A 144179-nucleotide genomic window follows, 5' to 3' on the forward strand; every position below is an offset into this window, starting at 1 on the left:
AAAATTACCTGGTTGAAATTATTAAATCTTATTTACCTCAATTTTTCTCCTTCTTTTTTCTTTTATAAAAAAAAAAGCAAAAAATTAAACTTTCGACAAATTTACAACGAACTTTAAATTTCATTTTTAAAATATTTTTTTTTATATACGTACATAATATACACATATGCCCATATATGTAAGATTTTACATAAACAAAAAATTACTGAACCAGAAATAAATAATAAATTTGGAGAAAAAGGTAAAATATAATAGAAAAAGTTAAAAATTTGGTTACATAACTTTTCCGTTCTAGTACATTTTAAAATATATTAAAAAAAATATAAAGAATTTTTAATTCTGAATATATTGAGTTTAATAATAGAAAGTTTTTAGACCTAAGTACCTCAATAAATTTAATATTTTAAGTTTTTTGCAAACAATATTTCAAGTTCGGGACATAATTGTTTCCTTTTTTTTAATTTACAGCTCCTATTACATTGGTTTTATACATTGTGCATAAGACTGGCAACTGAAATTTTTTTAATAATTTGCACTCCTGCAAAATATTGAAATATTTTAATTAATTCCACCTAAAAAGAAGTAAACGTATCTATAGTAGTCCATTAAATTCGCCTTGTAATGAAATACACGTACTTCTTTCAATAAAAGATTCAGTATAATTTTCAAAATTAAGTTGAAATTAATTTTAACTTTAATTTGCACTTATTGATCTAAAAAAATCTGAAAATGGGGCAAATATTGATAATGTTTGTAAACTTATTCTGTATGTTGTTCGAATCGGCAAATAAAATTTCCTAAAACATTGGGTAAAATTGTTACATTTTGAGATTTACAAAATTTTTCATTCCCATTCCTATTAAGAACCATCAGGTTCAAATATATTTAATTACAAGCGAATTCACAAATTTTTCATGTTGTAATAGAAATTTCCATTTCTCGGAACGAATTATTGTCGACAAGTTCCATAAATTTTTGGATTTTCGTAGAAGTTCGGAAAATTAATTACTATCAAAATGTTTCAAACGGGAAGTTAAAGAAAAAATACAAAAATGGTGTAGTTAAAATTTTTAGGACAATTACTTCAAAAAATAATATAAGCCTACATACTTAAATTAAAAATTTTTGTACTTTTTGTTAACACGTAAATTAACACTAAAATACATTTCATAATGAAAACAACAAAACAATTTGAGATATAAAAATTTAAAGCTACTTAAAGAGCGGCATAGAAGAAAGAAAAAAATCGGACAACGCGCTTTATTTGAATACAATAGAGCATTAATCTTCGGCATTATCAGTTCTTACTAAATTTAATTATGCTAATTTAATAAACAGGTAATATTTAATAGATACCGTAGATTAGTTAACGTAAAACTTTTCTTAACAATTATTAATGCCATAATCGAATTACTTAAAATGCCGACATTACATATAAAATAATTTAAAAAAAATTTACACTTCATAGACTTTAAAAACTGAATTATACTTAAATATTTAAAAAAAATTAAATTTTAGAGTTTTATTTTACATTTACAAGATAAGAGTTTTATTTTACATTTTCGGGTTACCCTACATTTGGCAACCCTGCCTTTTACCTATATACAGGGCGATTAAAAAAATGAAAAATAGTCATAATTTTTTAAGTATAAGTACACATTTTTTAAGGTTCTTTAAGATCTTGTAGTACAAATGGTTTTTTTGCTACATCTCCTTTACCGCAACAGATTTTTTAAAGTCTAATAACTTAAATTAAAGCTTAAGCAGCTGGTCAAAATTCTGTAAAGAGAATTTCGGAAGTTTAAAAAAAATTCCTAAAAAAATAAAAGATGAAGAAAATTGGAGTTTTCCTAAAGTTCGATGCTTGTATTTCTGAAGAAACATGTAAGACTGAATAACTCGCTGTTCTTTATTAAATAAAGATGATTTTTTAATATTTATACGAAATTATTTATACCGAGAAAAATATCACTATCATGAGATAACAAATACAAGTAAATCTTCTCGAAAGTTAGCATCCATATTTTTAAACGTGTTTTTATGCAAACCTTAAATATCTCAACTTAAAAACAAAGTGACTTATGCCACTTTCAAAATAAAGGGCTCATTTAAAGCCCTCTTCAAAAACTACTTGTTTGAAACTTCTATCTTTTTTGGAACGGAAGTTATAAGCAAAAAAACTTAAGTATGTTAAAATTTCGCCAAATTTTCTTAAAATACGTATTGCTCGGAAACATTTCCGATTTAACACTATGTTCCGAACAAAAATTTTACCCAGTGGTATATGTCTCCTAACTTGTCAGTGAATCCCCCTGTATAATGTTGTATGTGTTTCTGTGTTCTTACAAATTTAAAATATGTAGCCATATATGTATGTATGTGTAATCAATAATTTTAATTAGAAACATCTCGATTATTTTAAAAAGAAATATTTAAATTATTAATAATAAAGAATGTGTTAAGCACTAACAAGAAAACACAATCATCATATCCTATATGTTGTTATAAGTTTTTAATTCTGCCTCTTAAGGAATCCTTACTCTCTTGTAAAATATTTAAAAATTTTTAGATTCTTAAAAGTATCATAAAATTTAATTAGACATTTTATTTATTTAATTTTTTCTTCTACCAAATAATAATGTTATACATTGAGAATACGTAAAATACCCACAAAAGGATACGATGAAATGTAAAATGTAATTTTTAAAGTGTTATACTTTAATATTAGATACATAAATTTAGAAATACACAAACCTATCAACATATGCACAAAAAAAGTATTCGAGAATCTTTAAATTACGCATAATGTACGGTGTATGTAGATGTAGTATGTGTACAGTGCGAGTGCACCTATATAAAATAACAAACCTAACGTATAACATTCTATTTTTTTTTCCATTCTCGTATATTGTACGACTATTATCCTTTTTTTTGTGCTCCTTTCTATATGATGCTGTTTTGCTTCTGTTTTTTTTCCTTCTTTTCAAAAAGTAACGTAACACATTTTCAAAACATTAATACAATAATAATGAAAACAATAAAAAGGATGAATAAAATAATAAAAAATAAAAAAAAATGAATATTCCCTTTATAATTCACATAATATTTTTATATATTTATAAACACATATTCTCTCATACACATCCATGTACACACATAATACTCAAATGTATAATGAATTTAAATGTACTCTACATTACGTATATATGTATGTATATGTAAGAAGAAGTTACAAGCATGTAGAGTATGTGCAATACAAATGTAAATGGCACACATTCCAAGGACATTTTTTTTATTATTTTATCTATCCTGTAGAACTTTAAATGGGAAATACAAATGAATGAATAAAAATAGAAAACAGAAAAGAGAATGAAAAACATTAGAGTGAACAGTAAAAAAAAATAATAACAAAAAGTATTGAAAGAACAGGATATTGTCCTATTATTACTGTTATTATGCACGACTATACAACATGTGTGTATGTCAGTAAGTATTCCGAAATCTGTACACGTGTAAGTGCAAAAAATAAAAATAAAAAAATGTGAAATTCTCGATTTTCTTATCTTGTTTTCCTTTTTTATTATACTTTAGATGACAAAAAAATAAAACAGTAATAATATAGTAACAATAATAGAGAAAAAAAAGAAGAGAAAAAATGCCAAAGGAAAATTTTAATTTAAGTAAACCGTTTATTTTTTTTGTTTGTTTTTATTATTATTATTTTTTTTTCTTCTTTTCATTTCCTTACATTTTTAATACATTAATTACTTCTTTTCATGTTATAATTTTTCTTTTCTTTATTAAACAATTTACTATACAAATTTATTTTTTATTTTCCAAGTTTTTGGTTAAAAAATTAAAATTAACAAAAAAGAAGAAGAAAAATCATACAATGTAATTTTCTTAAACACACACATACGCATACTTATTTCTGCAAATAGTTAATAAAAACTTTTTTATCATTATTGTTATAAAAATTTTAATAATATTATTAAATATGCAATCATAATGAAAATTGTCAACCATACTGTCATTTGAATAAACATAACAATTATTGTCATAATAATTATGATATATTTTTTTGCTTAAATTATAATTAAAATAATAAATTTTTAATAATATGAGAAATTAAGGGATAATCATTATAAATTTAATAATAATAATAATGTTAAATAATTGCAAGTGCTGTACATGTAAAAATTAATGTCACTAATATTGTTATGTTATTATTATGATTTATATGCCAAACAAAATTTTAATTGTCAAAAGTTTCTTTTGTATTGATTGATTGCAATTAAGTAAATGAGATCAAATTACAGTTTCTGCAATGGACTTTTAAATAACGGAATCTGATTAACTAACTGATTTTAAAAATAGTTCTGACAGAAGTAATATGTATTTCAGCTGTCAGAATTTTGACATCCAATGATGAAACTCCAAGGAATCATTTCCCTAGAGCTTTATGGCCAGTTCTAAACCATCCTAATATAACATAAGCAACAAAATTTACTTAAATATTTTTAAATTTTATTGCTGATGTTATATTAGGTTTAAACAAAAACGTAGTTTTATTTCCTAAAAAGGGTTCTCACAGTCGAGATAAAAAAAAGTTGGTTATTAAAACGTCATACCGTTCGAAATAAATAGATAAGAAGCTTTATAACGGTCACAGCAATTTCACAAAAATCATTTCCTAAATCTCAATTAGCTGGAAGATAATTTTAATTATCAAAAAAAATGTTATAAAATGTGGGAACACAAAATGAATTTCTTCAGATGTTCGTCAAAAACTAAAAGGCTTTTGATTCGAGTTCATTTTAAATTCAATGTAACTCATTTAAATAACATAAACCATTAAATGCTTCAGTGAATACGTGAATTGTTACAAACTTCTAAAAAATCTTTAAACTTAATTTGTTCGTATATTACTTCATATGTTCACCCAACACATGCATAAGTAATTTGAATATAAGAAAAAAACAAACTTACAATTCAGGTACCTACGCATTTATAAAAAAAGAATAAGGTAAAAACTCTCAAAACTAAACCCTTAAAACATTTGGGGAACTACGTGGTCACTGCAGCGGAGTTGCGGTCTATCGGCTCTTCAAAGTTGCTTGAATTTATCAGGAGGATGGGTTTCAAGGATGTATTGTAGACTTTTGCTCGCACCTAGTTGGGGGCACAATAGATCTACTTATATTTTCTGATCTCGTTGCACTGTTACCCCTTCTTTGCAATCTACAATCTACAAGGTCATTGAATCTTTTAACGAAAACGAATCGCATTTGCAAATATAAACCCACATTACTTCGAAAAGTAATTTTTCAGAAATTAAAAATAAAACTGATTATAAAAATAACTAATAATCGATAATTAATTCCTTCATAAATTTGTATTTAAGTTCCAAATTCCAAATTATTCACATTAATATATGTAGCTTAAAATTAACAATGTCCAAGTTGATGTTATACGCATTTGTTTTTAAAGTTTTAATACCTTCCATGATATCTTACTGTTGCTATAACATAACTACGTCAAAGTACGTTTACATAAGCGTCATGAATATTTTTCAATAATAAAATGATTGATTAGAAAATGATAATCTACTTAATTAGCATTTCTATTCATCAAAATAATTAATTAAGAAAACATTCAAATTTAACTATTAACATATTTTTTCCAAACGCACACTCGTACAATCGAATACATAATATTATAGTTACGGAAAAATTATTATAGAAGGCCGCCTGTCCAAATAAACAACAAAAATTTTTGTAATAATTTTGTAAGTATTCGAAGCAAAATAAGTATATATACATACTTATATATAATCAATATACGTACAAAAATGAAATCTAACATCAGCTGACTATAAAAATCAGCTTCCTTTTTTCGTAAAATATTCCTTTCTGCTCTTACTTTTTTTCCTTTTTTTTCTTTTGCAGATTGATTAAATTGTAAAGCTTCTCATTTTAAACCAATTTCAATTTTCGATTTACATTTCTTAAATTATTTTTTTCTTAAAAATATTTTAATGAAAAAAAAAAATTCATACTCTACCTATAATCTCTTAGTTTATTGAATTTACAATGAAGTATAATGAAAATTTTCAAGGGATTTTGACACTTCCCTTCTTATAAGTTTATCATTGTTGTTGCTTGTTATTATTGTTGCTGTTGTTATTATTTACTGTTATTTTAATGTCATTGCATTGTTGTAAATAGTGGTATAATAAAGAGTGCCGCCGCGCCGCGTTACACAACACACCAATTTATATTATACTCACAAAATATACATATACATTTATATTATATGCATACATATGTGGATTACAGAAAGAGAAATAAGCAAAAACAAACACAAAATGTAGATACGAATTTTTTATTTCTTCTTATTTTAGCGAACACAAAAATCAGAAATTTAAAAAGGCGATAAAGACAAAAACAACACACTTTATTTTTTTTTTATATATGTTTTTTTTTTTCAAGACAGCGTTTCAAATAATCGTTGTGCCCCGTCAATATCCGATAAGAATAAAAATTTTAAATCCTTTTGTTTTCAACAAAATTTTAAAATTTCAATATTCGCAGTTATTAAGTAAAAATGGGTTTAAAAACCGGTTTTCAACATCACAATAGAAAAATTTTTTTTCTCTCTCAAAAGTAGCAAAAAGAACTTCACTTTTTTTATTTTATTTCTTTGAAATTTCTTAAAACCTTTTTTGGTACTGACTAAATTTTTAATTAACACTAAATACAATTTTTTCTTTTTAATTCAATTTTTTAACACTTTCTTTTTTGTTGTAATAAAACTAAATTTATTTATTTAATTTTTTTTCTTTTTCTTTTTTTTATTTTAAACACCTGGATTATTTAATTTCCGATTATTCAATAAAAGGGATGAACGAACCGATTGTTTTTTTTTCTATTTTTTTTATTGTTTTAAAAGAAAAATACTTAAATATTTTCTTATCACGTTTTTATTGCGGTACACCATGACCGTTCATCGTCGTATTTTACTCGAAACTGGCTTCTTCTTTTGATTGAAAATGAACGGTGATTTGTTATTTTATTTTTTTCATTATAAAGTCGAAATTTCTTTCATTTGCCATAATGCCATATTGTTGTTTGATTGTGCAGAAAACAGAATTCAATGATATACTTCCATTAATTTCCAATAAACTTTGATATTTAATTTTTTAATTTCCAATAAAATAACAACAATATACGATTACTTGAGTGATTTTTATTATTCTTAAATATTGGAATATTTGAGTAATTAATTTGAGTGAATATTCATTTAATCGTATAGTAAGTGAATAACAAGTATATGTATTCGGTAGCGGAACAGCTTTGCAGTAGTTTTCTGTATAATTCAAAACAAAAAAAAAAGAAGAAAATTAATAATTCCAGTATGTTTACAGTAAGCAGAAATGAGTATGTTTTATTATTATACCAAAAATTAGTAAAATGTAAGTGTGAAAATAATTTATGTAAAATGTTTAATATTATTTTAAGTCAAAAATTTTACACTTAAACATTTTTCTTATTCAACAATTCTCTTAAAAGAATAATGATAGTACCAGTTTATACAATGATTGCTTTGCGCTACATGCGGCATTTCATATGTTTCCATTTTCATTTATCATTTTTTATTAAACACAAAAAAAAATAACAAAAATATGAATTGATTAACAGCAAAAACAGAAAACTATAAAAAACAACAATAGAGTATATTACAGTTTTATTTATTTTCGTTTTTTTTTATTTCTCTCACTCTCTCTCTCTCTCTCTCTCTCTGTTATCTAACACCAACATGATACTTAAATAAAAATGAGTGGAAAAAAACAACTTTTCGAATTGAGTTTTACTCGTAATTTGTAACGGTAAAACAAAAACAAACTGTTTTTGTTTTTGCATACTTTCAGGATAACATATTAAATTAGCTTTAAAATTAATATACTAGGAATAGTTATGCAATTGCCTACTTATGGAAAAACTTGAAAAAATAAAATAGCCAGCCTGGCTATTGTAACGTATAAAATATTTTATAAGATAATTCTCATTAAATTTTTCTAATTGGAGTTATAAAAATTTGAATATCTGTAAAAAAAAGACAAATATCCTTGAAAATATTTTGCCAAAATTTATTGGATATTGAATAAAAATATAAAAAATAAAATTTATTTTCCTGAATAACAAAATTTTCAATTATTGACATTGACAATTAAAATTGCATAAAAGTTGCAATAATTTTATTAATGCATTTCGTTAGGAAATAAAGAAATTCAATTAAATAACCCAGTTTTATTGGATAAAAAGTTAAGATACAAGTATTTGATTAGGATAAATTTGCTTGTTTAACAGTTATAAACTAAAATAAGCGAACCATAAGTTTGGTATACAGAATGAGAATTTCCTTATGAATATGACCACATTTAACAAAATAGGGGAACTGACTGGGAATTAATAGTTTTACTGCATATCATATATAAGTCCATTATTGAAGAAGAAATTTTTTTTAATTTTAGTTTACTTCCATCCACAGAGGTGGAATTTTTTTATTGCGAATGATTTTGCAATTTTATTTGTTTTACTTTCTTCTTAAAGTTTTCAGATCAGTCTATTAGGAGGGTGACTCAGAAAGATAGGGTCACATTTGATCTAGTTAAGATATGTTCAAGAGTCCAATCTGAATGGTCTACAATATATAAAGATTAAATAAAGATTAAAAGAAAATTTGGTGAAGTTTCTACTTGCCCCACTATTTCGTTTTTTTCCTTTGCTTCTCTTTTGCCCTACAACCTTACAAAAATTTTAGAAAAAGAACAAATTTTTTGTGTTTTAGTTTTTGCCCAGTTACCAATTAATAAATTTCTAAAACTACGAGTAGTGTTAATTTTTTGTTTTATTCCTATTGTGTCTTATAGGAATTTTTGATAACAATTTTTATATTTTTGATAACAATTAATTTATGATGTAAATTATGAAAAAAAAATTATTGCAATAATGCAAAAAAAGAACATCTGCCTATGAACAACCTAATACATTGTTGTTAACATTTTTATTGTTATTATTGTTTTTTATTGTTATTATTATGTTTTTATTGTATTTAATGTTGTTATAATTCAAAACGATTTCAAATTGTATGCTCAAAATGTATTTTGAAATTCTTTCTAAAATTCTCTTAATAAACCTTTCTAAAAAAAACTTGATAAAATATAACAGATTTCGAAGCAGCCTTCATTCATTTTAACCCATAATATTTCTCGAATTAGTCTTCGTAAGAAAATTAGACCCCGCTATGCTCGCGAAGCTCATACAGTATAAGAAGGCATATCGCAAACCCTCAACTTAAGCATTGGATACCTTCCAGTCCTACCAATCAATCTTCTTACGAAATTCTTAGAGACCAAAGTTTCCGCAATAGATCCTCGAGGCTCTAATAAAAAAGGCCCCTGAGATACGCTTCCTTCTCCACATCAGAGAAGATCCGGCACAGAGAACTTCGCCCTCTTCTCCCCCCTACAAGACTAGAGCTCTCTGGCGGACCACATTGCACGTGCTGGCCATAATACCTCATCCTTCTTTTAGTAGCAGACGCACCGATCTATCCACCAGACTAGAATCGGATCCCCAAGCCCTAGCAACAGTCTGCAAGCATACAAACTGCAAACATTGCAAAGTACCCTCATGGGTCTTACTCATAATACCTGCGAGCCTTGATAGCTGTATTGCTACCTACAAAGATAATGAGATCATACTCTTCCTTTCGAATTTCTATTTTTTGTTTGTTAACGTGATTTTTTAAATAACCTCATAGAAAAATAAATCAAAGTCGAATCCACACATGTGCTACATCAAATATCTACTCCTTCAATGGCTGATTCGACAGAATATGTATTTCTTCGTCTCCAAGAGAGGCAATTATGAAAATTGAAAATGCCATCTCTGGTGAAAGTTACTTCGTTCGTGAATAAAATATTTCTTAGAACGAATGAGCCATTTCTCCTCATATTTCTCATGGTTTGGCAAAGTTCTTTCCGTAAAAGAGCGCTCTAAATTTAGTATCGGCTGCAAATGATATTGGTGCAATTTTTCTTTTCTTAGAGGTCTCTAAACAGATGTTTGAGGTATTTTCACTACAGCACTTTTTCTTCTTGTCAGGAGAAGAATCTTAACGACAAGACAATCCCGATCTGAACTTCATTTCCTCCAAATCTCAAAGTGACAGGCCTGCACGAAATAGCCCTGTAAACAATAATCGCCTAGGTGGTCCATACACACAGCTTCGTCAAAGAAATTTCATCCAATCAAATATCACTCCTAGTTTTTATAAGAGTTACGCACAGAACTGTACTGCTAATTAAACGAAATTACGCACTTAAACTTTAATGTTATAAAATGTTGTTAAATATATGTATGTATGCAGGTGAATGTAATAAAGTTGGGTCAAACCAATGGTTTGTATTGTAGCACTTTTCCCTTCAACAAGTGAAAATTCTTCTTTTAAATACAGTCTATGTATACCTATCACACTATTAAAATTATTTTCATTCATATACAAAACTATTTCTAGAATTGCATATATTTAGGATGACGCATATATGCAGTATTTGAAATAAAGCAAAAATTAATATAAAAAGGGGTTAACATAATGCTCGATTTTAAGGGTTAATTATATTTTTTAATTTCATGGAATTTACCGTTAGCTTTTTGCGTTTATAAAAATTTGGAAAAGCTTGCGGTTTCGGAAATATAAGGTGTCAAAAATTCAAATTTTACGAATTTCAAGAGGTGATAACTTGAGAGGGGGTGGAGATGGAAAAAAATTTTCTTCTAACGAAATAAACTATTTGTTAATGTCTAAAAGTTCCTAAAATTTCAAGCTTCTACAGGCAGGGGTCTAGAAGAAAAATGACATCAAAAATTTGGAAAAAAAGGACTTTAGATAACGGTAAATTTGAGCGGCCATTTTGTTTTTCTAAAGTTTAACTAAAGTATACCGCGCTAGGGGAAGCAAGCCACTGCCTTTCTGCGTTTGCAAAATTTCAAAAATGCTTATGGTTTCATTGCAACAAATAGGTAAAAAAGGCCATTTTTAGGGTTTTGGGGGGGTATAACTTCTAGAGGGGGGGAGATATGTAAAAATTTTGTTCTACGGAAATAAGTTTATAGTAAAGATCTATGTACATACAAAATTTCAGCTTTCTATCTTCAAGGGTGTAGAAGTTTTGTAAACAAAAAATGTGTCCACGGACGGACGGATGGACAGAGTGAAACTAATAAGCACTTTTTTCAAAAAAAATTTTTGGGAAAGTGCTAAAAACGAGCTTCTTATATTTTGGAGATTTATTTTTTTGCTTTCTTTAAACGAAATTGGTAAAATACCCACTTAATACGATATTGAATAAAGTTGGGTCAAACCAATGGTTTGTATTGTAGCACTTTTCCCTTCAACAAGTGAAAATTCTGCTTTTAAATACAGTCTATGTATACCTATCACACTATAAAAATTATTTTCATTCATATACAAAACTATTACTAGGATTGCATATATTTAGGATGACGCATATATGCAGTCTTTGAAATAAAGCAAAAATTAACATAAAAAGGGGTTAACATTATGCTCGATTTTAAGGGTTAATTGTGTGTGTTAAGAAAAATAATTATATTTTTTAGTGTCACGAAATTTACCGTTAGCTTTTTGCGTTTATAAAAATTTGGAAAAGCTTGCGGTTTCGGAAATATAGGGTGTCAAAAATTCAAATTTTACGATTTTCAAGAGGTGATAACTTGAGAGGGGGTGGAGATGGAAAAAAAATTTCTTCTAACGAAATGAACTATTTGTTAATGTCTAAAAGCCCCTAAAATTTCAAAGTTCTAGAATATAGGATCTAGAAGAAAAACGACATCAAAAATTTGGAAAAAAAGGACTTTAGATAACGGTAAATTTCAACGGCCATTTTGTTTTTCTAAAGTTTAACTATAGTATACCGCGCTAGGGGAAGCAAGCCGCTGCCTTTCTGCGTTTGCAAAATTTCAAAAATACTTATGGTTTCATTGCAACAAATATTTAAAAAAGGCCATTTTTAGGGTTTTGGGGGGGTATAACTTCTAGAGGGGGGGAGATAGGTAAAAATTTTGTTCTACGAAAATAAGTTTCTAGTAAAGATCTATGTATATATAAAATTTCAGCTTTCTATCTTCAAGGGTGTAGAAGTTTTGTAAACAGACACACGGACAGACGGACGGACGGACGGACGGACGGACGGACGGACGGACGGACGGACGGACGGACGGACGGACGGACGGACGGACGGACGGACAGAGTGAAACTAATAAGTACTTTTTTCAAAAAAATTTTTGGAAAAGTGCTAAAAAAGAGAAACAAACCTTCCGTTGGTGAAACGGTTCTATTAGAAGATTTTCGCCAAATTTCAGCTGTTATTCCAAGTGATTCAAGTGAATTAATTCTACAATTATTTTAAATTTTAAAATATACGAGTGCTGTCCAATGAAATGTATGATTCGCAAAGTTCCTGTATATTTTGCAAGATTGTTAAAAGTTCTTGTAACAAAAAAGAGGATCCATTTTACATAACTGTTGTTAATTTTTCTAATTAAAAACAAAAAGAGTTATAAAAATATTATGAGGCTTTTAATTTAACAGGCAAGTCTACGGTTAAAGTGTTCTTAAAATTTGAAACACTTTTGTATTGTATGGTCAACGTGTGCATATTTTGTATGTATGTGCGAGTCTGAAGTACAAAGTTATTTAATTATAAAATAAAAGTTCAATATCCTCGATAATATTAATTAATTAATTTAAATTTGAAGCCTCCATCTAAATTGGCAATCTAAACCAAATTCACATTTAATATAAATAATTTTGAACATCAATCAAAATGATAAAAAAAGTATACCCTTAAATTTTCTATAGAGTAGAAATGGTTCTTAATCATATGCCTATTTATGCATAACATAAATTGTAAAACAATGCAATTGTCAATCAAAAAAATTCTTAAATTTGACCAAAAATGGAATCATTGCATGAAAACAAGAGATAAGCCCAAATAAAATTATTTTTCCTCCTAAAATCAATTTTTGTTTTGTTATAATTTTCATCAGGATAACATAGCCTGCATAATTTGCAATGCATGTAAATAAGATTAAATAATCTGAAGCTAATCAAACTAAAAATAAGTCATTTATCTTTTGATAATTCTTTCTCCTTAACAAAATTCAAAATTTGAAATTTCTTTTGTAATGCAATATTGATTTTACCATATAGTATAATATGACCCCCTTAAATATTTATCATTACTTTAAACATTTTTTTAATCGAAAAAATCATTTAATATTCATTAAGATTCGGCATTCACGAATTACATGTTCTGTTTTTGCTTAGAATAGCTTAGAATAAAGCAGAACAAATATATTTTTCTTCATTCTATTATTGGAAATCTATTTATGGGTGTATACAACCAGCATTTTATAAACAAATCTCCTTAAAAGATTAAGCCTTTGTTGTGTACTTTAAAATTAATAATCATAATGTTTACAAACGAAAAAGGTCCTTTTTTTTAATTTAATGTTAAACATAGGGATAATATTATTAATTTTTGCCCCTATAAATAAGTTATTCATGAAATAAAAGTGGACAATAATTGCCAAAAAAACACATTGGAGGATAATATGCTGTTATATAGCAATTATGTTGTTTGATATGATATGAAAAGTGAGAACCCAATTGAATTAGAAAATTATACATCTCACCACTTAATAGAGAGGAATAGTCTTATCTTGTTTTCATGCTTGCGAATTATTTATGATTCCGCTGTGTTCTATTGAAAAGTTAATTTTTAATTAATCAAATAAAAAATTTATTTTATTTTTGATACCTAGATGCTACTCATTTTCTGCTTGTTAAAATATGAAATAAAAATATATTTTGGAAACAAAAATAACATAATGTATAACCGGTTCTGTTGTATGTTATTTTTGACAAACTCGAAACTTAATTCGACCAATGATCGGATCATTTTCTTAAACAATTTCAAAATTTGACATTCGGTTCGAAATGTTCCTATATTCTATATTTTCCTATACTGGTATTTAAAAGTTAATTTTCAGTTCTGTAAACAGTTTTGTTAGATTTGACAATAAGTAAATTTAGGAGTTCGAAATTTTCATTATTTTCATCATCACTACTTTAATTCGAAAACTTAAGAAACTTAATATAAAAAGTTACCAAATCACACCAAATTTCATATATTTAGTTTTCAAAGAAAATGCTTTTGGACATGTTAGGGAAACTTTAAGTCTCTAATTTCAACAAAATTTTATTAATCATACCCGTCAGCACGCTTCTGAGTTGTGGAAATCAATTTCAATATTTTCATTACTCATGGAATTCTTTCTCCAATATATTATATAATATTATAAGTGAACTAATTGATATGAGCAAATATCATATGGGAAGCAAACGCGCTTCAACCAATACCGATAATATCCGAATTTTTTATGTTCTCTTTAAATTTTATAAATTAATTTTGTATACAAGACCCGAAAAAAATCCCATGCAATTTTATTAAACACATAAGCTCGTCCAATTTCAAATGAAATGATTAAGATAAAAATCTGCTAATAATTTTTAAATTTTACAATTTTCGGGACTACATATTGTTACATTCGAATGAAACAAGTTAATAATTACACAAAAAAAATTAAACATCCTTAGAAAAGATAAGAAATATTTTTCAATATTTTGATCAAATTGAAACGATCAATTTAAAAATTTTGAGAAATTCATTATTTTTAATTATACGTACAATTTTATGAGTACAATGAATAACCTAATAAATTGATTAATATTATAAAAGTTTAAGGGTTTATTTTACTTATGAGTTATGAGCAATATTCGAAGAATAATATGACAAAATTGTTGATTTTCTAAAAGAGCAATTAAAAATTATTAAATGGCCTCAAATAATTAATTACTGGCAAGTTATAATGCACAATTATTTGGCAAATACCCCGATATTCGAGTTCAAAATTATATTCGAATATAAAATTGTTCCTTAAATGAAGCGCACCATAATAATTCATATTTATTATTTTATATCAAATGAGATGTTTAATTATTTCTAAATGTTCCATTAAATCACAACTGATTTTTTGTATTGAAAGATTTTTATTAATGATGAAACCATACAAATAAAATATTAAATTTCATCAGATGCGATTTATTAAAGTTTTTTTATACCAATCATTTAAAATTTACTGAAGCATTTCAAAATAAATTTGAAGAGGTGATCATGCCTAAAAAGAAAACCTTTCAAAATGGTTTTTGTTTAATTACGCTTTTATTTTGTTGAAAAAAGATTACTTTAAGATCTCCACAAAGAAGAGGAAATTGCCAATATTCTCGAAAATGGTATAATATGATTTTTCATTAATATTGCATACTTTAAACTGGTAAATCTTAAAGATTTTTCCATTATCATTTCAAATTCTTTGTATTTACATGTTCCTTTATAGTAATATTGTCGAACTACATAATTTTTATATGGCCAATACAGGGTGTCTGAGATTCTGGCAGTGTAATAAAATGGAATTTAACGAACAGAAACTAATAGAAATCTTCTTAGAATTGTTCCCACGAAAATCCTGCAAAATATCCAAAAATAATTCGTGATTAATTCAAAAAGAATTTTTTAAGTCTGCCAAAGTAGTTCAAAATTTTAATCTATATCAACTAACCAGTAATTCTTGAACATTGGAATAATCTTGCTTATTTCTGCCAGAAAATACACCTGTTATATACGATTAATTTATCACTGCCTCTATGAACCTTTACCCTTTGTCGCAATTTTTAACAATATTAATAATTTTCTAATGACATCAGGAAATTAATTTTTACCAACTTAGTTTTAATTAAGAAGTAAATTCGGTTTAATTACCAACTCAACTTTTATATAATTTAAAATCAGACTGGTTAGACAGACGATGAGAAACATAGGGAAAATATTATTTCTTAATTATTTTATTATACTCGTACATTATTATTTGCAAAATATTCTTTTCTTCATTTTAAAAGAATAATAATTTGATAAGCGTGCGTCCACATAATAATCAACCAACTCAAAATAATCCAAAGCGCAAGTTGATTAATTTTTATCCCATTTGACGGAGCATAAATTTTTTGGTACAATGAAAAAATAAAACGGTTCAAAATTTTTGCTTTTCTGTATGTATGTATGTGTGTATATCACAACTACCTCTAAAATAAATTAAATTTTATAAGTGTGCATGTATGTATGTAACATAAATAATTTTCCAAAGTAGAAATAAGAGGACCCGAAAAAAAGTATCAATTTTAGCTTTCCCTTTGTTTTTGGTTTATTTTTCAAATGTTTGCTCTTTATATTAAAAATCTAAAATTTTTCTTCGAATGCGATAAATTTTACTGAAACGTTTATAACACTTGTGTAATATTCTATTTTGTGTGATTAAATAGCAAGAAAAAACTTTATCTCTTCGTACCTTTGACTGCATATTCCAACAATGAGAGGAAATCAGAAAACAAATATCTTAACAAAAACAAACTTGAAGTATGTTTAAATTTTATATAAATATATATGTAGATTCAGTATAAGGCAATGTTAAACAAACAACATTTAAATTTAAAACTACATACTCAGGTGTATATTATGAGTTGTTGAGGATTCGATTTCAGTATAATCGGAAATCTAATGTATAAATACACTAAACCTACGTATTTCAACGAAAAGCTTAATGTCAAGTTAAAATTTTAACATGGTAAAACTAAAATTCTTATGAACTTGTTCGCAAGCAACAGCCATATTATTAAGAATACTTTTGGCAGTATATCATTACTATAATATACACAGAAAAAAAAGAGTAGAACATTTAGCTAAAAGAATAGTATAAATCACCTAATAAAATGCTTGATTTTCAGCCTCCTAAACTATTTAGCTACATTGCCTAATTTAAATTAGCTGAATTTACTTTTTAATAATTAGGAATATTAACCAAATAAATTTGCTGATTTATCTACAATACTAGCTAAAATACCTAAAAATTTAGGTGGATTAGAACTAAGCAAATAGTCGGTTCACCTAATCATTTAGTTGATTTATTTTAAAACCTTTTTGAAATTTAACTAAAGAAATAGAAATTTCACCTAAATAAATAGTTAAAAAATATTCTCAACAATAGATAATATACCTAATTATTTAGTTAGAGAATAGAAAATATAACTATTTTTTAGTTTTTTTTTACCTATTATATTAGAAAAAGTATCTAAACAAATTAGGCTCTTTTCTAAATTTATTTAGGTTTAATCCTGAAAATCAAAGAATGCTATAAATTAAAAATTAAGTTTTGCTTCATTTAATTTTATTTTGTTTAATATTTTTTCAGTTATTTTACATTATTTTTAATGTAAAAACATGACCGTTCGTCTAAACAGCCTTTGAATATCTTGTTGTAAAAGTAATAAAAGTCTAATGTTTTTCTGATCCTTCCTTTTTATAAAAATTAATAATTTTAAGTTTAAAAGATTCCCATTTTGAAAGAAGTAACAAATTTTTCAGTGAAAATGTTTTCTCGAAGTCAAAATTCAATCTAAAATACAATTGAATATTTTTGGTTAGTTAAACAAAATAACTTGATTATATAAAAACTTACCAAAGAAGCTTCAAAATTTTGTTTTAGAATAAGTAATTAATTAAAAATTTCATTCGAATATTCTACTATGTCTTCTGCATAAAAAGTTGTTTGTATTATACTTTTAATACGATTTTAACTGTTTTTATTTAGTATTATGCGTAAATCATTTGAAAATAATTTTTAATTTTTTTTTAAATAATAATAATGATTTTTTAAAATTTTTTAAGTTAACTTCAACTACGAAAAATTTATTTCACAAAATCTTGGAAATGTAAACTATGCTTATTTACTACACCAATATTTCACCATATACTAGCTCTTTTCAAATACTTTAAAAATTAAAATACAAAAAAAGTAGCGGTATTTTGAATTGTTTTCTTGATAAAACAAGTGTTTTTTTCTAAATTCAGCTAATGTTTTCGATATTTCAACTAATGTTTTAGTTAATTCCTTTTTAAGTAAAAAAATGTGGCCGAATTAACTAAAGTTGTAGCTAAAATATCTAGAAAAGTAGTCATTGGAGAAGAAAAGCAGCGGTACTTTGTAATAAAACATTTTGATTTTTTCATAACTCAACTAATGTTTTCGGTACTTCAGCTAATGTTTTAGTCAATCTCTTGATATAAAATGAAATAGCTGAATCAACTAAAGTTGCAGTCAAAATATTTAAAAATGTAGTCATTGATTAGGAATTTACATAAAAACTGTAAACTTACTTTTTTGTTTTCTTTTCTAAAATAACTAAATGTTTAGGTGAAATATCTAATTAAATTAGTTGAATTTTTCCAACTATTTATTTTAGATAATAAACCTAAATGAGTAGACAAATCACCTAATCTTTTTAATATTGCATTCAACTAATTCCAAATAGTTGAGCTAGCTAATAGTGAATTTTAAAACAGCTAAAGAAGTTGTCAATACTTCTAATTGTTTATAAAAAACACCTAATTTGAGATCAGCTAATTACGATTAGTTGAAAAATCTAATTCATTTTTTTCTGTGTAGTGTGTTTCGCATAAGGTGGTAAATAATTTCAGGGATGATTTTTTGTTTAATATCAGGGTGCGGATATGCTCGTTTGCGAGCTACAACCTGTTGAATAAAAAGGTACTATATTTTTCCTGTATAATAATGCTTATAACTTCGGAACCATGTGACATATAGTAGCCCCCTAGCTCGGTTTTATAGACGATTGCTCTATATTTTCAGTCTTAAAACCAATTTGATTTGAGCCATAGCTTTTAGGTACAAAAACTATGGCTCAAATGATACAAGAACTATGAAATTTGAGCCATAGTTTTTCAGAATCAAAATAATTTAAACTAATATTCAAAATTAAAAATTTTTTACATGTTTTTAACAATATCAAATCAAGACTTTTAATTATATTAATATTATACCCAATATTAATGAAATATAGGAAACCATAATACCTCAACGTAAAGTATATAGCTTCCGAATCTCGATGTTAAGCCATTAGTAGGTGTTTTAACTTTCAGAGCAGCATAAATCACTCTTGATCCATCATTTATTTTCAATATATTGCTGGATACATGTACCTTAGAGTATGCTGGGGAAACTTTTTAACTCATTTATGATTTAATCTAAATTTAATCTGTCTCAAATATGCTACAATGAATTTTATTCCATTTTGTGTTATACTTTTTTTGTTTTTGATTTTTTTTCATAATATTTTTGACTCATTTAATAATTTTCAAGAGTCATTTAAGAAAACATGTCAACTTATTAAGAGTTATGTGTGTATCGTTAGTTGTTTTGTATCATAACCTTTTCGTTATATTAAATGTGTCTTAAGGACACTAAAATGATGATAATATAGTATTGATGAGTACATACAAAAATTCATTGATATTGATGTTAATGATAATATTTTTAATGTTTGTGCATAGGGTTAGTATTTCATTCTGTTTGCACGCCATCATATTATGAATTATGGTGAAGGATTGAAACAAAGCATTTTAAGTTTAAGAAAAGTAAATGAAATCTTCATACTTATGCAATGTTCTCGTTGTTTCTTTTTTTTTATTTTGGACTTCCCTACTAATCTTAATAAACAATAATTTTTCTTGTGTTTGTCGCCTGTTTTTTTTTACAGTTCATAACAATTTCGAGATGTTTGCATGTAAAATTTTATAAATTAAAAAAAAAAATTATAACTTGCTTATAAGAAAATTTATTTAATTTTAATCGAACTTGAAATCTGATAACACATTTCTTTCGATCCACGCTTTGCTGCATTCAGTGTTTTTATTTAAATTTTGCTTATTTTTAATGACTCTTAGCTGTTTTTCGTACTTAATATAAACAATATGATAAATATAAACACATACAACTGTTTATATTATGAATTTCAAAAAAAATTTGCGTACAATTTATGGCACTTCTTAAAAAAGTTGATGTTTAAGTATCTGCTTTTTAAAAGTTTCATTTAAAAAATATGTTAAAGAACTTAAATGGCAAAGAAATAATTTATTAAAATTGAAATTTTCCCAATACAAACGCTTTTGAAATGATTTTAAAATTATTTTATTTTTAATTATTGCAACCTTGAAATATTTTATTCTAAAAACCTATCAATAATTGTTTTACAAAAAAAAATTGATAAAATATTTTAAAAACTCGGATGAAATACTAGCGTTGGAAGAAGATTTATGCAGCGTTAAAATTGATATCCAATTTTTAACATAGACATAGACCTTTTATACAGTTTCCACTAAGTCGAACAAAATGCACTTGGAGAAGGAATTCGCATGGATAGTTTTCACCACATTGCCGTTATACGAACTTATTCTTCAAAAGAGTCGGAACGGCTTCTTATAGTCTAAAAATCATAAATTACATAAAGTCACTGCCATATGCAACAAAAAAAAATCAGTAATAGATTACTGATAGAGCAGGACCTTTTCCTTCCCTTTTTGAACCCACACATATCGCGAAATATCCTTAACGCTCCATTAGAGCTACACTACTACTCCAATATGTTTACTATAATTAAACGTTTATTTATGGCTGCCATGATTCTATGCCTAAAATAATTATTATCGAATACTGTTTCTATCAATCCTAATTCTATTAAAATAATCTTTAAAGGACATCCTTTGCTAAATCTCCAGAAACACAATGAAGAATTTGTTGTTCATTATGTTTTTGGAGGTTCCTAAAACTTTCTGTACAACGAGCTTAGCTGAAAAGAAAAACAATTTTGAAAATTACTGCATCATCTGAAAAATGTTGAAAAGCCAACAAAATTTCGTAATAAGATCTGCAATCATTTCATCAAATGCAACTACTTTACCCAATCCATGCAAATTATGTATTTACATTCTATACATGCATATGTACATACATACATAGATTAAAAATTAGCTTTCAATTTCTTCGTTTTAAATACTACATGAATGTGCAGCAACAATAGCCAAAAGAAAACAGCTTGAATATTAAAATAAACTTCTAAAATCAAAAGAACAAGTGGTTTTTTATGCACACACATATATACGTATGAAAAAACTTTTTCCACCGTTCCCTTTCAAAACAAAATAAGACACTTTGTTATTCAGGCAATTTTTTATCAAGAAAATATGAAAGGAAACGCAACAGAAAACTCACGCAACACAATATTTTTCTTGACCATTTCATTAACAAATTTTTATCCCTAAAATCAAAACGAAAACAAAACAGCTCATAATTATCAATCATTTCTGAGTGGAGTAATAGAAAAAAAATTAAATTTTTATTTGAAAATTTTAAATAAACAACATCAACTCTCTAACGTTCGTTACAACCACTAAAAATTATAATTTTTTGTTCAAAAAATTTTAATTAAATTTCTCCTATTTACATTGGTTCCTTACGATTTTTTAAAGAAACAATGTTGAATTGAAACATTTGATTCATAAACAAAAAAATTCAGTTAAAAATTAAATAACGATATACAAACACTACCACATAACTACACACATTTAAGAGTAATTAAAAAAATTAATTTCATTTCAATTCCGAAAGTTACAACAGCAGCAATTATCATCACTTGGAACATGTAAAAAAAATATAAAATATTGCGATGCAAATGAAATGAATTGAAAATTTCACCATTATTAATTATGTTGAAATTTTTTAATTTAAAACAAAACCCGAATATAATAATAAGCTTTTGAGTTTCGTTTAGCCCAGAAAAGCAAAAAGAAATATACAAATGCATTTACATACAATACTCGTAGCTATGAATATGTTTAGCAACAAAAGATAACAGTTAATATTTTGTTTCCCATTTGTACCCTTTATATTGACTTGTTGTTTATTTTAAAATTTTTGACTGTTGTCAGTTTGTACATATGTAGTTGAAATCGTAGCGGTCAATCAACGTAGAATTAAAACCATCGACATTATTATTATTATTTTTGTACAGTTTAACATACAACTTAAGTAAAGGAATCTCATTAAAAATTACTTAACTATACTGACTTTTCATAATTTTTACAAAAAGCTACAAATTTCATATTATACAAACTCGATGGTTCGATCAAATCTTTAGCGCAATTTTCTCTGTACGTATATCAACAAATAAAAAACAGATTACATCTTTCAAACCATAATTTTAGACTGTTCAATTTAGTTTTTACCCTGCTATACGCTACGCAGCCGTAAGGGATTATTAAACGTATTAAACGTATAAGTATGAAATATATAGGTATCCACTTGTTTATTATGATAAGAATTAAATATACAGAGATTATACCGAAATACTCGTACAAACGAATATTAACGATGAGGAGAGATCATTTTTTTAAACGGCCATCATTGTTAATTGAATCAATTTCAGTGAAACGGAACGCCGGAACTCAATTGAATTTTTTTTCCATTTTGTTGTTGTTTTAGTTTTATTTTTATTTTTTTTAGAGTCGCAAACATTGTAAAATATCATCACATCAGATTAGTTGAGTGGTAACCGTTGGCGCGATTAGTTCAAATTTTTGAACTATAAGTTTTATTATATTTGTACTAAGGCTACATATTTATTTAAAAAAAATTAATAATTGGAGGGGAGGAAAAAAAATTTTTTTTTTGTAATAACAAAATATATGTGCAAACACATACATACATATATAATAAAAATTATAATGGTTTAATTGAGATAATTATTTTAAATAATATAAAGGTGAAAATAATAATGAAAATTACGACAAAAAAATTTTTTTGCAATAATAAAGTTAAACGAAATTAAAAAAATTAATAAATTCGAAAAAAAAAAATTTGGAAAAATTTGAATTTTATTTTATTTTTGTAATTAAATATTTTAAATTAAAGAGGATTTATTTCAAATGAAGTGATAAAAGAAATTTTGAAGAAAAATGAAAATGATTTTTAATAAATTTATAACAATAATTAAAATATACAGGACAAGTGTAAAAAAATTTTAAAATTAATATTATAAAATTTTTTTCGCTAAATCAAAGCAATTTAATTAAAAAACAAATTAAACTTGAATATGATCAGATGATTCTTTAGTCTTTATTAAATAATTACATTTAAATACTCTCCTTATACTGTCATTTAACTGTCAGCGCATTTTTTTCTCGTAAACATTTGTGTTCTCTCGCTCTAATAAGTTTTAATAATAGCAGAAGTAATTATTAAAATTTTTTAAAAGAAAAATATCAAAAATATATAACTACTATCAAAATTATAAATATACACAAAATACACACACACAACTAGTGACATAACTAAGTAACCAGTGACATTTTTATTTAATATTATTTTTTATAAATTATAAAAATTATTAAAAAGATATTTAAAATATGAATTTTTCGTGAATAAAATAATTTTAATTTAAAATTCTATTTTTATATTTTTTAAATTATATATATATACAAAATTAAAATAATTTTATATAAAACAAAAAAATAAAAATTAAAAAATATATAAAATTTAATTAAAATGCCACCTTGTGTTAAAATTAAAAATTTTAATAAAATTTTTTTACAAAAGAATATTAATTATTTTATGAAAATTTCAATTATAATTTTTATAAATATTTTATTATTATTACCAATACAAATTGATGGTATAAAAATTAATAATGAAAATGTTATAAATACATCAAAAATTTTAATAGATCGTATTAAAAATAATATGACAACAGCATTATTAGCATCAACAAACAATAATTGGAATATTGATAATGATTTAAATACCATTAACAAGGATTTAAATATTAAGGATCAATTTCAATCATCAGTCGAAATAATATCAACTGAACATATAACACAAGCATGTATTGATAAATGTCCACAGGAGGTAGGCATTAATTGTTGTTACTTTTAATTAAAATAATATGTACATATACATATATAAATATATACATATGTGCAATTCAAGTTATATACATATGTATAATTTTTTATACATTTATATTATTAATTTTTACAATAATAATTAAAAAATTGTAAAATTTGCATTTTTTACACAATATTATATGATAAGAATAGCATAATATTATTTTGTATGTATAATGGTTTGTGATGCTGAGCTATTTTGAATTGTTGCGAAGCTCCTAGTTATAGGACCATACAATTTAAAATGAATTTGTTTTGTTATATTTAAATATGGGAATAATTTAAAAATATGGGTTTAAATTTTATAAATGGAAATTTTGTAGTGCGCCATATAAAACAATGTGGTCGAAGGGAGCAATTTATAAAAAAGACAAAATCTATTTAGAGCAGTCATTTTCATTGTTTCGCCTTATTATTTTATAATTTATTTTGGTTCATAATTATGTACATATGTACTTTGTGATTGCTATTTGAATATTTTCATAATTTATTAATTATGTTTTATTTACTCGGCGCCCTACACGATTTGCAAAATACTCGCCTCCACCCCCATCCCTTCGCTGAACAATATGCAAAGACATTGCACATAATAAATCACTTTCTTGTAACTTTATCATGCTGAATTCAAGATTAGTAATAAAATGAAACCCAGAAATTAAATATTCAGCTTTTTGTTTTGCAATATTTTGTATACGTATACATCTTACCAACCTAATTTCTCTGTATATAGAAACAGAAAACAATTTTGACAATACGCAATTTTAATTATTTTAATTGAAAAAAATTTATATTTAATTTATTTTTGTCTAAGTTTTCAATGCGGCCCCTGTTTTTCGGTGCTCATTGCAAACTCTTACTTTGCATATATGGTAGATCCGTCGCTGAATATGAGTATAGAAAAAACAGTAATGAAACGGCTGTAAAACGTTTCACGCATGTATTACGAAAATCGCTTTAATTAGTTCTATAACTACATATTATACTCGTATTTAATATGTCAAATCGTTCTAAGTAAGCCTTCAACGTATTTCTTACCAAACGTGCGTAATTCAAACAAATGGAAATTTTTTTAAAGCAAGCAGTTGGAATTATCACTTTTCAACAAGCTATTTTATAAATTCTAGAAATAAGTAGTTATCAAATTAATCAAGATTCGCAAAATGTGTTTTTTAATGTCACATCATTTTTCGAAGAATAAAATTGACTGATTCATGCATACGAGTAAAACGAAAATAAAAAGTTCAGCTAATACGAGTATTAATTCTAGGGCAATTGAAAATAAGGAGATATTTAGGTAAGATCAATCCAAATAAGAGTAACAACAATTTTAGTTGATTGTTACATTTTACATTCATTCCAACTCAGTTATTATTTTTTTATTATATTTGTTCTGTGCTTAATTAGTTAACTTAATTCTGTGCTTAACTAAACTTATCCATTTATTTTATTTCATTACAAAGTAATTAATGTAAGTACCTGGAATTATTATGATTTTTGTCACAAAAAATTTTTTGACATTTGCCCTAAAAAATAAAGTATGAATTGACGCCATTAAAGTATGAAGTATTATGACGAATTCATTATGAATTGACGCCATTTCGTCAATTCATATTCAAAATATCTAACAATTTCGAATCGAATTCTTATAAATCCTATAATTATTTTCGTAGTACGTAAACGAAATTAGAATAATATTTTTTCTTATAAAGGATAAAAATATAAAATGAGCCAATCATTTACAAAATTAATTTCAAATTTTACCATCCTGATAAAAAAGTAATTAAAAACCAAATCTCATTAGTATCATTAACATTATATATTGATTACATATTAATGCTCCCATATACTTGTTTACATAAATTAGTATAGAAGTTCTTTTGTGTGCCTGTGATAGTATAAAAGTGCTTCTTTAAATTTAAAAAAAAAAAATTGTGTAGTAGCTAGTTGTACTATGAATTTTTTTAAATACAATCAACAGAATAAAAAAAACATACAAAAAATAAAGAATATAAAAAATCGTAATATTTTTTTTTTGTTTAGTCCAAATTGATAACCTTTTGGAGAATTGAAAAGATTTGTTTATTTTTAAAAAATTTTTAAATGTAAGTTGTTTAAAAGTATACTTTCAATTCAATCTATAATCAATTTATATTCAAATATTAATACCGAATGTCTAACATTAAATTCCAAAATCTGTACGTCAATTAGTTCTGGAAAAATTATATCAACAGATTTTCATACTTATGTGAATACAAGAAATTTTTATTATTTTGCTATTATAAGCAAGTTCAGTTAAATATTTTAATGTAATGTTCTGGGAATTTCAATTATTCTATCCATATAAGTTGAATGCTTCTTATTAAACCTACTCACTTAACCCTATTCCACAGATGTGTCAGAAACAAATCATTATAATTATAGCCATAATCAAAATCGAAGGTACATAATATTTAGAAAAAATATAAATGTCATCTTAATGGTGATTTTTACAGACCCTCTGCTTTTTGTTTATAGGCAAGGTTCACAACTTGGAGAATAGATAAACTATAACTATAAGTAGTAGACGTCAACTCTTTTTGATCTGCTCCCCGCTGTTGTAAATCTAATAAACTCCTTACTTTTTGTTGTCATATTTTTTTTTCAGATTTCTACACACTCAACTCTGTTTTTGGAAATACAAATACAAATGTTTGCAGATATCTTCTTGTATATACAAGAAATGACACATCTATGTTACAAATAACAGCAAATAATACGAGTATTAATTTATATGCATTTATTATGAACCACCTTGTACTTGTCCATAAAATTAAAATTCTACATTATATCATTAAATAAGTACTTCTGAAACTGAATATACACACATATAGTATTTTGATTCCTTGTTTTTCCATTGTATGAATAAGGTTTTTTGTTGCCAGAGAATTTTTGATTATTTTTATTTATATATACTTACTCGCATATTATACGAGTATGTACTTCTGCAATAAACGAACAATAATTTATACAAACAACTCTTATGGGAATTAATTTGGTTTACAATGTTTTTGAACTGGTAATAGAGAGTTTTTGTTATTTATACATTCATACATATATATTTATACATATACACAGAATATATACTACTTTTTTTTGAATAATATTTTTATTTCTCATTTTATTTTGAAAATGTTTTTTAAAGTGATCACTTTAAATATAAATTAAATGATTTTTATTGTTTACAATATGTAAAAAAGAACAATTTTTTAATTAAAAAAAAATATATTTATAATCAGAATGCATGCCTAATCGAAGTTAAGTTGTTCAAGGGAAGCAGTTTCTGACATTAAATTCGAAAATTCTAAAAACTTATTAAGCTAAGCTGTTACTTCAGAGATTACAAAAATAAAGTAAACATTAATTAATTATTTCAATTTTCTCTCCTAATTACTTCAAGAAAGCTGAGACTCTACTGAAAGGTGAAATCTAAGATAACAAGAAATGTCTGTAAAATGTTTTCACCAAACAATTATTAAAATTATGTGAAAACATCCTACAAAACGTTATTGATAATTAATAAAAACATTAAAAATTTACTTGGGATTTGGGAATATTATTAAATTTACTATTAAATGATTTTCAATCCTCAAGAGCATATGCAGGATCTAAAATTTATAAATATACGAAAGTTAAATTACAAGAATCATTGTTGCCTAAAGTAATTCCCCAAAGTTAACCATAACAGTGGAAATGTATGAGCGTTCTTAAAAAATATCTTTTATAAATACATGAATCAAAAATTTTCTTATTTTATAATGAAATTTTAATAAATGTTATACATAAATAATATCATAAAAAAACAAATTTGCATATAAGTATTTATACCGTTTACTTCCCGCTTTAGGTGAGATATTGTGCAGCTGTCATTTACTAAACCTCAGAACCTATGTACATAAAATATAATGTACTTATGTCTGTATCTTGTCTCCGGCTGATTTAAATTAAAAAAAAATTGCATTTATAATTGGGGGTTTTGATAGAAAATTTTTTGAAAGAGTTGCCTTTTTTTACATAAATTTTTCTATGACTGTCAAATTTTAAGTAGCCAATTATAAGTAATAATTTTTAAAATTAAACATAAAATTTAAAAACAAAAAAAAATTAAATAAAAAATGGTAATCCCAAGTTTTCTTTTTATAAATTCTTCAAAGATCTTAAAATTTTAATGGTTCAATTATTTCCATCTCAAATATCAAATCTAAAGTTCATCCCCGGTTTGTTTTCCGAGAAACTTGAAAAATTTGACCTGTATACTTACCTTAAATTTAACTATATTTGAGCGACTTTTAAAATGTACAGGACGACCCGAGATAATAAAGTAAACTTCCAATTACCTTATGATTAAGTTCACAATAGTAAAAAATTTTCTTTACTATCTAAAAGCGTCCAACCAACTGATCAAGTTATAATTCCCATAGAAAATGTTTAATATGTTTAAAAATCCAAAAAACAATACTTAAAAAATATTGTGTATATTTTCTAAATTAATCTGAACAAAATAAACAAAATTTGCTTCTTGCAACATTTTACAAAATATTTTCAATGCTTATATGTAGTCTATATGAATATTATATGTATGTATGTAGTTTTAAAAGTACAAGTGTAACCATCATATTTTGCTGTATACATATAAACATATACACCATGCCTACACAATGTTAAAAGTATCTGTCAAAGTTCACTGGAGTAAAAAATAAATTATTGATTTTTGATTATAATCAGAATATATTTTTTAAATTGTAATTTAAATTAAAATTAAAAAATATTTAAAAATATATTATTTATAAATATTGCATATTCATAAACAATGAAAAATTGTTGTCTTATATAATTTTAATGTTTATTTTAAATATTTTGTATTTTTGTTAAACAATCATATTTATTTTATAGTTTCCCTAGTTTTTCACTTTTGTTTTTTCGGTTTTATTATTTTAGGATGTTAAAATCCTCAAAATGGTTACATTTAAATGAATATTTATTTAATAAATTTTGTTTATTTATGGTTGGAATAGCGGAATGGCAGATAAAATATGCGAATTCAAATAAATATTTTGACAAATGTGCGTTTATTTTTAATTTAAATCTAATTTGGGTTTTTTAATTCCGAATCTTTTTTGAATGTTTGTAAATATAGTATGCATTTATTCTGATACAGAGATTATTTACACATGTGTAAGTATGTAAAATATAGATAGATGCCGCTTAAATCAACACATTTTCGGTTTATGCGGCTTTTATAAGTATAATAAATTTAAAAATAATGTAAAACATGAGTTTTCAAAATAACCCTTTTCAAAAAAAAACAAAGCATAAGCAAAATATACAAAAATTGTGCTCCAATTTAGTTTAAGAGATAGAGAAAACAAAATACCAAATTTAATATTATAATATTTTATTATAAATAATTTACATTTAATAAATTTGACATTGGAAAATTAGGTTTTATAATATGTACAATCAGTACTTTTTTTTATGTTTTTGATGTATAAAATAAAATAATAAAAAAGAAACCAGGGGGTTGCATTAAAAATACACATGTGAATGAATACATAAATTTGTTATAATTTATTATATCTAAATATAAATAATAAAATAAAATTTAAAATATTTAAAATTAAATAATCTAGATTTAAAATTTTTAAGTGGATTTCTAATAGAAAATATGAGATTTTAATTGGGGTATAAAATGTAATGTAATTCCTATTGGTTGAAGAGAATGATTGACCAAATAGGGACTGAATAGCTGTATTAAATAAAACCAAATCATAAATAAACTTATAAATTTTAGAAATTTCTAGAGGTACAACTAAAAACCAAATAATTTCTTTTCTAAATATGCACGAAAATGAAGAATTCTCACATACAATATTGAATTTTGTCTTAAAATGTTTAGAATTTAAAGTCACTAAAAACACAAAATCTTTCAATATAACATTATTAAATAACATTATAAATTAGTTGCAGAAATTAAAATCTCGAAAAACTTTAAACTTAAGTCGAAATTTTTGCGACAAACAAATTTAAAGAGATGCAAATTTTTATTAATTACCAATTTTCAAAATTGTGAATTAGATGTAATGTAAACCACTTGTGTAGCAGCTTTTTGTATTATAACACTATTAATAACATTTCAGAAACCTGTTGAAAAAGTTGTTGAAGTTGTTTAACTTCTTTATTATAACTTTGTTGCGGGTCATTTAATGAAAATCAATTTCAAAATTCGACATTGTGTTTAAGAACCAACTTTGATAAAACTTTACTTGCAACAAAATTATTCAAGAAGAATTTCAAAATCAATCGAACTCCAAAGATTTTTTCTAGATTTTATTTTATAAAATAAAACTTGAATTTTGAAGATTGAAAAAACTTTAAGAGTTATTACCCAGGAAAATTATATATATATATGTATATACAAAATTAAATGCACCCTGTGGAAAAATAAACAAAGAGCTTTGTTGTTAAAGGGGTAACTATGTATAATAAGAATTTGAGATTTATCAATGAATGCTAAAAAAATAAGTTAAGAGTTACTATGAAAAACGAGTTGTTTTTCGACTCTCTCGTATTTCATAAATTACTATGACCGTATAATTTTCTGGCCTTATATAACAAAGTATAATATAAAACATGTATTTGTTAGAATTTCAAAATTCTAAATCTAAAAATCTTAAAAATTCACATTAAAAGCAGGTGCTTATATAGAAAATTTTCAAAAAAAATTTTTGATAATATTCAATGCTCCTCACACTATGGCATATTGTTAATTATTTATTATAATAATTGAGGTATAATTGTTTTTAATGTATTGCAAACCAAAACTAACAAACTCGCTCGTTCACTTGAAAATTCATTTTTAAAGAAAAATCTCACGGGACGTTGATAGAACGGCAAAAACAAATTTTGAATAATCTTTCATTTATGTACAGTAGCCAGTAGGAAGTCAGTAGTTAATCAGAATTTAAAGCGTCTTTTGCTTATTTAAACATTTAATTTTTAAAAATTGGTCAATATATACTTAAATTTCAACCTTAAAATAAATAAAACATTGATTCTCATTCTGGGTTTTCAATACTCTTACAAATTTTTCTCGCTACATCAAATATATTCGATAGAATGATTTTAAAATCACTATACTTATTGTGCACTACTTATTTTTAACAAAAAAGAAGAAGAAACAAACTCTTTACCGATAACGTGCCATAGTATAATTTTTAATCATGAATATTTTGCAAATAAAACAACGTAGAAATTTGTCAAAGAGCATGTCATATTATAACAGAAACACACTTTTTCCAATCAAAAAATGATAATTTTTATTTAAATAACTAAAAAATTATTAATAACATTTATACATAATTAATATTCTAATCATTTAATATTAATGATTAACATAAAAATAATATTTCTACACACAAAAAAAAACCAAAAAGGTTATGAACTTGTGATGCAAAAACCATGTTGACTTACAGAATTTGTACAAGTACATTAAGTAAAGAAAAGAGAAACCACGCAATTACTTATTTCGAAATTATTTCGAAATATTTTTTAAGATACTAAAACTAATGAAGTGCAAAAAAAAATGAAAAAAATTTCAAAGAAAAGCTTTTTAAATGTTCCTTTGAACGTGCTTTTCTCGTGATAACAGAAGTTAAATCTAGTTATCAGTAATATGTAGTTAGTGTATTTATAACACTGCTTACTTAGTTAGTGAAAATTTTTTGGGAAGCATGTTAAAGTATTAAGAATTTTTAATTTTTTATATTTGCTATAAAATATCCTAACCAATGGACAAATGACAAATTTCACAATATTAGTCGTTACTATTAATATCAGTGTGGGTGTCCTAACCTATTGCAAAGGAAAAAAAAAACTGGCACTTTTTGAAACAATTTTTTAATGGATAAGGAATTTAATAATTTCGACAATACAAAAAGCTCTAAAGCTGTGAAATTTGTTATTCCGACCCATTATTAAATTTATGCTGTAAATTATAATGACAACAGTTCGATACTCAACTTTACAACATATTATGGACATTTCATTACACACTGTTCAAATTTCATGATCGATTATGTCAAATTTCTAATATCTTATGACATTTTAAAAAAAACTCATGATAAAGTGGTCAAATATAAAAGTAATTTTAAAAATCACCATGCTAAAAATAAAAAAAAATCAAAAGGAATTTTTTTTTTCTAGAATCACCTGAATCTTTAAAAAATAAAATTGTAATAAAATTCAATTAAGAAAATCTTTTCTAGTCTATATGGCTAACAACAAAGATGACCTTTTGCAACTTTTTCATAATTAAAAAAAAAAAAAACAAAAACAAATGCGTAAAATATTCTAGACTTGGCATCAAATTTACGAAAAATTATAGTATTTAATCAAATTATAATTGAAATTTTATATTTGAAAAGAAATGAGAAAGCATTTAAAAAATTTTAAAAAAATATCAATTAAGGTTATCAACCTTAAGCTTTAAAATTATATTAAAATAAATTAAGTAAAATTTTAATAATTCTTTATTACTGATTTTGTTCAGTCTAAAAAAATATTATATAATTAAGGAATAAAATATTTTTTATTATACTCGTTTAAGAAATATTTCATCAAATAAAATCGTGATTCTAGAATAAATTATTAAGATTATTTTGATTAGATAATTAACAACCTCAAACACCAAAATATTTTCTCCTACATTTTTCTTATGTCATCAGAGTTTATGCTTCATCTTCCACGACAAAGTCAACTTTTTCAATCGTCGTTTATATTTTCAATCCACTCAATAGTTAATAAGTTATTAATAATAACATGAGACTAGAATATTAAGTTAGCATTTAGCACACGATAGTCTAATCTAAGGAATTTATGGTTTATTATAACCGCACATTTTGAAATCATTGTCTTTACTCTTGTCCGTCCTCATATTGCGTACACTTGACAAACGTGGTCACCTTATTACTTATTATTTATTCAGTGAGTAAAATTTAATGAGTAAAAAGCGGGCTCAAATTAATTTAATTACTCACTCAAAGCAAAAGACGCTGATAAGATTTATATCTTTCAGCCTATGTAATTTGACTTAAATGAATCTTTCGGTATCTTAAGTAAAGTCTTTATTTACTCTTACGTTCTCCCTTCCCGACCTCTTTATAGTTCCTCTTTATGAAACTATTTATAGAAAATACAAGCCTGATAGTGGGATGCCTACTTTATGCAACAATATTGCTATAATACACTTTCGGTTTAAACAAATGCAATATATTAGTACTTTCTTAAGACTAAAAGCAAATTATTAGTATTACTTGCATATAAAATATGAGTACTTAGTCATAATTGAATCAGTTTAAATTAGTTGCAAATGTTGTTATAAATAGAACGCTATTTTATGTAGAAAACCTAAAATATGAGGGTAAAAACTTACTTTAAATGTGAGTAATTCCACCCTTCTTAACTACTCGTTTATTAACATTGGTTAAGTTGGTTAAGTATACACCAAAATTGTTAAACGTTTAGTGTGTTATATGTATACTTTTAAATGGAACGCAAATTTTCAAGCAAAAACACTATTTATGCTTACTCACAATATAATTTTTTTTAATTATGCCTCACTCAAATCAAATGCATTTAATTTCCGAATTAAATTATTTAAATGAATATGGGAAATTTTTTTTAACAAAATCGTGGTGATTCAAATAATTTATTTTGTATTGATAAAATCTACAAATTTAATTTGTCGATTTTGTATATTGTTCTTCAATACAAATTTATTCCAATTGGTTTAATAAATTCATGTTGATATAGAATCTGTTTCATTTGATGACTTCAGTTGCAACTGTCTTTACAAAGAATTCGACTAGATTTTGTTTAATTTTAACTCAGAGAATTGATTAGACTATGATTTAATCGAAATTAATAATTAAAATTTGAAATTAAATAAAGGTCTACAAAATTTAAATATTTTCTAAATATTAATTTGGTTGGGATTCTCGTTATATTATTTACCTCTTTATACTTAAATTGGTTGTAATGCTTACAAATTTAATGCTTCCATACCTTGTACTGAAACCATATTAGCTTGTAATGTATAGCATTCGTTTAATTACCTGTTTTTATACGATTTATAATCAAAAAATTTGCGGTGTAGACAACAAAAATTTCACTAATTTTCCTGTCAAGTTTTTCATTGATAATTCTACACTAGACCATTAATAACCTTAATCTATATAGAATATTACATTTGTATAAGAGACTATTCTACTACCCATACACTTTTAATATTAGTATCTTTCAATTACATCAAAATTTTCAGTAATTTCAGCTGCCTTTGAAACATATTAGATATATACGAACATATCAGATACATGTGTACAGAATCATGTGAAATTTTCTATGAAAACTGCATTGTTCTTAAATAAAATTTTAAATTTCAATTGCATAATAATTCCCACTATTAATATTCAATTTGACCGTGAAAAAATGTATGAAAATTATACAATAATTTGTTATTTAAAGAAAAAATAAATGATTAGTATTTTTTTTCAATTTAGAGAAAAAATCTTCTAATTTTCTGTGTAAGTGTAGAATCGTTCAAATTATTTTTGAATAGATTACCTCTGTTAAAAAATATTCGGTGCAGATTCATCGTTTTTAATACGAATCTGCAACTGAGTTAGCATATTTGAATTAAATTTTGTGTTCTTTGTTAATGCTACAAATGAAAATTTGTTAAAAAGAAATTCAAATGGTCTGACAATTCTTCCGTAAATTGCTAACGCTACAGTTGCATGTGAATGGGTAAAAAAAGGAGTTCAAGTAATGAATTTTCTTGAAATTTACAAAACAAAATCCATAAATCAAGTGTTTTTTTGAAACTTTATAATTCCAACAGAAGTCTGATTCAACAAACTAACAAATTGTTAAACTAATGCAATTATGGCTATTAATATACAAGTTGCCAATATGTGCACAATACCGCATCCTTTGCAAATATAGTCCCAGCATATTAAATGATTGGAATTCGTTGGTGATTTGAGAAGAAATCGTTAAATTTGGAGAAACTGTTACGTACATGTTTCAGAAATATCGAAAACATCACCTTAAAAAAAGCGTTTAACTACTCTTTTTATTCAAATTCAAATTGTATAAGTAAGCACTTTTTTTGCAATTCCAAAATTTTGTTAAAATTATTTTCAAAGTATGCATTATTGCAAGTATGAATTGAACGATAAATAGAATGCATATTAGAAATTTCTGTATGGCGCACATGTATAACTAAGATAAGGAGTAGGTATACACTAATACCCTCAATCGTTTATAAATGTATGCAATGCTATATTAATATAAATACACAATAAAACGCTTAAACTTCTATTAAAATGTCACTTAAAATCTCCCTCTAATTATGAGTCTAAGTATGATTATTTTATTATATTTGTATGATTTGTAATATACCATTAACCTTTTCAACTTGATTTATTTTTGTATTGCCCTCTTATCAGAAAATGAATTTGCAAACGCCAACCTGTCATTTACTATATAAAGATTTTTCTATCACAAATCTATTTATTTGTTATTTTATTTTTCTATAACAAATCGTTTAGAACCAAATAAGCTTCTTTTTGGTTACGAAGAAAGTTCGAAATCTTATAAAGATATTTAAAGCTCAAAAAAAATATCATAATTTTAAATGTAAGTAAACAGCTATATTTTGGACCTATTTTGTACATCTCTAGCATGTAAAGTACACAATATCTTTAGCATACTTCAGATTGAGTCCAGTATATATTTGCGAAGTTTTAACTTTTTCCTTTATTACTAATTGATTTTAAACAAATTTTTAGTTAAAATTATTAATTTTCAAATTTAAGTTTAGCCAATATAGATACTTCACATTAATTAAATTCCTATTTCAGTCCGTAAGCAATCTATATCCGAATTCAAAAGATTCATCGTTTTCGAGCTTTCATGCTTACAAAGATGCATAGCATATAATGTGCCTCATATTAAGGGGTAATTAGCATTGAAATTAAAGTTTTTTTTTTATTGATAATAGACAATAAATTAATAATGATAGCTGATTATCTATAAATTTTTAGAAATAGAAACATTTAGTCGATCTCTGTTATTGTTTATTAAAAAAAACACATTCTCTGTGACATCCAAATTGCAAGTAAAACGCAAACTTTACAAAGTTTTAAGATTCAAATTGTAAACGGAAAAATTTTTACAATGTCAACACTTAAATAAAATGTTGAGTAAAAATTTGAGTTTACTTTACTGAAACTTTAGATTTTTAGTATGCATTAAAAGGTAAATAATTTTGTTTTTCTAAAAATATTTTCTTGAATTCAAGAATTTATAAGTACTTATGTATTTCGCATTTTAAAAAAATTTACAATAATTGACGTTTATTAATTTTTACCGAAATTACGAGTAGTGATCCAAAACTTAAAACTAAGCTTTGTATTTTTTGTTACAATTGTGTACATATTGTTTAGGTAACAAACATTTGTCTTAGTGCGATATATAAACTGTAATAAAACTTTTAGTTTTCAGACGATTTAGATGTCACAGTTTCTTAAAAATATCCTTAGGGTTCTATAAATTTCCCTTATTGCAACATAACAAATTTAGAATAAATTTAGGAGGAATTTTCAAGTTGCATACATACATACAATTTTCAAAAATTTTATACTAACATAAAAATTAAATTGAATTGCTAATTAACGAAAAATTACATTTTACCAATTTAATTAAGACTAATAACTCGAGAGGTAAAAAAGTTACAAATAAATTTTGTATCTACTTTTACTGTTAAAATTTATGAAAACCTTTTAGATGTTTTGCTGCGAATGTTAGCAAAAAAAATGATTTTACCCAGTAGTAAATTGGAAAGGTCAATTCAGCTGCAACTTTTCGATCTTTTAAATTTCACAACTTTTGAGCATTTCTGCCTAAAAATACTTACTCTACTCACAAATGAAACTGTGTGAAGTGAATAGTAAGAAAACATACTCTCGTCCATTATACTTCTTTTTTCTAATTCTCTTCAGAATTTCTTCCTCACCGAAATCGTATACGTATTAAAATTTTATTTATGCACATTGTAATTAAATAGCTCGTGCTTAATATATTCAATATCTTTTTTTTTATTTATTAAATTATTTCAATTAAAATTCTCTGTTAAAAATTTGTCTACATTTAGATATAAACATATGTAAAGTATATCTACATAATATATCTGTACTATGTACTTCATAAAAAAACATACTAGAACAAATTTCTAATGGCCATCGTACTATACTTGTATACATAAGCATACTTACGTTAACAATCTCTAAATTTGTTATAGTTAAAGTAAGCGCAAACATCATTTCATCTAATCGTATACAATATAATATATAAGCAATTAAATTCAATGGAGTGTTACGTGATGATGAGTTCACCCGCGCACCTGATCTTTATACAGCAAACATTTATTTGCACATAACATTAAAATTAAACGAACTTTGAATTGAATCCATAATAATAATTTGTTTTGCGCCTATCATTATTGCTATTGCCTTCTTATACATACGTCTTACTAGCGTGATCTATTGCTTCTATATTAATACATCCAACTATTACTGTATACTTGCAAATAGAATGCTATATTTGTAGCAATTTAAAAACAATTCAAATACATAATTTTTTTTTCATTCTTGTTTTTTCTTTCGCTACTATTAAACTAATCAACCATGTTTTTTTAGTATCTGGATATAAAGTTTCGCGATTTGCAAAAATACATAAAAAAAAACAGAAAACAGACTTTATACATACATTCATGTGTATTTTTTTTCATTCATATTTAATGCGGAAGTAACACAATTTTGTCACATTTGCGTTTATGATGATATTTATGATGATGATGATGATATTGATGAAGATGATTTTTAAACCAAATTTTATTCATTTTAATTGAAAAAATTTTAAGGTTTGGTAAGTATTCTATGGGGTTCTTGCGTTAATTTTCTGTATGCCACTAAATTTATGGATTATAGAAGTTTGCTTTTGAACACATCAAAAATTGTTAAAGAATACTTTGTGACCTATTTTATCTTAAGGCAAATTTCTTCATGCAACTGCAGAACAGATGGATGACGTAATCAAAGGAACGAGTTAAAGGCAGAAAAATTCATTAAAAAAATTTTTCTCCTCGAACTGGACTCGAACCAGTGACCTACCGCTTTCTAGGCGGACGCTCTACCAACTGAGCTACAGAGGCATGAAGAAATTGCCGACGAAATATTCTCTACATTGCTTATACGGTAATTCACATGATTACTAAGTATTTGTTTTGTTTACATTGATTGCTACATACAATCTACTATTGAAACACACTACTATTGTGACCCCTCAAAAATTTTATAAGTTTGCGAGACATACAGTATGGCTTAATGACAGTTCTGACAAATTATATTGATTTCAATCAAAAGTGATTCCATCAAAATTAATTTAAAATTAGAAGATCGATTTATATAGTAGTCTACAATGTCGATAAACTTGCGACCAAACATATTTTACATATCTAATGAAAAAAAAATATTAGAGAATTTTGCAGGGCTCAGAAATCAAATGCAAATTTCAAAAAAAATAATTGTAATTATTATTGAAACGGCAAAAAAGACCAAAAATTCTTAATTCGGAGTAAAATTTAAAAAAATTGAAATCTTCATCGCAAATTTAAGGACTGCTCCATAAAAATTTTATTTCTTTAGTATTAAGGATTATTATTTCAGATTCCATTAGCCGAGGATTACTTAACAATTAATCTATTTTGCCAGAAGTCATCAATTCCTTTTAGGCTTGAAAAAATTGTCTTTTGGTTTCATAACGGTTTGCCCAATATATGCCATATGTATGATATTTCTCATTTGTTTACAATTTAGGTCGTAAAATTTACTACATTGTCATATATATCACTGATATGACTTGACCTGACATGCCAAATGATATTCTAACGCTTGTATTTTAAGAGTTGCGTGTTTTCATATTGTCACTTTCAATAGACGATAATTTTAGGTTTCTGACCGGGGGTTACTTAATTCGTAGTAAAGTTCGTATCCGGCAACATTCTTTTTTGAAAAATAATACACATTTTCACATTCTAGCCCCTTCATCGGCCACGGTTCAAAGTATTTGGGACTATATCTGAAATGAACAAATAAATTTGTAGGCACAAAATTATAAACTATTTTTTATTCAATTTTTGTTAAAAAACTTAAAACGAAATTGAGAAATATTTTCAAAATTTGGTGTTCTTAAACTATTAAAAAAACGAGAAAAAAATAGAGTTGACCTTGTCAACTCTGTGATACCCGTACAAATTTGTTATCCTATGTGCGAATAAAGATGCCATAACTGACTATGGAGTTGCCGTATATTAATTTATGAAAAATTTCAGTACAATGTGTTTTTCAAAATACTGTGGGTGCCAAACTACTGTTGAAATTTTATGGCAGCTACCAGAAAAAGGCAAGAAATTTTAAAGAATTTTATCAAGCATATTGGCCCTACTAATATATTTGTTTGTGTGAAATTTCAATACCATAGCTTTTATAGTTTCTGAGATATAGCCAAATAAATTTTGAAGTTGTATGGCAGCTACCCGAACCGGTACCCCGATCTTGTCCAATTTAAATAGGGTTCTGGCACTTACTACAATAAATCATTTGAGTTATCGTTGGGACGGACGGACGGACGGACGGACGGACGAACAGACAAAGCTAAAACAACTCAGAATTTGACGCTGATCAAAAACATACACTTGAGTCTATATCTAGACCGTTATTTCTTAGCGTTACAAACGGTAAGGCAAATTTAGTACACCCTTCGAACATACGTTCGTACGGGTATAAAAACTAAATATCTAAGCATACTCGTATTATGTACAATTTTTGTTTTAATAAGTTTAATGCGCAAATTCAAAAAAAAAAAAAAAACTATCAATAGAATATATCCAATTTATGTATGTATATATCATCATGTATATGTACCTATATACCATGTATACACCTAGAACACATACATATGCGCGCATACTCAGATTTACTTAATTTTATGTCATTATATTTTTTAAATATACTGTGGTTGAGGAGATCTATTATGATTAAAAATGACAGAGTTGACAGTTTGGATTATGATGTTCGGATTAAAAGAGATTATCACCAACATCATAATTCATCTTCAACAATATCATCATCATCATCACAAATTTGATGATGATTTAATAGCCAAAAGATGAAAAAAAAAGAAAATAAGAGAAAGACATTAGTTGTGATCATATGAACGTCATTAAAATATTCACGTTCTGTTTCATGATATTTTTGTGACATCTAGCAAGTGCCTAAACAAAGTTGCTCACAATAATAAAAAATTTTCGTTTCGGTATATACAAACAAATGTGTTCATTTCCATTGTAGGTACCTCATGTAATGCTTATTTAATGAATTCGCTTGAACTTCTAAATGAGAGGAAAATACTAGTTAGTCAATACACTTAGGTATATAGAAAATATTAAAAAACATGAAATTGAATAAAAAAAAATAAATTTAATTTTTTTTTCAATTTTTTTACTTGTTATATTTGTCTTTTTTCTTATTATTATACTAAAATCTAGGTATAAGTGTACAATGAATGAATTGATGGAATTTTAGATTTTTAGAATAATACAAAAAAAAAGTACCTCAAGTTAATAAAAAAAAAACAGCAAAAATCTGGGTCGGATGATAACATTTTTATTTTATTCTATTTTTTTTCATTTTTTTTTTTATTATTTTCTAGCACGGACAAAGCAATTTCATATACGTTTCATATTTAGATTGCATCCTGCCTTAATACTAGATTAAAACGAAAAAAAAGTGGTAATAAAATAGAAGAGTGAAAATTCATTTAAATAAATCAAAAACTTTTGAACCATAAAATCGAAAGTTATACCTAAATATGAAAATGTTATATGTATAACATTTTCAGGCAAAGGTTAATGATATTTGTAGAAAATGAAAAATGGTGATGGACAATATGGTGTTGAAATTGAAATTGGAAATTGGGAAATTGTAACACAACATTTTGTCATGATAGCAAAGACAAAAAGTTTTTTATTCGGTTTAAGACTAGACCCAAAATAGAAGCGTAGAATTAAAGTGTAAGTCTAAAAATTTTTAAACAATCTCATTCATTGTATTTCAAAAAACGCATACATCTCAAAAATAACAGCCCAATTAAAAAAAAATTCCAAGAAAACTATTTGAGGACCACAGTATCTAATGGGTTAATATTATGAGAAAAACTGTTCTATTATTTCATTATTATTACACAAATTGGTGACATGTTCTTCCAAAAATTATATTTTTACACCAAAGGTTACTGACTAGTTTAGGACTTTTCATTAAAGTTACAAATAAAAAAATGTTGGGCAAAAAAAGGTTTCATTTAAAAAAAATTGGGCTCAATTAAACACAAAATAGTTTCAATAAAAAGAAATTTTTTTTTCAGTCGAAAACAGTTTCATTATGTCTGAAAACAATTTCATTAAACTATATTTGGGGGACAAAAGTACTATTCAGATTTATAAGTTTGTTGTTTAATAAACGAGTATATATGATTTTTCGGAAATTTCCAATTAAAGGCCTTCCTTTTTACACCTAATAAAATTGTATAGTTGTAAGCTTATTCGAATACAATGAATGATTTTTATTAAAGTTTAATATCTCATTATAGAAAAAACTCATCTTACTCACGAAATTTTGGGTATCGACTACTAAAACTGCTTAATCAAACCATCACCCAATATTATACAAAAGATGAAATCAATTTATCAACCAATTGTTCTATTTTATAACAATGGTGCTAAACATTTTTATTTCACTAAACCTACCATTTATCAAGTGAAAGAAACAAAGGTAAATGTCCTTGAAAAATAATATAAAAATTCTTACATCCAACTAGGAGAAAATTGAAAAATTTCTATATTAAAATTTAAGAAACTGATTTTGACAAAAAATCTAATTTTATATCCTTATAATGCCCTTTAACATATTTTTTTTTCAGAGCATAAACACACTTAATAATTTATATGGTTTTTTTTTGGAATTTTTTTAATGCCCATTGTATTTTTAGTCCCTATTTTGATTTTTTTCACTTTTTTTTCCAATTCTTTTGCAAACTTTTTAAATATACATGAAATAAAAGTCATTTTAACATTCATTTAATGTTTAAAACAAAAAAAAAATGAGAAAAAACCCTTTTGTATATTGTGTTCAAATATTTAAAATCCATTCTGAAAAGTATTTTAATACGGGTCCGATTACAAATATTTTATATACCAAACCAAATGTATTCAAACAAAAATTCAATAATAATCAAATAAAGGACAGAATGGAAAGCGAAGAGATAGAGATAGAGAGAGAGAGAGAGATAAATAAATGTGCAAAGTTTAAATAAAAATTAAAAGAAAAACAATATTTAGAACGCCGGATATACTCTTCCTGTGCACGTAACCTTTCTTTATGAAACGCAATGTAATATTCACACTTCTCTATACGAGTATTGTTCCCATCCTATCAAATTTTTCTTTCTGAATTTTCATTCATTTTTTTCTTTTTGAAATCGAATCCTTTTTTTTTTATTTGTTTAATTTTGGGGTCACTACCAATATTTGGTGTACGATACACAGAAAATATATAAAGTTAAAATAGCCAGGCTATAATAAAACCACAATCACATTTTTATTATTTTTTTTTTGTATTTAAATTTAAAACCAATATTACCGCACAATTGTTATCGATCCAATGAATATGAAAACGAACAAGCATTATTGAACAGATAAAATGTATATGGCGGATTGTGAAAAAGCCCAAACGTGAATAAAAGTAATCTGAATATTTTAAAAGTATTAAATGCCTATATACCTACAGATTTATTTGCAATATTGATATTGAAATAAAATCAAATATTTAAAAAGTTTTTAACATTCTACTGAAATATCAACTTATTTTTTTTGTTTTTGTTCTTTTATTGGGTTAATGGTTAAAAATTTTCTCATTTGAATTCTTTAAGTGGCTTCTTCTATAAATTTTTTTTTTTGTTTTTGATAAAATCAATATTGAGAATTCCATTTTCATTTCTACACCATTCTATATACTTACATACAAGTATAAGTAGACTCTGGTTTGAAAATTTTATAAACAAAATTTGATATTAGTTTTTTTAAATGAATTGCAATTGCATACTTATATGCAATATACGAACTAAAATTTTTTTAATATTCTCACAAATAAGGTTAGCCTTTATTTAGCAAGTCATGTATACACGCTCCTTTTATTTTTTTTAATTATCTACTCTACATACATATATTGGTATTCAACTCTTTGTTTATAGTAATTAATCTTATTTTTGTGGTATTGAAAATCTTATGGTTGGTTATATTACATTTCAATTATATCCTTTTAACTGCGATTGAGCTGTGTTTGTTATATACAACAGGTATAGAATAAACTTTAGAAAAGATAAAGGATTGAAAATAAAGAGAATTTTTTTTTATTTAATTTTATTAAATTGAAAAAAAACTAAAAATGAATAACAATTTCTTTTTGAATAGGGAAAATTGAAACTTATACACAGAGAAAAAAAATTTAAAATCAGGTTAATACTTGTGTGTGAATTGAATTGTAATTATATAGTTTTCTCATATAAAATATCAAAGGGTTGAAAAAATTTTATTGAACTAATATACAGAGTGTTTATAGTATATTTTTATATACTATAAACTATTAAGAATAATCTATAAAAAATACTATTTTTATAGTATTCATAGTATACACAGAGTGTTGGACATAAGATGGCGAATAATTTCAGGGATGATTCTTTGATCAATTTCCAACAAAAAATTGTAGCTATGCATTTTTCGCATTATTTTTAAACACATTTAACACGTTTTACTGGAAAAACTAATTAACTAAGGTACACTTTTATATCTCATTGTAGCGCATCGAAAAAAAAACAAAAAAAAAATAAGTAATAAGAAAAATTTTCGAGAAATTTCGAGTTTTGTAAAAAAAAATTAAAAAAAAAAACAAAAATTCTGATTTTGACATATTTTATTTCAAAACCTATGGCTCAAATCAAATTGATTGTCAGACCAAAAAGGAAGAACAATCGTCTGTAAAATAAGCTCCTAATGATAACACTATGTTTTATAGTTTCGAAGTTATAAGCATTTGTTTATATTCCAAAAAAATCTGATTCCTTTTTTTTCAACAGGCTGTAGCTCAAAAACGAATATATCTGCAGCCGCCCCCTTCCCCTCATACATTTTTTCGCTAAAAATTGAATAAAGATTCATTTCTAAAATTATTTGCATTCTTATACGAAACACCATGTGTAAGAATTTTTGTTGTTTTATATTATTTACCGTAAAAGAAATTTTGAAAAGAATGACTGTCCTTTATAAATTTAACTGAAGAGTTTAAAAAAAATGTTTGTTTTTTTGCTATATTCGCCCTACTAAATTGTTGTGTTAAAAATTTAAAATTTTTACAATTTCTTAGTTAATTATCAAATCTTTTAGAATAATTTTCCATAAATTACAGGATGAATTAATTTAATTAATTAACTATAATTTACTTAACTTGATTTAATCCTATTACTAGTCTTTAAATGAGGGGAATGAAATTTGTTAATATGTTAAATGGTGCATATTGGAATATAAATTTATTTATATTAATTTAATATACATAATTTCTATAGTATGTAATGTGGACTAATATCCTAGAATTTATACTAGAATTTATTTTATAAAAATATATAGATTTCAGAATTTTCTATTGAATAAGAATTTAAAATAAACACACTGTTTCAGACAAGATAGCGAATCATATTATTTAATCATACATAATTGAAGTGTAGGTTCTGATATTAATTTTGGAAAGCTGGCTACTCAATTTTCAGCATAAATTCAATTTATAGTCGAATTAAGGAAGTAACTGAAAAATAGATTAAAGCAAAGTGAAATAACTTATGACAAATGCTTTTACAATACGTAAAAATTTTACATAAATTCTAATAAAACAGTTGCCAACAGTTATGTCAACTTCAATATCCAAACTATATTGCTGATTTTAAAAAATGTGTTATGTTGAAATAGATATCCCATAATACACTTGAAATACTTTCGAAATTAATTGAAAATGCTTAAAAATTCTAATAAAAAGAAAATATTAGTTAAACTCTAATTAATTTATTCCATAAAATTTTTCATCAAACAAAAAGTGAAATTTGGGAAAATTTTTCTAAAACTATTTTTTTTTCAAAATTGATTGATTTTGTTAGGTCAATGAAATTTTATTGATTTTCTTTAAAATATTTTCACATTAATAAAATTTAGCCTTCAAGGTTAAAAATTTAAAATAATTTGTCTAAAATTTTGTTTTTCAAAGCTATGTGAGTATTAAATTTCTTTTTTATATCCTGCATTTTCATGAAGAGTAATACGAGTATTTTAATATCCCCCGATGGCACGGTAACTCAAAAACGAATAAAGCCACCAAATTTTTCCAAATTTTTTCTTTTGTACCAAGGAACGGACCATGCTATAATTGGACAAATTCAGACAACGAAAGAGATCATTTTAAATATTTCAAAAACTAATAAAGATATAAATATGAAATTTTGTATACGTTTGCCCAATTAAATTTTCTACATAAGCTCTAAAAATTTTAGTTGAATGGCTTTACTAGTTCGGTCAGTTACCATACAACTCTAAAAGCTATGTGTCCAATTGTAGGTCACACATTTTGTCGGCGTTTTTTTGGAATGGCTGGAAAGTTTTGGTAAAATTATTAGATTCATGGGACTTGCTTGTCATGGACTTAATTATAGGTCAGACATATGGGTGAAGCTTTTGTGAAATAATTTGACAGGTTCGAGGAGCTGCCATACAACCATTAAAGTGAATTTTAAATATTTCAAAAACAAGTTTTAATACTCAGATTGTTAAAATGCAGGGTGTAATTTACTCAGTTTAGACCCACTGCATCGTTTTTACTTGTTCTTTTAACGTACGAGTATACACATATGTGTATATATGATAACTATGCTCATACCTTTATGTACATATACATACAAATTATTTTACATACATTCTATTTATTAGAAAATGACATGCATTCATCAAATGGCAAAATTACATCCTTATATCGTAGTATATTATGTAAATGAAAAAAGGATGAAAAATAGCGAATTCCTGTATTAAAATAAATAGTGTAACAAATAAATGTTGTGGGTTGGTATACTTGCATTCACAATAGATGGCTCAGCATATTAAAAATGTTTATTAGAAACGAATTATGCGAAAAAACAATGTATTTATCAAATCTTAAGTTGCAGTTGTGTGCGCTATTTTGTACAATTATTTAAATTTCTGAAATTCGTACAATCAATAACCAGCATTTTGTTAATACAATAATTATGTATGTATATCCTACAAATTTATATCATTATAATCCTTTATTACCATTATAATATAGCTTGTACCATATACGCAAACATTAGATTGAAATAGTGTTTATGTACGAAAGAAAAATATTAGTGATATTGCACAAAATCATAAACGAACTACAAAATTTACACACAGTGAAAAAATTTTGAATGCTTTGGAACACATTGTATATACATATATACATTTCATACAATTAATTTTTCACCAATAAATTTAAATAATTTAATCGCATATGATTTAATTATGACAGCATATATGAACATTAATGCATATGTACATGAATTATAAATTTATTTGCCAAAATTTTCCATAGAATTTTGTATAAAACAACATAATTACTATTAAAATTTTTAATTACAATTCGAAAACAAAAAAAAATACAAAAACTATTATGTTAAACTATGTAGCAAGTCCTTCTGTCCATTTATATGTCAAATTTGTTGATTGTTATGTAAATTAATCCCTTTGACACAAACAAAAAGAACCAATCAACTCTCGTATTTAAAAAAGACACCATGAACACAACTATGCCTAAAAAAAAATTATTATTTTATAAGTATGTAACGAATTGTTTTTTTTTTGTGCTTCAACAATAATAGAATATGAGAAGCTCTCATTATATGAAATAAAATAAACATAATTTTTTTCCCCCTTTTATGTAAAAATATTAAATTTCAAAATAAAACATAAAATTTAATAAAAGAAAAAAATAACAACAACTGATGAAAAAATAAAAAAATAATCACGGAGTTCATTAAAAAAATCTTTATAAAAAAAATAAAAATAATTTTAACCCTTTAATTTGTGTTTGTAATGCTTGTGAATTAAACTGTAAGCATATAAGGCAGTGTTGTCGTATTTGTTTTATTAGAACTATCTTTATAAATTATACATGTTTGTATGTGTATGAAAATCATATGGTTTTCATATGGTTACAAAATAATCTAATGCTATTATTTTCAATTTACTCAACATTTTGAATTTATTATGTGATCTACTATCTATTTTTTTTTTCTACATTTAAATTCTACAATAAAAATTCTAAATGGCGATTAATTTTTTTATTTATGATTTAATAATATTCTGTCAAAAAAAAAATGTATTAGGATTTAGGTTGATTTAGAATATAATTAGTTAGGCCAATGATAAAATTCTGTGAGGCGTAATTTTTTGAATTTAATTTACCAAAATTCATTAAAAAATATTTTTTGAGTGAAAATTTAAAATTAAATCCTAGTTCTTTGTTTAAGCGAATTAAATTTGATATGACGTTTTAGTAAATAAAAAAAATATATTTTTTCCTTTAACATAAACACTTGTTACGAGTATACTTTTAATTTTTGAGCAGTGATGAGAACTGTGAATACATAATATAATTATATTCCTTTTAAAGGAGTTTGTTATTACAAGCTGCTCTTTAAATTGAATTATTTGTAAAAACTAAATCATATAAGTATGTTAATTTTTATTAGTAATTTCTGACATTTCATTTTTGACATTTAATAATAATATGTTAAACCATCTCTCGCAAAACATGTGAGTAACCAAACTTCTATCAAGTGTTGTTAAATCCTACATATAGCCTGGTGTAATTGGGAATGTTATATTCGTTTTATATTGTATAGAAACGTTTAGAACGAAATGAAACGTAAAATATAACAATAAAAATGCTTCAAAACGCAACCATCGCACCAGGTCTCTTTGAAAATGTCAAACTATGACTTTTCTTATACAATAATTCTTTTGTTTTTTTTTACTCTAATTAACGACACATACTTACTGCAATTTTCTTTCATAGATTTTGGTGACACTAATCTTACATAAGCGAGCTTCTAAAGAAGTACTTGCACAATTGATTGAAGCAGGCAATAAAGGGTTATTTAATTGACAAATTCCCTTAATTTGGTTAATAACAACTGTTGTTATATTCAAAAATTTTTTATTTTCAATAATTAGTGTTCCTTTTCTTAAAGTTTTATTAATTTTCCTACAATGAAAGTTTATACAATAAAACTGTGTTAACAAATCTTACTACCCAATGACGCAAGAATATAGTTCATAGCTATCTACGATGTCATGCACCAGCCCAATGCTCCTCCCAGGAGCGAAGTAGAATAAAAAAACACAAATCTTACTAATTTTAGAATTTCATATTTATTTCCAGGATAGCAAAAATAAATCAAACGAATTCTGGTAGCACCTTTTTATGCAATAATTGATTATTTATCAACTTTTACCGTAGTAAACTAAAACATTTTATCTTTATATTTTTAAACTTTTTGACCAAAATATTCTTGATTTTCAAAAATATATTCAAAGCATAAAAACAATGATAATGTATATTTTAGGACAATAAATTATGACATACATACATGTATTATATGAAGTTTACTGTATGAGATAAAAATGCTGTAGGCAGCCGAAAACTATTTCACTATTGAAAAGAATCACTTACAAACTTTTTTGGCATATTTACGACTATTTTGTTAAAGAAAAGAGGACAAAAAAATTCTTGTGAACTTTAAAGTAATTAAAAAATTTTTTTATTTTCTTAAATTTTAATTACACTATCTGCGTGAACATCGAACGTTACATATATGAACACACATATTATTATTATACGCGTATTGTACGTTAGTTCTATAATTCTGTATACAATATTATAGAAAAGAAACAAGGCTAGAAGGTCGAAATTTGATAATGAAAAAACACTTGTAATATTTTGTTTTAATGTACAGAGTTGCTATATAATAGCATTATAGTTCGGCTCATTTAAATATCTGAATGAGTACAATATTAGGTCGATCATCGTATTTTATATTGTCAAAGAGCAGATGATCTGATGTAATAAATTTATTGTCGATGATATTTGACTACATAGACAAAAAAAAACACTATTTTTAATTACGTATAGACACTTGGACTAATCAATTAGAAGATTTTTCGTTTTTTTTTTTTCAAAAAATTTGGGGAATAAAGATTTTGGGATTGAAAGAGTGAAATGTTAGTGGAAAAGAGAAGTGGAAAATTAATTTTCTTTTTCCTTTTTTTTATTAAATGCTTTTTTAATATTTAAGTGAGATAGCGATATTATATGAAGATCTACAAAGAGTTAAGAAGCATTTTTAAACACCATTATTTTGCTATAAATTTTAATATTTATGGGAACTTCTTGACTTTTTCTAATCTAAATGGATGCATTTTTAATACATTATAAAGATTTTAATCAAAAAAAAATGTATGTTGAATTAATTTTGAAGTACCTTTTAAAATAAAATGTGATGATTTTTATTTGATAATAGAACGTTTAAAGTGTAACAATTTTTAATGTTTGGTCTGCATTACTCGGTGTTTTTATAAAGCTCAGTGTTCATTACTTTGGAATAAAATGTTATAGTTACTGAAATTATTGCAAATCGACAGATTATCGATTGAATTTGACAGATTATACAACTATATAATATGTAGTCTATTATGTGTCCATATTATGTGTCCGACTGTAGGAAATAAAATGTAAATTACAAGAAAACTCATTGGTCCTATACTAGTTCGTTTTATCAAATTAATACGTGAAATGGAGAACAAACGTTTACTTCAATAAATTGACTATAAGTTTAGCTGCAGTCAATCTTGTTGAAACTACAAAACTCCCAGATTTTGACCTGGAAGTTGAAGAGTCGCTTCTTTGATGTTTTGAAGGAGTACATGATTCATACCAACTAGTATACGATAGAAGCTTTTTGGGATTTTAAAGAAACATCGGAAATAGAATTTGAGTTTTTGGAATTTTTCACTTCGAAAGCAAATATTTTTGTTTCTTAAAACTGACTAAAATTTCTGAATTTTAAAATGTTGAAAATAAACTATGATTTTCATTAGAAATTTGCACTATTAGAAAATCGGCATATTGATCTAATTTGAAAAAATCATTCAATTTCAACAACTTTTCTTAATTAACTTGTTATTAAATTATGAATTAGTATTATTACATAATTTAAAACAATTGCTGTAAAATTTTATAATTTAAAACAATTAACACTTATAATATGTATGCCATGCATAAGGATTTTCAAATTTATTTCATCAAGTATGAATTTACTGAATTTCAATTTGTGGACTGGTAAGGCAATATTCTCCAAATTGTTGATAAATATATTATATTTCACTAAAAATGAACATTTTTGAAGTTCGTTTTTTGGAAATTTATTTTAATTTACAAATTTAACATTTTTTTTAGTTTTAGATGGACAGTTACCTAATTATTAATAACGTAAGAATGCAAAAAAGAAACGATACATCGGATATCAATATGGACGATCACTGTTAATGTTTTAATGAGTATAACGTTTTACATTTAGCACAAACTCATTGATCAAACAAAAACAATTAAGATAAACAGATTGTATATATAAATGCACAAAAGACCTGTATGATCGAGGTGCTGATTAAATTCGCCCCATACGTAAACTGATTGTTTTCGTTAATAAATATGCTCTTGAAAATTGAATTAGCTGCAGAAGCACAAACATTTCCCTTATGAAAATTACAATTATTATATTAAATATGCATTTATATTTTCTTTAGTAAGAATTAAATTTTATGTTAAATTTTATAAAATAGTTTAACATTTTTCATCAAACTTAAAAAAATTTCTCAATGTGTTTGTTATCCGAGTGTAACTGCGGGCATCGGGGTAAAATAAATTCAAAAAGTGCTCTTTTATTTAACAACCTAGCGCAAAATCTAAATTGCAAAGTAATTTCAGATCATTGCAACGTTAATTGCTTTAAATAAATAATTTTTAATTCCTTTCCAGAAATGTTTGCTGGTATTACTAAAAAAAATTGTCAAAATACATAAAAAGATAAATAAACTAGGGCTTAGACAGAGTAGATTTCAGTCTAAGAAAAAATTTTTATTTTTATATGTACATGTAACTAAAATATCTCATACAAATTTTCAAAAATGATCCGACACTCCGATGTTACGTGAAAACCCTTATAAATTTTAAAATATTAAAGAATTATTAAAACGTACTCTTGCACTCTGAAATGTTTTTGAATGATTCATTTGCATGAATTTGCGAGTGTTCGATATACATATGTAAGTGTGTACTTATACTTATATTTTTTAGAGAAAATTAATTGTTTAGACATCTTTTTATTAAAATTTATTTAAGTTTCAACGTTAATCATGTACACTGCTTTGATAAACTATAATTTTTCCAAGAACTAATTGTAGAACAGATCATGGATTACTTTTTAAATGAACACACATACATACATAATCATGACGTCCGCATTGCACACTCAGATGGTATTCATATACAAGTTTAATTAAAATTTACTGATTTTAAGTTGAAATCCGTCATTGATTTAGAATTAAATGAAAATGTTTTTATTAGTTTTAATTCAAATTCTATTTAAAATAATTTAATTTTATAAATTGAGACATTCTTTAAAGACAATTCATTTTGAACTTATAATAAAATCTCATAAATTTTGTAGGATTATTTACATATAAATTAAAAAAAGATGCATTAGATCCCTTAAAACAATTAATAAATTTCATTGAAACCAAAATGTTCGCCTATATTTTGCAAAAAATGCTTTCTATTATTGAATATGCATGAATGTATGTAAATACATACTCAGTATTCAATACTATAGATAGAACATTATTCACGAATATGTAGTTATCTAACTTTGGAATCAAAAATATTCTGACACTAAATCATCATTGCAATTAAGAAAAAAAAAAGATATTAATGCTGACATAATCTAGATTTTTGTATAACAAAGTACAATAATACGCACTTCTATTATGAATATCGTATATCGCTGACTTAAGTGTCTATCAATTTCTATTCGTACTTCGTTATTATCGTTTCTATTTCAATTTAAGTGCAGTAATTCAACCTCGGTTTTCGTTTTTTTTGTAAATTTTTGCATTACAAAAGTTTTTCATTTCAATTGTTTCTTTAAAATGTATAAAAGAAAGGCAAAAAATCATGTGTCTAGTATAGTCACTTTTTAAATTGTCAAACAAAAAAGATCTTCATATTCTTATATACATACATGCACATAGATAAATATTGTAAGTCCAAGAATTTTTATACAATATAGTGTATATGTACAAAATATATGCATATTTAATATTATTCGCAAAAGAGCTTTAGTACTAAACTCAAGAGTTGTTTGCTTGATTGATGAAGATCGGCGACAATGGTGCCAGCCATCATATTTTTCATAATATATAATAATTTTCTTTTTTATTTTTTTTTTTTGGTTTAAAGCCGTACTTAGAAAGAAAAAAATTTAATAAAAAAAAAGTGATGTTTTAATCTACAGGGTGTGTTTTACACAAATTTGTACAAAAATTCTTGAACGAATAAAAATTTTCTTTTTTTGTTTTTTGAGAAAAACATGGCAGAATATAAAATGTTATAAAATGAAGACCATCCAAATTAAAAATCGATTTTAATAGAAATAGACTAATAGATTTTTCCAAAAAATTCACTATTTGTTTCAATAAAATTCCTGTGTATCTACGGGAGTTGTGAGGAATTTTGTGCAAGTGGTTCAATTTGAGAATGCTTATAAAACAATATAAAATATTTAAGAAAATATAATACATAATATTTTTATTTGAATCTTTAAAGGAGACAGGCTGAAATATAGTTCTATGGCGCCAAATCAAAATATATACTCAGGCTGTTATCAATAAAATAATAACGTAGTAAGAATTTTATTGTTATCACTTGCAAAACAAATAATTAATCTCCATAAATTAGATCATATGACAAAAATATGATGCAACAGAAAGCTTCTAAATTCTAAAGAACTTGATACATTCATATCAATAACTTGCGAGATCATAATGTTTAATATTTTCATATTTCTAGCAATTTAATCTACTAGTTGTCCTGTCAATAATTCAAAATCTTATGAAACGAATTCATTAGTGTGCATAATGTTCATGTTTTATTTTTATGGTATATGCAGACTAAGCTGCATCCTTCGCAAAAAATTTTCGAAACTATTCAGCTCTCTTTTAATAAAATTTCACCTATTTAAGATTTGTTAGTACGTAATTAAGGAATTTTTTTGATCTCTCAAAATTATAAATTCAAGAATTTCCTTAAAACATATACTTAAGTACTATTCTCCTTATAAACTTTTTATTAAAATTTTGCATTCGAATATGATTCGAGAGCTTTCAAATTTTTTTATCATTTTATATGCCTGTATATTTATATACATATGTATAGCAATTTGTATCATTTTAATATGCAACAATTATTATTCAAATATTGAATTTTCCTGATAAGCTTTTGTTTTCAATCATCAATTTGTACTTTATGTTCAACGACTACTAATTTGTCTTAGGAAATTCTACATAATCAATTGCGTTATCAATAAAATTAAAGATATTTTATAATTTCTTATTATTGATTGCTGTAATTATAAATTTCTTCCGGGAATTTTTGTGTACATGCATACATATATGTAGGTATAAAGAAAATTTCTTCGTTTTTAAGTTGCTATTAAAGATGTTTGTACTTTGTATTTAAATATTTTGAAAGAGAAAACAGTCACCTTCGATACAATAACACAAGTGTTCTAAAAAAGTTACTTAGATATTAAAATTCGTACACTATACAGTAAAAATTACAATTTTATGATCGTCTAATAAGATTAATACAAATTATAACATAAAATCACATCTCCGTTCAGATCTCCAGAAATTTCAAGTTTTACAATATTCGGAAACGCAAGCATTTCATCATTATTAATAAGATTGAGACGATAACTAGAATGTTGTCTGCTGCAGAATCTAATTCTGATTATTTTGATCATGTGGTTAGTAAAGCTACTCTTAGGTCCAGGTTTCCTGGTAACTTGAATATTTCACAGCAATTTATATATAGAAATAGCTTTGTTTCCACTCATTTTTTTGGTAGTTTGTTTTCTTTTAAATAATAATTATTAGTCCAATAATGTTATGTGCCTCCTGCTAGCGTACTGTAATCACTACTTTCCATTATTCTTTTTCTCAGTCTGTATAAGTGATTGTGATTTTGCTTGACTGTACTAATAACTTTAATAACTTTAATAACTGATTCGTCTGGATAATAATAATTCAATTCGTGCAATTATTTAAGTAGCTCCCTGTATTAGACAACAAATTGTGTATAAGTAAAATTTATTCTTACATTATAGAAACTTTCATAACTGTAAAAACTAAATAGATTATTATTTTTTTTTCTGTATAAAACATATGTACCTACTTTATTCAAGTGGTTTATGTTTTTTGATATTAAAATAAATTAAAATTTACAAATAGTTGTCGTATACAAGTTGATACTTTTATATTTCAATGTTATTTTGTTGATCTCATGAGCTATTGCTGGACTTCTGCATCACATCGCATTGTATATCTGAATTTATTTTGATATTTTTTAAAATATATAATAGATTCCCCTTTAAAATGAAAATATTTTGTAGAATAAAAAAAAAATCAACAGAACCAAAAAAAAAAAACTCTTTTGCATTGTTCTCAAATTTAGATTGATTTCTAAAATATGACAAAACAGTCCAATTTCTAGCCTCTGGTACGTTAATAAAATAAAATAAAATATAGTTTTTGTTTTTATTATTTTTATTAGGTAAGAAAAGAGAGAGAAGATGGAAAAGAATTGTTTGATTTATTGGAGCAAGTGAATAAGGGGGAGTGTTTTATTGCTACTATGTATATATATATTTACTCTACTATTTGTATGTATACATACTATGTATACTTTTATTTATTTTTATATTATACAAATTATTCTAAACATATTCAATGAATATAATTTGCATATAAAAGTTAAAAATATAGTGACCATAGCCTTATTCTTATAGAACCTCATAGAGTGTTGATTTTTTTACTCATCAGAGATACCTATGCTTGCATTTTATGAATTCATTTCATTTAATTTTATGTTAATCTCTCCGAAAATGTTTGAATCAAAATATACGATTTTTGCATTAATAATGTAATCTAATTTCAATTTTTTATAAATATACAAATAAAATATGCAGTTTTTTTCTTTTTTAGAAGCTACAGATAAGTCTTGATAATTTAAAATTTTCGCATAACATATTCAGAAAAAATTAGGAGTTTAATTACAGAAATTTGAAATCTCTTTTGACCTTTAGAATCTTTAGAAAATTAAACATTCTAGTTACGAAAATTAAAATTACCCATCTAGTTCTTTTTATCATTAGGGCAATTAAAAAGTTGATATATGAATCAATTAACTATATCAATTCATTTAGAACTACCTTCATTTTAATTTTAGTTTTCACAACTTTCTAATCTGCAGGGGGGTGTACAAATATGGATTAGCAATTAATTTCTAATTAAAAAAGAATAATATAGATATAGCAAATTAATATGAATTTTTGGTATACTTCTAATATCAGCAAAACTGTTTTTGCAAGAGGTGAATCGCTAAAATGTTAAATTTAAATCCCAAATTCAACCTGAGTTTTTCAACTCAAACTTTAGTTTTATTAACTTTAATTTAGGGTGTATTAAATTTCTACAACCTATATATAAAATGCTCGAATTTGGTCGAAAGTGATACAAACGAGTATGCAATATACAAACATCTCGTTGAAACTTACTTATTAATTTTCTCTAGCAAAGGGCCGAAACTAGCGCTTTTCAATTGAAAACTACGAATGCGACATGAAACGAAAACATAGTAAGGAAAACTTTTACATTCATTTACCTTTATTTTTATGTACATAAGTATATTACATTTGGAAATGGTCACTTCTTACACAAATATAATAATGTTTTAAAATTTACTATAGTTTTTTATTATACTAAAATTTGAATAGACTACTATTTTTAATACATGTACGTTTGTGTGCACACATGTCTATATGGTACATACTCAACTACATTTAGGATTTGGATTTTTTTGTATTTCTATGTCCGTTTGTGAAAATTTGTTTTTGAATGAGATTATCCAAATAGAAGAATTAAAATGAGTGATCTTAACGTTCATTTGTAAATTAATATATGTATACTTGTATATTTCATAATATAGATAATATACTTATATGTATGGAAACACACAAGATTACAATCATACAATATGTAAATAGATTTCATCTAGAAGAACTTAATTTTGTTTGTGAAGGGGAATATTTTGTCCATTTATAATAGAGCGATTATTTATTTATGAATGGCCATAAAAAATAGTTTTTTTCTTTTCATGGCATGTTGTATCTTTATAATATTACCACAAAGTACTCACTTGAATTTATTTTAATGTAAAATAAAACATTTTCAACCATAACTACAAATGGAAATTATAATTTCAGTTTTTCGAAATACTCGGTTGAAATTAAAATTCAATTAAATCAAAGAAACTTGATCATAATTTGCAAAAATGAGACATAGCTGGCACATAACTCTTAAAGCCTAAATTACTATTTTTTATACAGTATAAAGAGCATTCAAGTTCAGAAATGAAAATGTTCGGAACCCTCATGAAAATGTCCGCAACAAAGATATTTAACAAATATTATGCATTCAGAATTCAAAATTACATTTTAAGATGAAAACGAAATTATTCCCTTGTGTAAACCCATATTACAAAATAATTAAAACTGTGCCAATACAAAAATAAATATAGTGCCAATACAAAAATGGGAAAGGCTAGACCATGTTCGCTTTGTTATGTCTAATAACTGTGGTGATTCGTAACTTATAGATTCAGCCAAATATTAAATCACACCAAATCAAAGCTAAGAAGAGTTTAGAATACAAAATTTGTATTGCAGAATTGATTTTGAATTTTGAACAAAAAGTTTGGCTTTTATTACAATATCTAAATTAACTTCTCCAGATATTCGACAATTAGATATTTTATAGCTTTAAAAGAAAACATTATGGTTTTTAAAATTATAAACTTTATAATGCAAGATTTTTTACAGATTGTGATTAATAATTTAATGAGTGCTTAAATTTTTGCACTTTTTTTACATCTTTTTTCTTATAAATGCTTTCACCTTTTATTTGTTTTATTCATATAGAGTTTATGTCAAAGAGAGCAAGCTAATGAAGACAATAATTAGTGAAGATAGAACTCAATACCATGTAAAACACCAAATTAAATAATATTTATTTTTTTTTTTCAAACTTAATATCTGCAATTCTGCAAAAATAAGAGTGAAACCGAATATTGTAGAGATTACAAAAATCTGTAATATTTGGTTTCGTTTTGTAAACTTATTTACCAAAATAATAAACAAAACGCTATAGATATGAAAAAATGAATATACTCGTACGTAGTATTCTTACCTAAGCGACACGTTATCTAACATTTGGCTGGAATTTGATTTGTTAAATAATGTTTTTTCTATGTCTGACGACACAAATGTTTTTTTAAATTGATAATATTTTTTTCTGTCGTAATATTGACTACTAATATGGCAACATTAGTATTAATATTACGTTATTCTTAAGTAAATGTTTAGAATAAGTTAGAACTAATAAAACTTATGCAATTTCATATTACAAAACTCAAAACTTACATATATACATGCTCAATATGTAAACATTATGATTCAGAAATTGCAAAAAAACTTTTTTTAATTCTAATTTAAGATTAATTTATCAAAGAATTTCAAATATGCATTACAAAAATAACTTTTAAGCGGCTTATTATTCTAGCACAAATAAAATAAAATTAAAAGATTTTATGGACAATAACAAAAACAAATTAAGGGAGTTAAACAAAAAAAAGAAGCAAAAATGGACCTCATCAATAAACGGTTATTATTTCTGCGTTACGTCAACGCAAAGATGCCAATATTTATTTCTTTCTTAAAATTCGTACTAAATAAAAGAAAAACAGAAAGGAAAACGTAAAATCATCAAATGCAAATTCGTTTAATCTCTTCTTTTTGAATTTCGCCGATATTCTTAATTTTATCTCCTTTCTCGACTTATTATGCATTACCAAGTACAAACAAATTATAAAATTTATTCCCAATCATTTAAGCATAAAAAAAAGAAGCGTTCTTATCATTACTCCATTTTACTTATAATTTTCTGAAATTTTCATTTTCAAAATATTATCAAACTAATTACTATAGCATTGTTTTAAATATTTCTCTTGTTTTCATTCACAACAATCATAATATTCACAACCACCATTTGTTTGCTTAGCATCACAGAAAACCGCTTTAATAAAATAAGATAAAAATCAGAAAGAAATCACAGTACTTTAGATTTGGTTACTTACACACAAACATAGATAATATTCTATTCCAATATATATAATATATACTATTAACTCATATTACAAGTACATGAACAAGAAGAAGTGCTCAAAAATCTAAAATAAAATTACAAATCATTTTGATTTGTTTGAGGTCTGTGATGCCTTGAAGGCTAATCAACATCAATCAAAACACAATGAATTAATTCATTATCGCAATCAATAAGTCGTCTAGTGAAAGAATATTTTGTATTTTTTGTTGTTATATACATTAATGTAACATTAGGTATAGTGAATTATACTGGTATGAAAGTAAATATCATTTTTGTATACAATATAACAACATACTGCAAAGAAAGTACGTTATTGCTATATTATAAAAGCCTGTTGATTCAGTGAACACTTTACGTGGTATTGTGACAATGCTCTACAAAGTAAATATTTTTTTTTTCTTTTTTTAATTTCTGCAACAAAATTAGTTGTTTACCAATATTAATTGAAGAATTAGTATGGAATTATAATGGCCACATCACAATGATCTAATCAATTTATTTCTGATACTTATGTAAGATAAAATTATATAAGACGAATTTTCAAGGTTAAAAATTTATTTCATAAGATTTTCTTTAATTTCTTAATGTAATCACATAATTCTAGAAAATATTTTGTTCAGTAACTTTTACTTTGAAGTATAACTGGAGAATAAGAAAGATTAAAGGAACAATTCGAAATAAAAAGTTTAAATTTAAATTTCACATCTTAAAAATTCAGAATTCAAAGAACATTCTAACTAGATGAAGAGGCAAGAGCAAGAAAAGCCGAACAATTTTACTCATGCATTCACAATTTTCCTCATGAATTTTTTTCATGAGTAAGTAAAAAGCGAGTAAATGGAATTACTGATTTGAAAGATGATTAATATTCCTCTTTTAATTTTGCCAGTTTTCCAATTAAATTTATAAATTCATTTTTGTATTTCATTAATTTATTTAAAATTGTAACATTCGTAATTAATTTTTGTTTTATACTAAATTTTTAATTCCCATAGTATTTAATTCTAAGTTACAATAAAGTTGAGTCAAACCAATGGTTTGTATTGTAGCACTTTTCCCTTCAACAAGTGAAAATACTGCTTTTAAAAACAGTCTATGTATATCCACCACACTATTAAAATTATTTTCATTCATATACAAAACTATTTCTAGGATTGCATATATTTAGGATGATGCATACATGCAGTCTTTGAAATAAAGCAAAAATTAATATAAAGTGGGGTTAACATAATGCTCGATTTTAAGGGTTAATTGTGTGAGTTAAGAAAAATAATTATATTTTTTAATGTCATGGAATTTACCTTTAGCTTTTTGTGTTTATAGAAATTTGAAAATGCTTGCGGTTTCGGAAATATAAGGTGTCAAAAACTCAAATTTTACAAATTTTAAGAGGCCATAACTTGAGAGGGGGTGGAGATGGAAAAAAATTTTCTTCTAACGAAATGAACTACTTGTTAATGTCTAAAAGCCCCTAAAATTTCAAGCTTCTACAGGTTGGGGTCTAGAAGAAAAGCGACATCAAAAATTTGGAAAAAAAGGACTTTAGATAACGGTAAATTTGAACGGCCATTTTGTTTTTCTAAAATTTAACTATAGTATACCGCGGTAGGGGAAGCAAGCCACTGCCTTTCTGCGTTTGCAAAATTTCAAAAATGCTTATGGTTTCATTGCAACAAATAGTTAAAATAGGCCATTTTTAGTGCTTTGGGGGGGTATAACTTCTAGAGGGGAGGAGATAGGTAAAAATTTTGTTCTACGAAAATAAGTTTCTAGTAAAGATCTATGTACGTATTAAATTTCAGCTTTCTATCTTTAAGAATGTAGAAGTTTTGTAAACAGACACACGGACGGACGGACGGACGGACGGACGGACGGACGGACGGACGGACGGACGGTCGGACGGACGGACGGACGGACGGACAGAGTGAAACTAATAAGCACTTTTTTTCAAAATTTTTTTGGAAAAGTGCTAAAAAGAGATTCAAATGATTTAATTAAATATATTAATTAATTGGTTGGTTTGCTAATTAGCGTACCAGTTGCAGCAGGTCCACCGCACTCCAATTTACACAAATGTTCCATTTTGCTAGCCCGTGATCAACGTTGAGTGTACGATTATAGGTGGCTTAGCTAACTATTACGCATTTGGTTCTAAGTCACACCGTCCTCTCTTGAGGAATCCATCCAAATCCCCAATGTTAATTTTCGATGTCTTTCAATGCTGGTTTCGATGTCTAGACTACTCTACCCCACGTATGAGTAGTCTAACCCCGGCCAGAGCGGGATTAATTTTTAATTAGGCAGTTTTTAATAGATGGAAACATACAGAAATTATCTTACACAGAACAATTGAACAACGAACTGCAAATTGTTACAGTTTCTTATATAATTATACTGATCAAATTGAATGCATTCAAAAGCCCGCTAATCGCATGGTCTGAATCTTGTTTATTGATTAAAAATTCTTTTCAAATTCATGATTAATAATGAAATTATAAATTATTTATAGTTCTAGTTTTTATTGTAGGCTTTTGTATTAACTCTATACCTTCCTTTCACCGCTATTAATACTGTATTGCATTCATATTGTATTACTTTAAAATTTATTTTTATTCATTCATCACATGTCATTATTATTATTATACTATAAATTTTTTTCTAAATAGCTATCTATTAGTAAGCAATCTATTAAATACGAAACGGATTCAACTTTAACAATAATTGTTCACTTTAATTTTATTTATAATATTATTGTTGTTTCGGTTCAGTTACTGCATTATTTCATTACTCGCGTTATATTGCATCCATATTGTGTAATGTATGTATATACGATTGTGTTCATATAATGGTTAACTACAAAAACATTAATTAACAGTGAGTGATTTTTAATTGTAAATAATTTGGATCTTGAAATTTTTTTTATAATTATTATTATTATGAGTGGCTCCTTTTTAGTTATTTATTTGAATTCTTATTATATTACTTATTATATATATGTATATATAAGAAACGTATAATATAATTAATATACTCATGCGCTTTTATTTTTTTTTCATATTTCATTTTAGATCAATTTGTTACTTTAGCAATTTTATTACGCAAAATTTTAATTATAAAGAATTTATTATTTAAATTCTTATATTATATATATATATATATATATATATTTATATACATACTGGCAAATATATGTTCATATTTGCATTGATCGTATTCTCTTTAATATTCGTGAAAACTGGAGTATCTATAAATACTATAAAACTATATGGAAAAATTTAAAATAAAATTGAACTTTGGAATAATTATTTGTTCGTCGATTCTCATTATAATCGGATCGGATGCATCTCATAATGAAAAAACAAATTTTTGTTTTTTAAGAGAGCAATATGAGTACACACAATGTTGTACAATTTATTTTTGAAATTGCTTTTATTTTTAAAATTCATTTAAGTGCTTTTATCGAGCACAGTAAAGTCATTTGGTTGGTTCTTTTTTCGCTAATTTCTATAATTGGACAGTATAATATGTGAGTATACAATACTGAGGATGAAATTTTTAATTCAACACTCAATCACAAGAATAAAAATAAAATAATTTTAATAAAATGATAATCTTGACCTTTTTTTTTCTATTTTTATTTATTTGTTGTTGTCCACAGTTTATTTTTATAATATTTTTAAAAAACTTACAAAATATTTTTAAACAATCAAATTCTTTTATAAAATTGCGTTTTATAAATTTCGAAAATAATATATGAAAATTATGTGCTCTAACTTCGATTTTCTTCTTTCTTATTCTTTTAAATAAATTCTTCTATATCAATGGAGTTGCAGTTTGATAAAAATGAATTTTTGAATGAACATTTCTTGTACATCCGCTTCTGCAACATTTTAAGTAATATTCGATATGCATATTTCTTCAACTAAATAGTTATCACACTATCACATATGTGTTATAATTCTTCCATATTCCGAAAATTACTAGAATAGGGATGAGTGATAGAATTCGATAGATGCAGCAGTCTATATATAAAACTTAGTTGTTGCTGTAATTTAACCTTATCTATAATGCAAGGATATTAAGTATTTTGTGTAAAATTAAATTTTTTTTTGACATGGCCGTAGTGATAGGAGTTAATATAACTGGGCACTGTCTGATTGGCGAACACGCCGGGAGGATGGGATGCCCCACTAACGACCTCTGTGACAAGAAGGAGGAAGACACAGTGGCTCATATTCTGTGCTTTGTTGTGAAAAAACGGAGATCCCTTGGGTCACATTTCTTTTTTGCGAATGACGGACCTGGCGAATGTAAATGTCAGGGATTTAAATCGATTTATAAAAAATTCGGACTGCTTCACGTAGTCGTGAGGACATAGACATCCAGCGGCATTACAACGCGTCTAAGTGACCTAAGAATATTACTATATTTTAGTCATACTTAATATGTACTTAATGAAAACAGTTCTAACCTTGTTGATAGTACAACAAAACGATGAGCTTATTCGATTTGCCCGTCCAATTCAAATTGCAACCTTCCATCACTTTAATATTTATCGCATTTTCGGAAATTTGGTACGATCAAATTTTATTTGGCAACAAACAGTTTATTTATTGGTCTCTTAATTTTGACTTTTTATCTTCTTTGGCAACATGAATTTTGCTTATATTAAGGAAAACTTAGTTTTGCTTGAAGCAAAAATTTTTCTTGTCAAATGTAAGCAAATGTAAGGATAGGGACAGTAATTACAATTGAAATATTGAAAAACAAAACTCTCTTAATATTTATTTTAGGCTAGTTAATTTATTCTGATTTTTGAATAAGTTTTTGCTACAATTTTATTTGATTTCCTCGTTAATTTTTTTAATGGATATGATGAGAAGATCACAAACATCATTTCAAATGTAATAAACACATAATTTACAACAAAAATTCAATATGAAACCTAGAATTGCGTTAGAGTCACTATAGTAACTTCAGTTAATTTTCAGATTATTTAACTTTGTAAACAAGAGCAGTTTTGGGCTCAAACTCCATTCAGCAAAATCTGTATTATTATTTATTAACTTACAAATTCATTCTTGACTATCTCAATTTACTACTAAAATTAATAAAATGATCTATCGAATTGTGTTACATCCTTCTCATCCGGTCTTAAAAAAAATATCTAATTAATCCTTAAATAAAATCTTCATCTGAAAAATTTTGAAAAAAAAAAACGCGCCATTTATTTTATTTGCTCAAATTTAAAACTCATTTAAAAAAACAAAAAGTATTAAAAACGCAAAGTTATGAAACTACTGAAAATTAAAAACTCATCAATTTGATTTTTATGTTCCCAAAACCATGAATGAAGTTATAATTTTTATAAACACTCCATTTGATCTTTATTAAATGCACTATAAATTCGATATAAAATGGTGCATGCTGATGTTAATTTATAAGTTGTGGTAAATAATCGCAACAAATAAAAATCATAAAATTTTTTATATGAAAATTTTTCTTTTTCAATAATTTCAAAATAAAATAATAATGACGCTCACTTTATCACATAAAAAATATAATGTGATGTTGCATTCAATAAGATTAACATATTATTATAGAAATATATGTACATTAAAATTCATTTGGATCAAAAAAAAATAAAACCAACATAAATTGCAAAATACAATTATGACAACAAATAGCAGCACCATACAACACCACAAGCAATAATAAAAGGTCGTACATCGTCCATCTGCTAATATTAATTTTCCTTCATCTCTCATACTAAGTATAACGAGCATAACCATTTTAATGCAATTCAAGCAAAATTTGTTTTCTTTTTTTCTCTGTGTAAATAATTTACTGATAGTTATGCATTATGCATCAATGAATTCATATGGACAAACTTCCATTCATGAAAATTTTCTGTTAGATTTTTAGTAGAAGATAAAACAACAAACATAAAATTATTATGAAACTATAAAAAAAAATGAAGAAGGAGAAAAGCAATAACATGAAGTGAAAAAATTAACAAAAAGCAAAAATCCCAACTTCAATTTCCAGCAGTACAACCAGTACAGCGACCATTTGTGCAATATTAATACTAAATACATACATTGGTTTAATCAGAACCACTTGTTGTCATTGTTAAATTTTATAAACTCTGGCGTGTTGATATTAAAAATTTTGTTTTTTTCATTTCTGTTTTTTAATATTTTTGTTTTAAAATTTTAAAAAGCATAATTTGTGAATGCATTTATGCATAAAATTTTCTTTTACCCATAGAATCATATTATCTAATATTGTCATATAGTACAGGGTTATTTCTAAATAAAATGAGGTGTTTTTGTAAACAACTGCTAAAAGCTTCTTCTATCATAACAAAGTGGGAGCAAATGTCATATTTCTAAATTGACCATTATCAAACAAGTCAACCAATATCCCGCTTTCAGATTTTGTAGCTAATTATTTATTGTAATGGAGCAAAATTTATGTGCACTAGCTTCCGTTCCAAGGCATTACTATTTAAAGTTAGCAAAATGATATAAGACAGTAAGAATATGTTACTGTATAACCTTCCTAAAATATATGTCAAATGTTAATTTAAAGGTATATGTTTCTGTCTTAATTAAATTATAATTGGCAATTAATTGCAATCTTTATGAAATTATAAATTTTTTGAAAATTATTATTATAAATATTTAGCGTTAGATCAATTGAAAAACAAAGTCTTTTTATGTAATATTGCATTAGAACCAAATAAAATTATGCAATATAAGACTAATAAAGAAATAAACACAAAATTTACAAACAATTATTTAAATGAAATTCAATAATTAGATTACTATCGAGTTTTTTGGGGACAATTAGAAAAGAAACTTTGGAAATGATGTGTTAGCAAAACCATGAGGATATAGAAAAAAATTTCAGTAAATAGTGGTTATAAACTTGTTTTTCTTGTTATAAACAATAATCTTATTGGCAATGTTTTTAAATTTATTTAAAGAACAACAAGATTTATCAAAACAAAACTCGGTCCCCAGTGAGTTAATAAAAATTTAAAAAATTGCAAATATGTGAACAAATTATTTTTAATATTTAAGCTATGAATTAAATTAGTTTTCGGAAACAATATTATCTAATAGGGGTTTAATTCTTGGAGTTTGTGTTCAATATTTCTCAAAAATAATAAAAACTACAAAAAATATTTATACACCCTGTTCATTAATATACATAATATGTAGATTAATTTAAAAACAAAATGAGAAAATACAAAATTATTTTATTTATTTTTGCACCATAAAGAAAACGTTTTAAAAATATTATCGAGGTAGGTACGAGTATATGATAATAATAATAATAACAATATTGGAATATATTAATAATAACTTTAAAGACCGGAAGATTTTGTTAAGGGTCAATTATTATTATTATTACTTTTCATACTACATACACACATATAAATATGTATATATATAAATATTATGTTTATATGTACATATGATAAAATTACTATACTATACTCCTTGCGAGTAATTTACCAATTAGATTTTCAGATGGCGCGTAGCCTGTTGATTTATAAATGAATAACAGAACAAAAATCAAAAGGAATAAAAACATAAAATTTACTCGTATTTACACATTGAAAATAAAAGGGTTCTAACCTAAGATCTGATATAGAAATATAGACATATTGCACAACTTAATAAGTTTTTATCAGTTTTTCTTTAAAAGAATTGTAGATGAATGAGAAAATAAAAACAAAAACAAGGAAAATAATAATAATTTTTATAATATTAGAATCATAATATGCACAAAAGGGAGTCCATTATGTAAATGAATAGGGAACATTTTTTAAGTGGTGGCTGCTGGAACCCTTTATTTTATACCCCCATGAATGTTTACACACTTGTTATAGTCAAAGTTTTTAAAATTGCAAAATAGGAAACGGAAAAAAAATTAAAGTATCTATTAGTATACTGAGCGCATACTTTCATTGCATTGATAAAATTCTCTTAGAAGATTTTGCTTTCGCTTATGATTTTTTTTTCTATTGTTTGCTTTTTGTTGTTAAGGTGCCATTCTGCAACTATTTTATTACCATTAATAACATAAATCTATACTTATATATCGGAAAAATAATTATGTATTTTAGAAATATAAAAGGGAAATTTTTAAATATAACCTTGCATATATAGCTGAGAACGGATGAAATCTCCGGACATTTGTCAGTTTAGTTTTTTTTTTTTCCTTTTCTTTTATTTCTAGAGAAAAAATAATAAAAGTACGTATATAGATTATTTTTAAGTTGACATGAGAACGGACAAGGGTAAATAATAATATGCATAACATGGATGCATGGATAAACGTTTTCCAGAGGATATAAAATTATAAATTTTTATTGGATTTCATATTATTTTAATTTTCTATGGGAAATTTTTTTTCTGACTGTTTTGCCAAAACAATATTGCAGGACATAAAATTTAAATTGAATTGTGCGGTTTACTTATAGTTTGAGTGTATTATTGAACTTTTTACTTAATGGGTTTTTATGAAATTTTTATTTTAGAAAATCATTTTATGGGTAAAATTTATATAAATGAGTTTTTAATATGCTAAAAAAAATTATGTATAATTTTTGTGGTAATCATGATTGTTTTTTCATGTAATCGGGAAATTAAAATTGATTAGTTAGAATATTTTATGTTTTTCCACTATGATAATTGTATAATGGAGGCAATTTATTATAGTTGTATTTTTTTATAATAAGAAATTGAATTAAAACATAACTAAATTGCACACAAGGCGTGTAGATATAAATTTTGTAAACTATTGAATGGTTATCATAATTACAACTGTAAATTACCTTAAGGGTTTTGCATTGTTAAATTGCACCCGTAGGTGTTGGTTATATTTATAAGAAACGTTCAAACAAATATGTGAAATTTTTGTTGCCAAAATTGAGATTAGAGTTCTTACTATATTTTAGTATTTTAATTACATAAGTATTCGATATGTCTCTTCTGTACTATAACCGTTTTTCTAACACCGACCAACTCTTAATTATACGAACATTCAAAGACTGTTAAATACTATTTACTGTACAATTTGAAGCATGTTAGAATTTTTATTAAAAGAATTGAAATAAAAAAGTATAACTAAATAAAAATAGCTACCATACAATTTAAACAGCTGCCATAAATTCAAACTACAATACCTACTTAGCGTGAAGTTGAACTAATAGTTTGGAATAATAGCGCCACAATTCTAATAAGATGCTTAGTAAGTACTGATTTACTCATTGCCAAATGTTATACAGCACTTAGAAACTTTTTGTATGAATATCAGAGAATTGACACGATTAGTCCTATCTTTTCTTTTTTAAAACTTTTCCAACAAAATTAAATAGAAAGTATGTAACGAGCTAACAGTAAATTTCTTGCCATCCACAAATATATTTAATAGTTATTTATCTTTAACCGTTAAATTCAACTATTACATAACGCTTTTTACTAATTTTTTGCTTTTTTCCAAGAAAAATTATGTATAAAAATGTTCACTCGTTAAGGAAGCAGTGCTACGTTCAAATTAGTTTGATTTAACCTTATTTAATGTTGCCCCGTAATGTATGCAAAATAAATATAAAGTAAAAGCAAAATATACAAATTAAAAATAAAATCAGGTGACATTATTCTTCATATTATTGGAACGTAGGTATATCCCTTATGTTCAAGCAAAACATAGCATCTAAAATTTATTTGTACAATCTAATCTACCAAACACAAAAACTATTTGCACATTGAAAATTAAAAGAGAATTTTAAAATAATAGCTACTTACTTCTTACCATAATAATTTATAATTTTATCGTAATTTTCATAAATTTAAGTCATTTTTATAGCAATTTCTTATATAATAATTTTTATAATAATAATAATTTGTCGCCATTTTTGTATTTGAACGTTTAATTATAATTTTTTCTTTATGATTTTTTATAGGTCAAATTCTTAATATAATAAAAAAGATGATCGCATTCTTTGCTATCATAATTCTTTCTAACACGACAGTAACAATATTTTATACAATATACACATATATGCACATATACAAATGTATTTATTTACTAAAAGCACAAAATAAACACCGATCTCAATGTACGGTTCTCAATGTTCAAATATCAAAAGCTAAAAAAATTTTTATAATAAAAATTTGTCTAATTATTTTAATAAATTTTACTGGATACAAGTACATAATAATATGACAAATAATAAGTATGAAATAACGTAACATATTATACAGCATCTGACGGCTATTTTGTACAACATATAACATTAGTACTTTGACATGACATGCTAATCTAATTAAATAATGTGTTAAAAAATGACAAGAAAATAAGAGAAAAAAAATATCCAAATTTTTGTTTTGTTATTTTTTCTTCCAATTTAAAGGAAATTATAAATAATCATAACCATAATACATGTGTTAGTATGTAGTAGAAATTTTTGAATAAATTATAATATGGTTTAACCATTAGAATACCACATATACACATATAGAATTACAAATTCAACGTTCATATTTTAGTATACTTACACATAACATTTGCGTTTTCTTAACGCGCTACTCATTACGCGTCATTTTTACGATATTCTTAGTTTAATTTTTAGCACTTTTCCAAAAAATTTTTTGAAAAAAGTGCTTATTAGTTTCACTCTGTCCGTCCGTCCGTCCGTCCGTCCGTCCGTCCGTCCGTCCGTCCGTCCGTCCGTCCGTCCGTCCGTCCGTGGACACTTTTTTTGTTTACAAAACTTCTACAGCCTTTAAGATAGAAAGCTGAAATTTCATACGTACATAGATCTTCACTAGAAACTTATTTCCGTAGAACAAAATTTTTACCTATCTCCCCCCCTCTAGAAGTTATACCCCCCCAAAACCCTAAAAATGGCCTTTTTTAAATATTTGTTGCAATGAAACCATAAGCATTTTTGAAATTTTGCAAACGCAGAAAGGCAGTAGCTTACTTCCCCTAGCGCGGTATACTATAGTTAAACTTTAGAAAAACAAAATGGCCGTTCAAATTTACCGTTATCTAAAGTCCTTTTTTTCCAAATTTTTGATGTCATTTTTCTTCTAGACCCCAGCCTGTAGAAGCTTGAAATTTTAGGAGCTTTTAGACATTAACAAATAGTTCATTTCGTTAGAAGAAAATTTTTTTCCATCTCCACCCCCTCTCAAGTTATCACCTCTTGAAATTCGTAAAATTTGAATTTTTGACTCCTTATATTTCCGAAACCGCAAGCTTTTCCAAATTTTTATAAACGTAAAAAGCTAACGGTAAATTCCATGAAATTAAAAAATATAATTATTTTTCTTAACTCACACAATTAACCCTTAAAATCGAGCATTATGTTAACCCCATTTTATATTAATTTTTGCTTTATTTCAAACATTTCATATATGCGTCATCCTAAATATATGCAATTCTAGAAATAGTTTTGTATATGAATGAAAATAATTTTAATAGTTTGATAGGTATACATAGACTGTATTTAAAAGCAGAATTTTCAGTTGTTGAAGGGAAAAGTGCTACAATACAAACCATTGGTTTGACCCAACTTTATTAAATATAGGCAGAATGAAAATATCGCCCTTGAAATTTTATCTTACTTAGAATATTATTAAATTTTGTTACATGAACACATACCTACATATCTTTAACATATATATATATATATATATTTATATAGTGAAAATATTATGTAAATAGTACCCGCCCGCATTGTTTGACCATCAGAAATAAAGTTTATCTATAATGATATTTTATAATTATAAGAATATCAAAAAAAAAATTATAATATTTTACTTGATGCGAGTGCATAACACATAAAAATTATAATAATTTAAATTTAAACGCTCGTAAGCAGATACTTATATAAAAATTAGAAAAAAATGTCTATACTTATAATAAACTGGGCTTTTAATTAGAGTTTCCGTAATCAATTAATATTTCGTATTTAAGTATAAAAATTAGAAAACTAAAATTCTAATTTATTCTTTTATTACCATATTGAAATTAGATGTAAATATTAATTAAGGGATTCTTGTATTTGTTTGTCATTAGAAAAATATTGAAGCGGTATAAGCCTGAAAGTACAAAAGACCATACTTGACAAGTTTCAATGTAAATTGCAGTGGATATTAAGTATAGTGGATAATTTGGTAACTCTAAAGAGATTTAAGAAGCAAACGTGTAAAATAACGTAGACTACAAACTGCAATAGTAATAAGTGAAGCTTACTCATAAAAATATTAAATGTAAAAATTTTATTAATAGCGCAGCTACCACTACATGAACCGATTCCAATAGCAGCATTATTTGGTTATTTTGATTATTTTGATTAATCTATTAAAAATAACTCCGAAAGTTCTTGATTTAAGGGCTGCAATTATTGCTTGGTTGTCAATTCATTGCACGCAACTAAATCATTACATCAAAGGAAAATCGATTGACTCGACTAAAAGTTTCAATTAGTTTGTAAAATATCACAAACTGTTTGATTGTCCAATAAAAGGCCAAAATTATACAGTTGCATTAGTGCGCACTAATATGAACTAAAGGGACTAAAGGAAGACAAACAAACAATCAAAAAATTATAAAACTAAAAGTTGCATGAGTGCGCCGAATCTATAAAAGTCGAAAATGTGTTCTTTTTAAATTTCTTAAATTATGACGAATGTCATATATTAGAGTATAATTACATATACCAAAAACAGGAACGAAATTATTTCAGTCTTATTAAATATATTGAACAGTTTTTGATGACTAAAGAAACTATACCTTAATAGTAAATAAAAGCAACTAGTAGTTTGTATGGTATAACAATCATATGGTTACAATAACGTTGATTAAAATCTTGTGAATACACCTGACAAGTATTCTATTCTTAATTAACATAAAAAGCGCAATAGATTTTTAGGAATATGACATAAGCCACTCAATTATTAGACTTAAATTACAATTTCATTTCTAAAATTTCCAAACGTAATACAAATTAGCAATCAAATAAGAATATATTTGCAATATGAACGTTTCAAACTCAGTTCATGTGATTTCACAAATTCCAAAAAACTATTTTTGCCAACAAACAGAAATACCGACAGTCTATAAATTTTCTTTGTCATTTTCCTTTTTATATTAAAATTATAAAGTTCAATGTATGTACATACAAGGTGCTAAATAAAAATGAATTCTTGTAGGGAGACAATTAAACAAAATTGTCCCGTGCTTTTACACACAAATAATAATTATTTTTAAATTATATTAATGTATACAACCTGTTATTCAACTGGAACAACTCAAATCCTAAGGTAACATAAGAAAAAAATTCATGTCAATACAAAAATAATCATTAAGACCCTAACTAAAATATCCGCGTTTGAAACAAAGTTAGGAAGCGGAACACTTTTTAATTTGCTGTATTTTTTTTATTTTTTGTAACTGGTAACCTGTTGTTTCGTAATGCAGTAACTTGTTGAATTTTTGTTTTGTTTTTTTTTCTTTTGCTTATGTTTAAGACAAGTGCCCCGAATTCAAGTTGTATGTGTCCGTATACTTTTATATATTTACTTAGTCATTAGTTATTTTACCTATTTAAATAATTTTTTATGAGAAAAGAAACACCTGTGTCAATAAAATTATAGCAGCCAGCTTGAATACTCTACATAAGGACTCGTAAAAATAGTTTTGTTTTTTAGTTTTGGTCAAGTTCACGGACTAATGATTACAGTTTTTGTTTTATGTTTTAAGAGCACATGCATAAGAATTTTTTTTAATGCATATACTCGTACACGTTATATAACAAATACTTATATTTAGTTAGAAAAAATAGTTTCACTCTGATGAATATCGGAAGGCGAATGGTAATTAAATAAGTACAGAAAATATCAATGCATTCAGATATATCCTTTAAAATTAAAATAAGGAAATGAAGAATAAGTCAACGCACTTATTCATAATGAATGTGATATTTTTTTAATTACACACGTATGGTTTTTATACAAAATCATGTTACGCATCATCCTCCACAGACCACAAGAGCAGAACGTAATGGGCAGTAAAAAGATTTCTTTTGTCTTTATATATGAATTAATAATTTTATTTTCAAAGTGTCTAATTAATTTTTAATATTTCATATTCCTTAGAATTCAATTGATAACAAGTAAATAAAATGGGAACCAATATATTTCCACAGAATCACTTCAAATTTACTTGTACTCCACTGAAATATTTGTACGTATCTGCTTCAAAATTATAAATAATTTTGTCGAGACTCTATATATGCAAAAACTAAAAATTTTTAATATTTTAAATTGACCAAATAATTAAATTATATTTTATTTTTATTATAGAACATTGTACCTTGTTCCTGTATGACACGTTTTTCATATTATTATTTAAGTTAATAAAATTTTAGGCCTATCGGCATTTTATAATTGAAGTAAATATGAACACATCCATAAAATGATCATTTTGTGATATGGCAATTTGTGTTGCTAAATTAAATAAAACTCTCTGTGGAAATAGAAGGGCATAATGAATTTAATATTACATTTCTGATATTAATTTTTCCTTATCTCTGAATCTGTGGTGTCGATGATATGCATAATATTAGTGCAACTACTCTATTACTGAGATCACTAATGAGTTTCATTGTATGATTATGCGATGTGTATAACATGCGTTGTTGAAATGTGCATTATTTAAAGAAAACTATTCTAAAAATAAGCTAGCTTGCTTTATTATTATAGGATTATTATCTAGTTTCGAGTAAATGAGGTTAACAATATTTGATTGTTAGAAAAATTTGAAACTTTTTTCCGAAAATTTGAAACTAACCGAGATGAATAATATAAATTTAGACACAGTACACATACAGATCCATATATGTACGCAAATTAAGCTATAACAAACTTAGTTTGGCAGTTTTTGCTTGTAACCCTAGATTTTCTTTTAAATCATCATCTACTTATTGTCTTTGAAACATAAATTCATTGAGACTTTCGTTTTGAAATTGAAACTATCTATGAATTGTTTCTTTTTCTAAATTCGGTTTTGTAAATAATTGAGTATTTAGACAAAATTAAAAATATAAAGAAAACTTCACGAATTATTTGCTATTTTTATATAAATTTATTTAAGGCTTTCAGTTTTGTTTATGAATCAAAAAGTTCTATAAATATTTGATAAGTTAATAAAAGAAGAAGAGTTGTACACAAACAAATGGTTTTTAATATAAATATAGAAAACAAAAGGAAAATATTAAAAAATAAACAATTGAGCCGTACAAAATTATCAAATTAATTGATTTGAATTGAACATTCTTGGGTTGTGATTCTAATGTTTGCTTTTATGCCTCCTATTATGCCGCATAATGCCGCGAATTTCTATATTCTTATAACATATGTATGTATGAATGTATATGTATGAATATCTTTTGTAAATATCAGATTGCTTAAAAAATATTTTGATTCATGTCAGATTTATTGAAATGCGGCTTTTATTTGAATAGGTTTCTCTTTCTTTCTCATTTGAATTTTCTGTTTTTGCAAGTTGTATTTTGGTACGTAGACATCTGATAAACGATCAATTTTTGTTAAATTAATGTTATGAAAATAAAATTTTTCATTCATAAAAAATTTCAATTTAGATTTGTATACGAATTTGAAATTTAAAAATTTATGACAAGTTGTTAATAATAAAGTAAATTTAACATACTCTCTTAAACTTTAGTGTATGACGTATAATGTAGAAATTTTCTTATATTAATTTAAAATTTTACTTCTAATTTATATAAAACCAATTTTCACAGAATTTCATCATTTTGAGTATTAGGCAAGTTTCTTTACTTCTTTACCAGATCAGCTTAATTGGCATTGGGATTTATTATCATTATTATACTTATAGAATTGTGTTGACGCTGGTCAAAAATAAAAACTGTAGAAAATCACAAAATTTTTAAAACGTCACTGACGTTTGTCATTTATCTTTACTCGCGATTACACTGATGATGTCTTTACTCACAATCAAATTTGACGTGTATTCAATTTGTCACGTAAACTTTACGAGGAATGGTGTACCTTATACATTAAACATTCGTACTCAGCATTGAACCCTAACTCATTCAATCCATATTCGCCCGTTTGTCCCCTCGTTCATCCATTTGTTGTTGAAGAACTACTGTTTTGATACCAAAAAGAACGGGCAACTTGAAATGTTGTACTTTATACTTTATAAATTGGTACTTTATATTCGTTCATACAAGATCTTAGACTATGTTTCTGAGAATAGCCTTAAAAAATTCATTCAAACAATTTCGAAAATAAACATTTTATCATTTTAGTCTTTTAGTTTGAGTAATTTTTGTCAATAAAAAAGTTTAGAGCAAGCGGGCATTCCAATTTAATGTTCACGAATTTATTTGCAATTTAAAAAATCGTTACGATTTTTATTTTAAATGTCCAATAATGAATAAACTTCTTAAATTTTCAACATTCAAGTGCTATTGGTCTTAGATGTCCATATAGTTATTTTAAAAATAATATTTATAAAATTCCAACATAATTAAAACGAGATTTCCTTGAATCCATATGTGTTCTGTAAATTTGACTATGGGTATCAAATATCATTAAATTATTCACATATTTTTTGTTATAAAGTTTCTGTTATAGCAAAGTCTCAACTGATGAGAAAGTAAATAGACAATTTTAAAATAATTGAAGCACAATTTGAATATTTTCTAGTATTAATTCTGTGGCTTTGAGAAAAACTTTGTAAGTCAAAAGGTTTTTAATATTTTAGAGCCAAAATTGTTTCGGCCTATTTTTTAGTTTGTATAAGGAAATTATTTTTCTTTCATATAAAGACAGACTTTCCTAAATCTGAGAAGCACATAAATACGTAATTATGATTACCTATTTTGCAGGTAAATATTTTTACATAAAATCATATTTTGATGAAATTAAACTCAAGACGTAGTTCTCTTTTAAAAAGCAAATCCAGTTTTTTATACTTTTATCCATAATATCAGAACTAAATATCTGCATGAACACAAATAATTGACCAAATATTCATTAAAATAAAAAGGTCAATTTATGGAGTTTTTGTTTGCACGCACAGAATTATTTTCTAAGAAAAATTTTTATAGTTAAAAAGGGTTAAAAACATTTTATGTCAACAAATTCAAAAGAACTTTCATTCCCGTATGGTTATCCTAAAAAAAAAATACAAATTAATTGAGTAAAAAAACTATTTGCTTTTGGAGACATACATATGTGCGTGTTCGCGGATCACAGATCAACAATCACTAGTTTGATTTTAAATTTTGACTTCTAAAAGTTTCAATTATTTTTCCTTCCACTCTTGTCTAATGTAATTCGATTATAATTAATCTCATATAAGTATATACTTTGAAATTTTAACGTACGATGCTGAAAGGAATGAAGATGTAGGGAGATAGATAATAATATATTAAGCTTTTAATAATGGGTCATCTATATGAAATTTATAAATAGAAAAATAAACTTTATAATTAATTAAGGCGCAAATTTTTTTTCATTATTCTATTTTTATTTCAATTTAATTTAATTGTTTTTATTTAAGTTCAACATATTTTGCAAAAAATGAGAAAAGCAAAAATTCTATTTAAAAAATATGTAGGTGACATTTTTTTTCAAGCTGTGAAAATTATGATTGTGATCTGTATCGTCATAAAGATTAAATTGTTATTAATTTACAAAATATTTTTTAGAAGCACATGAATTCTGCGATATCAACAGATGCTTATAATAGCAAATCTATTGACTTCAAATTTTTAGAATAAAAAGAATAAATAAAAAATTTGCAACAAGAGTATAAGAATATTTTGTTAGAATTTCTCAAACAAAGAAATTGTTTTAAATATTAATATAGAAAAATTAATCTATTTAAAATTGTCCAGTTGCATGCATTTTCATCAAAATGAATATTAACTTCCAATTTTATAATAGCTTCAAATTTAAATAAAAAATTTCACTTTTTCCACTTAAAATTCATGCAGATTGTTCTGACAATCAAGATAGCCTGTACTCAAGATAGAAAATCTATAATATAAGACCCGTCTACCTTTTGCTTGAAACCAAATAATGCTAAAATTTTGTCTACCTCGGAACTTAAAGTTCACCAAACCATTTGTGAGTAAAAACTTTAGCTTTTATCTTTTATAATCTAAAAGTTTTATTGAAAGACTCAATTTTTTCAACAATCTCTTAAAATTGAAATTAATTAAAGAAAATAAAGCTTTTTAAATTAAATAAGAATTTTATTATTTAAATTTACACAAAATGACCCTATACTTACAAAATGCAATTTTATTAACATTGCAACTCGAAACCTTTATTCAAATTCAATTCTAAATTCTAAAATATCCTTTTAGTAAAAACAAATCTCATTTATTTTTATATCCTTATTGAATTCAAATGTGAAGTGTGTGCCTTATCTTTCTTATTTCCTTTTCCATAATATATTCGTTTTTCTATGAATATCCTTTTATTTCTCAATTCTTAGTTGCAGTTTTCAATTTACATTATTGAAAAATTAACACAATGTCAGAGTCTACTTATACTCTGACATATTATTAATAAATCAATAATAATAATTATTACAACAATAAAATAAATTCAATTTAAATTTAAATAATCAAATTATATAATGTACTTGCAAATAAACAAATTAATGGAATTAAGGGAGAGAACATTTCCCTTCTCTCTATACAATTCAATTAAATTCTCATTTTTATAAACTCATCTTTATTTTAATATCCTTCTCATCATATCAAGCATATAAATCAACAATTATATTTTCTATGTATATGTATGAACATACACACATACACTCATACATGTGAATAAATCATTTCCTTTAATATCTTTAACAACTATAATAACATTTTGAATGTAGGGAAAATAATTGGTATGTCTGTGTACTCATTTAGAAAATATGAGTAAAAAAATACATTGAAACTTTCTCTCAATAGACAACGCGTAATAAAATACTCATATTCTCAAATAGAAAATAAAAACAACAATAATTATCGTAGAGAGTTTCTTATCGGGTACAACTATAATAACAACAGTTACAATAGCTGCAAAACAACAATAAACAAACATAAAGAAACAGAAAAACAAACAGTATAAAATTTGAATTACAATTACAGAAAACTTTTTCACGCATCCTTTTTCTATGACATTTTATATGTGCGAGGTATTTGTTGTTGTATATAGAATAATTTTTTTGAAACTGAAATAAATATACACATGAATGTGTTCGTATTTGTTATACACATGATTTTTTAACTGCACGTTTTATAAAATACTGTGTATATTATACTTTAAAAGTTAAATATTATATTTTGTATAACAGTTTTGAAATATTAAGTAAATTTCTTTGTATTTAAATATGCAGCATCCCACGCTTCTGTTATACTGTAATAATAATTCAAATAATCATATTTTGTATAACATTTTTTTTCACATTGTATTTGTATAAAGGAGAATGGAATTTTATACGATGTTATTGGTATTGTATGGAAAAGGGGTGGATAAACAAGAGAATAATTAAGTGGAGGGTGAGAAGAGAAATGTGTTTGTTATCTACTGTTGTTTTTTTTTTTGTTTTTCTTATTTTGTCATATTTTTGTTATTTTTCTGAGAATAAAAGGATATATAGAAGGATATGCATATATTTGTATTTGTATTTTTTTATCGATTATTTTATAAAAGATTTCGTATTGAAATATCCTTTTTGTATATTGAATGAATGTGGACCGTGTGGCCTAATGGATAAGGCGTCGGACTTCGAATCCGAAGATTGCAGGTTCGAGTCCTGTCACGGTCGAAGTTGTTAATTTTTTTTTTATTTAATTAATTTTTTTTATATTTAATTGAATTTATTAATTTAGCCATAAACTATTTTAACAATTAAATTATATAAGTAAAAAATTCCCACTTTTTTTTTATTTTTTAGAATTTTACAAACACTGAGCATACAAATTTAGGATGTGGTGAAGATTGTTATAATAAACAGGTAAGATTGTGCCAATTTTAAATTTTTACATTAAAAAAGAAAATTCTGTTTAAATAACAACCTTTAATATTAATAATAAATTAATTTTCAGTCAACGTTTTGTCGTTTTGCTTCATCCAAAATTAATTAAAAATGATGCTATTATTCATATACATATACTTATAATTTAGAATTTATTGGAATTATAAATGATTGTTGCAAAAATCTTTATCTCTGGATAGAACCAGAAATTTCAAAAATATTTCATAGTCTATTTGTTAGAAAACAGCTTGTCTAACTAAAATATTTAAGAAGGCATTAAAGATACAATTTCGATTCTAAAAATAAGTTACTCAAATATTCTGAAAAATCAAACTCTTACTGTACTCTTACTCTTAATCTCTTAAACTCTTCAGTATAAATCTTTTAACTTCATATGGCTCGTGAAATTTGTTATGATTTAGTATCTTATTTAGTATGTGCAGATAGATTTTAGTTATAATTAAATATTTCCAAAACAAAACTTTCACGCATCTCAGTCTGCTCAAGTTATGAAAGTACTAAAAGTACCAGATTTTGAAAGCCAAATGTTCTGAAATCATAAATCGTTAAATGAGAGCACGATTTTAATTCACAAACGGAAAATAATTACTCGTCAAAAATTAAAATCATTTTTCTTTTATTAGCGACTGTAACCGTTATGACAGTATAATTACTATTCTTAATTTTCTCCATTTTCTTAAAATGCTTCCTAAAAGTATGCAATAAAATTTTATCTTTATGTACAAAAATGGTTTTAATAATACAACATTTTTTGCATTCTTGAACGCTTTTTATTAGAATGCATTAAAATGAATTGCTTATCTTGAACAGGCCTAATTTTGCTCATATTTTCAAAGGTAATAAGTTTCTGTTACTTAAATCAATGAAGCTTAGAAATATGAATTGGAATGAAGCATACATAAGATTGTTTTTTTATCAATAAAATTACATTGTTGTTAATTATTTCTCAGACTCTTTAATATTCAATGTTATTTTATATATAATGCGAAATATTCTGATTTCTCTTTTCCTAATGAATTACAATATTGCGCAATAATAAACTTAAGAATTTTAAGCATAAGAACTCAGTTATATACACAAATAATATTTTTGGCGGTAAAATGTTTCCTCATAATAAACAAACTTACACAAGGGTTTCGTTTTTAATTTTAACACTTCCTTTGCAATTTCTATAAAAAAACATATGAATTGGTTTGCATATTTACAGCGTTTCTTAAATAATAGGCTCATAAAATTTTTCCAACTACAGACAAAATTGCGTAAGACACAAAGAGGTATTGATAGCATTATAGGTTTTACCTACTGAAGTTTGAACGCAAAATGTAATTTTCAAAAAAAAAATCGAAAAATTAGTTTAAGCCTAAAAAAGTGCATCCATATGTCTGTCTATTTGGCTGAAAGAATTTCTTTTAATCAAGTTAACTAATCTACTAATCAATTTTTATAGCGTAAAGAGACTCCAAAATTAGTCTCTGCTCAGTTCAAGATTTTGTTCTCAGTCAAATCAGTTCAAGATTTTTGATACCTTTGCAGAACAAGGATTTTTTAAGCACTTTCCTCGAAATTTTATATTTCTTTAAAGACATGCGTGCTAACATATTTACGGACAAATTTCATATTTTTATCCACATCTAATGGTTAAAGTGTTTGAGGTTTTCCTGTAAAGAAAAAGAACTAATAAAATTTTGGTAGAAAATACATAAGATTTCTAGATTTTACTTTTGAATAATTTCATACAAAATTGCCTGCGTTATGTAAAACATTTTCTTGCTAGTGCTTCTTGTACAACTATTTCGACAGACTAATTTATTTTAAAAAATCATTTTAGGTATTACAATCGAAAAATCAACAACAAGATCGGTCATAAATTGTTTACATCTAATTTTTTTTTTTTGATAAGGCCTACAATTATTTAATCCAATTCATATATAAAATTCATAATAATAATAATGATGATAATGATAACAATAATAATAATTCTAAGTGTTAAAATTAAAGGTCTCGAGATAAAAAAATAATAATAATAATAAAAACATTCCAAAATAATTCTCAGCTAAATTTTCTTTTATTTTGTCTGCATCATTATTCAAAAATATATGAGCATGAATGTGTATGTACACATATAGGTATATGCGTTTGTATGTATTTATACTTGTATACATGCATATAAATTTCATATTTAATAAGGAAGTTAATGATTAGCACAAAAAGAAATACGGCGACATAAATAAAATATTTTGCAAAAAAAATTTTGAAAAAAAAAAATTAATAATAAAAATTGCAAGTAAAAAATGAGAGGAGGGAATTCTTTTTTACACGAAATTTACGGTATCTATAGCAGATCACCGCAATTTGAATTTTTTTTTATTTATTTATTTAAAATACACTTAAATTTCTACATAAATTTTAAAGTTTTTAAGCAATTTCATTATGGGTATAATGTTAGCTACGAATTCTTTAGATGATTTCCATATTACTATACTTTAAAAATATAACAATTTAAAAAAAAGGACGAAGTTCAATTAGTACTTTAAAGTAGAAGAGAATTTTTTTCTATACAATAACATTGGGAACGCATAAAAGACAACGGAAGTTTTGATTCTATAAGATAATGAAAAGATTGGAAGTAGATTCATATTTTAACATTTTAATGAAATATTGACAAATTAAAGTACCGGAAAGATATTTTTTTTTTAGAAATGTAGAACAAGAATATTAAAGTTTTCACAAAATAATACTAAGGAAGTTTATAATTACATTAGTGCTAATGGTTTCCAGTAATTCAAAGATTTCTATTGTATAAAAATCAGATATTAATTTATTTATCAATTCTTCATAATTACAGTGTACTAAATCTTGTTATTTTAATTCCCTCTGGCAGTAGAGGGAATTAAAATAACTCAAAAAATCTATCTCATTGATGCGCTAGTTGACGAATAGTAACGAAATTTAGTTGTGATAAATGACATTATAGTATTTTTATATAGAAAATAAGTGTTGAAACCTTAATTATGACAATTATATGACAGTAATCTTTTCAAACGTAATATTGCAAGACATCAGTGATGAGTATACAATAGATTTTTAGTTATTCTATATAAAATCAAAACAGTTTATATAACTGAACCGCTGCTCTTAAGAATTTTCCTATGTTATTGTGAATATTTAGCTATGTTTATGGACAAACTAACAAGTAAGTAACATTTGTTTATGAACGCAAATATAAAGCAATTTTTAATATAATATCGCGATGTAACTGACCTTCTTCTCTCTTCTCTCTTTTGTGCCTTTTCTTTTTCTCAGAAAGTAATTAAAAAACCATTTTAGTGTACAGATCTCAGAGCTTTACAGTTCAATTTTCAGAAATGATCAGTTCAGCAACGAAATCGATATTCAATTTATATACGATGTCCAATTATCTATTTAAATTGATACGATCAGATTTGGAGACCTCCTATTAAGAGCTATTTCAGAAAATTATAAACATCGGTATTTTCCAGAACCATGTCCATCAAATGTCCTCTCCTCCATCTCTTTTACTCATTCAGAAATACGTTCACCTACCACACTCGCATTTGAATTATATACAATGATAAAAGAGCTAAAAACTTATGGCCATAAAAATTCGTGAACACACCAACGGGTAAGTAACTTGTAAATAAATCCCTGATATTTTCGTTTGTGAATAAAAAATAATTTTTCAGTATCAAAAATTTTACATTTTCATACAAATACTAGCATATACATATATACGTCCACGTATTCTGTACCTATACTATTACTACATAACGCCTTCGGTTTTCGCTAACACAATACTAAAAAATGGAATATTACGCCTCATAGATCAAAAAACTTAAATTTTTAAATTGTACCATTTTAAACTAAAAATCTTAAATTAAATATTAATAAATTAAAATTAATATGAATGAATATTACAAAATGTAAATAAATTAGACGTTGATACCTTGCGAAATTTTTTATTAAATTTCTTAAAAGAAATTCTTTAATTTTCTTAAATGAAATTACAGAAAAATAAGAAAAAACAACAACACAACTACTGAAATTACTCTAGAATAAAATGTACTCGAATATTATAAAATCTTATAAATTTAAATGCAACGAGGAGGCGTTCAACAAATAAACAATTTCTGCAATTTTTAAATAAAACAAAGAAAACAAAAATAAAAATTTAAGAAATCAAAAATAATTCTCTTTCTTTTACAATATTTTCTAGATCGCCTCCTTTTAAAATTTCTTTTGGTTCTTTGTTCAATTTTAATAACAATAGTACTGTACTCATATAATGTACATTATTATTATATATATATGTATGTATATATGTATGTAAAATTAAAATATATTTCAAGAGATTCTCTGTTTTAAGTTTTTTCTATTTTGATCAATTTATGCAATTGTTGCTCTATATATTTAAAATATAATAATATAAATGTAAAAATTATGGTACACATTACGCCTGGTATACACTAAGTATATTCAATATTTATTATATCAACATCATTACATATGCATCATTTAATAACATCCATGTTTATATCATTGTTATTCTGGATTCATATTATGCTGCAACTATTTTTAAATGGCTATAGAGATCAGTACTGAATATTCTATTCTATTGTATTTTTATATTTTACACTTAAGTTAAAAACTAAAATTATGACATTTTATATTATGATTAAAATCACCATCATTATCCAGCCCAATGTAACATTAGTTTGAACTAAATTCTATATAAGAAGAAGTAGTAATTTTTTAAATGAAGAATAAAAAATAGAAAACAACAACAGCAACAACAAAATAAACACAGAGTATATGAACCCCAAATATTAAACATTATTTTTTTTTGATCCGGATAGCGGAGGTGTTTGTTATTTTTGTATTTATATAATGATCACTTCATACAAATTGTAAGTTATGTATATATATATGTGAGTTTATGTAGGTATATACATAAGGAGTAAAATCTAGTATATTGATTTAAAAAGGCAAACTATGTATGCTACAAAATTACAAAAGTGAAAATAAAAGCGACCCCCATTTTTGATTTTATGATTTTTATATATGTACGAATTATGTATGTTCATACCAAGTTATAATCATAAATGAGGTTTCAAAACACATCCCTCCAAACATACACTTACGTGGTTAGATTTTTGTTTTGCGTTGTTTAATACCTATAGTGATGACATAGTCTAAACATAATATCTAAATTTTTGATTAGAACTACATAATTATACCAAAAACTCATATAAGCGGGCCAAAATAATTTAAATAATTCCGTTTGATTTTAGAGCAAAGCAATTTTGTAGTTAGTATCGATCAAATAAAGCAATAAACTGGATAGCCAAAACTGATGAGTTTGTGTATATTATCCTTATAATATAGGTAATCAATGCAACATAACGGTTTGTTCAAGTTTGAAGTTACAACTTCGTCTTTTCATTTTAGCCCACATTATAAAATTAAACTTATTATTTTTTATGAAACAGCATACTAATCTTAAAAAATTTTAGGCCCTTATGTTTATTTTCTTACTGCAATGTTATATTGTTGCATACATTTAGGATGAATTTTAAAGTAATATTTTTCAAAAAGTGAAGAAATCAATACTAAGTATAACATGGATTGAAACGTATCATGTGCTAGATAATTTAGTTAAAAGCATAAGAACATACTTTTGTCAGAAAGGACAATTACTCTTGTGTATAAATTCGAACTTCGAAGCTTATTGTGTTGAAAAAGTAGTTGGCCGAAAATTGACGTTTTGTAAATTTTGAAGAAAAAAATTATTTTTATTTCTAATAAAATCAAATTTTCATAAGAATTAATTCTTGACCTTTTTCCATTAATAATACCAATTACGATAGGTTTGGAAACATTCATTTGTCAAAAACTTCTGCTTTTATGATTTTGAAGAGAAATAAAAAATAAATTAAACGCTTTTGAAGTTTTGTATGCAACAGTTACATATATATTTTCGGTCTAAGTGGTAAGCGTTCCTATATTAAAATATTTCAGAATTTCAAAAAGAAGGTGTTCACATCTTACTAAAATTCTCGATAATAATCAACTTTTTTTCGAAAAACGCACTTATACCACTTTAAAAAAAAAACGTTTACTTAAATGTTTATTATAAATAAAAATAATGTCAGTGAGAATTTTAATATACAAATCCAATTTTTAAAAAGTTTGTCTTCTATAACAGATTTTTGGCTTTTAAAAATTCGGCAACAAAAACTGCGCTATACTGTTAAACATTTCAAACTTACCGTAACGAAAACCAGATAGGGCACCAAATTTTAGACTCGTAAAACTGGCCTAATTGTGACATCATTCATTAACAGAAAACCTTGTGGCAGATTTGACAAGATCATTTCCAACTTTTCCGGTATTTTTTTTTCTTTCGAAATTCAAGCAGCTGCCTTAGTTTTTTAAAGAAGTTCTTAGAAGAAACCTGAACATGAACAATACGAATTTTGAGAGGTTCTAAATTATATTGGTATACTAAACGTATTGATCGACTATATCTGCATGTGCATGTATTTTTACGCTTTTGTTTGGACAACGTCGAAACAAAAATGACAACAACATTAATAAAAAATAAATCAGGTTTTTCTCTATACATAAAATTTAATTTCATACCATATACAAATTGTGTCAAAACGCTGGATAAGAGGGATTTCATTTTCGATGAAAGAACCTTTCAATAATTTAAAAAGTAATTGTTAAAACAACAACAAAGAGTAATTTGAATTTAAAAGAGAAAAAAATAAAATGAAAATTTTAAATTTTACATGAGGGAAGAACTAAAATCATATAAGTACATATATGTATGTATACATACATTTTCTTGTTTAATTTATTTAAAATAAAAATTAAAATAAAATATGCAAAAAATGAAAGAAAATATGAAAACATTCAATTAGTTTGACAGTTGTTTTGTCTATAGAAACGTGAAACACATGCATGAGCAAATAGTCATATTACAAACGTATGCGTGTGTATGTCTAAATTTGTTTAATGACTTTATAAATAGATGGCTGTATTAAGGTATAATTTTTAACCACTTGTAAGATTTTCTTATATTTGCATTCGAGTCTTTCATTATTGTTTATAGAATTTTTGTTTTTTCATCTTTTGGCACGAGTTTTACTTTATTTATCTTTTGTTTTGTTTTTGCTTTTTGAATTGCTCTATATGTATAAAAGTACACGTATAATATTTATAGGTATAAGTGGAATTATTAAATGCAAAATTAAAAATTACCTTATTTCAGTTCTAGTAAATCTTGAATTTAAATTGTATGTGTAGTTGAAGATTCTCTGGAAGTCTAGTTAGATTAGAATACAAATGTTTCTACTTAACACTGCCCAAGATTGTAATTATTAATATTTTTAATATTATACTTTTATACTAAAGTATATATATAACTGTTAACACAATTGTTAAAATCATACGGTTATATTATATATAATTGTGCCATTTTATTGTTATGTCAAAATAAAGAATGGAAATAGCTGCTTATATATAATTAACTTTTGAAATAAGCTGCTTATATTATTTACACATTGATAACCAATTTACTAATCAAATACAAATTGGTGTTAGCTTGCAGTTCGTTGGCATTCTGTGGAAGTTCACATTAAAACTTAAAGTTCTAGTTGAAAGTGGTTATTTAGAATGGGTCTTAAAATATTAATCGGGCACTATAATTTTAAAAGAAGGAAAGAAAAAAACTTAATGGTAACTGGTTAAAATGGTCAAATAAATGCATGGGTTTTGGACAAATACATTAGTGGTATCAATTAGGGAGGGTCAAATTTTTAAAATTTGTAGCAGTTCGTATATATGCGCGGCAATAGGTTAAAAGAGATTTTATCAAAAAAAAATTACTAAGGAATGCGAAAATTACAATACGTAATATGCGAATACACCCTTTGTTCAAATTTTGTTGCATAAAACGGTTTTGTTGTTGTATTATGCTGTATAATATATTATATAGATTTTTAATATATTATATTCGTGTTAATGAACAATCCAACATGTTAACACTTAATTTTAGAAATATTAATTGATTATTTTAATCAAGTTCAAAAGTTATAAGACTCTGTTGAGAAGCCGACTGAATATAAATTTCTTATTATTATTATTTAATATTTTAATATGCAGATTTATAATCAAACATATTCAGACAAAACAAGTGCTTATGATCATGGTATTTTAAAGGTATTGAAACTTGTATAATTATTAACTTACAAGAAACGTATTTTAGGTATAATTCATCAAAATTATACATCAGATCCCCTCTAAAAGCATGTACCATGCAGAATCCATGCTAGAGATATTATTTTACATAATATTTGAGCCGTAAACTTCAAAAGGTGCCGCAAAAACACTATATGCATAGTAAAACAAGCAGCAAATAGGATGCTTTTATAGTTGTTTTCAACAAATAAATAAATTAGAATTTTATAAATTCCAATTTTGATTATATATGTGCCTTTATTTTCCTCATCACTATTTACATAGTCGGATAATCAAAGCTTTAATATTTGATTTAATATTGTTATATGAGTGACACATCCGAGAATCAAGGGAATTTCATTTAAATTTTGTTGGAAGAACAAAAATACCAAAATAATACAAAAATTTACAAAATAATAACAATTCTATTGTAAAACAAAAAAAAAAAACTTTAAACAAATGCACAATATAATAAATGTCAACATTTTATACCAACATTTTTATTAGAATATACGAGTATTAACCTCTGATGTTAAAATTTCTTGGAAATTATTTCCAATTTTTCATTAAATATTTCGGAAGTGCCTGTAAACTTGTTAATTTAATAAATGATGTCCGAAAATAAAAATCAAATTTACTTAAAAATATTATAAAATCAAAATAGCTGTATATGGTATAAAAAAAAAAATACAAAACTTAAAAGCATAAATTTTTCAATAAAATTTAATCAACGCCTTCAACCAACATTTTAAAATTTTTCCTTTTATTTTGATTTTAATTTTTGCTTTTGTTCTAAAAAAAAAAAGAAAAACAAAATCCAGCGACAATAACGAGAAAAGCGATCATTAAAGTGATAATTTTAACCCTCTCTTCCCTAAAAATCAAAATTTTGTTGTTCATTATTTCACAAACACAAAAAAAAAGAGAAAAAAAAAATTAAATCAAAGTGAAAAGGTCAATGATTCACTAAATTTACAATAAATTTTTATTCATTTTGTACACTTTACTCTCGAAAATTATTATTATGCCTTTTGATTAAATTTTCTTCATTGTTATTTAAAATTAAATCAAAATAAAAGAAAAACAAAAACACAAAAATTTTCTACTAAGTTTTCAGAATACTATCAGGAAATATTATTACTGTTGCAGCTAGAGACAGTGAAAGTCCATTTGTAATTATAAACATTTTTGTAACTTAAATTTTAAGTGTATACAGCCTATATTTAATTATGGCAGGAGCAGATTTCATCCGATAGAATGTAGAATTTTTCATGCAAACAAAAAAGCATTTACAAACAGCTCTCAGCAACTCACCGACACGATTTTGGATTGTTGGCATTATAGATTATTTGCACTAAATTTGACGCAACTACAGGTACCCAGTAGGGTGTTGGCAATATGGGATGTTCTGATTTTGTTATAATTAATAAGTTTAATTAACTGAAATGAAGGAGCTCTTAATGTTTTAACTTCCAAGAAACGTTTTAAATAGTTTGTCTTCCCATGAAAATAGTTTCTATTTTGTTGTTTTCTTTAAATGTTTGAAAATGCCAAAACAGAGTAAAATCAAAATATTTATAAAAACTAAGAGAAATAATAAAGGTCGAAAAATATTAAATTTTGAACTATTTCTTTTACAACACAAGTTCGCACAGAGGTAAAAAGTATTTTACTCTGTATATAACGTTATTACGTGAAAATTTACATTATAAATGATAAATTCAAATAAAATGCTAATATTTGTATATGAGCTCCCACTTTCATAATTAAGAACAGCATCATTATAATATCTGAGTACTTACGACTAAATCGGAGAAAATAATTTTGCAAATATTTTATTGTTCCACGCTTGATATACTTTAACAGAAATCAAAATTAACCCTATTCAAATAATTATTTCCGTATTGAGTTTCGACTTTATGAGGAATATTCGAAGCGGAAATGTAAACTTGCACATATTAATGCACATATCAATCAATATGTGCCTCAAAAACATGAGAATTCCCAATATCATCTGAAATCTATAACAAATATTATGGGTTTCAAGTCTTAAGCAGGTAACGCACCCTTTCTTTTCTAAATTTTCCATAATTTCTGAAATCTAATGTCTAAAATTGTTTTAACAATATTCGATCATTAGTAGGTTATTAATTATAATGTCAATGACAATTGTACATATTTCAAAAAATTTTATTTGAATAAAAATATTTGAATATAATTTATTTTCTTTTCATTAATTTCAGTATCATCTTGGTTGTTCACTATGGGAATCAGCTTTATTATCCTCTTGCCAAATAGTTTGCGTAAGTTTCATTCTAAATATTAAACATTGTTTTTACATTTTCCAATGGGATTTTTCACTTATAATATTAAAAATATGAACATTTTTAATATTCATTTGAATAAAATTTTCTAGAATCAAACCGATGATGATTTAATTCAATTAAAAGATGTTTACTGTACTATGGGCTGTAATAATGCTCTAAAACGATATTTTAAATGGTTACGGAGTGAAATTAAAATACCACCAGCACCAGCTTTAGTTGCTGATACTTTAACAGCTACATCATTATCATTAGAATGGAAAGTTCCAGTAAAATTGATTGCATTAACACATGAAACTTATACACCAAGCAGTTATTTAGTACAATGGCGTTATGAAGCTCTAGATGAAGATTGGAAATTTTGTAAAAATCAAAGTATTGATTATAATAATTCAACAATATTTTTAGATGGTTTAAAACCATATACAAAATATAGGGTAAATTTTAAATATTTTTATAGTATAACAGAAATATTTATGCAAACCATATTATGAATTTTTTAGTTTCGTGTTTCTATACCACTGTCCCCAAATGGTGAAGAAATTTTGGTATCACATCAAAGCATCATTATAAGTACTTTAGCTGAAGGAGTACCAACATCACAACCAATAATTGTAAGAACTGTTGCTGTTGATCATACAAGGATATCTGTTTCATGGGAACCTGGTCCATTTCCGAATGGTCCATTATTATCATATTCTTTGGAAATAAAATTATTATCATCCGAGGGTTATTATTCTGCATTTAAGGTTAATTTTAAAACAAAAATAACTAAATTAATTAAAAACTAAAATTTCATTATTTTGTAGCACTAATATACTAACCATATAATAAACTTCTGATAATGAACAAAACTTTTAACACATACTATATTCAACTTCCGAAACTATACACATAGGTGTAAGATTTTTTCACTATGAACATACAGCGTTTAATGCAAAACAGTTTAAGAATTAAATATTCAACATAGCACGCCTTTTTGATGCGTTCTGTAACTGCTCTTTAACTCTAAAAAAGAGTGTTCCACAATATTTCTACTATATTTTTTAACATAATTCGGTTCCTCTTTAAATTATAAACAGAAATATTAAAAAATATTTCAACTGCTTTTCTTTAACAACAAAGATCAGGATTCATACTTTTAGAACTTATAACTTCGCATTACTTAACTTGGTGCTTAATCTTGTTATACAGTTTATGTACACAATTCTTATTACCTGAAAATATTTTACATTAATTTTCCTCCCTTTTGGCAATTCAGGACCCCACTTTGTATATCTATATACATACCTACTTACACTGTGATTAATGTGTCTCTATTCCTGTATACATAATTAAAGAATAATTAATTCTATTTAAAAGTCATTTTTCTAAAAATAATAATTTTATTGTTTTAGTTTCTTTTATTTTTCTACATGCAATTTGTAAAATTATGCGTTCTTCATTTATTTAATAACAAACAAACATTTAACAATAAGAACTGACAGAAAACATCATTTAAACAAAAACAAAGCAACAAAACAATTATGTTTAGTATTTTTATTTTTGACATTTCAATCATCCCTCCTTTTAAAATTTTATTTTAATTTTCCGTTTTCTACAATACTAAAAATGTATTTATTACTAGAGTCTCCATACTATTCAAATTGCTTACTTCAATTAGCATTTCTCTATTCTCTTATTATATTTTTATTTTAAATAAATCAATTACTAAAAATATTTTTTTTAGTAAAAACATTCAGTTTCAAGTAAGTCATCGGTCCAGTTTTTCACAGAATTGAATGCATCTATTTTTCTTTTCTCTTGTTGCTTTTCTTAATTTAGTTCAATTTCAATTGAAATTGTCACTAATTAGCTGATCATCAACAGCCATCAAACATACATACATATTTTCCAAAAAAGAAAAAAAATTTCTAAAATTAATCCGAAAACATAAGTTATAGAGTGTTAAATTCACAAATTTATGTAAAAATTCTACATAATTGTAAGGGGGGAACAACAATAAATATGCGTTAGTAGTATAGCAACATAAAATAACAACAATATTTACTATAATACTTACAAAGTAAAAGAAATCCTGATATACAGTTATGTGTACCGTTGTTATTCAAAAAAAAAAAATAATAATAAAATCATATAGGACGCGGGTTTAATTTTGAAACAGCATCCAAACGCAACAAAAATAATAACACAATGGCACTATGCTTTTTTTTTTCAATGGAACCTAAATGAAAAAAAAGTAAAAAAACAAATAATAAATTATTATTATTTAGGGAGAAAAAAAAATCATTGGAGACATTTCCGGTACATAAACCAGAACTACATCTACACATACATATTTATACGTATATGGAGAGTAGAATTTGAGAAAAATTGTAATATGAGTACAAATATTAAAATTATAAAATGAATATAATAATAACAGTATTTTGACACATTATCTATTAATTATTGCAATACACTTGTCTTAGGATATACGCAGGATTTCATAAAATATGTATAGTTTACATCCATATTAAAAAGTAGATTAATTTTGAGTAAGAAATGTAAATTATTTTCGAAAATTGATATCGGAAATTCAGACAAATTAAAATCAGAAGAACTAAGCGTTTTATGCAGGTCCTTCACAAAAAGTTATAACAATTGCTACACACAATACAAAACTCCTTAAATTTTTCTAAATTTTGACAAAGTTACAGCCTTAATGTGTCATTTCGCCTCCATTCTTTTTTATTCGCATTTATTGCTTTTTTATGTTTTCAATTATTCTTATTGTTAAGGAGCACTCAGTGATAATTTCCCGGCATGAAGCTACAGTTTGTATTCTAGATTTATTGAAAAAAAAATATTTCGAAATTATATTCTGAACCTAATAAATAGTAAAAGTCTACTTCTCGAAATTAGTAGTCAGTTTTTGCATACTTTTTGTACAATGTTTTAATTTCCTTGTTATCGTCTTTCATAAAAATCTTAATTCTTAAGTATTTATTCAAAAACTATATTGAGTTTGTAGTCTATTTAAAATATACACATGTACCATACGCACATTTCCGAAAAACTGAACAAATCTTGTTTAATTTTCGAAATTTATTAAATATTCTATAAACAGAAGTTTCTTATCGAAATTTATTTTTTATAATAAAAAATTATTGCTTTTCTTACAGTTTGAAAAATAGTGCATAACATAATTGATTTTAACATTTTAACACGATATTATGGTAGAATATTGTAAATACGCATTATAAATCTTTATACATAATATCAGCATATACATAAATGACAATATGAAATCAGCATGATGGATCTTTTTATCTTTTCATCTCTGCATGTTAATTTTACATCCGTTTTTCATTCACAACAATTAACAACAAACAAATTTTTGTATTAAGTTTTTTTTTTGTTTATCTCAATTTTAATAAATACTTATACATATAGGAATGCAAACATACATATTTACATATTATTACATACTCACCTACATTTCATATAAAATTTTGCTTTCGAATATTAATAACAGTATTTGTGAATTATGTGTGATCCTACAGTATGCATACATGATTGCGATGCGATAAACAAAATTATACGCTCACATAAATTATGGCATATTTTAGGGCGATAAACAAAAGATTTAAATGTTTTTGTTGTTTTTAAATTGATAATTTAACTGCTTTTTGCATGTTGTTTAATAAATTACAAATACTTTGTAGGTTACACTCGCATTTTAAAGTGAAATTGCTATGAAATAAAAATTATATCATGCAAGTGAAAACAGTTCATACTTTACTGTACGAGCTTCCTTATTTCTCCAATAAAAACATGTGAAAATTGGAATGGAACGCGATAATAATTGGCGCCGAATTTCCCGAAAGCGTTAAACACAAAATAATTGAAAATTATAGTAGCTGTATTTTGTGCAAATCAAGTATATTATAACAGCTTGTACTTGAAACAAAATAATGACATAAAATACAACGTTATAGTATTTGAATAGTGTTGTCGTAGAATTGAAACTCATTGTATTATTGATATTTAAAAACTATACTGCATTTAAATCTTTTTAACGCTTGAATATCATTAGTTTTGAAAATGTCATTTTTCATTTTACACACATATACATACAAATGTTAAATTATATCACACTATAAATGCATGCATTAGCACATTGTGACGTTAAAAAAGGGAAAAAACAAAACCATTTACTTTTCAAATTTCGTCTTGTCTATACTGAAGTGTGCCTACATTTCTTTGAAAAATAAATCACTTGTGTTGTTTTGCATTACAGAGAATGGCCTTTTCACATTACACATCACTTAAAATATTCTTCTTTCCACTATTATGCACTTAATTTCCTTTTATGATTCTATGAAAATATATTTTCTAAAATTAGAACAATAGAAAATTTAAATTTAATTATTATACTAAATAGGAGATCTCAGCGTCTGAAAATGTCAGTTTTTATATATTTGATAAATTACAACCGGCTAAAAATTATTCAATTGAAATATCAATGAGAAACGCTGTTGGTGAGGGTCCAAAAGCAAAACGTAGCATTAAAACCTTAGATGCTCCTCTTCTATATCAAAACGAACCGGAACCAAAATTAATTTTAGGAACAGAATATTCTGTAATGTTTCAAGATGCTGATATTTTAAGTGGAAATTCAAAAGTTTTTTATCACAGCGAACATAAATTATTGGGCATTGCAATTCATATTGCTAAATCATTACTTTTTATATCGGATGTTACAAAAAGAGTAGTTAGAACAACTTTAGGAGTACATGGACCAACAAAAATCATTTTAACAGCTGATTCTGAGAATGTCAATTTTGTGCCTTCTTTATTAACCATTGACTGGTTAAATGATCATTTGTATATGTTAGCAAAATTGGAACACTCGGTAAAATTTGTCTCTTAAAATTAAAAAAATCACATTTTTAAAAGAATTTACATTTTCATAAACGTAGAAATCACAATATCAAATATCACGTTGTAATCTTGATGGCAGCAGCTTAACAGTAGCTTATGCCGGCTTATCAACCAAACCAAGTCATATTCAAGTTGATCCGGTTAATGGTTTTCTATATTGGATTATACCTGGTTATCAAGCTATGGATGCTGGTCTTTACAAAATGGATTTAGCTGATATTTCAAACGGAGTTAAACGTTCAACAACTGTTTCCCATTTGTTACAAGGTGAAAGTTTAGGGGCTTTTGTTGTTGATTTCAACAAGTTCAAATTGTTAATACCAGCTTTAGCAAATAATAACATATACTCTGTGTCATTCGATGGTAACAGTAAAGAAGAAATTCGTAATAATACACAAAAACCACAATTATCTGTCGTAAAATCATTAGCAATGGCGAATGGTATATTCTATTGGACAAATGGAATAAGTCTATTTACTGAAGATCGTCATGAAGCTGAAGACAAATATTATCATAATTCGTTTCCAATAATACAAAATGAAACTTTTATATCAGTAGCTGTCAATTTACCATCATCACAACCAATTCCTGTTCCAGTCTCACCGCCGAGGGAAATACAAGCACTTTTAAGTTCAACAACTGCAAAGGTAACATGGGATATACCGTATTTATTAGGTCACCAAGGTAAAGGTGCATGGCAAAAATGGGAGTATGTTTTAAAAGTTATGGATAATACAATAGTTCATCATTCTTTTGTGAATATATCGGAAACTCAGTACACTGTTTATAATTTAAAACCAGATACAAATTACACATTTTTAGCAGCCGCTTATACATCAAGTGGATATAGTCCTTATAGTACTGAGTTTAAAGCGAAAACATTGAAATCTAGTGAAGATCGTTATCTGTTTTGGTCGTCCAGCGATGGCCTTTATCAAACAGATATTATTGGTGAAAATGCTACATTGTTGAAATCGTTCTCTGATATTTCTTATGGAAATGTTACTGATATTGAGTGGTTTGAAGATTTACTATTTTTCGTTAGTAACTCTAAATTAACAATATTAAATAGAACAGCCAATAATGTGATGAACGTTTGGTATGCAAATGAAGTTGAAAATATTGGTATTGATTGGATTGGAAAAAAAATATATTGGTCCAGTCCAACACAAAGTTTTGTAAGTATTACCAAATCTTTTTTGTTTCATTTTAAAAATTAAAGCTTTTCATTTAGATTTCTAGATCAAATTTTGATGGACAAAATCGTGAATATATACTTCCAACGTATTCAGTTAAAGAGATCCGAATAGATTCTCTTAACGGTCACATTTATTATTCAACGGGAAATAGTATAGAAGCATGTCATTTAAATGGTAAAGACAAAATACACTACACAACATTCCAACATAGCACTGGATACATAATGGGACTTACCTTGGATATTGAAAATGAAAAATTGTATTGGATAGGACGTCGTTATGGTGATAACCCAGATTTATACATAGCAAACATGGCAAATAAATGGAATGAAGATCGGAGAATTCAACAAATTCCATTAGGAACATTTCTTGTAAGACAAGATTCACCTTCAAATTTTCTTACACATTTTAGTGATCGCTTATTATGGATGCAAAATAATTCGACAGTAATTGTTGGCGATATTTCCGGCGAAAATTTAGCGAAATTAAATTTGTTATATGAAAACAAGGTAATACAGTTGCAGTCGGTATCAGTATTGGATCCCAGTCATCGTCTATACCCTAAAGGAATATCAAGGAAAAAATTGAATGTTATCCCAGAAGCTATTGACGCTTCTTCTGTACGAATTGATGGACTGTGGAACTCATTTAATATAACGTGGTCTCCAGTTTATACAGTAAATTATGGAAAAGTATTTTATGAAATAAAAATTCAAGTAAAACCTCAAAATGATACTATTGAAATAGCAACACCAAACGATACACTAATGCCTTATTTCTATTATTCAGCCGGACAGATTATGCCGTATACTGCACTTAATATTAATATTAGAGCATATACTTATTGGGCTGCTTCTAAATTTACAACTGTTGATTTATATTCTCCAGCCGCTGCACCATCAGAACCTACCAAGGAACGTATATTTATTACGCATTCACATAATCCATTCACAGGAGGTAGAAATATTACAGCGACATTAAGATGGAATCCTCCAGAACGACCAAATGGTTTAATAAAATCTTATAGCATTTATGGATGGTATAAAGTAAATGGAACAGAGAAAAATATACGTTTAGAGAACATTAAAGAAGAATTCGCATCCATTTCGAATCTTTTAAACAATATAACCTACTATTTCCAAATTCAAGCCTTCACTTCTGTTGAAGGAGGTAATAGAACATTTCCTATTCATGTAAATTCAAGTATAGAACAACCTATTCCAAAACTTCTTATTGCCGAATCAAATCGTATCGAAGAATTTGATTTAGACTTGAATATGACGCGATCGATAATCCATACAGGTTATCCAGTAAATTACTTAGCTTATATTGAACTAGAGAAACGTATTTTTTGGTTTGACGATAACAATTTAGTTTCACTAAAAGCTAATGATAGGAAACAAATTAAATTAGCTGTAATAAATAATGAAATTTTGTCATTAACCGTAGATTGGATACAAAGAATTATCTATTGGTCACAAACTGAAATCGAAAATGGCTTAAAAAGTTCAATTTATCGATTAGATTTAAATCAGTTTGAAGGCAAGCCATTATTAGGCGAAAAATTACATTCAAGCTCAAGTTACATAAGAAATCTTACAATATCACCTTTTGACCAAAAATTGTTTTGGCTGGAATTTGACAATTTTTATGCGAGATACGGTAGGTTAGTTCAATACGATTTGCATGAGAAGGCTGAAATGGAATTAGAAGATCAAATCAAAACAAAATGTAATCGAACACTCGTAATAAAAACTCTTCTGTTAGATACTCCTAGTTGGAAGGAAAACAATTTAGTTTTAATACATATTGATGATCAAATGTACATGTACGGACTAAAATCAAAAATGTGTAGCATTTTAACCAAAGAAAAGTATTCATTAAATATGAAGAATTCAGTTAGACAGATTGTTAAAGATAGCGATAACATTTATATAATTAGAAACGAAACAATCATTATAAGATCATCAAGATATAAATTAAAATATCAAGTTAATTTTAACAAAAAGATATCCCATGCTCTAGCATTTAATTATCAAAGCTATCCAGAAATGCAATGTTTATTACCAAAACAAGTTCGAAGCGGTACAGAAATTCCTGAACTCATAAAAGAAACAGAGCACAGTTTAACTTTGAAACTACCGCTTCTTGAGCCTTATTCTGATTGTTCATTGCAATTGACTGGTATAAAATACTTAATTGAATATTCCCCTATTGATCCAAAATTCCGCAATACAACGAAATGGAAAATGATTACAGCTTATAAGCCAATCACTGAAGTAAGAAATTTAAAATCATTTACAAAATACATGGTGAGAGTGTCTGTTACTAATTATTATGCCGAACGATTAGGACTTAAAATGTTTGAAAGTGAAAACATAATTTTGTTAACAGCTCCAGGTCCACCATCTTCACCCAGAGATCTCGAAGCAGAGCCAATTAGTCCCACAGAAACTATGGTTACATGGTTGAAACCACTTGAAATGAATAGCGAATCGATCTGGTATGAAATACATTACGAAACAGAAAGTAATAAGCATCAAAGCCCAATAACTGAAGACAAATTTATTCTTGATCCATTGGACCCCGAAAGAATTTCATTCAAATTAACAAAACTATTACCAAGTCATCAATACACTTTGTGGATTTTAGCCTATTCTTCAAATACAACATACACTTCAAGTGAACGTGTAGAAATTGAAATGTTTGATGAACCCGAAAATATAACCATAAAAGAAATTGGTTCGACATACATGAAATTACATTGGATAACGCCAAAAGATGTTAGTAAATACGTACTCGAATGTAACATAAGAGGCAATCGAACAGTAATGACTGTTTTTGATTCAACCGACCTTTCCTTTTTAAATATTGATAATGAACATAACTATTTAATATCAGAATTGGAACCAAAGACTACGTATAGATTTTCTGCAAGATTATTTTATTCAAAGCATGAAAAATCATATGTTTGGCCACCTGAAGATCGCTTCTTTTTCGAAACTTTAGGTGATTGTCCAAGTTCCCCGGGAAAACCTAGAGTAATTCCTGTTGGGGGAGATGTTATTAAAATATCATGGGAACCAGCACGTGATAATGGTGCTTTTATAGAGGAATACAATTTAGAAGCTTTGCCTGTAAAGTCAAATGGTCGAAGAACAAGAAGATCCGCTGAAGATACATCGCTTTTACAAAAATCAGATGATGACTACGAAAATGAAGACCTTGAAAATTTAAATAATAGCACCGAAGTCATTATATATAACAGTTCCGATGCTGATGATAATTACACATCAATATTACAACATACTAGTTCAGTTGAAGAACCTCAACAAAAGTCTGAAAAATGGTTTATTTACTGTAATGTTACAGAGAATCATTGCATTAAACATGATAGTAAAATAAATGAATATACACTTAGAGTGAGAGCAAGAAATTCATATGGATGGGGTCCTTATAGTCAGGAAACAGAAGCTATTAGCGAGCCCTATAGCTCCCCACAACGACATGAAACTTTAGTTTTCGCTATTGGAATTCCAATATTTTTATGTGGATTTGTTGTTATAATAAGCTGCATTGTTTTTGGTAAGAATTTTTATATAAAATAAAAAATAAAATGTTCAAATCAACTTTATTTAATTAACTAACGAATCAAATTTACCATGCAAAACAGTTCATCGCCGATGTACAACACCAAAGAAGATCCTCCAACAGGCGAATAATCGATTCATGGACGTTGAGTTGGCTAATTTACGTGAATTACCACGAGGTGGGAATTTTATTCAACAAACCAATATACTCTATATGCCTCATCCATTAACAGATGCCGATGTTGCATTACTCCCACAAATACGACGTGATCAAATTACGATGACCAATTTCTTAGGTAGTGGAGCTTTTGGTGAAGTTTATGAGGGCATCGTACGGTCTGATGATCATATAAACATAAGAGTTGCTGTTAAGGTAACTTTGTAAATTCATTATTATTTTGTATTTTAAAATTCAGTCTTTATATTCAAACATAAAAGACCCTTAGAAAAGGTGCTTTGGAACAAGAGAAATTTGAATTCCTTCAAGAAGCTCAACTTATGAGTAATTTTAAGCATGAACATATCTTAAGATTAATTGGAGTTTGTTTTGATTGTGAATCACTATATATAATAATGGAACTTATGCAAGGTGGTGATCTCTTAAGTTACCTGCGCTCATCTAGGCCGCAGAATGTAAATTGAAAAAAATTATGAATTTAAATTAATACTTGATTACAATTTTCAATTTATTATTTTAGGGTGCTCCAGCTTCATTAAATTTACTAGATTTAGTATCATTGTGTGTCGATGTTGCATCCGGCTGTCGATATTTAGAAGAAATGCATTTCGTTCATCGTGATTTAGCGTGCCGAAATTGTTTAGTATCATCATTAAATCCGCATGAAAGAGTCGTTAAGATTGGAGACTTTGGTTTGGCACGAGATATATACAAAAATGATTACTATCGAAAAGTTGGCGAAGGTTTACTGCCAGTTAGATGGATGTCACCTGAAAGTTTAGTTGATGGAGTATTTACATCACAATCTGATATATGGGCGTTCGGAGTTTTATGTTGGGAAATTATGACTTTAGGACAACAACCATATCCAGCTAGAAATAATTTTGAAGTATTAGATTATGTTCGAGATGGTGGAAGACTGGAAAAACCAACTGGTTGTCCTAGAGAATTGTAAATTTGTTAAAAAAAATAAGTTGATAAAATAATTAATTTATTTATAATTTCAGATATCAATTAATGTTGAAATGTTGGAGCTATAGGCCAGCAAATCGTCCAACATTTAGATATTGTTTGCAAGTTTTGGAGTGTTTAAAAGAAAGTACAAGTAAATCATATCAATTGTTGTGTAATGAAAATAGTAATCGTTTACCTAATGGTAAGTCATTAAATTGCATGTTGGAAAAAAATTCATTATTTCGTAAATGCATGTGATAATTATTGTAAAGAAAAATTATTGTTATGGAAAATCATTTAAATTGGAAACTTAAAAAGTACCTTGTATACATGTATTATCACATTATTGCTTTTAAATATAATCATTTGTTTTGTTTGCGTCTTAAAAAATAACATTAAAATATAGTTGGAAATCATAACGAAAAAATGAAACACGTTTTTTAGGTGACATTTTTAACCCTTCATATCTGGGATCAGATTTCAACCATAATCACAATATTGAATTCGAAGGTAGGTTATTTAAAATAACAACCACTTCACTCTCTTTATTTTGTTGTTATTTCATTTTTTTACACCTTGTTCAAATGTTCTGAATCATGATTGTTAAGTTTTGCAAATTTCGAATTGAATGAAAATGAATTTTTCGAAATCTTATCGTTCTTATTACCAGCAACGATGCATGGGAAGTTGAGTAGAATTCAAATTATGTTTTATCAACATATTACATTACTTAATTCGATAAGATTTCGTAAAATCTATTTAAATTACAATTAAATAATCTTTTAAAAATACATTTTAAAATTATTATTAAATTACTACTATCGCAATTAAAATATGTTTTATTTTATAGATTCAGATAAATTTTCGGCTTCAGATAATAATTGTAGATCTTTAGAAAATTTGGAAACACCAGCAATCCTAACACCAGCTTCATCAACACAAACAATTACACCAAAATATTTAGAAATTTTATATGATGCAAATGCAACACCAACAGACAATAAATCACCAACAAATCCAAGCAATCAATATGAGGTACCAATACCAAGTAAAGAATTAGTACCATGTGGTACAATGGCTAATAATGATTTATTAACAACGGAAACAACAAAAACAATTGAATGCCCAACAACATATTCGTTTACAAGTCCAATAATTGTTAAATCATTAACAACATTTAGTAATGACAATAATAAAATATTTGATAATATTTCAAATATACCAAATGGTATAACAGAATGTATTAGCACAAATAATAATAATAATAAAAATAAACGAACAATATCAAATTCTTCAACAATAAGTGTTGGAGGTGTTGGCGATAATTGTTCACCAAAAATATTATGTAAAAGACTTAGTAATAACAATTGTAATAATTTAATTAATAATAATACAAATATTAATAGTAATAATAATAATTGTAATGAAAATAATAATTTAAGTTTATTAAATACTAATCAAATATTAAAAGTTAACTTACCATCACAAAATAATAATAATAATATAGATAATAACAAAATAAATTATAAAAAATTATATAAAGATAGTGTTGTAGTTAATAATAATAATAATAACAATACAACGACAACCATAAATAGTAATATTAATAATAATAACAATAATGATAATAATAATAGTAATGAAACAAATAATTTAGATTATAGTAAAAGTAGTAAAGAATTACAAAATGAAGATGGACGCATACTTGTTACCTAGTTTATTAAAATTATTTTACATTTAATAAATTCAATAGAAATTTAAATGCAATTATTTTAGAAAAAGAAAAAACGTAAAAAAAATTATAAAAATTTGGAATGAAATTTATGTTACGTAAGTCATTGATTTTTGGAAAATGGTGTCAAATTTAAATTAACAATATTATAACAAATTAATTAAATCGCGTACTTGACATTTAATAATATAGTAATGTCTATTAAGACTTTTAAAATACTATATAAAATTTAAACATTCTTCTAATGTATGTTTTAACCACAAAGTTTTTTAATTTTTTGAATGTGAGTAATTGATTTTAACAGATTGTTAATGCAAGAAACAAAGTCCCTATTGCTAATTTTTATTAATTTATATTTCATTTTAGATAAACCCATAAAAGCAAAAATGGTTAAAGCAAAAGGAACACAAAATTTAATTATTAAACATCACTATGATGTTTGAATTATAATTATTTCTAGTCAAAAATTTAAATCATTTGCCTAAGTTTCTTTTTATTCATATCCTACTTAGTACAAATTAAACATACAATTTTTAAAACCTTTTTAAAGAAAATTTTAATAGCAATATTACCTACAAGATAATATTGCCATTAAGATATACAACCAATGCTTATTGATTTTAAAAATTTCTACTTCTGATTATTGTATGTAACATTCGCAACAATTACAATAATGATTGAATAAAAATTAATTTAATTCAAAACACAATATTAAAATATGTATGTGTAATAAAAACCTCATCTAATTAATTCGGAATGTACAAATAACATTTTATTTTATTTAAATATTAAATTCAATTTAAAAATTTTATATAAAATTTGTATAATTAACAGATTGCTTTCTTATATTCGTAGAATTTGTAAACATGTAATTAAATTGAAGGCATATTGTTAGACGAACAAGAATAATGGTAAATTCTTAAACGTCAAATTTTACAAAATCTGAGTTGTCTGAGTTTACGGATACTCTACTACGTTTTTACTCTCAGTCAAAGTTTAAATTCTTAAACGTTTAAAAAAAGTCAATTAAGCGTCAAAATTGTAGATTTTTTGTTTTACATGCAGACAGTCTGACGTAGTAATTCAGTAAATAAATTTGATGTATTGAGTGACTATCATTACGTTAAAAATAATATAAAAAATACTTTTTTTATTAATTTTTAATATGTAAGTATAAAATTATTTTAAATCTAAAAAAAATTTTTTTTTTGACGTTTACGGATGATCAAAATTCAAAGTCAATTACGGGTAAAAAGTTTACTACATTTCTGTCCGTAAAAGTTTTAGTTTCAGACAGTTTGCAGACTAAAATCAAAATTTTGACGTTAAAGAATTTGCGGTAAGATTATTTGATAAAAGCAAATTATGCTTTCTGTAATACGTTTTTAAAAATTTGAATAATACAATTTTATTACAAAATTTTCTAATATACGATTCTATATATTACTTTCTATGTAATATGTTCTTGAATTAATAATACATACGTGAAAGAATGAAAATTAAAATTAAAACTTGTTCTAGCCACAAATTGTAAATTCCAATTTTGTAAATTTTATTTGAAAAACTGATTAAAAAATTTTAGTTTTATTTCTATTTACCGCGAATTATAGCATAATTATCATTGCCATTTTTTATTGTCGGTACAAATAAAATAAAATATTATATTTTAAATTAGAACAGAGTATCTTATACCATATTATTGTATAATAGTTTTAATAAATTTTAATAAAATGAACTGACAATATTATTATGTTTTGTATATAAATGCAAAAAAAAAGACAATATATATAATGTACTACATTTTTACCTATTAAATAAAAAATGAAAATTCTTTTAACCAAAGACTATTAAAATAATTTTTCACTAATTATAAAATATTTTACGTTTAAGTTATAATAAAAATTGTATTTAATTATTATATTGTTAAATTTTAAGATATTTAAATATATAAAATGAAAAATAAGATGAAAATAATTTTGAAAATTTTTGTTACCCAACTCAATCGTGAATTTTTAATTTTAATCTAGAGAAATTTAACCAAAATTTTTATTTTCAAAAATATATTTCAATAAATTTACATTAATTAATTAATGTTAACATAATTAAAAATTCATGATTGACTTCTTAAATTTTTCACCTAAATTTTTCACGAATAAAAAAAATAATTAATCAAAAATGGTAAACCAATTGTGCCTTCATAGAACTTTTTAAATTAACCCAGAATTAAAAAGGGTCATTAACATATCAAAAATATTTAAGTATATTTAAATTTTTAAAATAAAAAACAATTTATTTTCGAATTTTTTTAAAAAATATTAATGCTTATGATACTAATTTAAGTTAAGATAAAAGAACATTTAAAAAAATTTACGATAAATGCTTAAAATAACTGAATTACAAAAATTTATTAATATTGGCAATATGTTTTTCTTAATTAAAATTTAATTTTACTGCATTGTTACTAAAAAATAAAAATCTAAACGTTAAATATATTATATTTGAGGAATATAAGAAAGGTTGAAAATGTTCAAAAATTTTGTAAAAGAAGCTCCTTCTTCCTTGATTTACAGTATGAAATTAAAACTAATTCTAATTTCGAATTATTAAATTTAAACGATCACCCTACGACTAAAAGCGCCAATATTTAAAGATGTTCTTTACTGAGGAAATAATTTAAGTTTTCTTATTATAATGATTATATTTTATAATTTCGGCTGTTCCACCAACTAACATATGATTCAATATCTTAAAATTTAATAACATGCACAGTACGTAAAAAATTTTAAATGTTCTTCACTTAATGTATCTATAGTGGAAAAACAAATTTTATTAAATAACTTGAATAAAGTGAATATTGTACATTTAAAACACAATAAATATACATTTATACATAAATACGTACTATATTTTAATTATATTAGATAATGAAAATCGAATATCGAAAATTTAACACCTTTATATTAAAGATGTTTTTTTTATCATTTAATTTTTAATTTACGCATAATATAAAACGATGTTTTTTTTATAGATTAACAATATAAATTTACGAAAGTCATTATTATTTGAAAAGAAAATTATTTTTAGAAAATTTTAACATTTACAAATTTAAGAATTAATAAAATACAAAAACTCCAATAAATTATAATATATAAAATTCTAGTAGTTAAATATCTAAAATTAAATTAAGGTAATTTTTTTTTTAATAGAATAATTCAAAAAAAATAAAACTTGAAAAATACTTTATATTTTTATAAAATATTAATTTAAAATATGAAAAAATTAGTATCAGAAGAAAAAGAGAAAAAATATTAGCATGATTATTTTATGATTTTAATTTTTAATTAAATATTAAGCTAAATAATTAATTTTTAAGATTGAAAACTATAATTTAAAATAAAAGAATTTTTGAAATAAAAAAAGAAAATGTTTTATTCTTTAATAATGCATATTTTATTCATGTATCGAAAGAAGTATGGGAAAACTATTTGAAAAATTAATTAATATGTATTTATTATTATTATATAAACAATATTTATTATTTATATAAAAAGTAATTTGAAAATTATATTATATGTTTACAATTTCAGTCGGTTCTATTTTAATACATAGGGGATTTTCGATAATTCAAACATACACTGAAAATTCTAAATTAAGTCTTAAGAAATTTTTTCATGCACCCTTACAAATCTGCAGAAACTGAATATTTTATTTTTTTATTTGTAACATACTCATGTAATTCTTCGGCATCCAAAATTTTTTATTACACATACTCTTCTTCTGTTTTAAGGTATTCTTTATTCGCTTTGAAAACTGCATCACGAAAGCAACTTCTCCTTTCCCGTCCCCATATTTTTCCAAATTTTCAGTAACATTGAATCCGCAAAAACAAATTACGAGATATTTACAATAAAGACTGTCTTCCATATTCTATTAAACGTATCGTATGAAAGTATCAAATGAGGTAATAAACACTCTTTTTTTTAGTAACACAAAATTCTTTCCCTAAAAAATCTTACACCTTGAAATGGACTCTCACGGTTATAAAAATAAAACTGCTACCTACTTGTCCAAATACTATGAATTTAGAAATAACTTCCTGCAGCAGAATAATTTTGACTATCTGAAAAATTGCGCTAACCATACATCGTGTTTATTTAATAGCAAACAGTATTTTTTTAAAGTAGAAACTGATTTTTAAATAAATTTATTTTAAGTTCTACATTAAAATAATCTTTCTTTATCCATGTGCACTAAGTAGATTATATTAAAAATAAAATTTATTACTTTAAATTTTATCGAAACAAGAATAATCAGTTGAAAAATCAGTTTTTCTTTTTTTCAATTTTATTTACTCAATCCCCGTCCCGTTTTTGATTTCATTTACACATGTATTTAGATTATTTTGTTTTGATCTATCCTAAGAAAATCTGCCGATGACTAGAGCATTATAGAAAATCTAATTTTTAAGTTGGATAAAAATACGAAAGAATTATAATTTTAAGAACTACAATTTATTTCAAGTTTCATATAATTATATAAATGATGCAAAATGAAGCTTTTATGCAAAAAATTTGAAATTCCAAGTTTACGTTCGTTGCGTGATAAAATATAAAAAAAAAAATTTGAAATTTCGTGCAAATTGCATAGTTTTAGGATTAAAATGTTGCTTATAATATCATAAAAACAATCTAAAGAGCATTTAACAATACAAACGTAAACGTCGTAAAAACTAAAGACTACTGTTTTATAAAACTTAACATTTCAGAACAAATAATTACAAGATAACTGTAAATTAATTTTCCTAAATGTTTTCTATATTTATATACATATATATATATATATATATATATTTAATTTAAAAAGAAGAAACACAAACAACTTTATTAAATTTATTTTTTTTTTTTAGACTGAAATTTTATGAATTTGCAATCGTGAATACAATTAAAATGTAATTTACTTAAATTTTGTTAAATTCTTCAATCTATTTTGATGGACTGTGTTTAATTTTCATTTGGAGATGATAATTCTTAAAATTACACTCTTAATATCTAAGAAAAAAATACGACGATGATAATTTTTTCATAAATTCTGATTATTGTTATAATATTGAAGATACGATGATTGATTTTTTTGTCAATAATATCCTTGATGAACTTTTGAATAAATATCAATAAAAATCATCGTAGTAATAAATTTAATTCCTTTCCTTTTTTATTGGAATATCGTCATATACGTCGTCATCCAATTCATCTTCTTTACTATTTTCATGTAACAAAACATATTCCCTTGAACTAAATCCAAATTTTATAACGTCCTTTTCTAATAGTTCAAAATACTTTTTCGATTCAATACGTTTATTATTTAAATATGTTCCATTAGCTGACTCCAAATCCAAAATATATGGACGAACACGTTTTCCAACAGTACCATTTTCTCTTTCAAATGGAACAAGACGATATTGTAAAACAGCATGTTGCTTAGAACATGAAGGATGATCAACTGGTAAATCGCAAACTTTGCGATCTCGGCCAATTAAATATGCACTTTGTCGATGTATATATAAAGTTGGCATTGCTTTTTCACCCTTAAACGGGTATAAACGCCATCGTCGTTTTGGTTTTCTAGCTTCTGGTGGTTCAGCATATTTAATAACAACGCCATTAACAGTATTGGTATCCTCAGTTAATTTTCCACTTAAAGCAAAAGTAGGTTTTTGTTTTTCAGATGGTGGACCACCAGAGGAATCACGTGATCCTCTTGAATTTTTTGACCTGGAACGGCGGCGTCTGCTGCCGCCCCATTCATAATCTTTGTCTTCACTATTTAATTCTCGTTTGAATGATCTTTTACGAGGCGAAGGACTGCGACTTTGTCTAAAATATAATGAAAATAATTTTTTTTTAAGTTTGCAATAACAATGAAAAAATTTTTTTATTTTTTTTCTAATATAATAATCGAAAAACAGCATTTTTATTTTTATTTTATTCCAATTTGATTTGAACAATTAATTTTTAATATTCACGTGTCTTGAATAGTATGGTGCCCAATATTTAATATCGTCTATAATTCACCTGCTTAAGTTTCAGGAAGAGTAGAAAGATTGAAAAATATAAAACTCTCCAGAGAATTTACAAAAGATTCATACTTAAAATAATACAAAGTAAAAATAAAAGACTAGTTACTCTTATACTCAAGTATAAAGTTATATTGGGCAAAGGTATAAGTAATATTTATAAAAAAAATATAAATTTCAAATTAATTTATTAGTAAATAGAAATTACTTTTTTTTTGGTATTTTATTTTGTCTTTGTGCTATTTTAAATATCGACATTCTTTATTTTTGCCTCTTCCTTTTCTTTTCCTCTTTCCTTTTGTTCAAAAATTGCAAATGATATAGTGTAATAAAATCTATCATCTTTCTACTCTTCAAAAAAATTAAAATTTTTCAAATAAAATTAGACGATTGAAACAATTACGTTATAAAAATATTCTAATATGAGTTAAATTTTCAAACGGAGAAGAAAGTTCTTTGTTAAATTAATTTTTAATTTAAGATTATTTAAACTATTAAAATGTGTAGATCTATTTGGATTTTATTAAATTAAAATCATTCTAATATAAATTCAATAAATCATATATTTTTTCGCAAAAACGTTTTAAAAACATAAACAAATTTTTAAGGGAATTTATTGTACTTGGAATTTAAGGGTTTCGTTCACATTTGCCACATACTACAATCGTAAAACATTCAAAAATTTCATTAATTGGGGAATGATCATGATTAATCTAAGTTATTGAAACTGGAATATTTAATAATACTATTATTAAGTTCCTTTATCAAATAAATTTTTCAGTACACTTCGTGTTTAAAAGAAGAATATTTAAAAGACAAAATTACATAAGGTATTTATTAGATACTCAAACATAATTTTATCTTTTATAATATAATTGCCTTACATTACTAGTTTATTATGAATTGAAGCTGATTTAATGTTGAATTTCTTTAATTTTAATTGAATACATAAATATTAAAATTATAAAATTACAATGAGTGTTTAACAAAAAATAATATTTTCTAATAATGCAGGTGCTTCAAACATTTCACACATCTGATATTTAAAACTGAACCGAAAGTAATACTTTAATTACCTATAAAAAGGTATTTTTTTTTGTATTTAATAAATAAAAATATTTACTGATCTTAAACAAAAATATTCATAATTTTCATCTCTGTTAAATATACATACATTTAAAAAAAATATTCTTACCTGTTGTGTGATTTTAATTTACATAATTATTTAATAAATCCACATTTATTTTTAAAATATAAATAAGCTAAATAAATCTATTTTATTGATAACTATACTGATTGATGCATTATCACATAATTCACACTAACATGATAGAATGCTGCGGTCTTCTTGCAAATTCAATTTGAAATGAATATTTCAGCTGATAGGTAATAAACAAAGATATACATTTTTATAAAATCAAAATGCAGTGACGATTCAAGATGTAGTAAATTCTATTATTTAAAAAAAATTATGTATTTTAACTTTGTGTTGTAAATAGCATCCTCAATCTTCGTTATATTTGAAGAAAATTAAATTAAAATGTTGAAATCCATTTTACATAGTAGCAATAATATTGATAACGTCCATTTTTTACTTTAGAGTATCCAAAAACATGCTCCCCTCAATATATCGCAAAAAGCTTATCCATGTTATATATTAAACTTTTGAATAAGATCCATAAAAATTGACGGCAATAAATTAAAATATATTTTTTTAGGTACTTCAAAATATAAGTACAATAATAACCCAAAAAAAGAGAAACATTAAAAATCTTTCCATATCTAATATAAACATGTTGTTGAGCATTAAATTGTAGTTTTATTACAATAAATTTAAAATGCAACTTATAAACAGTAAAAATTTTTTAATAAAAGTGTAGTATAAAAATGATGCATTTTGAAGTAGTATAAAAATTCGATGATTACTTTAATAACATTTGATGATCATCTAAATACTCTGGATATGAATTCCAAATGAAACTGTGTGTTGTTAAAAAATTTCCCGGTAATGTTGCTTTGATATCAAACAATTCCAAAAAAAAAATTTATTAAAACTGCTCACAATTTTATAATATTTCCTTTATATGTAATAGACCATTGTAGATGTAAAACGAATAAAACATATGAACCGTGCGATTAGCCAATTCATATGAATAACTCTTGTAAATAAGACTACAGATCATACGTAAGCTGGTTATGATGCAAAATACATATTTAAAAAGTTGTGTTTGATGACATTTTAAATTTGATAATTTGTCGACAAGTTAAAAAATTTACAAGTTGTTTATACCATTTTTAAACACATGTAACATAATATAAACGTATATTTTTCTATATTTTTCCCTTGAAACCTGGAACAAATATATACAAAGGAAAAATAAGAATAGTTTTAAATTATTTCATTTCGCTGATATTTCATCCAGAGTAACAGCCAAAATATTATTGGGTAATACACTCTTTGGGAAAAGTATAGGTAATCCAAGTTGAACTCGCAGCAGATCAAACAGAAACTCGATTATATTTTTTTTTTGCATTTAATTCACACTTTACTTTTTATTATTAATTATTTAGTAATTATTACTTTTTTTGCATTATTTAATTGGGCACCATTACTAATAAGAACATTATTTTGTAATGAATTTTTTTTTATTTATTATATAAATTTTTAAAATTTTTAATTCTCAGCCACATCAATTCTATGCAGGTCAATATTTGTATCTGCAACAAAGAGGAAACTTTTAATATTTATTAAAATAATACACTCCAATGTACATATAAATCATTACATTTAGTTCGAAAAAAAAAAACTTAAAAATCCTTTAACATAAGTTGTTTTTGAGATTACGGTAATTATTTGATTTTAAAACTGTCTGCATTTAGAACCTTGTGCAAAAATTAATTTAATTTTCTACAAAAAAAAAAGTAATATGACCAAAAAAATTCTCCGAATCTCAATTTCATTTTATTAAGTTTATACAATTTATATGTACATTGCATCACTATATAGGAATATTAAAGTAAGCATCAAATGCAGTTCGTGTTTAAAGAATAATGTGCAATTTTGCTATTACATATTATTCCAAAAAAAAAAAAAAAATAGAATTTTTTTTCTTTTATTGAATTATTTTGTATGTTTGTATTTAATATAATATAAAAATGTTAGGTTACCTACATAAATGTTAAATTGAAAAATCGGAAACTTTGTTATTATACCAAGTTACCTACTTTTAATATAAAAGCAATGAGTTTTTTAAAATACTATGTCATCAAACCAATAATTATTGTACAATATTATTACACAAATGAGAGTGCAAAATGCTAAACTAGTTACATACATACATATATTATGACTTATAAATTTTATTCTTAAATAATTCTATAAAAAATATATGTAGGTATATATCCAATTGTAAAATATTTACATATAATTCTAAAACATAATGTATACATGCTGTATACAATAATTGTATTCTAAATAATTACAAATGTAAAATCGCGTAAGAGCTAATTTTAATGAATTTTATTTAAAAAACTCAAACCAAATTATACACTTACTATCGTACAAATTTCCGTTCAATAATCGCATAATTCTATTCAAAATTTTTTTTTAATATTTTATTATTTTAATAATTATTTTCATCGAAATTTTTCTAAACAACAAATATGCATGGATTTTTTGACTAACCTATGAAAATCAAATAAACATGTTTGATTCACTAAGTTCTAGGATTTTTTAATAAATAGAAGCAACCTTGACTTCCATAATGTAATACTGTTTTTATAATTTAGTTTTTGAAATTTGTATTCAAGTTAAATTCAGCAACTCATCTTAGCTAAATCTGATTAAGGGCGATATTACTGCAATATGGAAAGCAAGGCAGCTCTTAAAATATAAAAAATAATTGATTTTGAATGTTTTATTCAATTAAAATTTAATAAAAAATTACTAATGAAAGTTTCAATGTATTTTTTAATATATTAAATTATTTTGTCTTAGTTATATATTAAACATGATTTTGAACACTGAATTTTAATTTGAAATACCTACTTGTAGCTGAATAATATAATAAAAACTAGTCTAAAAGGGAAAATAAAATAAGAATACTTAGGTGTTCAATTGTGATTTAAGTCAAGATAATAGATTACCTTAATAATAGAACTAAACTAATTCTAAATCAATACAATAATTTTATTTTCGTTTTATTATTAAATTTCGTATAAAAAGCGGTATGAATTGACTTAATTTTTCAAACAAATTATTTTGAAAATACTTTAGAATAAATGCTGTTAATCAATAAATATTGAAAATAAACAAAATTCTATAAATAATAAGTAATTTTTTGAGCTTACCTTTTGCCTTTATCCCAACTACGTTCACGGTGTGAGGTTTTTTCACTTATAGTTTGCTGTGATCGTTTATCTGGAGACCGACTGGAAAATCGTCTTTCTTTTGGACGACGTTCACCACTTAAACTGTTACCGGTGCTTTTTTGAAAATCATTTTTTCTGCTAGTGAAATTTTTTCGATCTTCCGATCCGTCTCTTCGTGGTTCCCGTCTATTGTCGTTATAATTTGGTCGTCTATTTCTTTCCATACTTTCACCAGATTTTCCAGCTCTATTTCTGTCAAAGTTTTCAATCCGCCTATCGTTACTGTTTCGACGGAAATCATTACGCTCCCTGCGGTCTGGTAAATCTCGTCGTTCTGGCATATCTCTCCGTTCCCCTCTCACATCAGGCCCTCTACGGTCATAAAAATCATTTCTTTTTTCACCACCAGGATGACCTCCACCCCTTCTATCTTGAAAAGATCTACCGCCGCCTCGACTATTATTCCAATTATTGAAGGGTCTATTGTTTTGATTTCGAAAATCATTGCGATCAATATTTCTATCATTCCAATTTCTATTCTGAAATCTTTGCTGCTGTGGTGGTTGCTGATGATGTTGTTGTTGTTGCGGATGTGGGAATGGTCTTCTTTCTCTTTGAGTATCGAATCTTTTATATTGATCTCTATCATGGTAACTATCTTGCCTATTTCGGAATTGATCCCGATTTTCGAATGTGTTATGCTTGCGAAATTGTTGTTGCTGTTGTGGTTGATTTCTATCATCGTGATGATAAATCTGTTGCGGTTGATGTGCCTGATGCTCCCTATTTCGGTCATCGAAAGGATTTCTTCGGTTTGTTTTATTTTCATTTTGGTAAAATCCATTACCAGGGTCTCGCCTTTTTTCTGAATATTCTCTCGGATGCTCAGGACTTTCCCACTTGGAGCTTGCTTCAACATATTCGTGACGACGATGATCTGTCACCGTTTGTGAATCACGGCTGCGATCGCGACTATGATGATGACTTGTATGTCGATGTGATTGTTGCGGAGACGACTGTGATGAAAGTTTTTTTTCCTCACCATATTCCAATTCTTCAGTTACGCGCCTTTTTTTAGAACGTTTTTCATCTCTAATTCCTTTTTCCGATGGATTACGTCTTTTTTCTTTAGTCTTTTCTCTACGCTTTTTTTTTAATTTTTCATTTTCAGATTCACTTAGAGAAAAAGATAACGATTGTTCTTTTTGTCTTTCACGTTGTTGTTTTTGTTTTCGGCGTTTTTCCTTTAATTTTTTTGCCCGTGCTTTTTCATCTTCAGAACTACTAGAGGAATCTGTTTCGGAAGCAGAACCAGAATCCGAACTCCCTGAACTAGAAGTTGCCGTTTCTTCAGATTCTGTTGAATCTTTTTTCGATCTTTTAGTTTTTGCCATTGTAAAATAACCTTTTAAATATTTTTCTTTTGGCTTTCTGCAATTTTCAGCCCAATTTATGATTTTTGAAAACTTACAATTATTTAATTTGCTAATGGCGGAGATGTTAAATAGTCAAAATGAATGATACTTGTGTTTGTAGAAATTGACATTTAAACGTTTCAAAACAGGGATGGCACCCCGACTAAATTGAAGGCGAATTTGCAAATTAGTTTTATTTTAAGCAACAAAATTTCCTTTTAAATTGTATTCGACGACAACAAAGTGGAATTTTATATTTGCATTAGCTGTGTGTAATTCAAAGAACTTGTAGCCTTCAAAGAACTTGTTTATAATAGAGAATCGAACTCAATGGGTGCAGTTTGATATTTACTGTCAAAAGTTTGTTACACTATGTAATTTTATGCCGGTATTGTTTAGTTTTAAAGTTTACGTTTACTTTGTTTTTAGTTTAAGTTGTAAAATTATATTTACTTCATTTATATGGTGAATGTAATGTAGTAAGTACTTGACTTAAAATTTGAATTTGCATAATATATACTAAATAGATTGAAATAATATTACTTGAAATCGACTTGAGTTTGGTATTAGCTGACAAACATTTACTAGTTTGTTATATTCGATCTTTCATTTAGGGAATATGTCGATTTTCACATCATGCTAATAATTTTATCGAATCGACTTGACTTGAAAATTTCAAAGCAAGTAGAGATCGAAACAAACTCGAAGTTGCATATAAACGCAGTAATTGTTAATTTTCAAGTTTCTAAATTTCATAAATCTTTTCCAAAGAAGTTTATATTGTTAAATTTTAAGTCTTCGCTTTACATAACGTATTTGAATTAACAATAAACAGATCAATTTGACATTAGAAAATAAACCGATAAAAAAAATGTACTTACGCGTATCAAAATCAATAATGAATATACGTTGCGTGTAGCTTATTGGGGTTACTTGATTTAAAAAGTACGGGTATAAGAACATTTTAACATAAGCACTACTAATCAAATTCTAGGTTTCAAAAACTCGTATGCTTGAAAGTACTCTTTCAAAATACTGTTTTGTAATAATGTAAATTTTAAAATTCGTATGTTTTAAAGCACTTGAATGTATATACAAAAACGCAAACTCAACGATTTCAATTTCGATTCAACGATTGCAATCAAGTCAATCTTCTCATTTTATTCCTTAAGAATTTCTTAATCGGTTTAATGTTTTGACTTAGTGGTTGTTTCTAATTACTACCTCGCTCACTTTTTGCTATAGTCAACGATTTGTTCAAAAAAGAAGTAGAATATCGTTTAACGACCTATAAAGACATTATTGTGTTTTTAAAGTTTTTTTGGGCAAAAGGTATTATTCCAGTATTTTCTCTTTGCAATATATTACATTTTATGACTAAAGTTTCCTATTGTTATATTTTTGATAACTATGTAATAATCCTAAAATCAAAACATAATTACATGCATTTATAGAAATATTGGTTCTTAATAGGACCTGTGCAGTATGGTGGTAATCGAGTTTAATAAAATGTACTCGCGAATAGGAAAATAAAAAATGAGCTAATAACTTTCGTTTATTAGTTTTTATATACATACATACAATAATTCATTTTCGTAATTTTTGTATAATTTTGAATACACTTGCTTTTGAACAACGCAATTAATTCTTGTAAATGCAACAAAAATCTTTAAAATTCCAAGTATCTACATATTATCGTGAAGGAATGATTTTGATATTGAAATGGCGAGAGTTTTAATGAGCAATTTTAGAACATACTGTATTTAACTATAAATTCCTTAATTTTATTCATGAATCTAATTTTACATAAACAACGAAGAACTAAAACATATTTTGCACATATTTATGTTTTTAAAGTCTTCAGTATTTTCCAAATTGTTAGTTAAAATTTAATTATTTTGATTGTTCGAAAGCATTTTGGAAAATAATTTTATAACCAAAAAAATGTAATAGAATAACCAAGCCAATCGGTTTTGAAACTATTTCCATTTATGCAAAATATTATTGTGCATGTGAAAATAAATTTAATTTAGTTTAGCAAAAATATTTTTTTAATATAAAAATGCAAGTATGCATTTGGAAATAAATTTAGAAAATCAACAAAAAATTGATGTTGATGATAGATTTTAGAATCATAGCTTAAAATTTTAACACCCAACAATTTCTGAAAATTATAGTTATATTTATTCGAGAATTCTAAAAGTTGCAAATAAAATGAACATGAAATGATGTTTACTAAAATGTTTTATAATAAATTATTATTTTTATAATTCTATGCTTATTACTATATTTAATTTGTTAGTTGATAAATGTCAAATACACTTGAGAATTTTCAAATTTTATGCTTTTTTTTTACGAAAGACTCGATGGTAGCCATACCAATTAGGATGTTCTGGTTTTCTTTGGCAACGGTAACTAATCTTTCATTGATTAAATATGTAACTTTGTTATATTTAGAATTATATTGCACTATTTATTAAGTTCATCACCATTCGCCGCGTTGGTGTTTCCATTACTGACTTTTTTAGAATCTGTTGATGCACTAGCTGCTGCAGCACCACCAGTTGCCTTGTTGCTATTACTACAATCATCTTCCGATAGAATTTTAGTTTTTTCGTTGTTGGCAACTGCTTCTTCATAATCATCATCTGAATCAGTGGATGTAGTCGATGATTTCTCCTGTGGTCTTTTACTTCTGTGATGCTTACGCTTACGACGTTCTATCAACTTTTTTGTAATCTGCTGCAAATCTTCTTCAGTACTACTTGAAGATTCTGTATCTGAGGCAGAACCAGAACTTTCTGAATTTATCTTGGTTGGTTCCTCCAATTCAGAAGAATTTTTTCTGGATCTTTTCTTTTCTGCCATTATTCTCACCTTTATTCCGTTAGTATATCAATATATATACTTAGATGATTAAAATTTAATATAAATTAGAAGAAAATTGTTTTATTAAGTTTAAGATATGAATTTTTCCTTTTGGCGAAAAAAAATGCCCGAAATTTTCTTATCATAAATATGGATTTTTGTTTGTTTATCCTGTTTGACTTTTTAGTAGTATTACCAAAATATCAAGTTAATTTTTGTGCTAAAATTCCAAAACAAAATGTTAAGAATTACAACACTTTGTAACAGAAATTTATGGTTTTTAAAAGTATTTTATTTGTAATTATTATAAAATAATTCGATATGTTAATTTATTAAACCATTTAATTGATTTTAAATAATTCACAAAAACATAAATTATAAAACTAGCTTCTAAAAATATTCTTGGCAATACTCAAAAATTACAAGAACGCCGCATGGCGCATATACATATATATAAGAACTTAGCTACACTGGCAGCTTCGAATAATGACAGTTGCCAAACAAAATGATTTGTCAGCGCTCCTGTGTTCTGATATGTAAGACTATATCGTAAATGATATTTAAAAATTTTTTGTTAATTTTTATTCTAAATTTTCTAAAACTAACAAAATATTTACATATGCGTACATATATGAAGTATTTACCAACTTTATTTTTATTTTTTATACCTTTTCTATGGCATAAGTTTTTAGAAGCGAGTTTATTTTCGATATGCCATAAAATATTAAAATTTTATTATTATAAACACGAACCATTAAGTCAATAATACAAATAAATTTTGTTTTGGTGTATGATACTACATTATTTACCCCAACGATAGATGGCGTGTTTATTGAAATAAGGATTGTTTAAAGAGATTATGGTACGTACATTCTGAAATACAGAATAATTAAAGTATATTAAAATCGAATAGAAATTTATTAATTAAATTTACACAAGAATTAAAAAGTAAATAATAATATAAGTAGATAAAATCAATATTTTATTTACAAACGTAATATTTTACATACCTACCTACTTAACATTATAACAATATTTGACTATCCAGCGAATTTTTTCCACTTTCCCAGTTTTAATTTGAGATTAAGATTGAAAAGGGAGTTGAAATTTGAAACTGAAGCGTATGGTGATCAAGCGCGATATTCTTCAACTTTCAATTGCATATCTTCAATTGTATAATTTTTTTTTTTGTAGAGGTGAGTATTTCAGTTACCATGTGTCATAATTAAAGAATGTCCAGAAGTAGTTAGGGAATTAAATTGTAAAACTTGATTAGCTTTTGTGCATTGCACTTTTGGTATTAAAACTTACGTATAAGTACACACTCACAAGGGAAAATGTTTTTGTAAAATAAATTTCCTTTACTTAAAAACTATTAGAAATTAAAGAAATAGATACACAAGAAAGTAAAGAAAATTGCTAAAAGATTTGAGCGGTGATGATGACTGACTGAAATAATGGTGATGAAGACTGATTAAGTGGTACATTATGAGAGTAAGATGACTTTTATTAATTAAATTATAAAGTTTGACTAAGAGCTAATTTCTAATAAAGATCCATTGGTATGCTATTTTTATAATTAAGTCCGGCCACAGTATCTAATTTATATAAGAGTAATAAACATCCAGTTAAGTAAATTTTAATAATTCGGAATAACTTGTGTTATATATAAACGGTAACTCCAAAATTTCCAAACATTTTTAAAATTTTTTAGATTCATTACATTTTCCAAATTTTTGTAGAAGAAATTTTTTACCTATCTCCTTCTCTCTCTTAAGTTATATGTTCCTATAGTTCTAAAGCTATAACTGTTATAAGCCTCTTAAAATCCTAAAAACGCCATTTTTTGACTATTTATTGTCTCGAAACCACAAAAGTTTTTAAAATTCCACTAACGTAGAAAAGTAGTGAATAACTTCTTCTATTGAATATAGTCAAATAATCAAATGGTAAAATGACCATTAAAATTAACCATTGAAACCTTTATGTGAAACTTATTTCTCACAAATTTTTTGTGTCGTTTCTCTTCTAGACACGGGAAATTATATAAATCGAAAATTCTAGTAGCTGTTATGCATACTTGTAAATAGTTTGTTTCGATATAAGAATATTTTTTTTTATCTTCATCTACTCCCAAGTTATTGACCCTTGAAATTTGTAAAATTCGAATTTCCGGTGTTTTATATTTCCGAAACTGCAAGTTTTTTTAAATACCAATAAATGTCATGCCATCGAAAAATATAACTATTTATCTTAACTAACATACTCAACCGTTCAATTCGACCATTATGTTAACTCTTCTTCTATATTTTTTTCTTACTCATCCCAACTGTATGCAATAATTTCATATTTCGGTATACGAATAAAAATACTTTCAAAAAAATTTGCGGAATCATTTTTTTTTGTTGATTAAAACAGACCCAAGAATTTGTTTTTCACTTTAAGAACCAAAAAATTTAAAAATAAAGGAGAATTAAAGGGAAAAAAGAAGAAAAATGTTCATTTTCCTTAGAGTAAATTAGCTGGGGAATAATAGATCATATTTTTTTTGCGAAAACCCAAAGAATAAACTTATTTTCAAGAATCAACTTTCATTGAGTTTCTTATATGGAAACTCTGATGAAGTGTTCTTTTTTATTCCCAAAATTAACTTGGTAAATAAACAAAACACATCGGAGTTACTGTTAGTAAGGGTGCCGAAGCTGTAGAAGATTAATATAAAAAAAGTATATAAGAAATTTACGTATCCTTTGTTTTGTTCCCTTTTTTCTTATTTTAAATATTTGTCTTTGTTGTTGTAGTTTGAAAAATTCTTTGTTATTGTATTTATAGTTCTTTTATTTTTGTTTTTGTATTTTAGGGGATTCAGTTTTGGTCATATGCGATTATATAACCTGCCTATGCAGATGAATTGTAAAATTGTCGTTTAAGAATTTAGAGGGAAAAATTCTGGATATTTTACGAGACCGTGTTAACCGTCCTGTTAATTTTAGCTCCTGTTATTTTTTTTTTGCAAATCGAATGTGAATAGACAGTGTTGCGACATTTAGATTTCTGGAAATTCTAATAAAATTCTCACAAATATTCGCCAACATTGACTAAACATTAAAAGTACGCAACGAAATTCTATATATAGCAACGTAACAATAAAATGGAATGTTAAAAATGCGTCGTAATAAGTCGTTCTACGTGATAACGTGAAAGATGCAACTAAAATTTTAACTTATTTGAAATATCGGATCCTTAGAACAAAATCATAATATTGACAACTTTGTAATTTTTATATTAAATTAAATATTTTGAGTAAATTTTCAGTTTAAAGTGTGAAGTTTTTTGTATGAAGTTATCGAATTTTCATCCTAAACAGAGATATTGCTTCTAAACTTGCTGTGGTACAAAGCATAGATCATATTATTATATAAAATAGAGAAAAGAGAGAAGATTTAAAAGTGCTTCCAACATAAAACCTTTAAGAAAATTGTGAATTTTTAAGATACTGGTCGGGCGATTAGACCGAAATAAGGCGAATAAATTCGCCTTTTAAATGACATGCTTAAATTAAAAATTTTGTATTCTTGTGCTTTTGTGGTAATGGTGCTTCATATACAGATTCATAATTAAATTAGGAAATGCTTGTAATTGTTAACTGTTGTAACTGTTTACTAAAACTGTTCCCTTTTGTATATTCTAGAATTTAATTAATAATTATTGTAGAGCATGGAAAGAAATTATGGAAGGATAACGAAAACGAAAATTCGTAATTATTGAAACAATTCGAAATGTTCAAATTGACAATAATTTTATCATTCTTAATTGCTTTTATCGCATTCTATTCTATATTGGCGGCACAATAATTGTTTTGAATTAAATAAAATTTTTGAATTTAATTTGAATTTTTAAATCAAGTAAAAAAAATTAAAATAAAGGGTAAGATTAAAAGCCTTAAAGTCTGATCAGTGAAGCCCTAAACTAATGTGAAATTGGTCCTTTAACGGAAGAGTCCCAGGTCCAAAGCCACATCAGGTCACTATAAAAATTATATTCAATATTATATAGCTACATATTATATAATACATATAAATAATGCCATATTTCACCAGAAAAATAGAAGAATAAATATCAGTAACCTCAAAATTTAATATAAATAAAAAACTACGGTGGGCTCTTCACCTACCTTTTAAATTCAATGACTTAAGAAACTAGTTCATGATTGTTTACAATATCATGCACCAGCCCTATGCTCCTCCTAGGAGCGAACTTGGACAAAAAAAATTACAGTTGCTTTTAAGTTTTGTAGCTTTTAACAAAAGCTAGTTAATCTTAAGGTAACTTAAGCCATATACCTGTTGGCCAGTATTCGTATAAAAGGAAACTCGGAATTAAGTCATATTGTTTTTTTTGCTATTACAGAATTTTTTTTTCTAATAAAGGAGTAACGAAATATGCGATTGTGTATTATGTATCCAGGTTTTAGGTTAATCGACGATAAATTAATTGGAAGTTTTTGATGAATATTGAGTAACAAGTGTAGCACAACTTGAGTAATTTAAGTAATTGTACTTGAATAATATTCCATATATACCAAGTCGGTCTTTTTGGTGAATAATTTTGAATGTAAGCAATTTATTTACACCCTATAAACATTCTAATATAAAAGTATTAGTCTCTCTCTATATCTTACTATGTAAGTCTAGGTTATATTTTAGAATTGGAGATCAGGAGAATTTTGAAGAGTAGGAATTTCTCTTTGTCTTTCGTTTTTTTTTTTTTTTTGGTTTCCTTTAAGTGTTACCACATTTATTATATTTACTGATGTAAATTAAATTCATTTTGAACGCCACAATAAAAATTTAAATGTTTTTGTTCCTTTTTATTTTATATTTAAATGTGCATATTATGTAGAGTACTCATGTGTGTATATAAATGTGTGGTTTCTTTAATATTAAAATAATATGAAGAAAATAAACGAAAAAGGACGAGAATAAAGTAAATAAATATGTAAAATATAAGAAGAAGCTACTAAAAATTATTATAAAAACGACACATTAAATTAAAAGGATATTTTGTATTCTCACATGCACACATACTACATACAATAAAATATATCTATACATAGAATATATGAAAACGTATACACCATATTAAAGATCTAAAACCATTTGATAAAGAATAAGTCATTTAATTTTATTGACTTAAAACAAAAGATAAAGGACATTTTTCGGTATGTCATAACATTATGACATTTTAGTCCTTTTTTTATTATCATTTGATTATTTCTTTTATTAACAAAGCACACTTTTATGTATAATATGCAGAGATATGTATGTATACAAATTTCTTGTGTAAAGAATTATGAAAAATAAATAATAAATAAAATTAAATAAGACAAAGAAACGAAAAAGCTGATAAAATTAAAAATATTTTAAGGAATTCATTTAAGAAGTAAATGCGTTGCAATTTTGTTATTATTATTTTTTATTGAAAAAAAAAAAGGATTTGTGAAAATCATTAAGAAAATATTGACTGCCCTTGAAATTTCAATGTTAAATGATGCTTTAAAAAATTTAAGCGACATTAAGTGGCTTACAAAGTGGCACACTTTACGGATTTTTATAAACTATAAGAAAACAGCAAATTAAATTAGTTGGACTACCTTATGAGACGAATAAAAAACCAGTATGCTATTAAGACCCAATAAACTCATTTTAAAAATAATTAACTGAAATAATGCTGAAAAATTGACTTTTATTTCATTCACATGAAAATGCTAGTTTTCTTAAACTACTGTCCCCAAAAGTGTAAAGCAATTTGTAAATTATTCCAAAAGCAATTTGATTCAATAAATGCAGAACGATCAGGAATTATTGCTTTACTTATGTAAAAAACTGTACTCATACAACAGGTTCAGATTTAATCAGGTGCTGACTCAAACCAGGTTTTTGCCAATGTAATTTTTACTCCTACAGGGAAACTCAAATTTGGTTTATTTTAGTGAATATACTTATTTTTCGTTCGCTAGATAATTAAAAACAAAACCACTAAACTTTCGAAAATCGCCTATTTTTTATGCCATAAGATTAGTTATTACCAGTTCGAATAGCTTTTTGTTCCCATACAACTCAAAAATCTAATTTTAAATATTTTAAGAAATAATTAAGCTATATGCATGAAATGTAACAAATGCAGAATTATTCTTAACCTCAAAAATATTGTTTAGCTGGCACACTAGGTGTAGGAAACAATTCAATTAACGAGTGTTGACTAAAGCGTTTTTATTTGTTATTAATACAAGTTATATTTAAATTCAAACAAACTTACATTAAATGAAGGGAAGGGCACGGACAGTTTTACGAAGTTGGGATTTGGTCTAGTTATTAACAATATACTTAGTATTCATAAGCATATTAATATTATTAAAGCTCGGTTACAGTGTTGGGATTAGTAAAATTTAGAAATGGTTAAATTTCACAAAAAAAAAGAGTCAAAAAGAGCGAAATATTTTTTGATGTATTTTCGACTACATGCACAAAATATGTTCTAATTGTAAAACACTATAAAAAAAACAAACAAACTGTAAATTTTCTAACTCATAATTGAGAACATAAATGACAACATAATTGAGACTAAGAACATAATTTCATTTAATCCATGCCATACACTCAAAAACCTTTTACCAAAATTCCTAAGTACAATTTCTGCTATTTCAAAAGCTTGTCGAATATACGCAATTATACTCTACTCATTATCTAGAGTCTAAATGCCAATAAAATTGGCTTCAAAAATTGAAAACATAGATAACTGATTTCCCAAAATAGCTTTTTCTGGTTTTAGGAAAACATGCAACGAGATTTAAAAATTAAACTTTTTTAAGATAAGGCCAATGTTTATACAACAATATAGCGAATACTAATAGGTTTCATTAGCAATTTTTTAATATTATAATGTTGAATGTATTGTTTTTGAGCCTAATATGACATCTTACACCTATTGAGGAAAGGGGATAAAAACTTGGTAAAAATACTAAAACTGCTCCAAATTGAAAACGGGGCTAAAGAGATTAAAATAGGGCTTAAAATTTCAACTATGCTTCGGTCACAAAACTATATTATCTTAAAAATTGTATAATGTCCAAAAAACCGAAGATAACTCAAGCATACAATTTTTGGTATGCTTGAGTTATGGTTACATTTATTCCCATTCTCCTTCATAATTTATTAAAGAGTAAAGGATAAAAAATTTATTTCGAAAATTGATGCTTCTTCTGCATTCTAAATTTTATGAATAATTTATAATATTTAATTATATTTCATGATAAAGGCGTGGAGTCACTTATGAAAATATTTCATATTGTAATACACCTTCGGTATACATTAGTGCAATTCGCGTTCTTACCTCGCGAATTATAAAAATACCAAATCCAATTTTTTATTTAATATCCGAAATACAAACGCATTTTATTCCAAATTTTAAAAAATTATTCATATTTGCTATTTTTGCATCAAGCATTAAAGAACAATATTCTTTTTAATATTTTGTTTTTTATTAATTACCTGCAATTTCTTTATTTCCAGGTAATCAACAAAAGAATTTCAAATGAATATTCTAATTGTTTTATTTTTTTTTATTTTCCCACTTGTTTTACTACAATTGCTAAGAAGTTTCATACACACAATTGTACGTGTGTATTCCGAAATTATTTCAAAAAATATGTTCCTCAATCCTTTTTGAAATATTTATACAAAGATGTTCTTAAAAGTAAAATAGAATTTGTGGCATCCTTGCAACTCATAAATATTCATAAATCTTATGGAAATCATAAAATAAAAGTAAGGAAAATGAAAATTTTGTTTGTTTTTCTTTGTGTTTTTCAATTTGCTTTCATTTTTTTTTTGGAAAAATATCCGACGATGAAAGATGATTTGAAATTCATCATAATGTCTTAGAACATTCCCATTTATTTTAAGGGTATATATGTAAGTGCACTTTGAGAGGGTGGGTTTTACGTTTATTTTATTGTGAATACACAAATAAATTTTGTTATTTTGAATAAAATTAAAGAAAAGTGAAAATAATAATAGAAAATGTTTTTCGTAATGATGTTGCATTTAGTATTTTCTATTTAGAAAAATATTTGAATAATATTTGAGTACACAGCATTATTTATTCAGAAATTTTAACATAAATATTTTCGTTTTTTATAAAATTCCAAGGAACACAATATTTATTTAACGTAGGTATGTGTGCATGTTTTATGAATGCATATGAGGTTATTTTGCGCTATGATAAGGCAACATATACGATATAATAAATTTGAGAATCTATTTGTTATTATTAACTGAGCTTGTTATAAAATATTTAAGAATTTTCACCATTTGGTTTCAACATTAGTTTCAAATTTTAAAAGTAGATTGCTGTTGTATTTACAATTTTGAAGGATATTAAAAATTTCGACCTGGTTGGTACATATATATGTATTAGTAAAATCCAAACATACCTAAAAGTTAAAAATGGCATTGTATTTCGTTTTTCGTTGTGCCATTTCTTTTGTACATAATTCGGCACAAAAAATTTTAACGCGATTTTTTTCATCACAGACAGTTTGTGTTATATAAAGTTATTCCACACTTGAAACATGTGCTAATTACACTATTAGAAAGCTAGTTTGAAGGGTTAATTACAGTTTACGACGGCGCAAGAACTTTTGTTTAACGTTTTTAGTAATTCAGAACAGAAAAAAAAATTATACCTTAAACCAAATTTTTTATCAAGTATATAAACACCTGCATCCCACTATTACGTACCAATAAAGTTCATGTATAATGTGATTAGTGTAATGTAGGTTAATCAAAAAGATAAAGTTCATCCTTTAAATAAGTTCCAGGACATTTTTAACTTTAAAATATTAATTATGACTTAAGGCCATTTGACTTGCAATATAAAAAGCAGATTACCAGTTCTGATTTAGGGCACATTGGAGACAACTAAAATTTCGTTCCTTTTCTACTTTAAATTTTCGGAGTTGATCTGTCTTCTGTCAAAGGCAAACATTTTTAATTTTTTGTATAAATGACAAATGTTTTGCCTCCTATTACTGATAATTAAGTTCACATAACTAACCATCTAGTTTTATCACTTGAAAGAAAAGTTAACCAGCTCTAATTGAGATGAAAATTTCCGCTTGAGGCTATAATATGTTTTAACAAAAAAAGTTTCCTATTGGTCTTCACAGAAAAATCATTTAATGAAGTTATTTTATCCCAATAAAAATTTTTCACATGAAATCCTTAACTCAAACAAATTGTTTTCTATATTACAGACAGCGATGACCGGGACCGTATTGCCTCAATCTTTTGTCATAATTTGTGCAAATTCTCTGTTGGACCAATAGTCAAAATACTATAACGAACTATACTATAATAAAACAGAACTTTAAAGTATGAGCAAAAATAAAAGTAAGAGTATGATTGGTTCAAAAGGATTCTCAGATTATGGAAAATATTGGTAAAATAATATAAGAAATTATTGAAAATTACTGCCCTAAAACTGATTATAATTTTTCAAGAACTAAGCAATTATGCATACTAGCTATCCTATTCTAAGACTTTATAACTATAAATTTTCACATTTTTGTTCCTTTTTTCTATATTATTTTAAAATGCATCAAGGATATTTTGATAATGCATTTTGTTTTTAAATAAATACAAATATTTTACCTATGTTTCAAATGTTTTCTTTTTATTACAAACGCTAAATGTATATAGGGTGATTAATTAATGAGTAAAATGTCATATATATCAAATCGGATCGAGAATCCAAAACGTTTAAAAATTCTTTTGTTTAGAGAAGTTGGTGTTAACGCTCAATAGTTTCCGAAACACAAAAAATTTTTGACCACATTTTTATTGGCTGATGAATGTTTGTTTATAACTTCCTTTGTATACTTCATAGCAGCTTCCATTTCCGAAGGATTAAAATAAAGGAATTGAAATTAACGCATTTCTTTATTCTATGTAGTTTTTATACATTCGGAAACCTTCTAATGTTTTGGTTTTACTTCAAAATCCCAAAATTTATTTTCCTTATTAAGTTTTAATTTGAACCATCAGGCATTGGAAAATCTTTTAATGGCCAGAATATTTGAACAATTTGAATTTCATCGTCTTAGAGGCTTTAATAAAATGTTTAAGCTTAGAGAATTTTTTTATTATTTTATTATGTTTAAGCTTTCTCTTAATTTTAATTGATTTCAATAATTAATAGTTCGTGATCAAAATAGTCTTCTTCTTAAAAGCAATTGACAGTATCGTCATTTTAATAAAACACTAAATTTTAAGATTTTTGTTGAAATAAAGAAATTTTAGAGAGAAGTTCTACTTATTTTATTTTTTTACTTGTTCCTTTTGAATAAAAGTTTTGCATATTTTTGGTTCTTTAAGCGGTGATATTTATTATTGTGTGCATTACTGAAACACTCTGTATTCAAACAAAAATTTTAAGTCTTCTGCAGTAAAATATGTGAGAAGAGTTATATACGAAGTATTAGTAGTAATAATAACTAAGTAATACAATAATAATAAAAATAATAGTAAAAATTAAAAATATCAAGAGGAAAAATTACATTCAGTATGTCGGTATAATAGTTGTTCTTGTAAGGATGTGTATGATGTGTGCAATATAGAAAAGAAAGGAATAAATTTGTAAATGAAAAGAAAAATAAGAAATGAGAAAATTTTAACATTTTGTTATACACAGAAATATTTGTGTTTAGTGTGTAAACATGTACAATGTTGCTACTCTGTGTATAGCAAAAAGGATTAGAGAGTGAATTAATAAAATGTCAGTGAAATTAAAAGAAGAGAAATTCTTTTATTTTTTTCGTTTTTTATTTTAATTGTTCAATTGTTGGTTAAAACTGTAAATATTTTTTTACGCTAGTGTGCCTCGTGTCTTTTAATACTTTGATATTATTTTTCTTTTGTTGTTTTTTTTTTTTTGTTGTCTTAACACAAAAATTTTATATGAAATTTCAAAAGTTTTTTAATTATAATAAAAAAAAAACAGAAAAGTTAATAAAAAGTTTTTTTTTTTTTTGAAATTATTCTTGTGGCATTTTAAAACCATTGCTCATGAGTTCTTGTAAAATAAGGTAATCTATATGTAAATACATTCATGTATGTATGTAATAAGTGGCTACAATATGTAAGTAATTATGTAAAACTCATATGGTATACAAAATTATAAAAGTATTTTCAGTAATTTATTTTCAGAAGAAAATATTGAAATTAAAATTTTTTAAATGTATTTGTAAGGTAATTGGTGCATAATAATCGGTGTAAGAGCTTATATGAGTAAATAAATAGTGGAATATAAGCGTTATGCCAGTCTAAGAGAAGAAGTCTCACTATTTTCGAGTGTCATACATGAATACCAAATGTAGGATAAATGGTTTCAGTGTAGGTGAAAAATTACTAATGATACGATGACATAACTTTTAACGGATGAAGCATTAACTGAATTTATTGTATAATATTGAAAACTTCAGAATAAGTACAATAAGATTTAATTATTTTTCATGCAATAATTTATTAACAGAGTTGAGTTGCCATCGAGAAGCGCTGAATTAATTTGTAGTATCATCTGCGGTAGTATGGAGCTGTTTTGAGAAACCAATAAATTACATAAGTAGATGCAATCAGGTAAATAGAAAGAAATGAGGCAGTTGATGCGCAAGCTAGTACGGCTGCTTTCACAGTTTTCCTTGAACCGGAGCAATTCTGCGGAATCGGACCACACGCTGTTCGTAAGAGATTAAGAAAAAAATCAAGGTCGAGGCGGTTAAAGTGCTGTGGAAATCTTCCGAAGCAGCGACAGGCCAAGAAGCTTCTGGGAAGTTAAGTATCAGGTGCAAATTCTCACCAGGAGTTTTATTCGATTACTGTAGACTTTTGAAGCATTTCAGTAGGTTTTACCTGGAAAGTGAAGACACTTGCAGGTTCTGTGCGGAGACTTTCGTATATATTTTGGTAGGTCCAGCACTCAAGGGGGTGGGGGCTTAATAGATCTTTAAATACACAATAGGTATGTACGTGATTGCAGTAAACGGGTACCTCGGTTTTATAAATCTACAAAAAATATATATGTATATATGTTAAAATTACATGGGATTATTCCGAATTTTCAAAATGTTTGAGAATTCGTTACTTAGCAGAAAAGTTGTTTTGGAATTTAAGCAAAAGATTGTAATAAAGCAATAAAATTCATTGTTATATTGATACCAATAATTTCCAAATGATTAAGATTGGAACTTTTTGTACCTATATATACATTCAAGGTCTATCAAGGTGTCTGCTTGATTTTTTTTTAAATTACAAAAAAATATAAGCAATTAATATATCTGATGGAAAATTTTCCAAAAAAACCCAATTGTAAACCTTTTGATTACAGTAAATTGGAAAAATTGTCTTGAAATTATTGTTAACTTGGATAGCAACTGGCAGAGTTTAAATACACAATGAAAATTACTTAATAATTTTTCAAAAAGTTTAATCGATTTTCTATAGGTAACGAACACAAAAGGATTCAAAATTTATGTTACTTTATGTAAAATTTAAAAATTTACATCATAAAGTCCTTTGAGTAAAATTGTTCCCTTTGAAAGCGGCAAATTCAAATTGGTATTCTTAACATTAGTATAAATTCAAATGATACGAGTAGGCTTGAATTTTATTTTCTAAATTGGTTTTCGGTTCTTATTTTTTTTAACATTTTATTTGCAGACTTGAGGTTTATAAATGCAATAACATTAAATAGAATTAAAATGTAATTTGAAAAAACCTTTAATCGTACTTGTCTAACACGTAACGTACTTGTTCTGACCCTTAAATGTCTTGTATATTTCATTTAACTAATATAAAGAATTTTATTCTTTTTTGTGGACTCCACACACACCCTAACCATTTAGATTTTATTTTTTACATAAATCGAAATTTTAAATTTGAATTTAATGTCTTCTATGAAATAATAAAGTAGATATTTCTTCTATTTTTAAAACAAAGAAAATTAAGAAACTTTGTTGAGAGAAGAAAAAGGATTTAAATGCCAATTGAGAAAATGAAATAATGCAGACAAAAATTTAGCAAGTCAAAACACCTTTCAGAAAAAATTGTACAAAACAAAAACCAAAATAAGTGAATGACAGCATTTTTTATCTGGTGGGCCATTTACAATTTTGTTAATTCTTTTGGGGTACAGGTATTAAAAATATTTGCATTCCATTTACATAAAATGAGGTGGAAACAAGTGGGTATACATAAGAATATTTTGCAAAGTTCTTCAAAGGGGAATAGAGGATGGAATTGGGCTAGAACGTGCATATCTGTAAACAAGATCAACTGTTTAACATTAAAAATGTTCGAAACTATTTCTTTCAATAAATTATTTTTTAAATCACGCTGGTTTATTTGGGTCTAAAGCATTTTCATGTAAAAGAAGACGCAAAGACAAGCTTCTACGCAGAATATCAAAACTTTATGCGTCCGAAATCATACAAGCTCTATCTCCACAAATCATCTTGGTCAAAATATATTGTGGTTTGGTAGTTTTGAAAACTATTTTATAACAGAAAGTAATAAGAGCAGTGACACTGTTTTTCACTTTTCGCTCATATGAAACTAGCTGAATAGCTTAGCAACGTATTTGTAATTAGGACTTGTAAAGTTAGAAGCTTAGGTTCTATGTGAAAAATTGTTCCATTTAGGAAACGTTTTACATGAAAATATTTTTGACGGGATGTCACTTCTTTTTGCCCATGTGAATGTGCCTAGTAACATTTAAGTGAAAATTCAGATATTTACATCTAAGCATGTATTAAATTTATACAATCCATCATCGACGCGAACACCTCTATGGATAAGTTTAGTTACTGCCCGAGAACGAAGCGGTGAATTAGAAACTTGAATTTAGTGAACGAAGATTTGTGAATAAATGAATTTAAGTTTAAGTGTTAAAGGTGTTACACAAAATATTTTATATGTTTCAGATCTCTACATAAATTTTTTATTGAAGCCGGCAATTTATGTATAAATTATTTCCATCACTCTTAATTTTTTCTGTATATTCAAATGTGTCCAAAATTAGGAATAAAAAACATGAGTTTAAGGGTATGTCAAACTTGTATTTAACTTGATTTTTATGATTTTGGTTTTGAATGGTTGTATACTTGACTAAATTGTGAGGTTCTGTATAGTGTTGTGTGTTACTCTAAAAACTCGGTCTTTTTACCCCACATACAGCGAAGTATGTGCGTTATATGAACCAATTCCGCTCTACTCTTGATGACACAGAGCAACATTTTATTATGATCTGAAACTAAGTTTAGTACCATAGCAATATTTTTTACAAGTCTTATTTAATATTTTAATAGCTGTAAGTACATCTATACGTTCTATACTTATTATGTACATTCATTCAGGTTGGTTTCCAAAAATTTTTCATCAACAGTAGTTATAGGATTTTGTAAAACAAAAGAAAGCTTTTCAAATGTTTATGAATACAAATTTGTTTTAAATCTCATATACGAGTACTCACATGCATATTCGCCGTGCATATGTCGGTATATGACATACATTTATACGCACAAGAACCTACAGAATATGTGAATATTTTGTTGTGAAACTAGAATTTTACCAACAAAAATTTTTGTTTCATTTCGTAAATTTGAAAAAAAAAAATGAATTTTCCAACCAGAAAAAAGAATATCAAATTTTTTTTGATTTTTTATTTTTTTTCTCACATTCAAAAAATGTTTTTTTATACTTTTTACAAAATGTATACAAAGAACAAAAGGTGTAAAAAAGGTGAGATGAGCGCTGATAACAGAACAGAATGTAAGTGAAAAGTTTTCTTTTATATTTTCATTTAATTGTGCAAGAAAAACAAAAAAACCTTGAAAAAGAAATTTAGAAGTGCGGGATTTTTATTTTTTAAGTTTTTAAACACAGATTGTTTTACAAAAAAGGAGCAAAAAGAGAAAAAAAGAAAATTTCAAAGAAAGTTTTTAATCCTTTTCGATTATTACCTTATTCCATCCCTAGCATTTTTGTAATAGAAGTAACATTCTAACATGTCAGCTTCACTATACGCTCGGAAATTCTTTTATTCTTAAATCCTCAAAAGCATTCCGATACCTTATTAATAGTCAGTCGATTGTCGGTACCGGTAGGCAGTGTAAATTAGTGTCAATAAGTTCCCTTGTTTTTACGAATTCTCTTTTATAGGGTCAACATTTTTTTTCATGAGTTTCTTTGTAAAAATATCTTAAAAACTTGTTAAAATTGAGCTTGGAAATAGAAATAAGAAGTGAGTGTAATTTTAAGTCTATGTAAATATTGAACTGACAGTGTCAGTAGACCCTTGGAATAAATATAACTTTTAAAATTAATGGTGAGAGGTGTATGATAAGTTATTTGAGCAATAATTTTGGGAGAAAATTATTTTTCACACAAATCTTTTAGAAAAGAAAACCTAAAGTGAATGACTAAATGTTGGATATGGCGCTTAAAGCATTTCTCCGAGACATAATCAATAAATTCGAGTATTCTGCGAAGTAAATCCCTCCAGAGACCCCTTCAAGATATCAAAGCTCCTCACTTTTCAAGAACGTGCTTTAAAATTTTGCTCATTTTCAAATACAACACGCCTTTATTAGTTTAGCCTTCATACCCTGATTTCTTAAGCTATACATCAGAGTGGACATGAAATATTTAAATTGCTTTTTGTCAAATTTGGCATCTGTTAGATGTTAAGGTTTGCAATGATAAAAACTACTTCTTGCTATTATTCTTTTGATGTTGTGCTTTAATTTAAAATTTTGTGTAGTCTGGTGTAGGACAAATAAAACAATGTTCTTTAACTTTTCACCAACTTTTCGATTTAATTTTAAATCTTCATTAGGGCTAAAATAATAATTTTATATGATAATAATATTTTTACAATAGGTCATACATTTCTTATATGTATACTTACATTAAGCTATTGAACAAATTTTAATTTTATTTTAACATAATTTAGTAACTCAATAGCTCTAATAAATTTAGTGCTTTCATTTGTTATGAATGTTTTTACTGTTCACTTTCTTCATATTATTAGACTAAATTTTAAATATGTGCGCTATAGATCAATACCATATAGCTAAGTACATTAAATGTGTTTGTCACGAGACCTGATTTATAATTTTAACTTGTTCTAATTTTGAAAATCTTTTTTTTTGTGTACCATACACTTACGTTTATTTTGCATTCTAGAAATGTTAAACAGTTATTCTTACATTTAGATTTAAAATTCAAAATTTGTTTATTTTCCACTTAATGTTAGAAACTAGAGAACAATCTGTTTTAACTTTTATTTTTAAAATGAAAAATTACCAAACAGAATTGTTAACATCCTTTCTTATATCCGTACAATTGTATATTAGAAGGGTATTATAAATTTGCTACTTCGTTTATAATGGAGAAATGACGGTCTGTGAGATATAAACGCAAGTATATGTTTTTCATCATAGTGTCGAATTTTGAGATGATTTAACCATAATTGTCCGTCGTTTGTTTGCTCGTCCGTCAATAACTCAAATTTATTACATTTGTTATAGTAGTGAAAGAATTCTATTTGAATTAGATTTGATTGATACAGTGGTTCAGTTGCCATACAACTTCAAAAGTTATTTGGCTATATTTCAAAAATATTAGAACTTCTTATAGTGTTGAAATTTCCGTAAGCAAATATTTTATTATGGCTGTTTTATTTGATAAGATTTGTTGAAAATTCCTTATTCGTTGTGCTACTTGCCATGTAACTTCATAGTCATTTGATTATATGTTATGTAAACTATTAAAACCATAAACCTGAAATTTTGCACAAACGAATTCGGTAATATGAGTATGACAATTATTTTCAGTAAGAGTTTTTGAGATGGAATGAGTTTTTGTATAATAACTGCCACATATCTATTAAATAGCACCATTCATATAAAAAAAATGAGGTCGTCTGAAAAAGTGTGTCATTTACAATACAACTCTTAAAATAATTTATTTGTGCGGATATCACAGAGTTGACATGGCTAACTCTACCTATTCTCGTTTTAAAATATAATGTTTTTTAATATTGGGGAGTTTAAAAGAAAAAAAGATTTTAAAAAGATTTAAAAAAAAAAAATTTTAATAAAATTTCGTGAAAGTTGACAAAAAACATCGAAAAGTTTCAAATTTTGAATGCTAATTTGACCATAATTTGTTTTAAGTTTTTCAAGTTAGATTGTGAATTAATGGCAAATTTCTACTGAAGAGAAATTATTAAAATTGGATTTTTGCTATGCAACTATTTTGAAATATTGAAATTTTTAATGGAAAGAAGTTTGATAATTTTTTCCCTCATTCAAGGGGAGTTTTTGGTTTTTCAGGATGAATCGAAAATTTTACATATCCCGTTAAGTAGTAATGTAGATGTAAGCTTCTCAAGGAAAATCGGGAGATTAATTTTTCACAATTAATTTGCTACCAAATATTAAATAGGGTTGCAATGAGTTAAAAGAATGAATTTTCTCCACATTAAGTACATCATGAGTTTTGGGTATATTTTTTAAAATAGAAGGTCAATGAGTCCAATCTTTGAACAGAAAATGAAATTTTTGAAGAAAACTTTTAAATAAATTTTGAAGAATTTAGTAGCATTTATGCAAGGAGTAAAATGGCACGAAGAAGGGAAATGGTTCGTATGGCACGAAGAATAATATTTGAGGATTAAAAAGTATTATAAACGAACATAAAAACAAGCTGATAAATGGGCGAAAGAAGAGTCAAGGATGACTTTGTGTTTGCAAAAGTTTATAGCAAAAAGCATTTCGTATTTGTTGATTATACTGGAAATGATCTTCTGTAAAAATAGCAACCTTTTCTACTTATTTAATGCCATTCTTTTCTATTTACATATTACTGTAATTAAGAACTTATAGGAAGGTAAAAAGTAAAGGTATGAGGCGTTCAAGATTTCTGAAACCAGTTGTTAATGTCGTTAAAGTTTCAATTAAATTTTGCGACACCAAATTTTTTTTGCACTGCTACTTTTCTAGTTGTATTTCAGAGTTGTTTTAACCAATAAGATTTCCTGCAGTTAGAAAGACAAACACTAAGTCAACTATTAGCACAAAATAAACCATAACAGAAAAATATTTGGTTTTTCCTTTCGTTAACATTCCTGGGAAAAAATTTGTATATTAAAATAAATTTTCAAGAACCTTTGTGAAATACGCCGCTTCCTATTTTGAAACAATTAATTTTCACACAAATAATTTCAATAATTTTTTGAAAATTTTTTATCATCCTTTTATTGTAAAGGATTGCAATTTAAATTAAAATCAAATATTTTTGATAATTCAATTAACAATAAGTAAAGACAAAGGTTTTTCTTTTAATAAACTTTTATTATCCTTTATTAAAAATATCCTTGGAACTTAAATTCTTTTTAGAAAAAAATTTTTACATCATATTTATTACAAGAAAAAATATTTTCATCTTTATCCTTTTATCGAATTTTATTTGATTTGAAAGGCTATGCAATAAAACCTAAAAAAAAATTTCATTAGCATTAAAAATAATTTCATTATTCCGCCTTGAAGATAATCGCTTATGTTTCCCTTTAAATAAATTCTTAAAAAAGGAATGCAATACTGTTAACACAGGATAAATTTAATAATATTTTTGCAGTAAAATTTTTTGAATATTACCTGGGCCTTGATATGCAAATCTACCTCAAACTTTAACGAACCTATATTGTATAGCTTTACAATCTAAAAATGTGTGCATGCACGAGGAACGTATCCTTTTCAAATTAGAAATTTTCTTAAATTTTTCAAAAAAAAGAAGGAAAAATAAAAAAAAATGGGAAAAAAACTTAAATTTCCTTTTGAAAGAGGCTTTTTTTTGTGTTTCTACAATATCTAAAAGTTATTTGAAACAAAAAAACAACAAGGAACTATGTATTCATTAAGGAATTATCCTTTTTGTAATATTAATAAAGTGATTGCATTCATAGGCTAATATAATTATAAAAGGATTGCAGTTTTATATTATACTTAGTATGACATAAAGTCATACTTTTGACTTTGAAAGCAAAATACTTTATTAAATTTGAATTCTTCATGATGATACAAAAAAGAAAAAGGACGAAAAGAAGAATTTATAAAACGAATTATCTGTTAACAAGGACAAAAGAACAAAAAATTATGTAATTATGTACTTCGTTGCTAACATAGTTAAATTAATTCCATTAAACTGCATTACCATTCCCATTGCCTTGCTTTTTATTTTGTGTTTAGGTACTTAGATATTAAAAAAAAATTCTCATGCAGAGCAAAAATTTTTAAATGGAACTTTCTACTATAAAGGACATTATCACATCTTCATTATTATTATTACTCTATTGAATTTTATTTTGTTAACTTTATGTAGATACCTCCCGTGTATTTGTATACTATTGCTTTTTGATGTATTTTTATTTAACTATGCTATATCAAGGGAGAGTTCGCAAAAATGAAGGTTACTAAATTGGGAAAATTTCTCGATTGATGAATTATTTTTCAAATCTTGTTATTTAATTCATAAACTATTAGGAGCTTAATCAAGTTTTAGGTAAAAATGTTTTAACAAGATGGTTCAGAAAAGTGTAAAACCATATTCCATTGGTTAGAAGAACAATGGGTAAAAGTTTTACTCAGGAGTTTGTGCCAAATCTCAACCGTTTCCGAGATACAGGAATTTTAAGAAAACTTTTTAAAAACTTCTACTTGCCGAAGTTTTCTTTGTTTATAACTTTTATTCCAACAAAGAAAGATGCTTCAGTTTTTAAAATAAACAGACAGTTTTGGGATAGTAAGATGCTTAAATAAATAATCGATCACATTATTTTATTATTCACGTACTTTCGGCAATACAAGTATTCGAACTTTAGAAAAATTTAAGGTATTTTCATAATAGTTTTCTATTTACCGGCAAAAGTACTACTTTTAAAAACAATCAATTACATTACTGAAATTACTTTTATTCATATATCAAAATATTTTAAAGATTGCATACATTTAGGATGAGTCACGATCTTTGAAATAAAACAAAAAAAAACTAAAAGGGCATTATGTTAGCGCTTGAATTTAAGGGGTAATGCGTCCGTTAATAAATATAATTATATTTTTGGGTAGCATGGCACTTATCGTTAGCTTTGTGCATTTGTACAAATTTGGAAAAGGTCGCAGTTGCGGAAGTATTAGGTGCCTAGAACTGAAATTTTACAAATTTCAAGAAGCGATAACAAAATGAAATTAACTATTAATTAGTGTCTAAAATCTCAAAAATTTCAGATCTCTACAATCTGCCGTCTAGAAGAATAATTAATTTTGAATTTGGCTATTTTACGAGCTTTTATCAATGTTTAATCGCAAAAACAATCTCAAATTTGAGTTTTCTACAATTCAGTTTAGGGTTTTATTCTATATTTTGTAAAAATCTGAACTCATTTATCAATATGGCCAATTTAGTTTTGAAGCTAAGATAAAATCATGTTTTTTAAATTAAATCTCAACTTTGACGTTGGTTTATTCGAAGCCTGTCTTGTTTACTTAATCAGCTTCAAAGCTTCAATATGGCTTTTATTTCATTTAAAAATCTTCGATTCGTTTACTTTACACCCTCATATCGAATAACCGAGAAAATAATGTAAAACAAAAAGTTCACCTCTTTTACAGATTTTCCTTTTCTACCTCGCAACGAAAATATGATTTTCCGGCGGCGTAATTACAAAATAGAAAAACTTTGGAATTTAAAAGAAAAATCTTTTTATTTTTTTATTTCTTTTATTCTCTAAAAAAAAAAAAATTCAATAAAAGTTTTGTGTAGGATAAGTTCCTTTCAACAAAGAGTTGAATTTTTTACAAGAACTACAAAAGAAAATGGAAACAAGAAAAAAAATTTAAACAACATTAAAGATAGAACCTATAAGATATGCTTGTGTAAGACAACAAAAAAGGATTATTAAAAATTTTTAACTAAAAATGTATAACGTAATTACTTTAAATAAATTTTTTAATAGAAGAATATTAAGTAGAAAAGCATCATGAAACGTTTAATAAAAAAGTTATTATTAGCACTAATTATTTTGTTCCCACATTTACTCATCATACACCTATATACCAGGGGTTGGTGAAGAGAGGATGAGGAAGAACAGAAATGAATTTTTCATCATACGGCATATAAGGTTGAAAATTATGTTATTTTCATTATTAGAAGTTGCGATATAAATCCTTAAGTTAAGATATTATCCTTTTGTAAATTATTTAATTTTTTGTTAACTCATTTTATTCAATAGAAAAATTATCATAAGTTTAAGTGTGTTAAAAAGCACTTTAAAGTTATTAAATTTTCTGACATTGTAAAAATAATTATAATTTAACAGAAAATTTTTTATAGGAAATCATAAATTTCGTTGCTTTGGCTGTTAATTTAAGAAATCTTAAATAAAATTTTTTTTTATAGAATCCAATCTCTTGGTATGTAAAATTAATTTGTCCTTGTTCTATAGTTGGCTTAATTGGAGTCGATACTCAAAGTTTTGCTACAATTACGAATCCAATCTTTATTTATTAATTTTAAGAATTTTATTTTTTAAAATTTTTAATAAAGTCTTCGACTTCATGAAAAGTCTTGAAAATTCGATTACGACTCAACGATTTTAACTTTTCAACCCGACTCTTCGATTTTGATTTCTCGCTTTTCACAGATGGAGAATTTTTGACTCCATCTTTTCAACCCCAAATTCTCAATTCCTTGAGCTTCTCTCTATTTCGATTCTTAATTTATGCAATGTAGTGTACCGTGAATGATTGATGTATGCATTGTAATTTTTAGCGACGGTATTGCATACAATAAAGGAGGTGATGTGATGGCATCAAATTTCACTTATTGAATTTTCGGCGAAAATGCATTTCTAGCTTGTAGGGAAGCGTAAATAAACTATTTATAGAAAAATGCCTGCCTATCTAGGCAGATTTGCATCATAGTTTCGGCTGAACCAATTTCCAATAAAATTTATACCTGAGTTTATTTTACTTTCCTTATGTCACTGATAGATTAATTTTTGGGATATGTCAACTCTCGGGAACTAGATACTTACTACGGTCAATTTTATATTTTTAATAATTTTTTGCGAAAGTGTACAATGGGTTAACTCGAAGTTTTATATATAAGGTTCGTCTGACGGTACAAGAAACCAATTAACTTTTGGAAGAAATCAGGTATCAGCAACTGAACGTTTATTACGGGCAAAATTTACATTTTTGCGCATATAAAGAAAATTAATCAATCGATCTTATTGAAATTCAGGATGTCGATGAATTTATAAAATTTTTGCAAATATCAGGACTTGGTCAGCAAACTAGGGTCCAATTTTACATTTTTATCTAAGGAAGTAACTGACCGAATTTGATGAAATTTAATATTTGAGTGAATTCTGATGGCCTAAGTGAAACTTTACTAAGAGCCAAATTTACATTTTCCTAGGTATGCCAAATAAAAACTTGCTGCAGTCCTTAAAAGTTGAAAGAAAAATTTAAAATTCGTTTTCATAATTTTATACAAAATTTTCACTAAACTAGAAAATTCACTTTGCAGTCGCATATGTGCTCATCACATCAGATTTTTTTCATTTAGATTAACAAAAATTTTGATTTTTGTAGAATTGAATTTTCGGACATCTTGAGACTTTTTTTTGGAAATTGCTATAAGCGTTTTATGTTACGCATAAGTAAATAAAGTTTTAATTATTCGATGAGTTTTTTTCCACAAAAATATAAAATTTCACAAATTAAAGCATTTATAATTCTTGTCATTGAAAACATGTGTTTTTCTGATTGATTATTGGAAACAGTTTAGAAAACAATTCAATTTCCACTTGAAGAAATACAAAACAAATTTTTTACAATTATTGTGTGATTTGTGAATTTGTGAATATTCATTGGTTTATGGTTTTAAGCCAAAAACTTTTGATTCTAATAAAATAAAAATATTTTGATTTAGAATTTTCTTTCCAAAATAATGAAAAATAATGAAACTTTTGAAAGAAAACAATTAGAAAATGGAAAACTTTTTAAAAAGGACGCAAATAAAACTATGAAATTTAGATGCTTGTATTAAATTTTCTCAAAACTTTTTATTTTGTGGCAATATTTTTATGTTTTTGGTTGCCAATGTTAAATAAAAACTATAAATAAAGAAAAAACTAAAACAAGAATTGGAAACTGTCAAAAACTTAAAATTCGAGCATGTTCGACTTAATCTTAACAATTTTTTTTAAGAAAATAAGAAAAGTTTCTTATAAAAATAAAAGAATTTAGTTTTTTCTTAGGAGAACATGATGAATTTGCTTTAATAAATATTAAGGTTTCCGCACCGACTTAATAAAAATTAAGGTTTCCAGAATTCAATGTCCCCAGAAGATTCAGAATTGAGTGAAAAAGTTGACCAGTCGAAGATATTTTTTTTTGTAACAGGTTTTTATTAAACTTTCAGTGCAAACATTTTAAATTTCTTAAAACAAGTTTTGAGTTCTTTTAAGCTATGTGTAATAATGCACAGGTAGTCTGAGATTCAAGCTATTTCGGATTCAGAATAAAAATTTATGGCCAAGGAATTGTATCACCAAAATAATGGTCATCCTGAAAAGTGAATACATTTTTTCATTTTGAATTTTCACTGTAAATAAGAAAGTATGAAAAATATGTTTAGGATACTTTTTAAATTTCTTTTATGCTTACCAGACTGGTTTTCTAGCAGTAAATTACCGAAATTTTGTTATTTTACGAAATATTTATCAAATAAAATATAATCTTCCCGCTTTAACTTTTCAGATACTAAATAGTAGGATTCAATAAACTAACAACTTAGATCTATCGTATCCAATTTGAGTACAAAAAAATCTTTAAAATTTTCTTCCTTAACTTGTGTCAGTTGTGTGAAGAAATTTCTTTTTTTAAGTCCTACAAGTATTTGAAGTGAAAATTTTAGGTACTGATATTTTTAGAATCTGCTCAAAGTAGCGTCTTGCTCAAAATTTGCTAAAGAGTAATGAACACAAAAATTGTTTACGTAAAAATGTACTCCATATTTGATATACTAAGAAAATTCATGAACATCGAATTTCACTTAAACGATTAATAACAATTAGTATCAGCGCATGAAGCGTTATAAATACCCTTATTAGAAGACCACCCCTTGCCCACTTATTTATTACCCTAAATTCTTAAATTATAGTTTAAAAAAATTTCACCTTTTTAAAATTTTTTTTTTTAGAGAATTCATTTTCAGTTATTCGAATACTATAGGGTAAATGTGAAGATTAACGTGCATTTTTTTGACATTTTTGCAGTGAAACTTTTAAAATTTTTTTCTTCTTTCTATTTGAAATTGACTTTAGTGCATCAATGCCATCATTAAAACATTTCTTTTTTTTTTTGGAAATTGTTAAAAAACTTTGATGAAAAATTTTTTTTCTTTTGAAATACATTTTTTTTTTTGAAACATCAACTCAAAAGGTCGATATGTGCCCGCCACAAAGAATAGAAAGAGAAAAAAAGCAAAATGAATAAAATTCTAAAAAAAGAAAAAATTTTATTCCGCAACAACAATTAATCATTCGAACACCATTTATTTACAGTTACGAATATAAGCGATATCTGAACCTTCAATTTTTAAAAAAAAACAAAAAAATGAAAAAAAAAATATATCCTGCTCAATACTAACATTAATTTAAATTTTATATTTTCTTTCCGTTTTAATTGTCGTTTTTATTATCCTTTTCAATAGAAATTTCTCCAACACTCAACCACAATAAAACAACAAAACACAAGAACAAATAAGTTTTCTGACCGGTCTTGCATATGATTGTTGAAATTTATAACGAAACTGCTCTCTTTCAGTTTATAAGAATAATAAAATAATAAAATAAAAGAAGAGCAGACTAAATTCAGATCAAACCAATGGTGTTGTTAAGTAGCGCATTGTCCTTGAAGAGGTAGAAATGTTTTTTTTTTTGAAAAATAAATTATTCTAATTAATATACCAAATTTATATTACATAATAAAAAAATTGCATACTTCTAGGGGAAACAATTATAAAAGAATTGTAATAGAAATAAGCCGAATTTGACGGATTGTTACGCAAGTTGAGGCAAGTAGTTATAATTTTTAATGGAAGCCTATTATAATTTTTTGATAAGTTAGTTGACATTTGAAAAATTTGGCTTTTTTACAAAAATAAAAAGGCAAAAAATCTAATTTTTTAAGAAAAATGTTTTATGATTCAAAAGTTTTTTGAGATAATTTTAATGGCCATTTTGTCATTGTAAAATTTGCTAATGTTATTTAGCGGCAACCGAAGCCAGTCGCAATTTCTGTGTTCACTTTTGTGCATAAAATTTTTCGAGTTTCTATTTTAAAAAAACTTTAAGGTTTTTTAAGAGGCATGTGAGTGGCGACCATAAAGAGTGAAAGTACTAAGCATATTTTGTTCTAATTATATTGGAAACATGCTTAAAACTTACGCTATCCTTGAGAATTAATTTTATAAAAAAAGGGGAAAAAAGAGAAAGCATTCTATCCAACAATGCATTTTGAAAATTTTGAAAAAATATTTTTAATTTTCGTTTTTGTTTTCCTGTTTTTTTAAAAAGGATATTCAAACTTTATGCAACAATAACTGTATTCTTTATATTTTTTTTAGTACATTTTTGATTTTTATTTTCTTTATCAGAGAGTTGCACATTTTTTTAAAGATTTTTCAACTAAAAACAAAAAATTCAATGGAAAAATTCTTTGTTTTCCACTTTTAAATAGTTTCATTTGTTTTTGTGGCTTTTATTTACATATGTTACATATGGGTATGTACAGTGGTTGCCATTTACCAAAAAAAAAAATATTTATATTGTAAAATTTTTGTAACATTTGAGCTTATGTGCGTATATGTATGTATGTAAAATAGTGTGTAAATTTTAAAATTCAATTCAACGCGTTCTATATTTAAGTTTGAGATGTGTGGAACGGAAAGAAGTATAAAACGGGAACTATATAGTTAATCAAATATAATAGTAAAGATTTTCAGATTTTGAAATGCTATAACCGAAAATAAATTATAAAGTATGTGTAATAAATTTTATGAAATAATTGGAGATTGAATTGATAATTAATTTTAAATTCAATTTTAAGTTTCTTAACAATTAATATTATGTGGTATAAGGGTCTGTATTTTCATGTTATCTATTTTCCTAAAATTGGTTTTTTATAAAGAAACAGCTTTCAAAAATTTGTATTTTAAAAAAAATTTTATAAAATGAATAGAAAATTGAAAACGTTTTTAAAAGTAATTGAGTCTGAAAAAACACAAATTTTTGCGTACAAAGCAAGTTCTATAAAGTAGGTCTCAGAATATTTTTTTTCAACAGGTATGTAGCTCGTAAACGAGTACATATCTACTCCTTCCTCCCTCCCCCTCCCCCCTCAATTTTTTGTTGGAAATTGATTAAAGAATCATCTCTGAAATTATTTGCTACCTTAAGCAAAACACCCTCGTATAAAAGTATTTTAAATAGCGAGTTTTTCTATAGTGTTCGTTAACAATTTCGTCATAAGAAACTTTAGGTCCCAACAAATTTCGAAAATATTATTCAATCATTTTATTTAAATAACCATACGATTATCGCAAACGCAACTAGTTTTTGTTAGTTTATGCTCTTTGGAGGTGTCAAACAGCAATTTTTTTATTATTGGAGGGAGCTAGCTGATTGTGTGACCTGGTACTGCTTGATGCTTGCTTATGATGTGACGCCGTTGCCGTAAAGGATGAGCATTACTGGTAGAGGTTAACGAATTTTTTGTTTGCCTATATTCAAAAAAAAAAATAAACCTTGCTCAAACTGAATGTAAAAGGCGTGAGTGATATAACATGGGCAGGTGCAAATTTGGCACTCCAAAAGTTGCCACCAAGTACTAGGGCAGTAGAAGGCCCCTCAGTATTTCTTCCCAACACACGTCTGCTAGCTAAATCCATTGAAATCTCTTGAAAAAGTTTAGCAGATGACCCACAGG

At 25.7% G+C, this 144179-nt stretch overlaps 2 protein-coding genes and 1 non-coding gene across 3 annotated transcripts; 2 read left to right on the plus strand and 1 right to left on the minus strand.

Moving 5' to 3' along the window:
* The first annotated feature begins 23852 nt into the window (after positions 1–23852).
* On the plus strand, positions 23853–102710 carry LOC129618938 (protein sevenless). Its single transcript, XM_055533971.1, has 15 exons — positions 23853–24017; positions 79014–79073; positions 89621–89680; positions 89794–90138; positions 90205–90450; positions 94128–94598; positions 94666–95805; positions 95862–99411; positions 99500–99595; positions 99650–99789; positions 99855–100049; positions 100115–100545; positions 100602–100750; positions 100993–101058; positions 101399–102710. Exons 1-15 carry the CDS (start codon positions 23853–23855, stop codon positions 102262–102264), a joined length of 7980 nt encoding a protein of 2659 aa, XP_055389946.1. The 3' UTR covers positions 102265–102710.
* On the plus strand, positions 78812–78884 carry Trnar-ucg (transfer RNA arginine (anticodon UCG)). Its single transcript has one exon. It is a non-coding gene; the product is annotated as a tRNA-Arg (tRNA).
* A 4482-nt stretch (positions 102711–107192) lies between the features above and the next one.
* LOC129618664 (probable serine/threonine-protein kinase DDB_G0280133) lies at positions 107193–114232 on the minus strand. Its single transcript, XM_055533554.1, has 2 exons — positions 112704–114232; positions 107193–108153 (listed from the first exon to the last, which is right to left on the minus strand). The coding sequence occupies exons 1-2, from the start codon at positions 114116–114118 to the stop codon at positions 107475–107477; spliced, it is 2094 nt and encodes a 697-aa protein (XP_055389529.1). The 5' UTR covers positions 114119–114232; the 3' UTR covers positions 107193–107474.
* Positions 114233–144179: the final 29947 nt, after the last annotated feature.

Source organism: Condylostylus longicornis, unplaced genomic scaffold (assembly GCF_029603195.1).
Source record: "Condylostylus longicornis isolate FDR11 unplaced genomic scaffold, ASM2960319v2 ptg000010l, whole genome shotgun sequence".
Taxonomy (NCBI): Eukaryota; Metazoa; Arthropoda; class Insecta; order Diptera; family Dolichopodidae; genus Condylostylus; species Condylostylus longicornis.

What these genes read in the sequence shown, in the direction of transcription:
- LOC129618938 (XM_055533971.1), top strand. Translation starts at nt 23,853, where the DNA reads ATGACAACAGCATTATTAGCATCAACAAACAATAATTGGAATATTGAT. An exon ending in AAGATTGTTATAATAAACAG is followed by an intron (nt 79,074 to 89,620) that starts GTAAGATTGTGC and finishes CATTAATTTCAG; the next exon opens with TATCATCTTGGTTGTTCACT. An exon ending in CCTCTTGCCAAATAGTTTGC is followed by an intron (nt 89,681 to 89,793) that starts GTAAGTTTCATT and finishes AAAATTTTCTAG; the next exon opens with AATCAAACCGATGATGATTT.
- LOC129618664 (XM_055533554.1), bottom strand. Translation starts at nt 114,118, where the DNA reads ATGGCAAAAACTAAAAGATCGAAAAAAGATTCAACAGAATCTGAAGAA. An exon ending in AGTTGGGATAAAGGCAAAAG is followed by an intron (nt 108,154 to 112,703) that starts GTAAGCTCAAAA and finishes ATTATATTTTAG; the next exon opens with ACAAAGTCGCAGTCCTTCGC.